This window comes from Vigna angularis, chromosome 2 (genome assembly GCF_016808095.1).
Source record: "Vigna angularis cultivar LongXiaoDou No.4 chromosome 2, ASM1680809v1, whole genome shotgun sequence".
Classification (NCBI taxonomy): domain Eukaryota; kingdom Viridiplantae; phylum Streptophyta; class Magnoliopsida; order Fabales; family Fabaceae; genus Vigna; species Vigna angularis.
Genome location: NC_068971.1, coordinates 30,053,994 through 30,192,301, shown reverse-complemented (window position 1 = coordinate 30,192,301; position 138,308 = coordinate 30,053,994). Strand labels below are relative to the sequence as shown.

General features: G+C 32.8%; 7 protein-coding genes across 9 annotated transcripts; 5 read left to right on the top strand and 2 right to left on the bottom strand.

Moving 5' to 3' along the window:
- The first annotated feature begins 18,058 nt into the window (after positions 1–18,058).
- On the top strand, positions 18,059–22,843 carry LOC108328223 (carotenoid cleavage dioxygenase 7, chloroplastic). The gene is made up of 7 exons (XM_017562054.1): positions 18,059–18,839; positions 19,667–19,795; positions 19,908–20,039; positions 20,314–20,589; positions 20,738–20,820; positions 21,637–21,951; positions 22,529–22,843. Exons 1-7 carry the CDS (start codon positions 18,077–18,079, stop codon positions 22,670–22,672), a joined length of 1,842 nt encoding a protein of 613 aa, XP_017417543.1. The 5' UTR covers positions 18,059–18,076; the 3' UTR covers positions 22,673–22,843.
- A 23,986-nt stretch (positions 22,844–46,829) lies between these two features.
- On the top strand, positions 46,830–56,087 carry LOC108329442 (nuclear pore complex protein NUP62). Of its 2 annotated transcripts, XM_017563644.2 has the most exons (9): positions 46,833–48,490; positions 49,824–49,917; positions 50,948–51,026; positions 53,160–53,282; positions 53,394–53,471; positions 54,614–54,717; positions 55,144–55,231; positions 55,306–55,404; positions 55,846–56,087. In XM_017563644.2, the coding sequence occupies exons 1-9, from the start codon at positions 46,924–46,926 to the stop codon at positions 55,936–55,938; spliced, it is 2,325 nt and encodes a 774-aa protein (XP_017419133.1). In that variant the 5' UTR covers positions 46,833–46,923; the 3' UTR covers positions 55,939–56,087. The 2 variants fall into 2 exon arrangements, 1 of the variants encoding a protein (XP_017419133.1); XR_008247022.1 differs by lacking the exons at positions 55,144–55,231; positions 55,306–55,404; positions 55,846–56,087 and having other exon boundaries at positions 46,830–48,490; positions 53,160–53,292; positions 54,614–54,632.
- Positions 56,088–57,714: 1,627 nt separating this feature from the next.
- LOC108328433 (uncharacterized) lies at positions 57,715–59,923 on the bottom strand. Of its 2 annotated transcripts, none has more exons than XM_017562300.2 (4): positions 59,690–59,918; positions 59,027–59,144; positions 58,575–58,668; positions 57,715–58,123 (listed from the first exon to the last, which is right to left on the bottom strand). In XM_017562300.2, exons 1-4 carry the CDS (start codon positions 59,878–59,880, stop codon positions 57,867–57,869), a joined length of 660 nt encoding a protein of 219 aa, XP_017417789.1. In that variant the 5' UTR covers positions 59,881–59,918; the 3' UTR covers positions 57,715–57,866. The 2 variants fall into 2 exon arrangements, with proteins under 2 accessions (XP_017417789.1, XP_017417790.1); XM_017562301.2 differs by having other exon boundaries at positions 58,001–58,123; positions 58,541–58,668; positions 59,690–59,923.
- A 6,514-nt stretch (positions 59,924–66,437) lies between these two features.
- Positions 66,438–72,318, top strand: LOC108327482 (probable polygalacturonase At3g15720). The gene is made up of 7 exons (XM_017561177.2): positions 66,438–66,773; positions 68,400–68,537; positions 70,106–70,288; positions 70,524–70,731; positions 71,312–71,393; positions 71,478–71,586; positions 71,866–72,318. The coding sequence occupies exons 1-7, from the start codon at positions 66,630–66,632 to the stop codon at positions 72,196–72,198; spliced, it is 1,197 nt and encodes a 398-aa protein (XP_017416666.2). The 5' UTR covers positions 66,438–66,629; the 3' UTR covers positions 72,199–72,318.
- A 1,906-nt stretch (positions 72,319–74,224) lies between these two features.
- LOC108327481 (uncharacterized) lies at positions 74,225–75,436 on the bottom strand. The gene is made up of 2 exons (XM_017561176.1): positions 75,284–75,436; positions 74,225–75,184 (listed from the first exon to the last, which is right to left on the bottom strand). The coding sequence occupies exons 1-2, from the start codon at positions 75,434–75,436 to the stop codon at positions 74,225–74,227; spliced, it is 1,113 nt and encodes a 370-aa protein (XP_017416665.1).
- A 3,855-nt stretch (positions 75,437–79,291) lies between these two features.
- Positions 79,292–101,508, top strand: LOC108327480 (elongation factor G-2, mitochondrial). The gene is made up of 20 exons (XM_052872407.1): positions 79,292–79,727; positions 80,722–80,943; positions 81,621–81,742; positions 81,834–81,984; positions 83,183–83,254; positions 84,609–84,704; positions 85,874–85,962; positions 86,087–86,153; positions 92,177–92,215; positions 92,370–92,430; positions 95,749–95,858; positions 95,948–96,022; positions 96,104–96,172; positions 96,259–96,380; positions 97,107–97,232; positions 97,429–97,549; positions 97,683–97,783; positions 97,858–97,918; positions 101,019–101,072; positions 101,163–101,508. The coding sequence occupies exons 1-20, from the start codon at positions 79,338–79,340 to the stop codon at positions 101,265–101,267; spliced, it is 2,253 nt and encodes a 750-aa protein (XP_052728367.1). The 5' UTR covers positions 79,292–79,337; the 3' UTR covers positions 101,268–101,508.
- A 15,164-nt stretch (positions 101,509–116,672) lies between these two features.
- LOC108328505 (squamosa promoter-binding-like protein 8) lies at positions 116,673–119,539 on the top strand. The gene is made up of 3 exons (XM_017562380.2): positions 116,673–117,709; positions 118,573–118,712; positions 119,016–119,539. Exons 1-3 carry the CDS (start codon positions 117,006–117,008, stop codon positions 119,162–119,164), a joined length of 993 nt encoding a protein of 330 aa, XP_017417869.1. The 5' UTR covers positions 116,673–117,005; the 3' UTR covers positions 119,165–119,539.
- Positions 119,540–138,308: the final 18,769 nt, after the last annotated feature.

Below are 138,308 nucleotides of genomic sequence, written 5' to 3'. Positions count from 1 at the left end.
AAACAACACTCTAAACAAACTTAGAAGATTCCGAAAAATAAAGCTAAGTAGAACAAGTAAAGAACCAAAACATATAAACAAACTTAGAAGATTCCGAAAAACAAAGCTAAGTAGAACAAGTAAAGAACCAAAACATATAAAGGCAAAAGATCTAAACCTAGACACATTTTATAATTTCCCAATACGTGTAATTTATTCAAGAAAATTGGATTAGAAAATGAATAAATTAAGAACCAATTACTTCTGGATTTTGAAATATATTTTTGGATAGGAAGATAACATCAGAACATACAATTTGAATGTATTATTTTTATATTTCGGATTAGATGTTTTGAAGGTATTTCCAAATTCCGAAATATTTTTGAGACACCTAATCTCAGATATATTTTTAGATTTGGAAATATTTTTTGAAATACTAAATTTGGAATATATTTATACATTTCAAATTATATAATTCGAAAGGTATTTTTGGATCCAGAAACACTTTTTAAAACATCTTCTAAAATCTATAAAATTGTGCAATTCATTTCAAATTTTGCAGTGTTTTCTTCTTCTCTCTATTTCTTTTTCTGCATTTTTCTTTTCTCTCCTTTTTTGTTTCAGAATTTTGCTCTCACTCAATCTCTTTTTCTTCTCTTAGTTTTTCACACTCAATTTTATACTCTTTCTCTCTTTCTCTCAATTTTTATCTCCCAATTTCCTTACTCTTTTCTTTAGTTATTAAGTCATCACCAACTTCTTTACCTATAACAATTCCTCTCCTTGTTGTGATAGCTTTGCATTGCTTTTTTAGATTGATTGTGGTGTTGGTCGTGAACTTTGCTTCCTGTTGTTGTACTAGCTGTTATGCTAGCTATCAAATATGCATCTCTAGATTCTTAAGTGAAGCTTCATTATTTTTTTCTTTAGATGTAGAAATCTGGATGAATTGTGTCAATGCATCATCAATCTTTGATACTCTCTCTGGTTGTTAAAGTTGTTGTAGTTTAGTTATGCAGATTGCTTGTTGGTTGAACCACCATCTTGTCTCCAACTTTGGTGTTGATTCTAGTTTTGGTTTAATCTCCAATTGTTGGAATAATTGTTTGGCCTTTTACTATCACTCATGAAGTGTAATTCTTCTTCTCTTGCAAATTCAGCAGCTGAGTAGTGAAGTACCTGAAAAACACTAGAAAGGGGGGGGGGGGGGGGGTTGAATAGTGCTAATGGAAAACTTTTCGCAACCCTTCTGATATAACAAGTTATCAAGCTCTTGAAATCTTCTTTTAAATAATCGTAGGCTCGACTTAGTAGGATTTTGCAATAACTGCTTTTAGTGTGCTATTCAAAGTATATATACTGTAGTGTTTTGTTAAGAACTTCCTTTATGAAATAATTCGTTCAGCTTGGAAGATTATTGTGTTTGGAAATAAAGCATGACTACAGGTTTTCACAAGAGGATAGTTTAAGTAAGAGAAGAGATAATTGCGTAAGACATATTATATTGGTTCGTTCCAACTGAGCTACGTCTAGTCTCCTCCGTAGAGGGTTCGACTATAATCTTCACTCGATTACAAATTAGTATTAGCACAACTCCTGGTACTCAACAACCTTAGCTGAGATTTTCTTTGAGTATTCGCCACTCTTGGTACTTAGCAACCTTACTAAGATTTCTCAACTCAAACAGAGTTCAGTTGTAAGTATTTTAATTCTCTTTAGAATTGCAATCAACGATTGCTTACAAGTAGCTCAGACTATATCTCTCATAGAGATGATTTGATTACAATACAAAGCAGTTTAAATACTCGTAGATGTTTCTCTCTTCTCTCTTACAATCGTAAGCAATATGACAATAAAGCTTGAGAGTATCTCTTTCTCTTTTTCTATTCTCTTCTCTTTTTTTCAGCTCAAATGTATTATTTTTCTTGAGCTCTTTCTCTTCTTCTTTTCAGGATGAATATATCATTGTCAACTTTTTTTTTCTTATGCTCTTAAGTTATCTTCTTGATTTTCTTCTTGAGATATCTTCTACTTATAAACTTAACGGATTTATGTCCATTAGACTGAGTTTGTAGTTTATAGTCTTGATACTTGTGCTTTCTCTTTCTTCTTTTCACAGTAGTCATTGTGCAAGTCAACTTTCTCAAAGTAGACCTGCTTTTTCAGTCATTTGCTTGAAGTAGGTTGTACGATCTTTTTAGACTTTGCTTCAAGTAAGGAACATTATGTGAATATTTTCTTTTTCTCTAACGTCCATTTTTTGATATTTGATCTGTAGCATTGTGGATGCGTGTAGTATAACTTATCTGTAAAATTAGAGTAAACTGTGCATGCAACAAATATGTATTTTCTTATCACTATGGTTGTTTTTGAATGTTGAGCATTTAATGTCATTTAATGCTTGCTCAGAACAACAAAGTGTTTTTTGATTTTCTACCGTTGGGTAGAATTTTTTGATTAAGCGCTTTTCTCTAAGGATATAAGCATATATATGTACTTCATCATAAGATGAGGTATTTGTTAAGCTTATGTCATCTTTTAGTCAAGTAAACACTTCTTTAGCTTTCGTTTCTTATTAGACAGATAGCGTTTAACTTGCTTAAGCTTTCTTACACATTTTAATCATTAAGTCTTTTGATATGTTTTGTTAGAGACATTGTCTCGACTTATTTTGTTTTCGAGAGAGGATGAATACCTATTCAAGGTATTATAAGCATTGAGCGTTTAACTCAATCTCTTTTGGACGCTTTTAGACAGAACATCGTTTAGTCGTGCGTCTGGGTGTTTTAGCCTAGATATTTTTCTATTTTCTAAGACCTAAGTGTTTACCTAAGTTTTCTATTTTGAGATTGAGGCTCTAAGTCTTGTGTTTTCACCCTAGGTTGTTTTCTGATTATTATCACGTTTTAATGTTATTTGATTAAGCTTCAAAACATGAGAGCTTTTGGGCACATAGACGTTTTTGTCTTTAACAATCTCCCCCTTTTTTATGTTTAACAAATACACATTTAAACAATGTAAGCATTCTTGGTTCAACATTTAGTTTATAAGTCTTATGTGTTTTACATCTTTTATTGTTTTTATCTTTTGCATGCTGTCAATGGACACAGTTGAAAAATAATATTGTGTATAGAGATAAAGATAATAAACGAGTAAACAAATATATAAATTTAAACAAACAACGAAGCAACATATAAATCAAATAAAGTAAAACAATTATCAACAACTTTTATTAAAACATAAAACATATTACATGGATGTAAATATGGACTCCTAAGATGAACTCTAAGAATCTGGAGAAACTTTCCTTGATTCTATACTATCCTAACTTCTGGTGTACTCTCCCTGAGTACTTGCTCCTAGATGCTGACACATGTACTTTTTTTTGTTTTCTCCGTCTTATTTGATAAACATCATAAAGGGAAAAAAATGAAAGAAGAGACATCATAGCCCGAGAGGATGGAGAAAGGAAGGAAAGGGAAGACTCCATCAGACAGAAGGAAGAGGACTAGGGTGGAAAGAGAAAAATTAGAAGGCGTTAAGGAAAAATATGAGAGGCTGAAGAGAGGTTGTGGATGATTGGGTAAGGTTGGCTTGGATAAGAAGGTGTGTAGGTAAGGTGGAAGAACTACGTGCCTAAGGCATGTAAGTTCTGAGAGTAGAAGAAGGAAGGGATATTGGATATTGACAATGACAGTCAAGAGGTTTGGAAGAGGGCTTCATTGGTTTGGAATGTTGAAGGTATGAGAGATTGGAGAGTCGAGAGGGCATGACAGTGAGAGAGGATTTAGGGTTTGAAGAGAATGAGTTGAGAGGATGAGAAGAGAAGCGCGTTTAAATAGAGGAAAAAGTTAGTCATGGACGATTAATCAGTCTCGTCCATTTAATGTGGTTAGTAGGAAAGATTATAAAAATAGATTTTGAGTCTCTTTAATACTAAGAAAATTGTTGGTCGGCATCGGATAAAAGTGGGAGGAGCGACGAAATTAAAGATTTAGGATTTTGATGAGGAGAGAGAAAGGTTTGGAAGATAAAAGGTGTAACGCCCCAAATTTTGGTATGTCACTGGTTTACAAAAATCGATAAATTTTAAAACTTTATCATAGCGCGAAAATGTATATTTCAAAAACCTTAACCTTTCAACATGCATAATTTATTCAAAACATATTAGTTCAAAAAGCCTTGTCCAATTATATTATTCCAAAAGTAATTACAATGACTAGGGAAATAAAACAACTACTATTACTTTGTTTCAAAAGTCTATGCCAAAAAAACCTTTTAAATAAACCAAAATCTTTCCCTCGCCATCTCACGAATCTATCATGCCTTTGGAACATCTGCAATATCATCTGCTCACATATAGCACATTATACGATCATCACTGATAATTTCATTCATAAACACACAAACACAAACATGTATGGGGTAAGCTACCGATAAAACAATCATAACAAGATATATATGTACTGATTATATCAACCATAATCAAACACTCAACAAGATACATATATTCTGATTATATCAACCCTAATCAAACACACAATAAGATACATACCTTCTTATTATATCAATCATAATCAAACACCCCATACATAGAAGTAATAACAATAAGATTTATAATCCTTTAACATAAACAATTCAATCATAATGAATTACTCGATCCTCGATTCTCAATCCTCAAACTTCCATCCTTGATCCTTGATCTAAACTCTTGATGTCATCACTAACATCTCACGCATAGACCTTTGGTCTATCCACTCATTAAAACCTATGTTAACTACTTACTATAACCAGTATAGTAACACCACTATCAACATAGCACAATATGGAGCATCCTCAATACCATGATCATCATCATAGGTACACCACCAACATGATTATCTCAATCATTAACCATACCATGCGCATCACCAAATCATGAACTCCATCATGACAAAACTCAGTCACACTCATGTAACCTACCTCACCGACTGTAGCCACTCTTACAACCCCATCTATAGTTTTCCCATACAAATACACTCGAGTCATCCTTCTTCTAGCTTTAGACCTGTTCCCCTATCACACAAGGTAGAACATTTATCCCCCTCACTAAAGAAGATTTAGCACTTAAACACCATTCTCTTTGCTACAACTATTTGCCAAAGAGAACAACACTCTCTTTTCAACAACTAATGCCAAAGAGAGTCACCCCCTTTTCAACAATCAATGCCAAAGGGAGCACCTATCCGCTGAGGAATCAAGATTTACTAGGTTCAAAAAGTAGACTAATCTTCCATGCCTCATGCTCATTAACCAAACACACTCTTGTGAATTCCATCTTCCACTCATGCTCCAATGTCAACCACAAGTAAAAAATGACCCTAAACTTAACCACTAACCTCAATCTCTTATTATCATCACGTTCCACAACTCCTCCGGCTTATTTCACATCCATTCTTCATCAAATTCACCATTTTTCACAAAACTGAACTATGATAATCGATTATCACCTAAGATAATAGATTATCTCAGTGAAAATTACCTAGAAACATCACATAAGAAGGGATAATAAATTATCATCCCAGATAATCGATTATTCTCGCAACCATAATCAACATCGACACATAGATAATCGATTATCACTAATGATAATCGATTATTGCCAGATCGAAACACATCTTGGACATGATTCAAGCATTCAAACATACATACATCAACCCTAGATCATGTGGAAACATACTTAACACATCATACATGTATTCAAGCATCACATACCCATGTAAAGATACTTAAACACATATAACACATCACTTGAATCATTCAAATCCAATCATTAACATATTTTTCTCCAATAAACCCAATTATACTGCCAGAAGAAGGATGAACCGAGTGTATCTATATAGGAAAGCTACAGATGGGGCTATAGGAGCGGCTACAGTCGATGAGGTAGGGTATAGGAGTGTGACTGCGTCTTGTCATGATGGAGTTCATGGTTTAGTGATGCTCATGGTATGGTTAATGATTGAGATAATCATGTTGGTGGTGTACCTATGATGATGATCATGGTATTGAGGATGATCTAGATTGTGCTATGTTGATAGTGGTGTTACTATACTAGTTATACTAAGTAGTTAACATAGGTTTTAATGAGTGGATAGACCAAAGCTCTATGTGTTAGATGTTAGTGATGACATCAAGAGTTGAGATCAAGGATCAATGATGAAAGTTTGAGGATTAAGGATCGAGTAATTCATTATGATTGAATTAATTATTTTACAACATGTAAGTGATTCCTCCATAGGCTTTATTTTTAAAGCATTAGATGCACAAGTTTGTTCAAGACATGACATCTTTTCACTATATGCAACTAGATCTAGTTTGAGGTTTTATTTTATGACAATAAAGTTTTAAATTTTTGTTTTAAATTTAAATACTTAGAGATTTCATTGCAACTTTTAAAAAGATCTAAGACAAATTAACTTCATCAAACAATGAATATGACCAATCTACAGGGGATTTCAAAAGAAGAATTTTTGAGGTTAGATTTTACCTTATTTTCTATGTCAAACATGGGACATAAATTTTCTTTCATTGGGTCTGACTTGAAGTTAAAGCCTAAGTATGAGAAATCTCATGTATTAAGACATCTACCAATAAATTCTCGTCGATAAATTCATTATTTCTTGTAATGATTATCATTATGTGCCCTTGTCTACATTTATAGCAAACAATCTTGTGATGATCTTTCTTTCTCTTTTAGATATATCTTTTACTACCTCAATCTTTTAGTTTAAGAATTCACTTAAAATTTCTTGATAGCTTGGATTATAACCTCATCAATTAGGTTGTCAAACTCATATTCAGAAGTATATCTTCTTATAAAGCTTTAATAACTCTAGTTCCCATTCGTTTGAGTTAGGTTTGCATTGAGGACAGACTTGGTGTGAAGACCTTAGTTAGATGAAGTTGATGCTTCCTTTTTCTCAGAATCTTGGAAATGCAACTCATGCACTTTTAATCTTCCTTGAAACTCATCCCATGTGAGCTTCTTCAAGTCATTAACCTCTGCAATGGTTGTTGTCTTAGGATCCCAGTTCACATTCTCCTAAGGTTTTAAGATCGTTATGAAGGAACAACATCTTTCCAAACATATCAACTACTATTTCACCATCCTCATTGGTGAAAGACTTATATTGGTGTGTGAGGGTTGGAACTTTTCTGAGTTGAACATCTTTATTCTCCTCATAATTGATTATCAAGGAGTCCTAGATTTTTTAGCAATCTTCAACCTTCAAAACCTTTTTACTTTCATTTTTAGATAAAAGACATAAGAATGTACGTCACTTAATTCTTTAATTGCATCTAGTTAAGGACTTAGAAAATGCTAAGTGTAGGAATAGACAAAAGGTGTAGATGATATGGTTGGACAAAGTGTGTATGGACCATGAAATATGCTAATGAATGAGCGTATTAGACGTTAAGAGCAATAGACATTAGGTGCATCTTCAACTACCATAACACGAAATCATTCAAGTTAGTGAATTTCTTAATCTTATACTTTTCAAAAGTCATAATGGTCAAGTTTCCTCACTCCATGCTCATCACTCCGGTTTGTAACAATTAGCTCTCAAACTCAAAGTTGTCTACTAATACAAATGATTAAAGAACAACAATGAATAACCTACAAAAATAGTTCGATGGTAAAAAAAAAAGAATAATATGAAGGAAAAAGAGTGTCACTAACCATGTATAGTGCAGAAAGTACTTCCTTTCCTTCTCCATACATGAACTGAAGAGTTTGAACCATCCACACAAAATGTATATGCTATGACAAAAAAGAGCACTATCACGGTGAATTATTTTTCCATTATCATATTACAAGACAGAAGAAAAGATGGGCATAGTGTGTGATTGTTGAATAATATAGTAAGCACTTCAAACTTACCCAAAGAATATTAAACAGCTTGGGTGGGAATTGGTACTTGAATGGACATGACTCTAATTGAGCAACTCATTATAGTGCTTCAATAATTTCCAACAAAATTTTAAATAAATAATATTTATTGACACTTTCACTGGGCAATTAAGTTTTAGTGGCGCACACAGGAATAAGTTTACAACCTACATGTTAGCTGGAGTACTTACAAGCCATGAGGCCCCAAAACTAGTTTTTATTTTTTTATTTATTTTGAGGATCATTCTAGTTGCCAAAGGGAATTTAAATAAATATTTTCCTGTCACCTTGCCATATTTTAATTGTTTTTTAATGAATCTTTATAAGCCATGTAACATTTAATTTCGTACAATACGATAGTTCATAAGTTTCATAATATTCTATGGTACTAAATTATTTGATTTGTCTTTACTTTATGGAATAAAAGAGAATTTAAGATGCCCACAAGGAGGCTCTTGTCTCACAACAAGGTTGATTCTAGAAGAGACAGGCTACTCATTCTGTCATGCAATGTACAAGACATGTCACTTATAAGTAATTATAAGAAAGGCAAATGATTCTGAAAATTTAAAGTGTAAAATTTAATTTACTAGAAAAGACTAACAAACTAAATAAATAATAAAATCTTAATTAATATATTAATGTTTTCAGTGAGGAGATTTAAAGTCATTATATATATATATATTAAAAAGAAAATAATAAAATCGTAAGCAATGAGTAGGTGATATAGTAGGTGGGCATGTTAAAGAAAAGAATTAGAAAATGAGCATTAAAGAAAGAAGATGTAGGCAACAAAGAAGGGTTGAAAAAGAAAGAAGTAAAAGAAGCATGCAAAATAAAGTGGGCCACTTACCGTCTAACCAATTAAGAATGAAAGTTATTGCAAATTAGAATATTAGGGTTAAAGTAAGGTTTAAATTTGGGAAATTTAGCAAATGATGAGAATGAAAATATAGGAAATGATGAGATTGAAAATGAGAGGATGAAATCAGCATCTTCCTCTTTAGACGGCCAAACTAAGGTTGTGTTGTGTTGTGTTGTGTAGCTTCTCGTTCTTGTCATCATGTAAGCAGAATCATACCAACTACAAACTTTGGAATCAAACATTATTTATCATTCTTTTCTCTTCAAGTAACATTTCAAACTGCCCCTCTTTCCTTTCTAAATCACTCTTAAATGCCATCCCATTTATTATTTTCTTGTCTAATAAATTTATTATTTTATGGTTTTAAAGAAAAAACTGTCCATTCTATCAGTTCCCTTATATAAATTCAATATTTTTTATTTCAGATGTTATTGCTATTCGCAGTGAAAGCATAATCATTTTAAGATTATATATTTAACAACCAATAATTTCAGACTAGCTTAAATTAACTATTTAGATTGAAAGAGGATTCATTTTCTTCATCTACTTCTTTTATTATGAAAATATATTTTTTTCTCATACTGTCTTTGTCTAGTTGATCAAGTGCTAGATTATATAAATCAATAAGTAAAACTCGATGATTGAAAATTCATGGGATACTGGTAAGATCGGTGTGTTTTTGTTATTATGTTTTTCTTATTAAAAAAGAGAAAAAAACCAATTAAAATTCGAATTTGAGGTCATGGTTGTTGAAATTTAAGAGTATTAGAGACAGTTTTCAGATTCACAAAGAGTTACAATATTCATGAAGAGTTACAACCATTCATGAAAAGTTACAATCAAGAAATGTAACTAGTCAGAAAAGTTGTTATTCATGAAGAGTTACAATCAAGAAATGTAACTAGTTAGAAAAGTTGTTATTCATGAAAAGTTACAACCATTCATGAAAAGTTACAATCAAGAAATGTAACTAATCAGAATCTGGTATCTCTTGGATTTGAAAGATGGCTGATCAACATCTATATAAAGGGATCCTGTGTTCTACTGAAATTTAATTCGCTCATTCTCTTAACACACAAAACAATTCCTGATAATTATATTCTTGTTTAACGTTAATATTAAGAGTGTGTATCATCGTTGTATTTCTTCTTTGTATCTCAAAAGCGGATTTCGTAGTCTCCTTCACTCTTATAAGAGACAAAATATTGTTTTTAGGAAAGTGTGTATTCACGCCTAGAAAATTATATCAAGTCTACATTGTTGTTCATCTTGTTTTCCTAAGTTCTTGAAAAATTGTTCCAACAATGGTTTCAATAATTTTACTAGCTAGTCTCGTTACTTTACTTTGAAAATCGAAAGTTCTAAATTGGTGCAATTAGAAAAGTATAAAAGATGGCAAAATATTATTATTTTCCTTTTATATTTTCTATTTATGTTTTTTGTCATTCAAACACCAAAAAAAAATAAAGTTTGTTTTAGATTTTTATTTCAATTTGTAAGATTTTTATTCTCCGCAAATTCATTTATGGAGAGTTTTAATTATATTTGTCAAAAAAAAATTACGGAGATTTACGAAATCTCTGATATCTAATTTATTCTGTGAAAGTATTTTTGTGGAAAGTTTTAACATCTTCTATATAGATAACTGTTATTTTGTGGAGATTTAAAATCTCCTTTACTACCACTCTTCCATGGATTTAAAACCATCATTGAATTATGTATATAATAATATTTTTCTATTAAAATTTGAAAGGAATTCATCATATTATATAAGTAGTAACTTTTGTTATGTTATTAAAAGTAAGTTATTTTATCATTCCAAAAAAACTTCTTATTAACTAATGCATTTTCATATAATAGTTAAATACATTGTATACATATTTTGATTAAGTAATTGGCATCAATGGTGCATGATATATGGAGACAACATATGATGGAAATCATTATATATTTGTTGATTAGTGGGAAACGTTTGTCTACGATAAGTAGACAATACATAAACAATGTTACTTATTATATACTACAACAACATTCAATGATAAGTTGACAATGAACGGGTCACAGTTTATAAGTGATTTTAATTAGTGCATATATCACTTTTCTTGCTATGTGTTTTACTTTTCCCTTATTTTCTTCATACGGTGGAGGATTTCAGATATATTATAATGCAAATTGTAACTTTTTCTCGTCAACCCTCATAATTAATTTGAAGAGTAATTATGTTTAGCATGAAAATATTTAACAACAAAATCAATGAATTAAAATGGCATGTAGCAAGGTTGCTCATTCTTTTCTATATATATATATATATATATATATATATAACGAAACTTACATTGAATAAAAAAACGGTATTTAAGTTTTAAGACTATTTTAGTTAATAATCTTCCAAGTTAAGTTCTCTTTATGATAAAATTCTAAACTGAAGTTTGTTTTTTCTTTTATTAAAAGTTGAGTTATAGAAAATATTACTTGTAGAATTAAGGAGAAAATTAAATATAACTGAGTAGATTTTGAAAAAGGGAAAGAGTTCCTAGGCATCGTGTCAATGAAATGAAAATCGTTATTAATTTCAATTCATACAAGAAGTGACAATATGAAAGTTTTTACAATAAGTAGTGTATACTTAAATCTTATCATAGATTAAACTCATGAAATTATAAATTATTCTCTTCAGTATCTTTCACTGCACTTTTTTCTTTATTATATAAACAATATTTATATTTCTCTTTTAACTGCATAATTATTATATGAATATATTGTTTAAATACAATTTCTTTCCTAAATATATAATCTCTACTCAACTGCAATTCTCTAAGTGTATAATTCGAAATTGCTCTACCAAGGAAGATTATATTTTGACAATTTAGCACACCCATGAATGATTGGCATACGACAATATTTTAATAATAAAAATATGGTTTAATAGGTTCGGAGGTCCTTATATTTGTGGATTCGTTTCAATTGGGTCCTCCAATTTTGAAAGTGATCAATTTGGTCCCTAATTTAACAAAATTGAGTCAATAATACCCTTTCCGTTAAATATAATGGACGGAGTTAACTTTTTAAACATGTGGCATGTTGAGGCATCCTTTTATTTGCAGGTGGCACAGTTTTATTTGAAGGATGCTTCAACATATCACATGTTTAAAAAGTTAATGACGTCCATTGCATTTAACGGAAAGGGTATTATTGACTCAATTTTGTTAAATTAGGGACCAAATTGATCACTTTCAAAATTGGAGGACCCAATTGAAACGAACCCACAAATATAGGGACCTCCGAACCTATTAAACCTAAAAATATACAACTATAACTTCTTAGATAAAAGAAACTACTATAATTACTTTTTCAATTAAAAAAAATTATAAAGTAGTTTAGGGTGTAAAATGAAAGACTCTCAACTCATGGAGCACCAAACTAGTGTCGTGAACATGAGCAATTAAAAAAATAAGCTAATTGCAAAGCTATCCTTTGCCTTAATTTTCTTGATGCCGTTACCGTAATTTTCAGGGAGAGTTTTTCTGCAATTTCTATTATAAAAAATTACAAGAAATTAATTTGTTTGAGATTTTGGTTTTAGATTTTTAAAGTATAACAAAATCGTCATGGAAAAAATTTCATAAAACATAAAAAATTCTTATAATATGTACGTGGAAGAGTTGAGATATTATAATGCAAATTGAACCCTTTTTCTCGTCAACCATCATAGTGAGAAGGAAAACTAGCAGGAACATATGTAATACCAAACTAAACGTGGAGTTACAATGGTCATGCATCATGATGAATAGACAGGAATGTTCATCTTCCTATTACATAAATGATCATGCAGCAGCCTCATTTTAGTCACTAATTTTTTTCCATTTATGTTGCTTATATATAACACCTTTCTATAATAATTTATGCACAACATTTTTTTTTCAATTTTTTTATCTTGACAATCATTTAGTTCCACACTTTCTTTATATTCCCTTCCTTTCACTCTTTGTTAATTGTGGTTTTTGGCCGAGGTGTTTTTAGTAAAATGAAAGATTGTCAAGTGTTAGGTTGTTATTTTTTAATAAGAGCTCTCTAAATTTTAAAAATAAACATTTTTAATAAAAATTAATAAAAAATTTAAAAATTGTAAGATATAAAAATTGAATTAATATTTTTTATGATATTTTATAATTTATTGAACCATGAATAAACATATAAAAATATAATAAACAAACTCCATTGCAATCTTTATTAATATTTAAATTATTATTTTCTATGAATATATTTGAGCTATTAGAAAAATCACAATATCTTTTAGAATATAACTTACTCTCATGTATACACAGGATAGTATCGAAATTATCCTAATTAGAATTGAGCACGATTGGGTTGGGTTGGATTTGGATCCAACAAGACCAATTCAACACAATCTAAATTTAATATTTGAAATCCATATTTGACTATGTTTTTTTAGATCCAATTAAATGTGGACGGATGACAGGTTATCCAGATGAAGGTAAGAAAAAATTGAGATGAATAAGGAAGAAGACGAAAACATTCATTACCTTACAACCATGACTTCCTCAAACTTTTTCATTGTTCTCGCTTCTCTCCATCTCCATGTCACTACACTACTAAGTAAATTGTCATTATGCTGCCACCTACGACATAGATCAAAGAAGATTAGTTCGTTGTCACACAATTGTCTGTCGTGCGTACTTTCCTGAGACGTGAGCTTCAGAAATGTGACAACCACTAATACAGTAAAGGGAAACGACAACAGTTATTTTTGCTTATACGCAGCGGTTCCGCAACCGAGGCATATACAGGTGAGGCAAAAAGGGGTATGCTTTTTGTCTCGGTTCTAAATCGAGGCAAAAAGGTGTGTGCTTTTGCCTTGGTTCAAATCCAACCGAGGTAGTAGAGGGGTTTCTTTTTTTCCACCATTTGTTAGGTGAGTTGTTAGCCCTTGGCCGCAATCCATCAACGCCCACCATTCCATCTCACACCACCATCACCAAAGATTCCCAACTGCGAAGAACAAAGAACGAGAAAGACGCGCTCCCACCACCACCTACAGAGAATCAATCAAACACCACAACTCATACAGATAATCAATCAAACATAAAATAACCCAATCGAAATCAGAAAAAGGGGAGGAAAGGAAGCTTCCTCCTTCGCCGCGAATCCGAACGGAGAGAAGAAGAAGAAGAACGAGAACGACCACCGTGCCCTTGCGTCCCTGCCGCGTCTCCGCTACGCCTCCGTCGCGCCATTAATGATCCCTCTGTCGCGCCTCCATCAGAACAGAGAAGAGGAAGGAAACCCCCATCTCGCCAATGAAAGAAAATGGGAGAAAAGAGAGGAGCGGCGCAACTTTTGTCTCTGTTCGCGAAATTTAACCCTAAACACATGTTATTACCTCAGTTATTTTTTTAGCCGAGGCAATAAGGGTCTACGTCCTCGGTTCTATAAAGAACTGATGGCTAAACCCTCTCAAAAAAATAAAAAATAAAAATTGTTGTTCTTTTATGCCTCGGTTCTTTAAACAACCGAGGTAACAGACCTTTGCGATAATTACAAAAATGCCACCGTGCCAGTTTTAGGCATCGGTTCTTTTTGAACCGAGGCATATACGTTTGCGATAATTATAAAAATGTCACCGCGTCATTTTTTGCTCCAGTTACAACTAAACTGATGTTAAATGCACGAGTTAAAATCCTTTTTTTTACTAGTAAACTTGTTGTTGATAACCATATGAATCATATGGTTGTTGAAGATGTTAATCATATTTCATTTGAAAATCACATTGTTGATTATTTTCATATGAAAAATTATTTTGCATTTTTCAAAGAGGTTTTCTAAAAAGAAATAAATTGAAGCTTATTGAGTAGACTTCCAAGAAAGAGAGGTGCGTCTCAGTAGACAACTTGAGTACCTTATCTTTCCTTACCCAAAATGTTTTCCAACTAGTTTTGCAAATTTCTCAACAAAATTCCTCAAACAAAAATTATGAAGAAAACAAATTTACTAAATTAAAATAACTAAAGAAAATAAAATAAAATAAACAATAGATAAAAATAAAATGTTATTGATAAACAAAAATAAAATTAAACAAAATTAAAATTAAAATAACAAAAACAAAATAAAAACCAAAATGATAAAAATGCTAACCATGTTTCCTAGCAATTGTGTCAAATTTGATAACGTTGTCGTTAACACGATTAAATTAATATTACTCAACTATAACAATTTCAGTAGTGCTAAGATAGTAGCCAACAAAATAGAAAGGGTAAATTCAACCCTAAGTCGGCTCCCAATGAACACGAAATTAATTCTTAACAAACTAGTTCTTCTAAAAACTATACAAAAAAGGTTAGTAAAACGAAAACAATAATGAAGATAAAGATCAATAACAGATTAAAGAACAAAAAAAATAGAAAGAAATAAATTTATAAAAAATAAAAACAATGATAAAAAAAATAGGTTGATTTCACTATTTTCTTCAAAATATGATTTGTAATTGGTTATTTAAAGATTATTATTCAATTAATTTTTTTCTTAAGTTTTCAAATTACTCAATGTAAGTTCTCAATTATTTTATTAGTGTTCTCACTCTTAACCAAAGTACATTATCAATTAAAAGCAAGAACTTTGGAGATTAATCATAGTAGATTCAATCAAAGTACATTCTCGATTAAATATTACTATGCTTAATCATGTTTATTCTTTTAGATCTTATATCAAGTAAAAAACAAACTAATTCACCAAAGTACATTCTTCATTAATTCTTGTAAAAGTTTTTACCACTAATCAAAGTACATTATCAATTTTTGGCAAAAATCCGTTCAATCACGTGAAAGTTTCTAACTTTAACTAAAGTAAATTCTCAATTAAAAATAAAAACTCTTGGACTCATATGATTGATATGTTAGGTAGATTTAACATTATGCTAACTTACTATAATTTAAAAATAATTACTTTTACTAGATTAAGAATAAAAAGAAATAGATAAAAATAAATCACAAGAATAAAAAAGAATAAACAAATTTATTCATCTAACCTCAAAATCCAATTAAAAAATTATAGCAGAATCAATCATAGAGGTTTAACACTCCATGGAATGTAGAAATAATATGAAAACAAAAGAAAAGAGGGTGCAGAACATGCAAGAAGAGAGAGAACGAAATTTGAATCCGGAAAGGGTTCCTAAGCTCCCCTAATGTATTTCTCTAAGTCTCTTTAATAGAAATTGGATTGGGTTTTGTTTTAGGATTTTATGTTGTTGTAATATTCTTTACAATAATGTAATTTCTTCCAATTATCTTTTAAATAATCAAATATTTTCAAGATATATTTGATTGTTGTGGAGATTTAAAATATTTGAGAAAATATTTGCTAGATCGATATTTGCTAGATTAAAAAATATTTGGCAAATATTATCTTTTGATATTTATTAATATAGTTAAATAAGGTAATTATTTAACCATATCAAATAAAATATCTTAAAATATATTTTTCCTAATTACCTTTAATCATAAACATTTATCAATTATAAAGCCCTTCTATCACCGCAAGATCCAATTTTTGTTACCTGTTCCTTTTTTTGGCTTAGCCAAATGTTTTTACGTTTTCATGTTATGCTTGAATTGACTTCTTGTAATCTTGATTATTTTTTATTTTTGGATTTATCTTTAAGGTGTCATGAAAATTTAACCAATTTATTTCCACACATCAATGAGCTCAAGCTGCACTTACACACTTCAAAATATCCAAAAAAAACATTTATGTAACTAAAAAACTATTTTTAACATGTTTTTATATCTCATACTAAATAAACTCAATTATAATAAATTTTAATTAAAATATTCTATTAAAGTACAAAAAACAATTAAGAATCCAAAATTAAAAGCTAAATGAAGAAATAAATATGCACTCATCAATCAGGACCTCCGCAACTTTTCCCGGTGCACTTGGCAAAGACCGTCACAAGCTTCACCATGCACCACTACACTTCACTGGAGATTGCGCTTCACCTTAGGTCCACCATGCCTTCAACTTTGTCCCATGGCTAATAGAGTAGTTTCCATTGAAGACAAAGAAGCTATTGTCCTTAAGGTAAGGGCTTGGTGTGAGTAGAAAATGAAGGCACTATGATGGTGGTAACGATGGCCATAGAAAAAAGTAAAGTTGGGAGAGAAGAAGAGTAGGGTGTTAGCAAATTAGGCTTTAAGGAAATTATTTGCTTTTATAGTTAGTGATTTCGGATCGGGTCGGATATTTAGGAAAATTTAATCTAGTATCCATACTCGACCTTTTCTATTTGCATTTATCCATATAATTTTATCCATTTAAGCCGAATCCAAATACAACTACCAAATACTTGTTTTTCTTTTGGAGTTTTATGATTTTGGACCACTATACAAAAATTCTTAAATAATGACCACTTTTAGTAACTAAAAATAATTAGTTAATATAGTGACCAATTTAGATATATTAATTTATAAACTAAAAATTATTAATAATTAAAATAGTTTCTACTATAAATAAAAAGTTATAATTAGTCTCTAAATTAGTAACTAAAATATTTCTATTATGAATTAGTATTTAAATTGATCACTAATATTAGTTATCTGACTAAAAAAATTGAACTCTAAATTAGTTTCTAATTAAAATTTGGTCTTTAAACGTATTTTTTATCACTAAATTTAAAAAAAAAAATTGGACGGTTTGAATATTTTTCCTCAAAGAATTTTCTTATGGTGGAGGGTTTGAATATTTTTTTCTCACCCCTAATCTAGTAGTTTAAGGCCGTGTATACATTTATAATTAATATTCTCTTCTAGACATATCTTCTGCACTATCATTTCTCTAAATGCAGAAAGCTGTATTGCGGCTTTTGTATAATAATCAAATGGCTCCTTCCAATGAGAAAAATAATAGTAGGAGAGGGGAAAAGATCTTGAACTCATGATGCACCGGTCACGACCCATTAAAAATAAGGTAAAACCAAACAAGACAAATTAAATATGTACAATCAGAGAAAATCAAAATGCTTCATGTCTGCCACTTGAAATACAAGAATTTTGGTGTCCACCACACTTTAAATAATGCTGCCATATACACATACTACCCCACATGAACATTGATCCAGCACAAACCAAAATAACCATGCAAAAGCCATTATGGCAAATCTGTAATTAAAGGAAACTCACAGTGCAATACCATACAACAACTATTCCATGTACACATTTATATATAGCACACATTCTTTTCCACCTTCAACAACACTTTCACCAAAGCCATAGTCACTCCCAAAGATGCAGACCAAACCCATCCACAACACCCCAACATACATTCCTCCACCCATTAGGCCATCGCCTCCGGTGCACCAAACCCCCTCCTCCACACCACCGACCAAACCCCGTGCAATATCCATTTCCACACCCAATATTCCGGTTGCCATACCAATTCCACCAACTATTGAACCTGATGACTCCATAGCCGCATACTATGACTACCAATTCTTGTTCATGTCACAAAGATCCGAAGCAACTCGACCCATTACTCTGAGCACCGTGGAAGGTGTGATCCCGGTCGATTTCCCCACCGGCACGTACTACCTAACCGGACCGGGGCTTTTGACCGATGACCACGGCTCCACGGTTCATCCTTTGGATGGGCATGGTTACTTAAGAGCATTCACCTTTGATAATGTTACTAAGAATGTGAAATACATGGCTAAGTACATTAGAACGGAAGCACATGTAGAGGAACATGACCCCGAGACCAAGAAGTGGAAATTCACACATAGAGGACCATTTTCGGTGTTGAAGGGTGGAAAAAAGGTAGGGAACACTAAGGTCATGAAAAATGTGGCTAACACTAGTGTACTAAAGTGGGGAGGGAAACTCCTGTGCATGTGGGAAGGTGGGGAACCGTATGAGATCCAAGCTGGTACGTTGGATACGATTGGACAATACAACATCATGGATGCTGTTGATTTGGAAGATCATCATGATGAGAGTAGAGGTGGTGATGTTTGGGAGGTGGCTGCCAACATACTGAAGCCTATATTATATGGTACGTATTCATTCACACTTTCTAATTATTACATGTACCTGCATTCGAGACTTTTCTTTCTGCAATATGTAATGAAAGAGATTGATCGGTTGAGTTTAATTAACATACTTATATGATTCAACTTTAGAAATGTTTATATGTATAGTTTTAATCACAATAAGTTCTATTTTATTGAATGGTTTGAAATTTTGATAGTAAATGTACACGAATTTAGTAGGGCAGTGTCATAACCACGTATAGTGTAGAAACCTGAACTAAAGAGTTTGAATCGTCCACAGAAAATGTATATGACATGACAAGATGGGCACAACCAAGGTGAAATATTTTTCCATTATTATATTACGAGACACAAGAAAGGTGGCCATGCTGTGTGATTATGGTGTTGAATAATATAGTAAGCAAGTTCAAACTTACCAAAAGAATATTAAACAACTTGGGTGGGAATTGGCGGTTGAATGGACATGCAGTAGCAGTATGGGACTCTTGTTAAGCAACTCATTATAGTGTTTCCAATACTTTCCAGCAAAATTTTAAAGAAATGAGATTTAATGACACTTTCACTTGTAATTAAGTTTTAGTGGCACAAAAAGGAATAAGTTTCCAAGCTACACGTTAACTGGAGTACTTACAAGCCGTGAGGCCCCAAAACTAGTTTATTATGACGATAATTCTAGTTGCCGAGGGGAAATTAAATATATCTTTTTTCCTGTCACCTTGAAATAATAAGCCATGTAACATTGGATTTCGTACAATACTATATAGTCATAGGTTTTATAATATTCTATGATACTAAAGTATTTGATTTGTCTTTACTTTATGGAATAAAGGAGTGTTTAAGATGCCCCCAAGGAGACTCTTGTCTCACTACAAGGTTGATTCTAGAAGAGACAGGCTACTCACTGTGTCATGCAATGCAGAAGACATGTTGCTTCCACGCAGTAATTTTACATTTACGGGTAAGTAATAATCAGAAAGACAAATGATTCTGAAAGGTTAAGGTGTTTCTGTATGTTTATCTAGTTTTGGTTTTGCAGTTAAATTTTGACCTATTCTTTGTGTTCTCTGTAGAGTACGACTCAAATTTCAAAGTAGTGCAGAAGCAAAATTTCAGAATCCCAGATCACTTGATGATCCATGATTGGGCTTTCACAGATACCCACTACATAGTGTTTGCCAATCGCATAAAACTCGATGTACTAGGTAAGATCTGATGTTTGAAAATCTACACAAGATTTTCAAATTTTATATACTTAAAACAGGCCTATATCACAAAGTAATAAATAACAATTTCCTAATTGATATCAATAAATAATTAATGATAAAATCTTAAGCAACGACTTTGAATATGACTAGCTACCCGATATAGTACGTGCAGATGTAAACAAAATCATTAGAAAATGAAGATCTTGTGTTTGAGGTTATATATGTCAGATGTTATATCTGAAACAGAAGCTCTAAATAAAATATTTTTCAGGATCAATGGCAGCAGTGTATGGGATGTCTCCAATGATATCAGCATTAAGAGTTAACCCAAGTAAGAGCACATCTCCTATATACCTGATTCCAAGGTTTCCAGAGAAGCAAAAGGGCAAGGAGAGAGATTGGAGAGTACCAGTTGAAGCACCTTCACAGTTGTGGTTGCTTCATGTTGGCAATGCCTTTGAAGTTAGACATCAACATGGGAATTTGGACATCCAAATACAAGCTGCTGCTTGCTCTTACCAATGGTTCAATTTCAGCAAATTATTTGGTATGTCCTATTACTTCCTCAATTTTCTAAAATAATACTATTTTTTTATTTCAAAATACTCTTATTGGGATGTTCAATAAAATAAGTAGATTTGTTAAATATAAACAAAAGTGTCTCTGATAAAAACACTATTTGGGCTAATTATCAGGATACGACTGGCAAAAGAGGAAGCTAGACCCTGCAATAATGAATGTCAAAGGTGGAACTGAGTTATTGCCTCATCTTGTTCAGGTATATTAATTAATGCTCTCCTTGTTCCTATTTTTAATAAATAAAAAATAATATTAAGAGAAAGAAGATAAAAACAATCCAAGGTATAACCTTAATAAATAAAAAATAATATGAACAGAAAGAAGGTAAAAACAGTATAAGGTATCAGGTTTAGATTCCTTCTGTCTCTCTGTACATTAGTTTCTTACCAAATATTTCACGATTTTTAATATGGAAAATACTACTGACAAACAAAAGTATACACCCACTTTAATAATAAATAATATGTTTTAGATTTTAAATTAAAAATAAATAAAATACTATTAAAGTTGAGTTGTAAAATGAGTGTTCTTTTTAGGTATAAAAAATACGCTAACTTTTTTCTTTTAAATTGTAGTTAACCAAACAAAAGTTTATGTAACATGCCTAAAGGAATATTACGCACCCCATTAATTTCAACCCAAGGGATTTTTATTTTTTTTTAATATTTTTAACGATCAAAAGAAAATAGATTCTTTGAGCTATTAAGCTACTTCACATTTTGTGTAACATTTTATGTGAAACCTAATAATAAAATTATTAAACGTGCAACTCTTTTGAAAAATAAAATAAATTAGATCATATATATTTATGAAAATTTACTTACAAAATTAGTGAAACTCATTATATGAGATATACTATATATGATATATTTATTCATTAAATGAGAAGGTAAACTATAAGATGCATTCATTAAAATCCACATAAACTTCAGTCAATATCATAACGCGTTGAAACATGTTCACGAGATTTAATTGTGTTGCTCTTTTGCACAACATGTTGTACAACATGATGCAGGTATCTATAAAATTAGATTCAGACTACAATTGCCAAGAATGTAATGTGAAGCCCATGAAGAAATGGAAGAAATCCTCAGATTTTCCGACGACCAACCCAGCATTTTCCGGGAAGAAAAACAAATATCTGTACGCAGCAACAACTTTAGGATCTCGAAAAACATTACCATGTTTCCCTTTCGACACTGTAGTGAAACTAGATCTAGACAATGATTCTGCACAAACTTGGAGTGCTGGAAGAAGAAGATTCATTGGTGAACCCATTTTTGTTCCCAAAGGTGACGGAGAAGATGATGGCTATCTTCTTGTCGTTGAGGTCAGTATCAACGTTAATTTGTCGTCTACGTTCTTTACTTCATATGGGTATCCATGAATGAAATATTCTCTTCAAAAACGGTTGATAATTATAAATTATAGATGCCTAGTATCACCATGAAGGAATATACCCTAGACATGATTAATGAGAAAGACAAGATGATTTTTTTATATGTACTTAGTACAACATGACATAGAACTTTGTCTCCATTTAAAACCTTGTCAGTTATATATTTGCCTATTTTGTTAAAGAGGTTTAATTAAATATTGAACTGATTTGGGTTTTGGAAATTTAGATTTATGTTTCAAATGTAAAAGTAATCATATAACTACGTTTGACTTGATGAACTAAATATTCAGTTAGTATGAAGAAGTTGTGGGTGGTTGCAAGATTTTTATTTAAAATATAAATGTCAAGTCACGTGAAATGAAACTTTTGCATATGTAAGAAAGTATGTTAAATATAGTGAAAGAGAGAAAAAAAATAGGGTTTTAACATGTCTCTTTCTTCTTTCTTCAAAAATGATTAGGAATTTTTTCTGATGATGACATATTGACATTAATTGTTTGTTTTGCAGTATGCTGTTTCAATGAATAGATGCTACCTCGTCATCTTGAACCCAAAAAGGATAGGATCAGATAATGCCCTTGTTGCCAGGATCGAAATTCCAAGTCACTTAAATTTCCCTCTGGGTTTTCATGGTTTCTGGGCAGCTAATTAGATAAAACCCTAATTACGTTATTACAAATTTTCTTTTTATATTGAAAATTCAGAAATTATATTCAATATTGATGCAATTGATTGTATAGTTTCATGATACGATTATTTATTAATACGTAGTTGTAAGGTTTTATCTAAAGTGAGCTAGCCATGTAAAGTTGTTAGCAATCAATAAAATATGTGTACAATTCAATTAGCAAGTTTGTCTCCAAATGCATTATGAGATCTATAAAAATTTAAAAAGAGCAAATATCTAAATATTTTCTTCATCTTGCATGAGGATGCTAAGGGACAATATTCTGGTCACGAAAGGTTTAGGGGAAAATAATAGAGTCTCATAAGTGATTAAAACCAAGAATTGTCGTCGCGAGTCCTGCTTTAAGAGTAGATATAATCCCTGAAAGCATAATTCATAAGTCCAAAAACTATTAAGAAAAACCTATTTAGAATCTCGAAACAAGTCATTACATGAAGCTTAACATGGATTACCTCTTAAAGGCTCCATTCGTGTTATATTTGATACAATTATGCTAACAGAAAACATTATTATTCAAGTAAAATGGATAAAGGGTAAACATATATAACGCACATGTAATTAGTGAACAAGTTGGTAGTTCATCCCAAGGACTACATCTAGTTTATATTTATAAACTATAAAGGATTTCACTAATCAACTATAACTAATTACAAAAGTATCACTATTACCTCTCATTTATATATGAGTACATAAATTCACTTTTTACTATTCGTTACTTTTTCCTTAAAATTAAACATTGTACAAAATTGATAGAGAATGCTCTTTCAACAAGTGATGAAGCTCCAGGAAAATGACATGATGTAGTAAAACCAATTGAAAAAGAGATGATGATGCTTGGATGTTGCGGATTCAATAAGGTTTCCTTGAAGGAGGTTGGATTAACCTTGAAGGGTAAAGAAAAAGAGGTCTAGGTAGAAGACAACTCCTAATGAGAATTTAAGAAAACTGAGGCTTGCAATTTTGGCAAAGTTTTTAGTATATTCAATCAAGTTCTAATTTTATTACAATGGGTGCCTGATGACAAACTCCTAGCTAAGGGTCCAATCACAAGAAGCATGGCCAAACAAATTCAAGAAGGATTAAAATCATTTCCAAAAGAAGGAGCTAAACTCTTATTTACTTGGGCTATCATGAAGTATTTCTAGACCTTGTATTAAGGGTCAAGTAGTATAGGGTATATTTTTAGGCCTTGTATAATGGGCCAAGTATTGTATGGTTTGTAATATTAGCTTAAAAGAGTGTGTCCCACCATGGGACATGATGGCCACATGGCAAGCTCTTAGTGAAGACACTTCTTAAAAAGGAAGTGGTCATGTGTCACTTTCCAAGTGGAGAAACTCTTCCTAAAGTGGATTGCCACATGTCACTCTAAGAGTGGAAAGCTTTTGCAAAAGTGGATTGTCACATGGCACTTTAAGAGTGGAGGAACTTTGCAAAAGTGGATTACCACATGAGTGGAGAAGACTTTACAAAAGTGGATTGCCACATGGCACTCTAAGAGTGGAGAAACTTTGTAAAAGAGGATTGCCACATGTCTCTTTAAGAGTGGATAGTTTTTAGGGTTTCTTGTCTACTTTGGAGACACCTTTCTCTATAAATAGAAGGGTCTCCTTCCTTGTAAAATCACTTGATGAATTTGAATGTTATTATGCCAAAATGTGTGCAAACATATCTTGTCTCAAGTCAAGGCTAGAGCATCCCATGAGGTCCCTCTAACCACCCTTCTCTAGAGTTGGCCCAACCTCTCCGGAGATCCATCAAACACCTCCATCCTACCACAAATACTCACCAAAAACCTCACCAAAATTGTGAGCCCACCACCATATCCATCGCTTCCGCACAAATTCCACCTCCATAGCTTCATCTTCGTGCTTTGGCCCAACCTAGCTCGAGGAGGACGCTATCATTTGGTATCAAGAGCTTTGGGTCTACAAGAGCTAAGTATCTTGGTCCTTTACCTATCTTTGTGTATTTCTTGTTGTTATTGTGTTGTTCTTTATTGTCTTCCATTGTTTACATCCATATATGTTATTTTTATGGTTCTAGTTTGTTCTTTTGCGGAACCATTCGGTTTTTACCACTAAGCTTCCATATACATGTGTTGTGGCGTGCTTTTATATTTTTTTTGAGTCTTTCTTCATATATTTGGTTCTGTTTTAATGTCATTTTTGGGTTATTTTTATTTTTAATTCCATCCATGTTGTGTAGAGTCATGTGTAGTCATTTTTATGTCATTTTCTCTTAGTTCGGGCTTTGCAAAAATCATAAAAAAAATATGTTCCATTGGGATTTCGAAATTACAGTATATACATCCATTTGAGTGCTTTTTTATTTCATATTTGAGTTCATGCTTGTCATTAGATCATTGTCAAGTTCTTAGAGTTAAGTTTCTCTTATGTTTCTTTGAGTTTCATGCTCTATTTTTTATTCTAGTAAGATTTCTTCCATTTTTTTTCTTTGAGTCATGAACTTTGAGCTACCCAAACAAATTGTCCAGATCTAATTTGTGTTGAAAAACAAAAGTGTAGACAAAAGTAAAAAGCCAAAGTAAAAGAAAAAAAAAAGTAAAAGTACAAGCAAAAGCAAAAGTGAAAAAAAAAAGTTACTTTGACTTGAGACTTTGACATGAGACTTTACCATGACACTTGGAGATGATACTTGGACATAATACCTTGACATGACACTTGGACATGACCCTTGGATATGAGACTTGGACATGACACTTTTGACAAAATATTGTCTCTGCCTATAGTGCACCATTAGCTCAGTGTTTGTAAAGATAAGAAGTAATAATTCTCTATTCTAATTGTTTTTGGTTTTGTTCATCTATTCTAGTGCCTTTCTTTAGGTAATTCTTTTGAGTGCCTAGCCTTCGTTTTTTTTAAGCTTTATTTTCTTGATTGTCTTGTTCATTACTCTCTGTTTTGTCTCAACATAACTCCTTTTGAAGAGCTATTGTTCAAATTGGCCCTTGATTTGCATTCTCTTTGGATTCCTATCTTTCGGATTTGGTTTGATATTTGGTGTAGGATATTCTTTGGAGGAAAAACGAAATTGGACATAGTATATCGGGTGATCGGAGACCTCTTTGGACCTTGAAACCTTGAGGAAGAGACAAGAAGAAAAGGAGTGAAACACTTTAGAGAGGAACACACATTATTTATTTGTATTACGCATTTTTGAGTTGTAAAATTGTATTGCTTTTGGATTTGTAACTCATAACCTTGTTAGGTATCTTGGGGTTGTTTGTGATACTCAATCCCATATCCTAACAAAGACTTGTAAACCATATTGAAAACGTTTTTAGTTGGTTAAAGTTTGAAGGTTCCAAAGTGCCTTCTAACCTTACCATTAGGCCGCATAGTCTAGTTTAATTGTTGTCTTTAACTGCTTATAATTTATTGTGTGTCTACTTGTGTATCAAACCTAATTCCGTTTGAGAAGTTTGGTGCAAGAGAACTTGAGGTAAACTTTGGCTAGGAAAGGCTTGGATTTTAAGTGATCCTTAGTGATTCTCCTCTCTTTCCTGGAAGTGAACTTGAGATTATTTTGCCTCCTTAAATCTCTAAAGGAATTTACTTTTGAAATACAAGTTTGTGTGTGCATTACATATTTTGAATTTTTTTTTAAGAATGTCTAAGGAACCTTCTTACCAAATTGATAGTGATTATAGTGAAAAGACCCAACCAAATTTAGAACAAATGGCCAAGGAACTAAAATCACTAAAACTTTGGCAAAAGCAAGAATCCATTTTGAAAGAAAAAGAAAGAGTTGAAAGAGAACAATATCTTGAAACCTTAGAAGAAGAACTTAGAGTTCTAGCCCAAAAACAAGAAAAGGTCCAAGAAGAGATAAAGAAAAGTAGGAGTAGGAGTCACTCAAGGAGAAGTTCAAAAACTCCCACAGAAAACACATACCCTGAACAAGATAGTAGGACTGCTGCACAATTCTACCAACATCCTCCACCTAGAAGGTATAGAAGGGAGAGTGAACAACCACCAAGAGAGATTAGGATAGACCTTCCTCATTTCCATGGGAAAGAAGATGTTGAGGCATACCTAGATTGGGAAATGAAAGTAGAACAACTTTTTGAGTGTCATCAAATAATAGAGGAAAGGAAAGTTTCCCTAGCCACCTTAAGCTTTCAAGGGAATGCCATGTATTGGTGGACTGCCCTAGTGAGAGAAAGAAGACTCTCCAATTCCCCTCAAGTCCAATATTGGAATGACTTGAAGAGTGCTCTAAGAAGAAGACACATACCTTCGTACTACCATAGAGAGCTTATGGATAAACTCCAAAGGCTCCAACAAAGAACCATGAGTGTGGAAGAGTATAGGCAAAAGATGGAACTCTACATGATGAGGGCGGGAATTAGGGAAGAAGAAGGAACCACAATTTCTAGATTTCTAAGTGGTCTTAATCTTGATATTAGAGATAGAGTGGAATTGTTGCCCTATCAAGATCTTAATGATTTGGTACAAATTTGCATAAAGGTAGAGCAACAACATTTGAGAAAAGGTTTGAAAATTGACCACTCAAACTCATATGTTAAGAAAGACTACAAGAGGGAGGGAAAACAAGTGAGAAGAGAGGAAACCCCTAGAAAATTTGAGAAAGAGAAAGAGAAGCCCAATCAAGGATCATCATCATCCATGCGCACTAGTGAAATTAAATGTTTTAAGTGTCAATGTAGAGGTCATATTGCATCACAATGTCCCACCAAAAGGATCATAATCTTAAGGGGTGTTGACTCATATAGTAGTGAAGAAGAAGAAGAGAAAGGTGCAAGTGAGGAGGAGAATGAAGGAGAAGATTCCTACCCTTGTGATGGAGATCTCCTCATGATGAGAAGAGTTCTCAAGAATCAACCCAGTCCCCAAGTCTTAACCCAAAGAGAAAACATCTTTCATACAAGATGTAGAGTTTCAAACAAAACATGTTCTCTCATTGTAGATAGTGGCTCATGTTGTAATTGTTGTAGCACTAGGTTGGTGGAAAAGTTAGGTCTCACCATCAAACCTCATCCTAAACCTTACAAACTTCAATGGCTAAATGAAGGAGAGGATTTGAATGTGAACCAACAAGTGGAGGTCAAGCTCTCAATAGGGAACTATGAAGATAAAGTACTTTGTGACATAATTCCTATGGAAGCTTGCCACATTCTATTAGGAAGACCATGGCAATTTGACAAGAAAACTATACACAATGGTCATACTAATGAGATTACTCTCCACCATAAGGAAAAGAAGTTTATTCTTCATCCCCTACCACCTTCTAAAGTGTTTGAGGATCAATTACAAATGAAGAAACTAAGGAATGAAGAGAGAAATGAAGAGAGCATGCATAAGGATTTAAGGGAGCAAATTCCCAACTCTTGCATTCATGAAGAAGGGGAAAGTAATGCTCTTACCAAGGTCACTCAAAAGGAGAAAAATTTGTCTAAGAAAACATTGAAGAAAACTCTCCTTTGTGAGCAACCTTCCTATCTCCTTTTTTGTAAAGGAGCACTTTCATGCATTACTGCAAATCTAGAACCCAATTGTCTATCTCCTTTGGATAAACTTTTGAAAGAATTTAGTGATGTGTTTCCCAAAGAAGATCCCAAAGATCTTCCACCAATCAGGGGTATAGAACATCAAATAGATTTTGTTCTTGGGGCAAGTTTACCAAATAGGCCAGCCTATAGAACCAATCCTCAAGAAACTAAGGAGATTGAAACTCAAGTTCAAGAATTATTAGACAAAGGTTGGGTTCAAAAGAGTTTGAGTCCATGTGCTGTGCCCGTGTTGTTAGTTCCTAAGAAAGATGGAAAATGGAGAATGTGTTGTGATTGTAGGACTATCAACAACATCACCATTAAGTATAGGCACCCAATTCCTAGGCTTGATGACATGTTAGATGAGTTGCATGGATCCATGATATTTTCCAAAATAGATTTTAAAAGTGGTTATCATCAAATAAGAATAAGAGAGGGTGATGAGTGGAAAACTGCATTTAAGACTAAATTTGGTCTATATGAATGGTTAGTGATGTCATTTGGCTTAACTAATGCACCTAGCACCTTCATGAGATTAATGAACCATGTCCTTAGGGATTGCATTGGAAAATTTGTGGTTGTGTACTTTGATGACATCCTAGTATATAGCAAGAGCCTTCATGATCATTTAGGACATTTGCAAGTTGTTCTCTCCACCTTGAGGGACAACCATCTTTTTGCAAACAAAGAAAAATGCACATTTTGTGAAGATAGTGTGGTATTTCTAGGATTCATAGTGAACAAGCATGGTGTGCATGTTGATCCCACCAAAGTCCAAGCCATTCAAGATTGGCCAACTCCCCAAAATATAGGAGAAGTTAGGAGTTTTCATGGTCTAGCATCTTTCTATAGGAGATTTGTCCCTAACTTCTCAAGTATAGCTTCACCTCTCAATGAGCTAGTAAAAAAAGATGTGAAATTTGTGTGGGGAGAGAAACAAGAGTTGGCTTTCAAGCAACTCAAAGAAAAACTTACCAATGCACCCATTTTATCTCTTCCAAACTTTTCAAAAACTTTTGAGATAGAATGTGATGCAAGTGGTGTAGAAATAGGTGGAGTTTTGTTACAAGAAGGACACCTCATTGCCTATTTTAGTGAAAAACTAAATGGTGTCACTCTCAACTATCCCACCTATGATAAGGAGTTGTATGCTCTTGTAAGGTCCCTTCAAACTTGGGAACATTATCTAGTTTCCAAGGAGTTTGTCATTCATAGTGACCATGAGTCACTTAAATATTTAAGGGGACAACACAAGCTAAACAAGAGACATGCAAAATGGATGGAATATCTAGAACAATTTCCTTATGTGATCAAATACAAGAAAGGAAAATCTAATGTTGTGGCTGATGCTCTTTCTAGAAGGCGCAATCTCTTTTCAAAACTTGGAGCACAAATTCTTGGCTTTGATCACATGGGAGAGTTGTATGAACAAGATGACTTCTTTTCCTCCATCTTTTCAAATTGTCAAAAGAAGGCTCAAGAAGGTTACTATGTGTCCAAAGGGTATTTGTTTAAGGAGGGTAAGTTGTGTGTGCCTCAAGGTTCCCATAGGAAACTCCTCATTAAGGAGTCGCATGAAGGAGGTCTCATGGGCCATTTTGGAGTTGATAAAACTCTAAACATTCTTCAAGAGAAATTCTATTGGCCCCACATGAGAAAGGAAGTTCAAAGGTATTGTCATAAGTGCATTGCTTGTTTACAAGCCAAGGCTAAAACTATGCCTCATGGTGTGTACACCCCTCTCCCTATTGCTTCATCCCCATGGGAAGACATTAGCATGGACTTTATACTTGGTCTACCTAAGACTCAAAGGGGATTTGACTCTATCTTTGTGGTTGTAGATAGGTTTAGCAAAATGGCTCATTTCATACCATGCCACAAGGTAGATGATGCAAGTTACATAGCAAAACTCTTCTTTAGAGATGTGGTAAAATTCCATGGGTTGCCTAGGACCATTGTCTCAGATAGAGATCCTAAGTTTCTTAGTCACTTTTGGAAAACACTTTGGTCTAGACTAGGAACCAAGCTTCAATTTTCAACCTCTAGTCACCCACAAACTGATGGACAAACCGAGGTTGTGAATAGGTCTTTAGGAACCATGTTGAGGGCTATCTTGAAAGGAAACCACAAATCTTGGGATGAGTACCTTCCTCACATTGAGTTTGCATACAATAGGGTGGTTCACAAAACTACCAAAATGTCTCCTTTCGAGGTTGTGTATGGTTTTAATCCTCTCACTCCTTTAGACCTCATACCTCTCCCAAATCCTAGTGATTTCATTCATAAGGAAGGAGTGTCTAAGTCTGAATTTGTGAAGAAAATGCATGAGAGGGTAAAGTCACAAATACAACATCAAACTGAGAGATATGCCAAGTATAGTAACAAGGGCAAGAGAGAAGTGATCTTTGAAGAAGGAGATTGGGTTTGGCTCCACTTAAGTAAAAATAGATTTCCAACACAAAGGAAGTCCAAACTCAACTCTCGTGGTGATGGACCTTTTAGAGTAGTTCAAAGGATTAACAATAATGCATATAGGCTAGAGTTGCCTTGTGAGTATGATGTAAGTGTTACTTTCAATGTTTGTGATCTAACCCCTTTTGTAGGAGATTTGGAGCAAGATGAAGATGAAGAGCCTCAAGATTTGAAGACAAATCCTTCTCAAGAGGGAGGGGATGATGACAAACTCCTAGCTAAGGGTCCAATCACAAGAAGCATGGCCAAACAAATTCAAGAAGGATTAAAATCATTTCCAAAAGAAGGAGCTAAACTCTTATTTACTTGGGCTATCATGAAGTATTTCTAGACCTTGTATTAAGGGTCAAGTAGTATAGGGTATATTTTTAGGCCTTGTATAATGGGCCAAGTATTGTATGGTTTGTAATATTAGCTTAAAAGAGTGTGTCCCACCATGGGACATGATGGCCACATGGCAAGCTCTTAGTGAAGACACTTCTTAAAAAGGAAGTGGTCATGTGTCACTTTCCAAGTGGAGAAACTCTTCCTAAAGTGGATTGCCACATGTCACTCTAAGAGTGGAAAGCTTTTGCAAAAGTGGATTGTCACATGGCACTTTAAGAGTGGAGGAACTTTGCAAAAGTGGATTACCACATGAGTGGAGAAGACTTTACAAAAGTGGATTGCCACATGGCACTCTAAGAGTGGAGAAACTTTGTAAAAGAGGATTGCCACATGTCTCTTTAAGAGTGGATAGTTTTTAGGGTTTCTTGTCTACTTTGGAGACACCTTTCTCTATAAATAGAAGGGTCTCCTTCCTTGTAAAATCACTTGATGAATTTGAATGTTATTATGCCAAAATGTGTGCAAACATATCTTGTCTCAAGTCAAGGCTAGAGCATCCCATGAGGTCCCTCTAACCACCCTTCTCTAGAGTTGGCCCAACCTCTCCGGAGATCCATCAAACACCTCCATCCTACCACAAATACTCACCAAAAACCTCACCAAAATTGTGAGCCCACCACCATATCCATCGATTCCGCACAAATTCCACCTCCATAGCTTCATCTTCGTGCTTTGGCCCAACCTAGCTCGAGGAGGACGCTATCAGTGCCTCTCCTTTTATAGGTGAAAAGGCTAGAGTTCATATATTCCTAATTAAGGAGCCTAAAAACATTAAATGAAGAGCTTAAACATTAAATGAGGAGCCTATACTTGTAACTGATTAGTCAAAGCATTATTCATCTTTAAAGGAGGAGCCTGTGCTTGTAACTAACTAGTCAAAGCATTAAATAAGGAGCCTCCTTTGATGTTGACTCCTTCTGAACCAAAAATGAAACTGATTTAGGCACTAATTGCCTTATTAAGGCTCTAATGATGCACTAAGCTACTATTAAGGACACCAAGCCTTCTACACAAAACTAAACAATGTTCTTGGCCAAATACAAGGCCTAAAATGAAACTATATTACATATTTATAAGGTTTAAGAGAAAATAAGAACAAGATCAAGCTTAAAAACACCATCTTCCACAAGAGTGGAAGTCCTTGAAATTCTTCTTCCTCTTTCATTCTTCAAGCCCTAGCTTAAGTTGATGCTCCTTATAGATAGTTCTCCATTAAAGCTTTGGGATGGTTTCCATCATAAACACTCCTCACAACACTAAATTAGACATACAAACTTAGCCATGTGTGTATTTGTTAGAATCCATCATAAACATCAATATTTGTTTTTGTATTGCATTTCTAAAATTTTTATAAAAGAGTATCAATCTCAAAAAACTTTTGCAATCACACAAAGAAGATTTATACAAACATTTTCTAAGATGAAAACATAATCATCAAGTGCTCTCAAAGATTTAAAGAATTCTAAAAGTTTGTGTTATGTTGTGATAGAGTTCAAAGTGTTTTTAATGTGGTAACTTCTTTTCATTTGTGTTTTCTGGAATTGTTTCCACGTTTGTGGTCGTCGTATAAACTTTTGAGTGTTTCAGTAATGGGGTTTTGGGTTGTTGGTTATAGAGTAGATAAGGCTAGACTTCTTCAATAGTTAAAGAGTATAAAAGGCCAAAATCCTCTTGGGATGAGGCAAAAAGGGATAGGAATGGGATCCTCTTTTATATTTACTGTAAGATTGAGGCCGATATCCTCTAAAGTCTAGTAATTGTTATCTTGCTTTGTACAAATTCTTGTGCTAATACTGAAACCAAATTTTCTTGAGGAAAAAACTGAGATTGGATTTAGGATAACTAATTATTTGAACCAATATCTCTATCACCGTTTATTGCTCTTCGAATTCTTCTATCAATTAGATTTCAAGAAAGTGCATTTTGAGTTTTTGAAATAAAAGAAATTTTTTTGAAACAGTGGACCTTATTTTAGAAAAGTTTTAAAACCAATCCCCCATCTTGATTAAACAAAGCCTACCTCTTTTTTTAACAATTAGCCTCAAAGTTGGGTTTTGAAAGTTATATAAAATAAATATCCTAATAATTTTTACTTATGGCTTTGCTAAATCTATTTTCATAGGAGTTTGAAATCAAACCACTTTATTACGTGAGAAAAAAATTTAAATTGGAAAAAATGGACTCCTTTGTTTAATATATTGGCTACAAGAAAATGAACAATATAGTTTCTAATATTTTGCAGGGGAAAAAACACCTAGATAGAAGTATATCAAATCATAAAGTGACCAAGATCATTGGATAAGTGATCAAATAAATCTAAATGTTGAAGATGATAAAGTGAATTGCGTTGCAAGTCTCAACATTACTTTAATATATTTTGACTGAAGATAGAATAAGGAAACAACTGATAATTGAATATATTGAAACATATATTTGAAGAATACTAAGAATGTTGATTGTGTATCTAATTATCCAAAAAAGGAAATATTTCTAATTCCTCTCTAATTGATTATTTTAAAATATTGTCATATGAATATCAATCAATCATGACATAGGAAATAAACTCTACAGATTGAAGACTATAAGAGAAACTTTAGATTATTGAAACCTCAACGTTATGATATTTGAAATTCAAAGTGTTGAAAGGTTGAAAAGGAAAGAAGAGATAATTCACAAGAAGCAATAAACTCTGATTGATTATCAAGAACTTCAAGAGTGAAGAATGATGAGAATAGTTGAAGATATGAAGATATACATAATTAACTATGCATTAACGGTCAAGTGATACAAGTGTAACTAAATACATCAAGACCTAGATAAAGAAGTACACACAAGAGAAAAGAAAGAAAAGATGAAGTGTTGAAACATTATCAAATCCATGCTTGAAGAGAATAGAATAGAGAAATACTAAAAGAGTTTATATTGTCATCTTTGTCTTTGTTAGAGAGTGTCATTGGGTTGAGCGAAACCATTTTAAATCCTTCACTATGTAAGTAAATCCTGCGAACTTTATTATGACTCTCCTACGTAAGAGATTATCATTTTGATTGTAATTTAAGAGTTGTTAAACTTGGGGGAAGATTGAAATGTGATATCAATGTTGGTACTCGTTGCAACTTAGAGTGGTTGATAATCATACTAGTCAAAGCAGTGAATTTTTCAAGCAGGTGGCTTAAGATATTAAATGTAGTCTCAGGTGGAGGTGAACTAGTATAAATCCTTTTATGCATAATTTTTTCCTTACTCCTTACTTTGATTATATTTGTGATAATATGTCTATGTAGAATAATTGTCAAATGTCTACAAGCTATATTCAAGACCCCCCCCCCCCCTTCCAATTCTTCTCTCTCTTCTAGAGTCACTTTGCACCAACATTAATGATTTGTATATACATAGGTATGAGTTAGACATTTGGAGAAATATTTTATAATTTGCAACAATTAATTTTCAATTTTCTGTAAAAAAAAAAAGAAAGAGCAATTGAAATTGTTTGGAAAATAAAATCAAAACCTTTCAAAATAAAATATTTTTCACAATTGATTTGAAATCAATAAATATTTCATATATGATTTTTGAAATAAGGAATCATGGTATGTAAAACATGTTTGAAAAACTAAGTGCTAATAGTGAAGCAAATATTAGTATCAATCTAGATCACAAATGCATTTCTTTGATGCAATGCATGGAGTTACAAAAACGACATTAAAAATGTGATATGTAAAGTGTATATGAATGTCTAATGCATGTATATGCATCTAATGCTCATCACATTGCATTAATCATTCATTCACAAGAGTCATGCCTAAAAAAGGGTTCTCATGTGTCTAAATCTCTCTTCAATGAGAGGTTTTGTAAATATATATATATATATATATATATATATATATATATATATATATATATATATATATATATATATATATATATATATTAGTTGATCATCTATTGAAACAAATTTTAACTCAATAATTCCCTTCTAAACATAATCTTTAATGAAATGATGTTTAATCTCAATGTATTTCGCTCATAATGCAAGACAAGACTTTTTGTTAAGTTTATGGCAGCACTATTGTCACAAAGTATAGAAATGTTACTCTCATTTATACGTAATGTTCCAACTGGTTTTATATCCAAAGGATTTGGAACAACTGTTGACAAATGTTATATATTATGCTTCAGTAGTTCATAATACAATTGTTGACTTGCTTTTTGTTGCATGGTGAGACTAAATTCCCACCAATGAAGTTACATCATCCACTAATGTTTTTTTTTCAATCTTATCCCTTACATAATTAGCATCATAGTATCCCTATAATGTATAACTTTCTCACTTTTTGTAGCAAAGACCAAGGTTAGTAGTACCTTTTAAATATATAAAAATTATTTTAATAACTCTTAAATGTACTTCTCTTGAATCTGCCTATATCTCGTGTGATATACTAACTTGGAATCCTTTATCCTAGGGATGTATTGGGATGCATTGGAGTCTTCATTTCCTTTACATCTTCCAAATTAAATTTCTTAAGGATTTCTCTTACGTACTTGGTTTCATGGATATAGATATGATCCTTAGTTTGTTTTAACCCTTACGACTAGTCTGAGTTTAATCACTCTTGATATACAAGTATTCTAACCACTTCTGGTGTCAACCCTAGAGAATTGTTTAAACTATTTAACTCAACTGAGTTAAACACTAAGTATTTTAATTCTCTTCAAAATGTACAACACAATCAGTGTTAAGAGCAAATACAAATTGGTAACTCTCAAAGAAAGGATAAAAATAATACAATAAAATCTGAGATTTTGCTAGAGCTGTCAAAATGGGTCACAACCTGGCCCACCACGGGTTCGAGCCGGGTTGGGTTTAAAAAAAATCTATTTTTTTTATGCGGGTCAGATTTTAACCCGGCTCATACGGGTTGAACCTATGGTGGGCCGGGTTGGCCTACCAACCCACCTACCTAATTTTATTTTATTAAAATTTAATTTTAATTTTATAAAAAAATATTTATTATTATTTTTTGCTTGAAAAAATTATTTAAATTTCTTATTTTCAAAATTAATTAAACACTCATGTTGGAAGTGAAATTTGGGAGTGAAATTTGTTTAGATTTCAATTATAGAAAGTTTGTAAAAAAAATTTATTTAAAAAAAATTAATTAAGTGAGCCAGTGAGCCAACCCGTTTACCCACCAACCCGTGGTGGGTCGGGCCGGGTTCGAATTTTTCTGACTCGCTAATAAATGAGTCGGGTTGGGTTGGCTCCTTAAGTGACCAACCCGTGGTGGGCCGGGCCGGGTGACCCGTTTTGACAGCTCTAGATTTTGCAAAGGTTTTTTCTCTTAGAAAATTTACTTTAGATGGTATAGAGCAACAATAAGCTTTTATGAGCATTCAAAAGTTCTCTATGGTATCATTCTTGTCTTCTCTTCATGCGTCCATCTATTTATAGCTTTCTTTGATAAATGTTTGTTAGACAGAGAGGTTGACTTCATGTAGAATTGGTAGCCTTTTTAGGTGAGAAGTCAGACTTAGGTCTCCTTTGTAGAGGTATAAAGCTTTTTCATAACTTTTATAAAAAAACATAGCTTGTACAGTGTGTCATAGTAGAAGTCTTCAAGAGAAACATTCCTAAAATGTTCTTCATATCTCTCAACGTCTCTATTTTATGTGTAGCGATTCTGATCAAGTCCTTGTACTTTTGTGATCTGAACAAATATCAAGAATAAGGTGTACAAGGATGGAAGCACTTTACTGTATATGTATTTAATATTTTTAACGTTGATAAATGTGAAGTTATATTGTGTGTTCAAAACATTTTATCATTTGTTAACTCATTATAAATGCATAGTTTAGAAAAACATTAAACATATAATTATGAGACGGTCTAAAACATTATATGCTTATATTCAAAAGTTGTTTGTCATTTATAGTGTTTAGCAGACTTTTCTTAGATGATACATTTCACAGACATTAAATGCTCTAGAACCTTCTGATCAATAATCAATCTATACACGTGAAAAGTGTAATAACAATTATATATTTTCTTGCTAATAATCAATCTATACACTTGAAAAGTGTAATAACAATTATATATTTTCTTGCTAAGTCCCACTACAAAAAAGAAGGGCATTACCGAAGGCCAGAAGCCCTCGGAAACAGCCAAAAGCCGTCGGTAAAAGGCAATTACCGAAGGCTTATCGACGGCCAAAGCGCCCTCGGTAAATCTCTTGTCGCTAACATTTACCGAGGGCTTTTGGCCCTCGGTAATTACCGAAGGGCAAAAGCCCTTGGTAATTACCGAAGGCCAAAAGCCTTCGGTAATTACCGAAGAGCAAAAAAAAAATATAACTACAGTACATAAGTGTGGGAGTGGATGACAGAGTAATTTGACAAAGATGGAGGCCAGAATTACATAACATAGCTTGATGCAAGCAAAGTCCAAACTAAAAATTGAATGGGAGAAGTGATAGGGGGCACACCCATCAACTGTTTCACAAATTCACTCACAGAAGAAATATAGACACATCCAAAATAGATCCCTCTGTCAACCATGATGCTTCTCTACATCACGTAAGGCTATATATGCATCAAACAGTCACTTGAAAGTTGTTATATACGCAGAAAGCTACACCAAGGTCACATATGACTCTTAGTTACATTGTTCACTAGGACTTCATTACTAAATAGAGTAGATCTTAAGTTCAACATTTGCAGTTTGAAATAAACAAATACATATATAAGAGGGCTATAATAATTCATATCATGTTAGTATTTAATGTTATGAATACACCTGCAGGATGATTCATACAGAAAAGAGAAACTTTCTATATATGCATAGATTCTTCATCCGAGAATAATAATATACACCTTAGAATGTGTGAACTCGTGATACTAAACCACACTGCACATAACAGTATATACAACCATATGTATCTTATAGGTATGCCTGAAATTTACTAGCTCACAGATTAAAGTCATTGATCTTGGTTTCAAGAAGTGTGTGGAGTCAGAAGTGAGGAAAAAGAACTTTTATTCACAAATGTTAAGTAAAGTTTGGCAGCTTATTCCTATATCACAAGATCAAGCACAATCCCCAAAGTGCTTAATTATGTCCTGTCTTTGTCTAAGTTAACAAAGTTGTTGGAAGTTAGATGAATATAGAAAACTGTCTGAGGCAGTGTAATATGACAGTTTAGGTTTGTGGTGTTTGCTTCAAGTCTTGGACCAATGGACTCACACAGAGTTTTGATTCATAATACACCTAATGTTTCTATTCAAATGGAAGAACTTGATTTTTATTATAGTTAATATGAAAGTTAACAAGAGTGTACAGTTTTCTTTTTTCCCTTTTCAATTTAGCAAATAGAGTACTAATCATTTCGTTGGACTTGAGGCAACCTCATATAACATTGGATGTACAGACAACATTAATTATTCGTATTGCATGTGTCTACATCAGTTATTAAAGGCTAGAACATGATTAAAACAAAGTTTAAAACAGTGAAGAGGAAATTAAAAGTTGTACGTTTGGTTGCATGGGAGCACAGTTGGTTCCACTGTTATGTCTATGATGAGTGATATGGAAGGTATAAGAGAGATGAAAAAATGAATTAAAAGAGCTGCAAAGTGAAAAAGAGGAATGGAAATTTACGGTGTGAAGGTGGATACTAGTAGATGCACTAGTTAGAGGTAGGTGTCAATGTGCTCATCCCCATATAGGCATAGGTAGGAGCTAAAAATGAGATGGAATTAGACCTAAACCTATAATCTGTTAACTAACTACATGTCAAGAAAGTTGCTTTCCATTAAACATTAGTAGCAGTTGTGGGGCGTGTTAAAAGTTCATTCTCTCCCCCAATATCATGTTATCTTATTATTTTATTATTCATGTCCAACATAGATATGTATCTTTCAAAGGCTACCCCATTAACCCCTATATCCAGCCATTGGCATCAACCTCATTTGTTTACGTACTTACCTAGGCCTTTTATTAATTACATTAAATCTATATCATCATAAGTACACAAAGGGTCCCACCCCTTATTAATTCCAATGTACCAAAATCCCTCCCCTGTCAATGTCCTATTAATCCCACCATATGGCCCACATCATCTAGGCTAATTCAAATTTTTTTTAACACCAACGACTTACTACTTTTCAAACATACCTCTAAACCTAGTATCTACCATTCAACAACTGGAATAATTTTCAATAGGTTATTAATCTTGCCCAAATTCATTGCCACTTCCAAATGAAATAACCTTCAAATTCCATGGTCAACATTATCCTATTCAGCAACAGAGTTCATGCAGTCACAATAACTGATGTGTAGCATCTAATATGAAATCCAAAGATTAACCATTCATGTCATATTATAGTACTCACAACATTTATGATTGCACCGATCACACACAACCAAAGCATCCATAGCCAACTTATATTAACTATACATATAAAGAGACATAGTACATCGATCATGCAACTTTATTCAAACTTACCTATAACTCAGTTTTATTTACCTATACTACAACATTTATCATTTGATTATCATCCATCAATTGATTTAATGCATTTAAAAGTGACAGGACAACATTCCAATAACGCAATATTGCTCACAGCACCATGCTCTCTTCACTTTCAAGCACATTATTACAATACACATGGATTAAATCTTGGCATTTATCACTTCCACATTTAAAACATCTATTTCATGACTCCAGCAACAATTTTACACGATTTAACCCAATCATTCCACATTCTATCATCATTGTACATGTAGAACATAGTACACATATTCACTTTTATATTTCTTATCTCTAAGAAACAGGAAATAAAAAACATCAGTCACCAATCAAAATTGTACCAGTCTCCAAATAAACTGCCCAAGATAGCATCTAGTTAATTTCAGTCAACTTTAATCCATAAATACATTAACTATTAACCCATAAATAACCGCTAGAATAGACAGGAAGGATGCACAACAGAGACACCCTTAATAGGTTAATGAGGCACCACGACAGGTACAAAGGCACTTTGTAATATCACATACAGGCAACACTCATCAAATAACATTTACTCACTACTAAAGCATTCACACCCAAGATGAAGTATGCACCAGCCAACATCCTCACATACAACCCAAATCTAATATACAATCTACCACAAGCAATTATGCACTCAACACAGGATACAACAACATTACATTAGTACAACTAGTCAGTAAGTTGAAGACTAATATCACATCATACAAAAACACGACCTTTTCTTGTGGCAATTGAGCACGACGAGCAGTGGTGGAATAGAGAGTAGGGAATGAAAAAGCGCCACCTACCAACGAACCTCCATCAACATCCACACCACCAAACGTGCACCGTGAAACCGCAATGTTGAATCGACTGACCGCCACCACCCCTGACGTAAACGCCAACTTCCACGAGTCACCACCCTACCGCAAGCGCCACGAACCCTAGCCACCAACGAACCCACCTCCGCGTTAGGAACACAACAATGGCTTACGGTGACCAACCTCAACTTAGGGCAAAGACAGGGAAGGGGAGAGAGGGATCTCTAAAATTGGGGAGACGAGAGAAGGGGAGAGGAGGAATTCTGAAATTTGAGAATTTAGGGCAAAAAAACCCAAATTTCTGATTTAACCTATCACTGACATTACCGAAGGCCTACATGCCTTCGGTATATTATGTCCACAAAATTTTTCCGAAGGTCTAAAGGCCCTCGGTAAATAACCGTCGATAATAACGCTTTTTCCTGTAGTGTCCCTGAAGGATTGGACAAAGTGAATAAGAATCATGTGAGGCAGGTTAAAGGGCATTTCGAATATTAGATAGTAGATGGCAAATCTACCCATCTTAGTGACATGATCTCGAAAACTGATCTTATGCAAGAACGTTTTGGAGTAGAGATGTTGAAGGATTTTTTTCATACTAGTATTCGTAGAGAGTTTTGATGCATGGCCATTATTGAGTATCATGGTTTTTACTTAGAGGATTTGGAATCATATGTTTTTAGGTTAGTTATTAATTTGATGTACTTGTACTGGAGGTTGTATAAACATTGAAATTTGTTTTGCATTATGAATTAATTTCCCTGTGAAATGTGCGTTCATTAACTTGCACCCTCTTGTCCCTAGTTTAATTTTATCAGGCAGCGTACAATGTTTGGAATTACAGCATTCCAAGATTAATAACTCTGTTAAATAATATACCTTGGATTATAGTCTCCTATGGTGTAACTTTTCAAACTAACCATCAACATGTTTAAAGGAAAGAACTTATGTTATGTTTTAAATCTCTATAGACATTATTGAGATCCTTAAAGCTTTTTAAATAGGTTAGACCCTTCTGGTTTTTGTAATGTTTTAAGATTCTAAACTTTTGTGGTTTCTAGTTCATAATACTTTCAATTAGAAAGAAACTTCCAAGATGCTTAAACTATTAAGAAATACAAATATATATATATATATATATATGTTCCAGTGACCTCAGTTTCAATCTATTGAATGAATCAATTCCTACCAATAAGCTATAAGACAATATGACAACCATGTAAGAACTTTCATTGCTTTCGAGAAAATATTCTAAATACTATTATTACATGGATTGCATATGATATATTATTGTCATACATGGCGGGCCTATATTTTGTTAGACTCTGACTGCTGAAAGTGAATAGTTTAGCACTAAATAATCATGTAGGCTATTCTCCTTTAGGAAAAATTTAAGAAAAACCTTTTTTTTATTATTTAATTTTGATGTTATTTAAGTAAAATTGTTGGTTGTAGCAATTATGGGAAGTTGAACTGTAAACCTAGATGATTGAACTATGTACATATCTTAATATTTTAGAGAATTTTATATATTTGCAGCGTAATTCTGTTACATGGACCTCCTGGGACTAGAAAGACATATTTATGTAAAGCATTAGTCCAAAGTAAAGCATTAGTCCAAAAATTAGCAAATCGATTCAATTCAAGGTACATTGATCTATTATCACTGGTTTGTTTAGTATCCTAAAATTTGTGACCATGAAATTCTAAAGAAAGTAAATATAGTATTATTTTTGTTAGTAAAAAGGTTATTGTTTCTTATCACGTTTCTTGTAATTCTCCTACAACCCTTGTTCCTTATTAATTTATTTACTAATCAAGTTGACTAGTCTTTGTTTTAAAAGTGGAGAAGCAGAGCTACTAGTTGGTCCTGAATGATGTTGTATAGAGTTAGTCAAATAAATCCATATATAATAGGATTTGACCTTAATCCATGTGAGTTGAGGTTAAAAAAGTTCACAAGATTAAAAATGAGTTTTATTAAAAAAGCCCATAGAATCAAATAATTTCATGGGCTTTTCTTTCTAAAAATTGACAAATATAATTATATTAATATCATTAATATTAATTTAACAAAAAAATTTAAAAAATATAAAGTCACATAAAACAATAAATAAGTAAATAATTATTGAATCTCTTACAAATAAATAATTAACAAAAAAAGTATTTTCAACCTAAAATAAATACAATAAATAATTACATAGAAACTCTAAAATTTTAAATATCTAGATAATATTTATGATTTTATTATATTATTTTATTATTATTTTTTTTTATATATCTAATCACAATATTTATTTTAATCCTAATTCAGAAAAAGAAAGTGTTTTATACGGTATATTTTGTGATAAAAACATTGTCGTGTATCATTAATTAAAAACATAACAACTTTAAGATCATGTTTACTAATTAATTAGTTGACTCGTTATCAAGAAAAATATTGTACTTATTTTAAAAAACTTTATTTTACATAATGAAAAATTTACTTTCTTCTCAATGTTTTTTTGGCAATATTTTCAATTATAGTTTTCCCTAACCATTTTAAATATCGAAGATATATTTAATAGTAATTTGAATTAACTCATCTAATTTTATATATATATATATATATTTAAATGATAAATATTTAATTATTAATTTCATTTCTTATTTATTTTATTTATGTTTTAAATATTTTTATGTATGTCTAAAAGTTTATAAATACATATGATTTCTATAAAAAATATTTACTCAATTCTTTCATTTTTATAATTTTTAACATATAATTTTTTTATTTTATAAAATTATGTGTAGTTTTATTCAATTTTAATGTATGAAAATGTTTATGTTATATTAATATTGTTTTATAATAATAATAAGTTATTTGATTTTTTTAATGATTGCTTTTTTTGATAAAAAAAACGTTTCCTTTTAAATTGAAACGTGCTTATTATATTTTAGATGTTAAAACTAAATATAAGTTAAAATTTTATTTATATATAATATTTTTTAAATAGTTTATTAAAATAAATTTACAAAAACTTTCAAAATAAGAAAGAATTAAAATGTGTTTTTACAATTGTTTTTAAATATAAGTAATTTCTAGATTTATAAAAAATAACTTTTGAATATCTTTTTAAAAAAATTTATTTTTAAGCTTAAATAAATTCAACATATATTATATTTTAACTTTTCAAAATAATGAAATTATATATTTAAAATATGATTTTAATTAAAAAAATATTTTGAATAACTTTTTAAAAAACCAATTTTTATATATTTATATTTTAAGAAAAAAGATATTAGTAAAAAATTACTTTATTTTTAACCTTAAATAAACTTAACATATATTTAATTTAAAATTTTTCAAAATAATAAAATTATATATCTAAGATATGATTACAATTAAAAAATCATCTAGATTTTTATAACATCAACATTTATATATTTATATTGTCAACATTTATATATTTATATAGAAAGAAAAAGGACATTAATAAAAAATTACTTTATTTAAACTTAAACAAATTCAATACATATTACACTTTTAACTTTTCAAAATAATTAAATTATATATTTAAAATATAATTATAATTAAATAATTATTTTGAATAGTCTTTTTATAAAATCAATATTTATATATTTGTATTTAATTAAAAAAGATATTAGTAAAATATCATGTAAATTTTGGAAACTATTCAACTTACAAAGTAATAAAAGAAATAATTAAAAATGTATTAAAAATGAATTAATTTAATTTGGGGCTAGTTCATCCTAACCCTACCCAATCTATTTTATGTGGGTCTTGGGAGTTGGGATTTTTAAAAAACCTCCTATTAAGTAGGTTAAAAAAGTGGAACTTGATTTTAGAAGGGACAAAGTTAACTCATGAGCCAAGGACTCAAATGACACCTCTAACGTTGTCTAATCAATATTGTCAACCTCATCAAGTGGGACATTGCTTTGTTGTTGTATGTAGAGAAACTAAGAAACTATTTTGCAATATTAAACCGCTTAAACTATTTATGTCCTTTTAGTTTGATAATGCTTTAGTGAGATTATAAACTAAAGAAGTTCTCCCCTTAACTATATCCAAGAGTCTTGTATATTGAGTATCACTTGACTATAACAATATAGGAAGTTATAGAATTTTGTACGAAGGAGATTAATAATTCAAATTATGAAATTTCCAAATTTAATGATGTTGTATTCTTACCAAGTTACTACACATGAACTATTTTTGTGTGGTTATTGAGTGTGTAATTATGTTTCTTTGTTTCCTACAAGGTAGCAAAACTTTTCCAAAAGATTCAAGAAATGGTAGAGGAAGAAAGCAATATTGTATTTGTATTGATTGGTTAGACATAAGATAACAAGGTAAATTCCAACTTATTTCTCATGTATTTTTCTCCAATGTTTGCTTAAGTATGTGCTTATAAACACTCTCTCCCATCTCCATTATTTTGTGAAACTATTTTCAGGTGTGATCATATTCTTCATACGTACTTAGATATGGAATGTCTGAACTCAAATTTTTAGACCACATACTAGTGACGGTCACATACATGGTTGAGGTTTGTTGGGTCTATCAAGGAGGGGGTTCACAGGGGAGACACAAACACCAATGACATCTAAGCCCAACCATATAAAGGATTGACACCACTCTTTACCCAAAACCTTAAGACAATGGGTTAATGGGTCTTCCATCTTTATATAGTGCTCTACTTTCTCTTTTCCATCCAATGTGAGACTTAGACTCACACTTGGATTCCCAAACAATCTCCCTTTCAAGGGTGAGTCCCTTCCACATAGGTACACTCTCCCTTACCACGAGTAGCCCTTACCGCCGTTCATCTTAACGAAACTCGCTTACCTGAATACTTTGCTATGAAGACTTTCAATATAGGGATCATTATACTCGCTTGAGGCAGTCACCAAGACGAACCATCGACTCTGATACCACTGTTGGGTCTATCGAGGAGGAGTTTCACTGGGGAGACACAAACACCAATGACATTTGAGCCCAACTATATAAAGGATTGACATCACTCTTTACCCAAAACCTTAAGACAATGAGTTAATGAATCTTCCATCTTTATATAGTGCTTTACTTTCTCATTTTTATCTAATATGAGACTTAGACTCATATTTGGATTTCCAACAAAGTTGAAATATTCTCTCCAAGGAAGCTAGAGAAAGCCCTTATATTCACTTATATAGAGATTGAAAATGAAAGTCATGGTACATTCAGGTACAGCTGAAATTTGAACATGAGGAAAATTTGGTGGGAAAAATTCTTTATGCTTATAAAAATAAACAAAATGCATATATATGTTAGATTAGTGACATGTATTATCTAGATTTAGTTTGTGTGTGTTATGTTATTATTGTTACTAAAAAAGATCTTATTATAATTGTTAGAGAGAATTTTATAGTTTTTGTTATTAAAAATGATTATGATATTGATGAATTATAAAACCTAAAAGATTGTGTTTAATAATTTGATTATACCATAATGTTTTCATCATCATCAGGTCTAATATCACGAGTTTCAATATAATAAATGATTAATTAAATACCAATTTTGATAATTGTCGCTGTCAAATCTTTTAAAGAATATATTTTTAAAATAAATTATTAAATAAATAATAATCAAATAAATTATTAAAAAATATTCAACCAGTAAAGAACATTTAAACGTTATGTATTGAAATATTAAATAAATTATTCTTTTTATAAAAAATCAAACTAATAAATAGCGTTTTTTAAGTACGATTTATTAAAAAGTAAAATAAATTATTAAAAAAAATTCAGACCAATAATAAATTATTTGAAAAAAAGAAATAGATAATGCTTACTTGAAGAAGTGGTGTTTATTCACGACCACCTATAAAGAACATTTTTCAAATAATAGTTCTCTGTTAGTGTAATAGACAATACACTGATAAAAAAAAATGGTACCTATACACAATTTTATATTATTGGAAGGATTTTCTATAACTAAGTTTTGTGACTTAAGTCTTGTTTAAAGAGAATTTGAAAATAAAAATTTTATTTTCAAATTCACTTTTATTTATTTTTAAATTTATTTAAATAAATGATAAAAAATTTATATTCAAATTTTCTAAATCCTTTTAAATCTATTCAAAAGAATAACATCTAAGTTTTACTAAAGAAGAATGAAAACTCTAAATTTTGAAACCAACACGTCATGGTTTTGTTCTAAATTTTCATTTCCGTGCTAGTAAAAAATTCAAAAGTATAAAAATTGGACCAATTGACATATTGATTAAAGTGACATATACTTACATTTATTTTGACATATGTCTAAAATGGTCGTAAAAAGTATTTGTTAAAAACATTGTTTCTTAATTGAAATTTTAGAGTGAGTAGCAAAACCCAGAAACCTAACTACATAAATTGAAAACCCTCTTTTTGAAAACGGAAGACGCTCCTCACTTCGCATAGGACAGAGCTGAGAGAAAGAGCGAAACAATGGCGGGTTACTCCTTCGGATCTTCTGCCTCTTCTTCAACTCAATCTTCGTCTTCCTTTTCCTTCACAAACACTTCTTCTTCTTCCTCCTCCTCTTCTCCATTTTCATTTGTTTCATCCTCCGCTCCCGTGTTCTCTTTCGGATCCTCCTCTCTCTTCACCACTCCCACAAACCCTACCACCGCTGCCTCTTCAATTTTCACTACCGCTAGCTCTGCCTCACCCCTGTTCTCCTCTTCCACCCCCGCAACCACACCGTTCGGGACTTCTTCCTCTTCTACATTGACCACGTCGTTTGGGGCAGCTTCCTCTTCCACTCCCACGCTGTTTGGGGCTGCTTCCTCCGGGGCGATGACGCCGCCGCCGTTTGGAGCACCTTCCTCCCCTTCAACAACTCTGTTTGGCGCAGCCTCCCCAGCTCCAACCACTCAATTTGGTGGAACACCCTCAGCTTCAACTCCTCTGTTTGGTGGAACACTCTCAACTTCAACTGGTGTAACGCCCTCAGCTTCGACTCCGTCGTTTGTTACTACGGCGTTTGGGGGAACTGCCTCAGCCTCGACTCCGGCATTTGGGGAAAATGCTTCGGCGTCGACTCCGGCGTTTGGTGGAACGTCACCATCTTTCATTCCGGCGTTTGGTGTAACACCCTTAGCCTCGAATACTGAGTTTGGCGGAGTATCATTAGCTTCCACGGCGCCGATAGCGTCATCCACTTCAACGACCTTGTTTGGTGCAGCCTCCTCAGCGCCTTCAACATCGACGACGCCCGCATCCTCAGCCTCAACGACATCGTTTGGAGCGTCAACTGCTTCGGCGTCGCCGTTTGGAGTGTCCTCCGCATCGCTCTACGGAGCAACATCATCTTCGTTTGGCTCAACAACATTCTCTTCCTCAACGGCAGCTTTTGGAGCATCTTCTTCTGCCTCATCGCTGTTTGCAGGATCATCCCCAGCAGCAACGACGCCGTTTGGAGCGTTGGCAGTTTCTTCAGCTTCCTCAGCCTCTGCAAGCAGCTCTCCTTTGTTCTCAGCTGTGTTTGCCACTGGACCCTCTTCGACTTCGACCTCAACGACGATCCCAGGGTTTGCAAAGCCGTCTGCATCAGCTACTACTACAACGGTGTCATCTAGCTCTTCGGGACTCTCTTTCGCTTCTCAACCCTCTTTTGGATTTCCCAATGCTGCTTCAGCTACGGCTTCTTCTTCAGCTTCATCGGCGGCTTCTGGCGCATTGGCTTCAAAACCACCGGGTTCTTTTTCGTTTACCACATCTTCGGCGCCACTGTTCTCGACTGTGACGACCACCACGACTTCTACTGTGGCTACTGGCAGCACGACCCTTTCATCTTCTGTGCCTGCCTTTGGTGCTACTACTGCATCTTCTGCTACACCGAGTACTTTGGCGGTTCCTGCTGCTTCTACTGGTGCAGCACCTTCTGCCAGTACAGGATCATCGTTTACAGGATTTGGTGTAGGAAGCACGGCATCCAATGTTTCTCTTGGGACTGGGTTTTCCTTTAAGTCATCAACGACGACAGTTTCTACCGCTACTACTTCTGCATTTGGTGAGCTGTGCAATTTGAATCCTTTTAGAAATATCTGTTTAAATATGTTTGCTGCTATCTTTGAAGTGTATAAACTGTTTTTGTTGTTAAAGTGGACATTCATTGGTGATTTACGTCTATGATGATATTTTCTTTTGAATCAATTTGATGTATGGATGAATATAGATTTCTTTCAGCATAAAAAAATGCTCACGTAGACGATTTTTGTCCTGAAATAAGTTTGAAATAGTTTTCAGTTGTCTTCTACTTTCTTTGTTGTTGGTTTTTCCTTGTATTTTGCATTATTTTTCTCTGATTTTGTGACTGTGTGGTGTTATGAACTCCTTGAAGCGGATAGTTCTCATTGAATATGCACATAAGCTGTTTTAATGAATAGAAACTTTAATTTTGTTCTACATTTTTTTTTCTTTTTCAACTTTATGTGGAATAGTTAATCAACTTTGATCGAGGAAGGTGGTTCTCGGGAGGGATATTGATAGCTTAATCGACCTTGAACAAGGTAGTTCTCGGGAGGGGTTTTTATAACTTAATCGACCTTAATCAAGGTAGTTCTCAGGAGGAATTTTTTAACTTAATCAATCTTGACTAGCCTAGATTTCCAATGTCATGTCATATTTTGGCCCAAGTGTTCTTTTCTCCGGCCTCTTGTACATTTACCTTAAAGCTTAATTCTTTTAAGTTGAAGATGAATAACTTCTTAATGATTTTAACTGTTGGAAGTCCCACATCGACCAGAGATAAGGCCAATTCATACTTCATAAGTGGGTGCAAACCTCACCCTACAAGCCGGTTTTGTGGGGTTGAGTTAGGCTTAAAGTCCACTACTAACATGGTATCAGAGCCATGGTTAGAGCATATCCTAGCGACTTCTAAGTGGGCATTCTATTCTTCTATTGCACCCGCTATCGGGCCGTTATCGGACCATCCAATTTCTACTATCACGCACGAGATGTCTATACCTCGGCGTGAAGGGGTTGTGTTGGAAGTCCCACGTCGACTAAAGATAAGGCCAATTCATACTTTATAAGTGGGTGCAAACCTCACCCTACAAGTCAGTTTTGTGGGGTTGAGTTAGGCTTAAAGTCCACTACTAACATTAACAATGCTAGATACACTTGATATAGACTTTGTAAGTTTTTGACAAATTCAGAGGTAAAGTAGTGTAAATTTTGGAGTGTCCTGTTGCTGATCTTTTCTATGAAATAGGGGCTCATCTTTGTATTCTTTTTTATCTTTTTCTATTTCACTTTTTAAAATTATCATTCCTCATTCTTGTTAACTTCAATCTCTTTTTAGTAAATTATTTCTGTTTAAAATATTTTTCAATCTGTAGCGGTGAGCACTACAACCTCTACTTCAGCAATTTTGGGTTCCAGCACCAGTGCAACTCAGGCATCATCTGCTGTTGTTGTGGCTTCTACTACGGGGTATGCATACATTTTGTAGGCTTGTAATTGAAGTATTTACTTTTTTTTACCTTTAGTAAATGCTGTTAAAAGTATGCATTTTCTCTTGGTGCACCTTCCTTTCTATCTCTCGGTTTTCTGTTTTAAGTTATGCATCTTCAACATGTTATAGTGATATTTCATTGTTGCTTTCATTCAATTTACTTGTTTGTGTTTTGAATAAGCGCTTTAATTGGTTAAAGGAGGAAGGTGTTCATAAATTACTTTTGACCTCTATTCCTAAGTGTAGATTAGTTAGGAATATTAGGGACTTTAAAAAATAAATTATTGAATATGTTTAAATTATGAATGTTATATCTATCCAGATTTGCAGAATTAAGTTAAGGGGAATCAATTTGAATAAGATCAGATTTATTTTTTAGAAATATCTCATTTTTGTTTCCTTATTTGTGATTATTGGTATCAATTCAAGAAGAGAATATTTTTCTACATGTAAGACTTTATGACATTTGAACAAGCCTTTCATTCAAGATTAAGGGGTAAGAGTGTCTTAGACCTTCCTTCTAATGCTAATGTTTCAACAACTAGTCCGTGACCATCAACATCACACATCTGAGATATTTATGATTTGATGCTCAGTAGTTTTATCACAGTTTTGTCTTAAAAAGATATTTCGGTAAATTAAAAGAGGAAGGTATCTATAAAATATTCTTGACCTTAATATTTAAATAATGTGGAAATTTTTGTGAGCACAATTTTCATTTTGAATGTTCCTGTTTCTTCTACCACTGTTTTCAGTAGTAGGATTGTGGAAGTACTGCATTATCATGTATTATTTGATGCCCCCTTGGTGCTTCTTATAACCATTTCCTAGTATACTATTCGTAGGACTAATCAAACTCATTTCACTTTGCATTGTACATAGTTTCCTTCTGTATGTTAAACTATTTTGGTTACTGCAATTTATATCTATTCCTAAGTTATGGATGCATAAAGATTTATTAAACATAGGAAGGTGATTTTGATATTTCCTTTTCTGCTTGTCCCAAAGAACTACTTCAGCTGTCAGCACTTCAGTTACTGCTGCACCAAAATTGCCGTCTGAAATCACTGGGAAGACTGTTGAAGAGGTACTTGATGTGTCCACCTTTCTTTTATCAACTCCCTACATCGTATTTTGTATATTTTGTAAGTTAATTATGATTATTATTGATAAATGCATTTGGCTTATTTAGTTGAGATTACGCACTTGGTTAGGACTAAAGCTGCCCTTTCATTGAATTATATACTTGTTGGAAGTTTCACATCGACTAGAGATAATGTCAATTTAGAGTATATAAGTGGGTGCAAATCTCACCTTAAAGTCCACTTCTTAATATGGTATAAGAGCCATGAGTTAGAGTCTATCACAGTGAGATTTGATATTTGTTGGGCGTATTGCTCCACTCGCTATCGGGCTACTATCGGACCATCCATTAGTGTCTAATCCCACGTGTATATACCTTGACGTGAAGGGGTGTTGAAAGTCCTACATCGATTAGAGATAAGATCAATTTAGAGTATATAAGTGGGTGCAAATCTCACCATACAAGCCGGTTTTTGGAGGTTGAGTTAGGTTTTAAAGTTCACTTTTTGACAATACTAAAGAAACAAGGATTTCTACAAATGAATACATGACATACTTTAATATATGCAATAGACTTGGGAATAATGCCAAGATGATAGACTTATTTGGTATTGGGTATGATTTCCCATTCTTTTTTGTATTAAATATTGTATATTAAAATTTGTAGCTAGTGTGTTTTGAATTATCTTATGTTATTTCAAAATATATATTGTGATAAAAGTGCTGTTGAGAAAGTGAGATGAAATTTTCTGAATGTGCTGAAGTATACTTACCTCTCAAAAGATCGATTTATTTATAACAACAAAGATTAAAAAAATAATGAATAACAACTGCTAGTCTCAAGAGAACAATTAAAAATCACAATTTCCTAAGTTACATTAAATCATGCTCTCTCTCCCAAGCTGGGTTCCCTTCTTGCATATTATTCTTTCAAAATTTGGTTTGTACAATCCTCTAGTGAGAATATATGCAAGGTAACCTTGTGTACGTACATATAGAGTACAATTCAAACTACAGTCTAGTTTCACTTTGATAAAAAAATTATTGTGTTTCGTTCAATCATAGTGAACAAGATTATGGGTGTTGTTGCGCTGGCTTGAGAGCTCTTATTGGTCAGTATGGAGTTCCTTGCTGGTCAGAGGGAGAAGATCCACCTGCAAAAAAACTCTTTGATGTTCAAGTTAGTAAGAGAATTTAAGATCTTTATGGATATAGTGAGTATGAAGTGAGTATACCCTTGGGAATACTAGTTGTATTCATAGGATCAATATAGGTCGTGGACTTATGTTCCCATTGGAATAATACTTACCTCAAGTATATAATAACAGTGTAGTTAATAATAACATAATGATATCTTATCATAAACAATAACCATAATATCAAATTGCTGAGAGTAGTTATGATATGTGGAGAATGTAGATTTGAACTATTTCATAATGAAGAGGCTTAATGGAGACTTTATTGGGCCATACTCTTTAGTATCTATTGGGCCGGGTAGGAACATGATGTAATTAAAGTAAAATATCCTTAGAATTTTCACATTTATTATAGTAGGTTTTATTTCCTTTCCAAGAGAATGTAATTGGCTTGATTGAAATTAATAATATATGTATTTATTCCTCTCATTATTCAAGTTGGTATTAGAGCTCTTGATCTTGATGACATAGTTTTTTCTGCTGCAACTACTGTCTGCTGGCCGCCGCATTGTGAAGACAGTGGTAGGATATAAAGTTTGAGTTTTATCTTTTTAATGGTTATGGCGACGTTCACTTCTATGGGTACTTTTTTTAACTGCTAAGAGTCTGCTATCTCAAAAACACATTTTGAGCTTAATGTCTCTCTCTTTCCTATAATTTAACTAAATAAAAGCTACTAGTCTCAAGAGAACAATTAAAACACCGCAACTTCCGTAGGTACTTTGAAACAATTTTTCTCTTCAAATCAAACATCTTCCAGGGTACACGCCCCCTAGAAAAACACTATTTCCAGCAAGCAGTTCACTTTTTAAATAGGGTTTAACTTGGAGGATAAGATATTCAGTATTTCAGACACTAACATTATTTACAGTGTTTGGAATGATGTTATGTTATTTCTCTCATACAGTCTAACCCCTTCCTAATCATATAACCTCCTGTAGATTATCAAGGAGTGGAATGCTGAGTTGCAAGAGCGAACTGGAAAGTTTAGAAAACAGGCAAATGCAATAGCTGAATGGGATCGCAGGATTTTGAACAATCGTGATGTTCTATTGAGGCTTGAGGTTTCTACATGCAAGCAGCTACTGATAAACTTTTTTAATTATTTTTTACATGCAAACAGGTTAAATTTTGGCAATTACCACTCTAGCTTATTTATAATGTTATAAATTTAGATTGAAGTGGCAAAAGTAGTCGAGACACAATCAAATTTGGAACGGCAATTGGAGTTGATAGAGACTCATCAACAGGAGGTATTTTTAAAACCAGTTTATTTCTATCTTATTTTTGTAAGTTTTCGGAGGTAATTAATTTTGTTATGGCTGGATGTTCATAAAATCTTGTACATGTTTCTATCAATAGTGATCTTTGCTTTTACCTAACTAATTCTACTTTATTCTGATGGTATAATTCTATTCCATTGTTAGAGTTAGAATGTTGCTTTTATGGCAACTTTACAGCATGTTCGTTTTTCTTAGCTTATCGGTTTTCAAAGCAACTATCAATCATAATCTTAATCAGTTCTTTCGAAAATGATTTTTCCCTAATTCGGTCTAACTGAAACACATCCAGCATATTCCTTGACATTAGCATGCACCCAGCATAAGCACACTTTTAAAAGCCACATGCCCACTGTTGGAAAACTAAGAGCAATCAAACAATGCATTTTGGTTTGCACAGACTAAAAAAACCAGGCAGTGGTTTGGTTTAAATTCAATTAGACAACTATTTTCAAATTAAATAAAAACAGGGTTGTTAGCTAGTAAAACAATATTATTAATTTATAATCTTAAGAAAAAAAATGAAAATAATTCTTTGGAGATATAGCTCAAATTTAAAATTGATAGATTTAGAAATTCAGGAGTGTAGTTCTATTTCTTGAATATGGGGTACTCAATCTCAAGTTAAGTCATGAGGCTCATTGAATCATTAAAGTTTGTACAGTCAATTTATGATCCTAAAACTATTCAAGGTTGTCAAAGTTGTAGATCCTACCATTGGATAGACTAGTGAGAAAGAAACATAAAATATGAACTCTTAACTCTAAGATGGAAGAACCTACTTGTTATGTAAAATTATATTTGAAAACATATATGTGTAACATAACACAAATACAGTGTGATAACTATAAAATCTCGATTTCATGGAATATATATATATATATATATGTATGTATATATGTATGTATATATATATATATACATTTATATATATATATGTATATATATATATATATATATGTATATATGTATATGTATATATATATACATACATACGCAGACGCATATGCTCATTGCCACCACAATCTTCAAACATACGCATTCAACAGTTTCCAAAACATTTTTTCAATATCTTTTGTATTGTGATAAAAGCTTTTATGTCATTCCTGTATTAGGTTGATAAGGCTTTACAGAGTATGGAGGAAGAAGCTGAACGTATTTACAAGGATGAACGGGGTTTGCTTCTTGACGATGAAGCTGCATCTACAAGAGATGCAATGTGAGTTTTGGATCATCGTTATTAGTTGACTGATTATTATCTGGATTGATCTGCAGATTGTTTTATTTTATATATTCTATATTTTAAGCTTAAAACTATCTTTACCATATTGAATCCAATGTCCATTTTAATTTTCTCTTGTGTGAAGTGATTTTGCTTCACCTCAAACATTTGATTGAATATCGAAGTTCTTATTGTTAGATCATCTGTAATTTCATTGTACTTGCTCTGTGTGGTTGGTGGTTTAGAATGGACAGAGATTTGCACCACCATAAACTCCATACTAAATAACAATTCACATATGAAATTAAGTTTTCCACTTTATACGATTTCATCTGATTTAGGATTATATTTCAACTCCTTTCCCTCCTTATCTTCATTGCTGATGCTTTCTGTCATTTTTTGTTTCTATACCTTCATTTGCAGGTATGAGCAATCTGAATTGATTGAAAGGGAACTTGAGCAGATGACTGAACAAATTAAATCGGTTATCCAATCCCTTAATTCAAACCAGGTACTGGTTGTTAGTTGCTCTTTCATTTTGATAAAAGAGCAAGAAATTTTGCTTACAATGGTGTTTTTGTTCAGGGTGGAGAACTTGATACCCTTGATGGAATGACTCCATTAGATGCAGTAGTTCGAATTTTAAATAATCAACTAACTTCTCTGATGTGGATTGATGAAAAGGTTTGTATTTTCCTTTGTGCTGTTTATTGGCATACTGAAAAGATTAATTTACTTCAATGTCTAGATTTTTTATTTTCTATCTGGTCTAGGTGTATTTTTCTCTATTTTATTATTTCTAAACATTATGCGCCAAATAAAGATGTTTATTGCTTTCTCTGAACCTGTTCTGTAATGCTAGTTGTTAGAAATATGGAACCATCAATTATCAAGAAGTTGTTTTAGAATGCACCAGAGTTTCCTGATTTGTTGAATTTGCCTGATTTGAGGAAATTGAAAAAGGGATTTTCAAAGTTATTGTGGTTCTCTGGAAATTGTGTCTTTCCTTTCAGCAGGAGGTTTTCCCATGAGATGGGAGGGATATGAAGAAGTCTGCATAGTGCATACTTTCATTTTGTTTTTTGCTTTCTCATTCAAATTCTGACTTTGTTCAATCCGCTTCAGGCTGAAGAGTTTTCTTCCCGTATTCAGAAGCTAGCTAACCAAGGTTCTGCTTCAAATCGTGAACCGACGGGTCCAGGAATCTGGATGTCTTGATATTTCAAATTGTACAATATATCAACACTTTAAAAATGACACCTAGAAAAGTTTTCTTTGTATGCAGATACTATTTTTGTATGATTTTTCTTCCCAAAATTTCGGTATGAACTGTTTCAGAATGGTAATCGCCAACTTCGAAGCCTTAACGGTAAAGAATGATATACTAATTTTAAAGCAGCAACCTTCAACTATGAAAATGGTTTAGACTTGTTACAGACTCTTTTAGGCAATACTGCTACGAAACTGGAGATGGAAATACCTACTAACATTCAACTGAAATAGAAAAACAGGACATTCCTAAAATCTCTATTAAAAGTGTATTCAAGATTAAGATGGAAAAAATAAGTTCAGATTTATTTATATTGTTTGGATGGAAAAAACTGAAAAAATGGGCACATTTTTTGAATGAGTTTAAAATATATGTGAACAAGTTTTGCAACTCTTTAAAATAATTAAAAATAATAATGTGTAAGTTAAATTAGGTTTTATGTTTTAGAAATTGTTTAAGGCTTGGGATGTTAAAGTTTGATAATGATAATATGGTTTTATTAAAAAAATATTAGTTTGTGTATAAGTTAATTTAGAAAAGTTTTCAATTTAGTTTTACTTTTATTTAGTTCGAAAGTAAGCTTATTTTAGTTTAGAGAAAAAATAATTTTCTTTCATTCTTTCTTTTCTTTTTTGGAATGATTAGAATAATTTATTGGATTTCAACTTCATTGATAACTTTCTCTCTATCAATATTGAAAAACAAGAGAGAATGAAATGAGCTAAAATAAGTGTAATGGAATAATAATTATTGCACTTCATCATTTTGAAAAAATCAATTAGATATAACTTTTTAATTCCTACTTTATCTTTATACTAAAATTATTATATTATTGTTTTTCATTAAGCTTTTCTTTTATTATATGTATACCCGTTGTTCTTTGAGTGAGGTGTTACTCACAACTGGTCGAAGCAATCAAATGGAATAATTTGAGGGTGAAACTTTTAAAGATAACACAAGAATTTTACAGTAATATTTAAATGTATTCCTTCCATTTCATCCTCTACATGATTAATAATCGAAACACAGCCTTAAAAAAGACATAAAAGTAGACCCACAATCAATGTGTTGGCTACAATCAGTTGAGCGGGGAAAGGGATATGTCGTGGTTGAAAGAGTGGTGACCCATGCAATAGAAGATAGAGGTATGGGTGGCATGGCCACGCGAACCAATAATATAATAACATTGAATGAGGTTTCCAATTAAACTCTGATGAAGGTTTTATTTCCCTATCCATAGATGACCTAATCCAACTCGATAGTTGGATTTCATTTATGTTTAAATAAAATCTGACTCAATTTAAACTAATCCAATCTTTTAGGATTGCATGATAAGTGATCTCAAACCCAATCTCAGACCCACTTTTATAATTGTCTTATGAACAAAATGTATTATGTTTTTCTCTTATAGTATTGAATTAGTTTAAAACAACTTATTATAACTTGATTTATTAACTTACTTAAAAATTTAACTTAATTTTTATAGATTTTAATTAAAAATAATAACATTAACAAAAAATATTTTTCAGAACTTTTACCGAAATTAATCCAACACAATCTAACCCGCTCAAGGTAAGTTGGGTTAGATTGGTTTCATATAAAAAATACGACCCAACCCAATATATTTTTAGTGGGTTAGGTAATGGGTTTGGCTAAATCCGCGAACACCCCTAGTTACTAAACATAGGTGTTTGAATCGGTAAGAAGTAGGAACTGAAATAAAATTTTCCAAAAGTGATAATTTTGCATAGATGAAAGAACTAACACAGCCTTCTTATAGTACAAAAATAATTACACAAATGGCTAAAAGTTTGCACACGAATCCTGTATTGTTTGAAATCTACAATGAAGTGGTAGTTTAGTCTTTCCATATCCATTACCTTTGAGATCGAGCCACAATTACAATTAAGAGGATTACTATGGAGAGAAGGAATGATGACCTGACTTTTTCATCCATCTTTGATGCATCTGCTGCCAAATTTTCCATCTTATGGGATTGAAATAAATCATTCACGAGTAACTGGAAACTTTCAATCAGTTCCAATATCTTTCTCTTTATGACATCCAATGTCCAGCTGAGTATTTGTGTGCCGAATTCATTTAGTTCAGAAATCTCTGGCCTTCTACACTCAACTACATCACACAATACAATGTAAGTCAATTAATGGAATATCTTTCTCAGTAATAATAACTCAACCTCATAAAACAAAACTAGTTTGTACAGTAAGATTTGTGTTCATCTAATATATGATGATTTTGGCATATGACTAGTCAATGTGAGATCTCTAATACACTTCCTCACATAAAGCAATGAATATCTATTGCACAAGATTAAAAGAGTGGCCTAATTGAAGATAATATAACATTCCCAATGAATCTGACTAGGATAGACTATGAATGACTTTGATTAGCATTTTAGTAAGTGAGTTTATATCTAATAAGACTTGTAAGGTGATGTTTGTATCTACTCTTACATTCCTTGCTGTTATACACTTGAGAAGGGAATAGAGAAAGGGTTAAGAAGGGTCTAAATTGGATGTGAATACAAACCTGAATACAAACATACATGACCATGCATACAAACCTGAATCAGGCAACTCTAGCAGTTTTTGATGCAGTACATTGCTCATGAAAGCGTCCCAAAGAGCTTTATCAGATGATAATGATACTACTAATCTCTACAAATTAAAGAAACAATGACATCAAATGATTACAGGAAATTAATCAATAGCAAACAACAAAAGTCATAAAAATTTTAGACAGCAAAAGCAAGAATGAACACCTAGAAAATTTTTTGGTACAATTAGATTGGGGATAACAAACTTAATGAGAAGAATTCCCTAACAAAAGATTAGGTTCAGACACAGTAAATGATTTCCTTCCAAAAAAAAGCATGTCATCCAAAAGAAATGGAAAATATAAAAGAGAATTCTTTTTATAATTTCAGGTTTTACCCAGAATCATGGATTGCTATGATTTAATTTGAGAAATAAAAATACTTTGTCATGTTTTGAAACTACTAAGTCAAGAGTGAACCTTCACAGCAGGATCAGATTGCAGCAACTGAAAAGCATCATATAGTCTTTTATATCCACGAGATATAACTGTCCTCGAATCATATGATCCTGAGATCTGCTGAAACGCTTGTATAAATCTGGCAACAATTTTGAAAAGGAATGTTCAAGCAAGTTGTTATTGCTTGCATAAAACTCTTACACAACAAAATGGTAAAAAGTAAGCGTTTAACTTCACACAATTAGTGTCATGTTTTCTTGAAAAGTGAGCCTTCTATAACTGAATAACAGATTAATTTCTAAATTCTATAATTTCATATCAAATTGATCCAAAACAAATACAGATTAATATCATACTGGTCTCAAAAATACATTTTAATGTCAAATTTCCACTTAATCACTACATCTTAAAAACAAAAATTGCCCAACAACACTTAACGGCAAACCATAACTATAGCACAAGACATTTAATATGAGAATTTTTGTTAAACAGAATCGGTTCACTCATTCAAACAAAGTATAAATCATATATACTCTAAAAAAATATTCTTTACTGTAACAGTAAAATTGAGTTAAAAAATTAACAGTAACTACAATTTCATTGAATTATATGTAAACGGCATGAAGTAAGGAAAGAGATGCATGCGCAAAAAAAATAAAAAACGAGAAGTAAAATAGAACTGACTGTTGAAGAGCTGAGACTGCATCTTCAACTTCCCCTTGAGAAGGAACTTGTTGTTGTGAGGAAAGTTGATTGTGACAGTGACAGAGGGTGCAAGATAAGGTATTTATAGTTGAAACTGAAGGCTTAAGATTGGGAAGAACGGTTGAAGAAGAAGAAGACAAGTTGGTATTCATGATGTTTCCTCCTCCCATTGATGGTTCAGTTGTTCGTTACTCTTTCTCCATAATCTTCAACCATAGTTGATAATAGGATTGGATGGATGGACCATTATTGAATGGGCTTGTAGGCCTATTTGTAATATAACTACTCTTTACAGCCCCCTGGTTTCTTCATCCACCCTCCGAGGTGTTGGAAAAGTTTAAAATAAAACACTCATGCTTTAAATTTTTGAAGAAATCGGAAACCAACAGAAATATTCATTCTAAATTCCGTAAGTCTGAATAGATTAATAAATTTTTCGATGATGTAATTTGACCAAATTTTAAATTTCTAGAAAATATTTTTAAATTTTTAAATTGTGTACTTAATAAATATAATATAAATTACGTGATTAAAATAATTTTATATTTTCAGATTATATAATATAAAATGTATTTTTAGATTATGTAATTTAAAATATATTTAAAAAATATTTTAAATTGTATAATTTAAAGTAATTTTTCATTTTAAATTAATAAAATTAAAAATTATTTTTAAAATAAATAATATTAAAATGTTTTAAATTGTTTGAAATGTTGAAACTTGAGTGTTGTTATTTATTTATTTTAATAAATTATTGTTTTAAAATGTTTTGAATTGGATATTTTGATTGAGAAGTTGATGTAGTGACTATATTGTTGATAGTTATTGTTATAACTACTAAATAATTGTCACTCTTCTAATGCATTTCACAAAGAGTGAACAAAAAGAATACATAGAAAGAGTTAAACTAGCCTCTGTTGTCTCTCAATGAATCTAATACAAGAAATGTTGGTCATCAAGCTCTACTATAGTTGAATTTTTCATTACTTATCATATAATTATCATTCATTTAATTTATAAGCAAATATTTTAAATTAACTATGATAAACTATAACTAATTTGCTTATACCCTCAATTGTTTAAATTAATGCAATTAGGACTCTATTTAAATTTCACTTGTTTAAACGAATGTAGTTGAAATCCTACTATCTTCTTTTTACCTTTATATAGTTAAGCAAAGAAGTATGAAATTTTATATTAATCAAACTAGCTATTTTCACAATACAGTATCTAATGAGTTGTGGTCAAAGTATGTATTGACATAATATGCATGGACATTGGGTTTATAAAGCAATAGGTAAGAATCCCTTTAGGCAATGATACAAAAAAATTAACAATAGCTTCAAAAAAAGAAAACAATAAGACACAATGTTTATACAAATTCACTTAAATTTGAGTTAAGTCTAGTTCTCCCTTAAGAACTCTTAAGGGGTTCTATTAATCTTATCAAGATTACACGAGTTTAACCCACTCTTGGTTGAGTATTCTTACACCATTGTTGGTCCCCTAGTCAATACGACTAGTCCGAGTATTCTTACACCACTCTTGGTTTCGAGATTAACCCACTCCCAGTTTAGTATTATATGTCACTCCTGGCACTCCTAGACAACACGTCTAGTCCGAGTTTAGCCTCCCCAAGATCAATTCCTAGACAAATGTCTAGACTGAGTTTATCTACTCTTAGTTGAGTATTCTAGCCACTCCTACCAACCCTAGAAAATATGTCTAGTTGTAAGTGTTTTAATTCTCTCCCTAATTTACATAAGATCCATTATGAGATTCTTACAAGAAACAGATTATCAACTCTCAAGGAGAGAATAAATTATTAATATTATCGTAGTCTGATAACTGATGATGTTGTTTCTTTGAGCTTGATAGCCATAAAATGGTGTATTTTTTGAAGCTTGATGGTGTAGCTATATTTCTAATGTTTGATCCTTTCTTATTTTCTTCTCTCTTCTTCAACTTCTACTTTTTTTCTTCATTTCAAAGGCTTTAAACGTTGTAGGTCTAAAAATGTAGTAGATAGCCAAATGTGATGTGATAACTTCCTCTTCTTAGCATCTTCTATTGCTCAAGCTTGATTTCATCATTTTCTTCTAAGTTTAAGATCATCAAACGATGCATGAGTTGAAATGTTATGACCTTTTTTGTGTGTGCTCTCTTTCTTACTTTCTCATCTCTCATTTCTTTTCGTTTCTTCTTCAACTTTTCATGTCTTCATCATGTTTTTTATTTGAAAAGCATATGATTGTATTTGCACTAAGGTGAAGTGGATCATTCTTGAATGTATTTCTTTGTTCACTCTTTCTTTCATCTTTTCTCTCTTCTACATTTTTCTAACTACACTTTCTCTTGGATTGTTCTTCTTTATATATTACTTTATGAGATAGTCGTTGGATATTGAGTTAACCACCAAGGTAGGCTTGATAGATTTTTCAGTAGCTTGGTTATTCTCAGGTCTATATTGTAGGATAATAGAGCTTTTTCTCATAGCCTTAGGTGAAATTTGAACTTGTACGATTTGGCAAGACAAATGGCTTCAAGGAAACATTTCTAGAATTTTCTTCTTCTTTCGCAATGTATTTTTCTTGGGTATCATGATTCTGATAATTTCTTTATGCTTTATTGATCTCCACAGATATCAAGAAACAAAGTATACAAGTATCGAAGTATGTTGGAAGTCCCACATCGACTAGAGATAAGGTCAATTCTTAGTTTATAAGTGGATGCAAACCTCACCCTACAAGCCGGTTTTGTGGGGTTGAGTTAGGCTTAAAACCCACTACTAACATGGTATCAGAAGAAAATTAATTTTTTATCACGTTCTTCCGCAACCAATTCTTTTCCTGTCCAGATCTTCATTTTCTACCTTTCGTTCTTGGCTTTTCTGCCTTTTTCTTCTCCTTTTATGGCTACTCCATCTGTTACTCTCGCATCGTTGCAAGATACAACACATGACTATTACATTCATCCTAATGAGAATCCTTCATTGGTGCTTGTTTCCCCGATTCTTGAAGGTCACAATTATCATGGATGGGCTCGCTCGATGTCTATGGCACTACAAATGAAGAATAAATTTGGCTTTGTTGATGGTTCCATTCCTTGTCCAGCTGGTACAGATCCAATGGTTCAAGCATGGAAGCGTTGCAATAATCTAGTTTTATCTTGGATCAATCATTCTGTTTCTCATGAGATTGCTACAAGTATTATTTGGATTGACTCTGCTGCTACGGCATGGAAGGATCTCAAAGATCGTTTCTCCCAAGGTGATTCTGTTCGAATTTCACAATTGCATCAAGATCTTTATTCAATGCATCAATCTAATCTAAGTGTTACTGCATATTACACTAAAATGAAGATTCTCTGGGATGAACTTTGCAATTTTCGCCCTATTCCTGAATGCCAATCTTCTGCTTCTTGTTGTGTTGTTTCTAAGACAATGAAGGAATATCGTGAAAATGATTGTGTTCTTTGTTTTCTTAGAGGCTTGAATGATAATTACTCTGTTGTTCGCTCTCAGATCCTTCTCATGGATCCCTTGCCTTCTTTACCCAAAATTTTTTCGATGATAATTCAACATGAGCGACAATTACAATCAGGAATTCTTTCTCAACCTCCAGCCATGGCGTCACAAGTTTCTCAATCTAAACCTTCTTTTTCTACCTTCAATGGCAGAGGTAAACCCTCTCCTGCCAATGATTATGGCCAGGGAAGATCTTCATATCAAGGTTCTCAGGCTCGTTATCAAGGTTCTCAGGCTCGTTCCTCAGGGGGAAGGTTTGGTGTACCTCGACAATGCACTCACTGTGGCAGGACAAACCACACCATTGATACTTGCTTTCTAATACATGGATTACCACCTGATCTCAAATCCAAAAGAGTCCACAATGTTACAACAGATTCTTCTACAGTAGTTCCTTCTTATAATAATTCTCCGGCACAATCACATTCCGCAATTTTGGGACTTTCTCAAGAGAAAATTCATGGTTTATTGGCACTTCTTCCTCAATCTAATCCCACAATCCCACATTCTACTAATCTAGTGAGCTCTCATAATGCTTCCACTTCTTCCCATGCTCAAGGTAATATCTATTCCAAATGGATTCTAGACACAGGTGCTACTGATCATATATCTAATTCTTTGTCTCATTTTATTTCTTATCATAGAATCTCACAAATTACAGTATCACTACCCAACAAGAACTCTTCATTTGCTCATTTTTCTGGCACTGTTTCACTTAGCCCACACCTTACTTTTCATAATGTCTTGTTTATTCCTAATTTTTCTGTCAATCTTATTTCGGTCACAAAGTTAACTAAATCTCTATCTTGTAAACTTAACATTTCTGAATTTTCCTGTGAAGTACAGGACAAGTCAACCCTGCAGATGATTGGCAAAGCTGAAGAAAGAGATGGCTTGTATGTCATGATAGTTCCTGCACCCACACCCCTTGGTTCACCAGCTGCTATTACTTCTGAGAATTCTATTGCTTGTTCTACATTAAGACATAACTCTATAGATATTTGGCACTATAGACTAGGGCATCCTTCTTTTTCTTGTTATACCAAATTACGCAACATGTATGCCACTTTACTAACATGGTATCAGAGCCTGGTTAGAGCCTATCCTAGCGAGTTCTAAGTGGGCATTTTATTCTTCTATTCCACCCGCTATCGGACCGTTATCGGACCACCCAATTTCTACTATCACGCACGAGATGTCTATACCTCGGCGTGAAGGGGGTGTGTTGGAAGTCCCACATCGACTAGAGATAAGGTCAATTCTTAGTTTATAAGTGGATGCAAACCTCACCCTACAAGCCGGTTTTGTGGGGTTGAGTTAGGCTTAAAACCCACTACTAACAAAGTACTTTTTCGTACATGCATTAAATGTTTTTTGAATGTTGATAAACATTAAGCAGTGTATCGTGTTCAAGACACTGTCATTTGTGATTTCACTAATAAATGTATCATTTATGTTTATTCATCAATTATAATCATAAGATGCTTTTCTTCAAGACTAAATGGTTTAACGGTCACTTATCAGACAATATTCTTCTATATAAGGCTTTGCTTGACATAATACTATTTGGATTGAAACATCTCTTTAATTCTTTGTGTTATATAAGAATTGAACCTTTATTTTCATAAGAGGCTAACTTATTTTGCTCATATAGTCTATTGAGAGATTTCAAAGAGAGACACTTATTTTTAGACACTATTTATGATTTTCTAATTTATTTAATCAGTTTGATCTAGAAAGCGTTGCTTTAGCTCTTAGCTTCAGACGTTATAGGATGTTTTTTTTACTAGATGCAAGTCTTATGAACACGTTTGTATTCAAGCAAGGTTAGTGCTTGGATGTTAGATCATATATGTGTCTTTTACTTTAGACGTTACAAGGTATAAATATTTTATTAGACCTCATTTGGATTACGCAAGGATGAACACCACTGAAGACACCTCTCTTGAGTCACACAGGAGATGAAGAAACACCTCCATTAAATTAACAAGAAATGAACACCTCATTTGAATCACACAAATGATGAACACCTTATTGGAATCCCACCAATGATGAACAAGCTTACAAAGCCTAACAGACAACAACACCTTATCATTCAAGAATCACAATTGATGAAATTTAAGCCACTCGCAAGAACTAGGTTAACCAAGGTTTGTGACAAAGTTATCTTGCAATTTAGCTTATGTACATGAAAATATAGAGCTCTACTCAATTATAGAAGAAAACATGCTTTGGACCAGTTTAAGAAAAGCCTAATTTGAAATTAGGTCAAAATATAAAAAATTAGTTTTAAAATCAGTCAAAATAATCGATTGTCAAGAGCTATAATCAATTATCATAAACTATAATTGATTATTCCTATAGTATACTAAAAACAATATTTCTTTGAAATATTCAATTATTATTAGGAATAATTGATTATTCAAGTGGTTTTTCTCAAAAATACATTTTTCACTAAAATAACTAATTATAGACTAGAATAATGGATTATTCCAGACATACAATGTTTCTAAGGAGAGTTTTAAGAGTCATTAAGGTATTAATTAGATAGGTACATTAGTTGTTTCCACTCATCATTTAAACTCTCTCTTAAATTTATTTAATACATAAATGATATTTTTAAGACTTCAACACAACTTTCCATGTCTTCATTATTGTTTTTGAAATGCAATATACTTCAACACAATTTCTTAAAAGACTTCAAGATACTTTTAGCTTTCCAAATATTCTTCAAAACTTTAATCTCTTTCTACATAATTCATCATCATCAAAACTTCCTCTTTATGTGATTTAATGTTGGATACTCATCTTTATCTTAAATCAATAGATTTTTCATTAAATGTAGTTATGAAGAAAACTTGTTTGATAGTATATCTATCAAAGATAAATTTCGTCTATACGCATGCATTAGATCAAACTTTGTAAAAAAATTTGGAAATCTTAAAAACACCCTTCAACCCTATCTTAAAAAAGTTTTTTTTTAACTTGCATACAAGTTTTTATATATGATAATTATGAAATTTGAGATTTTTAAAATATGCGTAATATATTCTAAATATATTCTCTGTGTCTTCTCATTATCTTTTTAAATTGATATATTTTATTTGACACTTGATGCTTGCACATTTCGTGCATGAATTATTAATTCTTACGTCTTAACATTAAGTTTTGTGATAGAATCTCTCAATTCCACCCTTACATATTTTCTTTTTGTACAGTTTCCTTCCATTGGTAGTGTGTTCATTTCTACAATCTATAAATTATCTTTTTTCTCCAATATTTTCATATTAGGCTAGCATTCTACATGCCCTGTATTACATATATATAGTTAGACTTGATGATAGAGAAGGTTATCAGAAGAAAAAAGCAAGAAGATTCGTTTTAATTTGGAAGATGAAACTGTTATTTGTTGCCCTAGGAATGTGTGTTTTTGCTTATTCAGCTTGTGTGTGGGGTAGAATGGAGCTTCATGCAGGTCCAAGATTCAATGTTATTGACTATGGTGCCATGGGAAATGGTGAAACTGATGATTCCCAAGTATGTTTCTCACTCTCCTTTTCTTCTACACTCCAAAATATATCATTAGCTAGGTTTAGGTTATTAATATTTCTCATTGTGTATTCACTTATTTCTTACAAAAGTTGCAAAGTTATCACATTTCTCCTTAAAAAATTTAGCCACCAAAGTGGCTTTCAAAGATCTAATTAAATTATCACCATATGTTCATTCTTGAAAGATTTTATCCCTATATTAATTTTTGGAAAATTCGGACGTAATTTCCAAATATTTGTTTGTGAAGGAGCATAATTTCCACAAATTCTTATGCATTGTTTTAGTCATATATATATATATATATATATATATATATATATATATATATATATATATATATATATATATAATGTTTGTTTAAAAGGTTAATTAATTTTTAAGAAAAGGAAGGCTATAAGCACTCGGTAAATTATAATTATATAATGTCATAATTTTATTGGTAGTTAAGTTCTATGGAAATTAAATATTAATTAATTATTTAATTATACATACGGATTCAATAAGTTTTCTATTAAAAGTTACAAAACATTAATTAATTTTCATGTGTTGAATGATTAAGTTTAATTTAAAAAAATCAGTTAAAAATTAAACAAAGTTAATTAAAGAAGTCACCGAATCCGTTCCATTCACATCACTATTTTTTTTAAGGAAGTGTTCTCTTTCATTTTTATCTCAAGTACAATTATCACTAGAATATCCATGCATATATCTTTTTGGCATAGTAGATAAAAAAAATGTTAATTTTCAGGACTATAATTTTATATAAACATTGATATTTGTTACAATGCCTACTATTTCTTATTCATTATATGACTTAATTAAGTTTGGTTAGGTAGAACTATAATAGAGCTAGCTACTCTATACCAACTCACAAATTTCCTCTACCAAGGTATAATTTTTTGAAAACTTAATTATATTATTAGTCTTAATAAAGTTTAACATAAATCAAGTTTTAGTTTCTTAAAATTTGTAAAAGTTAATTTTAATCTCTCATATTGCAACAAATTATTTAATCCATATACACTAGTTATTGAGAGGCTTAAAATGATTTTCAAATTACTTTTAACCTTTTCAAACATTACATTTTTCATTTAATTGAACTAAATCAATTGAGGAGTAAAATCATAACTAAAACATTTTCAATCTACTGTCCTTTTTATAATTATTTGATATCTTATGGTTTATTTATGTTTTAAATTTCTAGCGTTTAATGGATGTTTACGGACATTTTGAGGATAATTATTTTTAATGAATAGAAAGTGTCTTTTCACTTGGTATTCAAAGACAAGCACCCGAAAAGGTGTATTTCCAAATGAATTTGTAATCTGGCTTTACACATTCACTAGTTATTTATGATTAGTATTATATTGTTTTTAATTAAACAATACTAGTTAAAATATATTCGACTAATTAATGTAAAACAAATTGGAGTTACCATTTACTTAATTATAGCCAAAGCCTTATACAAAACTTTTGAAGTAGTTAATTTCTTTTGTATATGATGTGTTATTTGAACTTTTAATACATGGAAAAAGTGATGCTTTTTTTACTAAGTTAGAATTTCTCTTATTTGATATAATTTAAAACTATTTTGTTTGTTAAATTGTAAAGGCTTTTATGAAAGCATGGAAAGACGCATGCAATGCAAGTAATGGCACTCCAACACTTCTCATACCCAAAGAGAAAAGTTTCATGCTGCAGCCTCTATTCTTCAGTGGTCCCTGCAAGCCTTCAATCCTTCACATTAAGGTTAATAAATACCTTTCTTATTTTATAATCTTTTATTTTAAATATCTTTTTAACTAAATTATAAACCATTCAATCAATGTATTTTAAGAAAGTTATGAAAAATATTTTCTCTAATAAACTGCCTGTCACAACAATATTATAATTTATTGTAAAATTTCGATTATAGTATAAAAAACACTTCACATAATATTTTACGTTACATCCATCAAAATTAAATTCTTCGTATAAAAAATTGAGTACGTTAAATTTTAAATAAAAATTTTAAAATTATAAGAAGACTGCTCAGATAATTTAAAATAAAATTAATATTTGAATCGATGTAATACTTCGTATAAATGTCTAATTTTAATTTTATGACTACAAATCATATAAAATAAATATTTATCTGTGCATAAATTATATTGTAACTGTTCCAATTTTCATTAAAAAATATCTAAATTTTGATGATAAATAATGTGAGACAATATATATATTTTTATGAAATAAATTTATATAAGTAAATTTTAAATTAAAAAAAAAAGGTTTTTAAGGAAATCTTCATAAAATAAAGAAGGTTGAGAAAAAAAAATATGCTGCTAAAAAAACTGAGTTTAAATTAAGAATTTCTTTAAAGCCATACAAACTTAAAAATAATTTTTTTTTAATATATAAGATTAAAATAAGGGAGGACTTAATGAGAATATCGCTTAAAAATATTATAACCTGAAGTACTTTCACTGAAGAATAGTTTCTAAAAGTTGAATTTATATGTTTAGGATATAAGTAAATGAAAATGTAATGATATTAGATAAGAAAAATATATTATTTTTTAATGTTAAGATACTTTTTATCACTTTAATGCATTTTAGATAAACAAAATTAACATAAGAGTAATGGTTTAATTTGTATAGACAATTAAGATATTACAAGAATAATCCTTAAATAATAATCAAATTTTAGAACCAAAAAATAATTAATTACAGACTAATTTAGATACCAATTCATAAATTTTAATATCTAAAATAGTATTTATTATAAATAAAAATTATAATTAATTTGTGAATTAGATTTTAAATTGATTAGAGAAAATATAAACCTTAAATCTTTGATAACCAAAACTTTAGTAACTATATTAGAGACTAATTTAAAGTCTAATTCATAAATTAATTATAATTTTTTATTTAAAATATATCAATATTTTTTAGTTTATAAATTAATATTTAAATTAATTATGCATTTTTTGTGTTTAAAGTTCGATGTTATTTAAAAAAAAATAATCAACAAACAAAAAGTTATCTTTAACAGCACGCATAAAAGTAGTCATAAGAGGAAATATAATAAAAAGGTGTTGCTATCACTGGTCATAATACAAATATAAAGACAGTGAAATTTAAAAGGTACAAGAAAATTGTATGTGGTTAAGATACATATATAACTTGTTTAACATAAATAAAGAAAATGCTAAATTATATGTATAGATTGTAACGATAAGGTGCTGGTGATTGAAATTCATAGCCATTTAACTTCATACCTTATGCTGATGACAATGAATATATGTGTAATATGTTACTTATCTTTTTCTTTGGTAGCTTAAGGGAACCATTATTGCTCCAAAGAACATTAAGGATTGGAAATTGGGAAAAGGTACTAGGAAGGCATGGATCCGTTTCAAGCGTATAAATGGTCTTGTTATTCGTGGAGGAGGACAAATTGATGGCCAAGGTGCTCCATGGTGGAATGCCTATTTCAATTCTGAAATTAACAGACCAACTGTAAGTTTCACAACACATTAATATTTCATGATTTAATGTTTTTCTTTTATTTGTTTTTAATTTAATGTCATTTCTATATTTTTTTAAAAAGATTTAATGTGATTCTATAATTATATGAGTTATTCCTCTCATTTTGTCCTGAGATTAGGCAATAAATATATAAAAAAAGTGGATCATTTTATTAATATATATTTATCAGTTCATTAGTGTTATCTTCTAAGTTATATGCATGCAGGCTCTACATTTCAGTGAATGCAATAATCTATTCCTCAGTGGATTGACTCACATCAATAGTCCCAAAAATCATATAAGCATAAACAGATGCAATGGATCCTTCATCTCCAAACTTCATTTTATTGCACCGGATGAAAGTCCCAACACTGATGGGATTGATATCTCCTATTCATCCAACATTCTCATCAAGAATTCTAAGATGGAAACTGGTAAAATTGCTCATCTTCTTTTCCATATTTTTATTTTTTTCTCAGAAATCTGTATTCATAACCAGACTTTCTCAGTTTGACTGGGATAAACTTTTCTTATAAGCCCTTTTACGATTTTTTTTTAATTAAAATTAGTTTATCTATAACTTAATTTGTAGAGGCTAAATTGTTTATCTTTTAACTTATATATGCCTACACTAATTTCATTTTTCTATCTTTCTTTGTTCGTAGGGTTTTCTCTAAAGCTACTCAAATGTCAATCCTCTTTTAAAACGAAAAGAGAAAAAAATAAAGTAAACAACTGATTTAGCTGGTAGATAGAAATGGTTTTTCTCAATTCAAATTTTTACTCTGTTGAAGCTTTAAACCAAAGACAACTATTAAGTGAGTTAGTAGCACTGCTCATCTCATGTTCTTTCCATGTTTTTTTAGATGAGAAATTCTATCACACAATTAAATTAAGCAACCTTTTCTAGAATTAAATGACTACAGAAAACACAATGTGAGACATGAAATGATAGAAAGAGAAAAAATATTATTTGGTTAATGAGATATTATATAGTTTTATTGTTTACTAAAGGGGATGATTGCATTGCCATTAACCATGGATCAACCTTCATCAGCGTAATTGGTGTTTATTGTGGACCTGGCCATGGCATCAGGTAAGTTGAAGTAAATTTCTAGTTTCGCATTGATTCAAGCTATTAGGTCAATATCATGAGACTATTTGGAATCCGTGCATGTAGTATTGGGAGCTTAGGAAAAAATGGAGCTCATCATACAGTAGAAGAGATATATGTACGAAATTGCACCTTCAATAGAACCACAAATGGAGCTAGAATCAAGACATGGATAGTAAGAATAATACTATTATATATTTATTGAGTTCATGTTTTTTCTTAATTATTTTTTGTTGTCTTTCTAATGTTTCTTCAAAATACATTGATTTTGATATATATATTAAAAATATTTTTGGTATGTTTTAGAATATCAAAATCAAAGTCCATCAGTTTAATTTAAAGGAGACTACACCGAAAATCCAACAAAGAACTTAAATTCATATTTGTTCTAAAAAAATTAATTAAGCAAATTATAAATGAGTTAAATAAGTTTGATGTTTTCGTGTTAAATCAGGGAGGTAAAGGATATGCAAGAAAGATCACATTTAAGGATATCATACTTGTGGAAGCTAAAAATCCTATAATTATTGATCAACAATACAACCCATATGATAGTGCAGAAGCAGTGAGGGTGAGTGATGTTAGTTATGACAATGTGAGGGGAACCTCAAGTTCTCCACATGCAATCAAACTTCATTGTGACAAAAACTTAGGTTGCACCAACATTGTGTTGAAGGGGATTAACATAACTACCATTGCTGGAAAGAAAACTTATGCATCATGCAAGAATATAAAAGGGGTGTGCTCTTTCTGTAATCCCCATGTGCCATGTCTTTCTCACTCCTGAATCATCAAATGTATGTGATGAGTTGTTTCCTTTTATGTTTCAATGTTTTATTTTTCTTTCTGTTCTCTACTGAAACGTTGATGGAATAAATGATAGTATAATGCTACAAATTTTACCATTCATTTAGTACCTAATTAATGATATATGAAATATAAATAATAAAATAAACATTTCTTGTTAGGTTAGATGCTTGGAAGTAAGGGATGGTGATCTCTTAACTACGAGAACGTTTTAACAAATTAAATTTTGTCGCACAATTCATAGTTACTTAGAACACTTTTTAATGTATAAAACCCGAATTGTCTAGTAGAGCAGTAATAAAATTAAACACAAACGTAGTATATACTTTTTATTTTATTAGTTTTGAAATTAATTAACATAAATACAATAGACAACAATAGACATAAATTTCGTATTTTTTTATGGCTGTTGAACAATCATTGTAGAAAATTCATTTCCTATATTTGTTATAAACATTCGTCTTAGAAAACATTGAAAGATGTTATTAATGTCCATTTTATCATATTTGTATCACGGTTAAAGCTACTAAATGTCATAAAAATTACTACTTTTTACTATGGTTTAAATTACAATGATCACCTAACATTTTTTGTGACGGGTATAATTAATGAATACTTTTTATAACACAAAGTACATTTTTCTGTTTTAAACTTTGATTTATTTATTCAATTCCTTACTTACATAACAAACACAATTATTCAACAAAAATTTTCAAATAATATTCTCACTCTCTTTATAAGAAAAGTTGTTGATTGTTATCTTATTTGTTAAATATGTTAAATATGCAGTGGAAAGAGTGTATGTCATAGAGGGAGAGAAAGAAGTTGATTTCTCATTAACATATATATACACATCAAAAATCAAATGAAAAGACTGTCAATTGACAGCTAAAACAGTTAAAGTTTAGCTTTTATTTTCAACACACCCCTCTAAAACTAAACTCTATCAAATCTATAGTTGGCTCTAGTGCCACTGCAATATTACTCTTCATACTCCTTTGGGAATTCTTCCTCTAGCATATATAGTTTCCTTTGTCTCTTCTTTCGATGTTTGTCTTTTCTTTTATCATGCATATGCTTATCTTTCCTAGATCTATTTTTCTTCTTCCGCCTATCATCACTGGTGGAACTTGTGTAAGATGATGAAGATATATCCGAGTCAGAATCACAACTACTTCCTGAAAATTTCATGTCTGAATCTGAGTACCATAACCATCCTTCATCCTCAGTGTTAACAGTGTCTAAACACTGAACGTCAACAATATTTAGTTTCACCTTGAACGTTCGGTTTTTGGCAAGAGGAACCTTGATCACAAGTCGTTGTCTTTTGTCAAATATCTCTGTGAGATTTTGATGCATCGACATGGTGTAGCCTTTCTCTAGAAGTTGTCTGAGACTCAATAAGTTGTTCTTCATTGTTGGGACATACAACACATCATCCATATATGCAACTCCGCCATTTTTGCACGCGATTAGGACTCTGCCAATTCCTTCCGCTGTAACCGTGCTATCATCTGCGAATCTCACAATGCTTCTTATACTTGGATCAAGATTCACCAACCACTATCTCCTTCCTATATCACGTGGTTAGAACACCCCGTGTCCAAGTACCAAGATGACTCATCTTCTGCATGACTCCTCTCACTAGAAAGCAACACGTGGTCTGAAGATTTTTCACACTTGTCCAGCATGGTTCCCATTTTCACTTTATAGCAACGCCCATTCAGTTTCTTTATTAACCCCCGTTCGGTTGAACGACAACAGCTGTTCGGTTTCCTCATCGACTCATATTCGGTCTGAAGACAATAGTCGTCCAGTTCCTTATTCAACATCCGTTCGATTGTCAACACCCATTCGATTGTCAGCACCCGTTCCTTTGTCAACACCGTTCGATTGTCAACACCCATTCGTTTGTCAACACTTGTTCAGTATTTAGACAACAACCGTTCGTTTTCTTCATCGACACCCGTTCGGTTTGAAGACAACACCTCTTCATCAATATTCGCTCAGTTTGAAGATAACAATTGTTCGGTTTCTTCATTATCCGTTGCATTTGAAGACCGTTTGGTTTCTTCATTATCCACTACATTTGAAGAACGTTCGGTTTCTTCATCATCCGCTACATTTGAGGAACGTTCGGTTTCTTCATCATCCGCATTTGAAGATTGTTTGGTTTCTTCATCAATATCCGTTCGGATAAAAGGCAACAACCGTTCAGTTGTGCTTATCAAAAGAACATGCTCAAACTCTGAATCACCTGTATCTTTAGCAAGATTTGCTGCCTCATCATTCTTGATGTTCTTTGCCGCTTCGTTGTGCCAGCACTCCGCAGAGTAATGCCCAAACTTGTTGCACGTGTAACATTGAACGTTTTTCTTGTTAAAACTCTTTCTGCCTCTGCCTCTTGATTGTCTTCCATCTCTCTTGTTTCCCTCTCCTTGCTCACTACCATTAACTTTCACGTGTTGATCAGAAGAGTTTGTATTTCTACCGCCCGTTTGGCCACTACGTGTCCATCCTCTGCCTCTTCCAACTCTACGACCCTTGAAGCTTTGATTATTTCTAGCTTGCAAGGCTTGATTTGTGCCTTCAACCAATGCCTTTTCTGCATTCTTCCTTTCAACCAATCTCTGCTCATACGCCTCCAGAGAATTCTGTAATTCTTCCACCCGCATGGTCTCAAGATCTTTGCATTCTTCTATGGCTACCACGATGTGATCGTACTGTTGTGTTAAAGTTCGAAGTATCTTCTCGACAATCTTCTTGTCCTTCACAACTTTATCACATGCCCTCATAGTATTCACCACAACTTGAATTCTTCCAACGTCCTCCACTACCGTTTCTTTCTCTCTCATGCTTAGGAGTTCATACTGCCTTTGTAGAGATTGCCACTTGATCTTCTTGACCTTTCCAGAGTTGTCGTAGCCCTCTTGCAGTATATCCCACACTTCCTTTGCCGTGTTGGCCTTCTATATTTTCTGGAAAATTGCCTCAAATACACACTAGTGCAGCAACATCCGTGCTTTGTAGTCCAACCTCTTATTTTCTTTGTATAGTTTCTTCACCTCTTCTGAATCACCCTTTGATGGTTCTTTGAAACCTTTCTTGACAATTTCATCCACTTCTTGGAAACCCAAAATAACGTCCATCTTAACGCACCAATCGTCGTAACCTTTACCATTAAACACTGGCAAATTATTGTGAATCATCCCAACCATTACTACTCCACAAGATTTTCTTCTTGAAGCGTCTTCTTGGGTCTTTCAGCTTCACCAGGTTTCGGAACCTATTGCTCTGATACCACCGTTAGCTCCTAAACATAAATGACTGAATTATGCAGGGGAAATAATGTATGACAGAGAGGGAGAGAAACGAGTTGATTTCTCATTAACAAAACAAAGTATATATATACATCAAAGGATCAAATGAATAGACTGTCAACTGACAATTAAAACAGTTAGAGTTTAGCTTTTATTCTCAACAAAATATAATTTAATAGGACAAAGATTGATGACCTGAAATATTTCACTCATATTATTATATAATAGTCATAAAAGTAAAATAAATTTTAGCAAATGTTGAAATGTATTACCTCTGTTCAAGAGTTAGCAATACTCAAATAAATTATGAATTTCATTAAATATATAATATAGTAACCACCTTCCCTTGAACCAACTTGTCCATATTAAAATTGAGAAACAAACCCTACAAGAAAAATATCAATTACGTATGACCAAAATCCATGTCTAATATCCAAAATCCGTATATAGAGTGTGTTACATACGCATTAAAATTTTATAATTTATAATTTTATAATTTTATAGTTTATAATTTTATAATTTTATAATTTTATAATTTTATAATTTTATAATTTTATAATTTTATAATTTTATAATTTTATAATTTTATAATTTTATAATTTTATAATTTTATAATTTTATAATTTTATAATTTTATAATTTTATAATTTTATAATTTTATAATTTTATAATTTTATAATTTTATAATTTTATAATTTTATAATTTTATAATTTTATAATTTTATAATTTTATAATTTTATAATTTTATAATTTTATAATTTTATAATTTTATAATTTTATAATTTTATAATTTTATAATTTTATAATTTTATAATTTTATAATTTTATAATTTTATAATTTTATAATTTTATAATTTTATAATTTTATAATTTTATAATTTTATAATTTTATAATTTTATAATTTTATAATTTTATAATTTTATAATTTTATGGTTTTATGGTTTTATGATTTTATCGTTTCATGGTTTCATGGTTTTATAGTTTTATAATTTTATAATTTTTAGTTTTATACTTTTATAGTTTTATAATTTTATAGTTGGGTTAAATATGTCTTTCGTCTCTTAAGTATTATTGGGTTTAGTCCCTACTCGAAACTTTGAAACTTTAATTGCTTTTAATCCTCTTAATTTAAAAACTCGTATTTTTAGTCCTTAAAAAGCAATGGCGTTAGATGTTAGATTTTCTGTGAGGTGGCTAACGGCGAGCCACGTCAGATGCCACTTTCCCTGATAACTTTTTTTGCTTTTTTTGCTCTCTTTTACTACTCTTCAACGGAGCAACGTCCACCGCCTCCTCCACTGTCATTGTTAGGCTGTGTTTTCTTCTCGACTTGACACACGGAAACAGTAAAAAGCAGGATTGAATAATCTGAATTTCAGCTATGTTTGTATGAATTTTGGTTTTTTCTTTTCCATGGCAGGCAATCTGAATCAAAATCAGATGCAGTAGTGAAGTGACTCGAAGCGACGGAGGTTTTACAATTTCAGCTTCGCTCTTCTGCCTCTCCTCTAGGCTATCAATTGCTTATACTTCTGGCCCATTCTTCGCCATTCTCACTCCTTCCCTCGCATTCGCCCATGTATCATAACCTAACTTCTCTTCTATAGCACTTTAATTACTTGCGAAATTGTGCACTCCTTTTTCTTTTCAATGGTGACAACCATCACCACTTATTATTATTTCGAATGTCTAGAACAACTCTGGAATTAAGAAGGGACAGAAATTGAATCGTGGGTTAAATTGATGTATTCAGAATTTGAACTTGTGCCCTTTTTAGTATCTAATGAGTTTGTTGTTGTTTGGTGGGAGAGGGAGAGAGGGGTGTTGCTGCTGTTGTCGGACTTTTGATTTTTGTTAAGAACCCTAATTATTTTCAAATATAAAAAATCGCTAATCTGATTTCATAAATGAAAGCAATGTGGAACACAAGTGGCATCAGACCTTTAGCCACCTCATAAGGAAATCTAACGTCATTACTTTTTAAGGACTAAAAATACAAGTTTTAAAATTAAGAGGATTAAAAGCAATCAAAGTTTCGAGTAGGGAGTAAACCCGAAACCGTGTGATACTTAAAGGACGAAAAACATATTTAACCCTTTATAGTTTTATGGTTTTATAGTTTTATGGTTTTATAGTTTTATGGTTTTATAGTTTTATAGTTTTATAATTTTATAATTTTATAATTTTATAATTTAATAATTTAATAATTTAATAATTTAATAATTTAATAATTTAATAATTTAATAATTTAATAATTTAATAATTTAATAATTTAATAATTTTATACTTTTATAGTTTTATAATTTTACAATTTTAAAATTTTATAATTTTATAGTTTTATAATTTTATAATTTTATAAATTTATAATTTTACATTTAAAATTTAAAATTTTATAATTTTATAATTTTATAGTTTTATAGTTTTATAATTTTATAATTTTATAATTTTATAATTTTATAATTTTATGATTTTATAATTTTATAATTTTATAATTTTATAATTTTATAGTTTTTATAGTTTTATAGTTTATAGTTTTATAGTTTTATAATTTTATAGTTTTATAGTTTTATAATTTTATAGTTTTATAATTTTATAATTTTATAACTTTATAATTTTATAATTTCATAATTTAATAATTTTATAATTTATGCCAGTTGCCCTTTTCACTCTTTGTCACATTGGTTTTCTTTTTATTTATGGGATTAAGTGATTGACATTGATTGAAATCAAAATTAGAGTTCTTAATTATCACTACTTATTTATGATTAGTATTATATTATTTTCAATTAAACAATACTAGTTAAAATATATTCGACTAATTAATGTAAAATAAATTGGAGTTACCATTTACTTAATTATAGCCAAAGCCTTTTACAAAACTTTTGAAGTAGTTAATTTCTTTTGTATATGATGTGTTATTTGAACTTTTGATACATGGAAAAAGTGATGCTTTTTTTACTAAGTTAGAATTTCTCTTATTTGATATAATTTAAAACTATTTTGTTTGTTAAATTGTAAAGGCTTTTATGAAAGCATGGAAAGACGCATGCAATGCAAGTAATGGCACTCCAACACTTCTCATACCCAAAGAGAAAAGTTTCATGCTGCAGCCTCTATTGTTCAGTGGTCCCTGCAAGCCTGCAATCCTTCACATTAAGGTTAATAAATACCTTTCTTATTTTATAATCTTTTATTTTAAATATCTTTTTAACTAAATTATAAACCATTCAATCAATGTATTTTAAGAAAGTTATGAAAAATATTTTCTCTAATAAACTGCCTGTCACAACAATATTATAATTTATTGTAAAATTTCGATTATATTATAATTTATTGTAAAATTTCACATAATATTTTAGGTTACATCCATCAAAATTAAATGCTTCGTAATTTAGTTTAAAAACTAAACACAAAACATATATAATTCTAATATTTTCAACACAACTAAAGAATAAAAAATTGAGTACTTTAAATTTTAAATAAAATTTTAAAAGGATAAGAAGACTGCTCAGATAATTTAAAATAAAATTAATATTTGAATCGATGTAATACTTCGTATAAATGTCTAATTTTAATTTTATGACTAAAAATCATATAAAATAAATATTTATCTGTGCATAAATTATATTCTAATTGTTCCAATTTTCATTGAAAAATATCTAAATTTTGATGATAAATAATGTGAGACAACATATATTTTTATGAAATAAATTTATAAGTAAATTTTAAATTAAAAGAAAAGGTTTTACGGAAATCTTCATAAAATAAAGAAGGTTGAGAAAAACCCTACACCCGCCATGGCACGCTTGTCTCGGTCCTCCGCACCGCGCCTCCTTTACGCGCTCTGCTCCACCTCGTCGCGGTCCCCGGCAGCGTTCCTCCTGGGCGGCTCCTTCCAGCTCCGGCAGTTTTCGGCCGGTAACGTGGCGCGTTCGAAGTTGGAGAAGGATCCATGGTGGAAAGAGTCGATGGGGAGGCTCCGCAACATCGGTATCTCGGCGCACATCGACTCCGGGAAGACGACGCTGACGGAGCGGGTTCTTTACTACACGGGTCGGATCCACGAGATCCACGAGGTTAGGGGCAGGGACGGCGTTGGCGCCAAAATGGACTCTATGGACTTGGAGAGGGAGAAGGGAATCACAATTCAGTCTGCTGCCACATACTGCACTTGGAAGGACTATAAGGTTTGACTTTGTTGCTGTATATCTCACTGTTGGATTGAAGTAGTTAGATAAAGTTGGGGGAGTTGATTATGCTTGTTGATTTCTAATTGAATTAAATTGGATTGAATTTTGAGGTGTTGTTAGCAAGGTTTTAAGAAATGGTAGGAATTTGGATTATATGGTCGCAAGGGCCTGGTTGGAGAAGTTAAGCTAATTTTAGCTTCGGAGAAGTTAATTTTCTTCTTTTTTTTTTCTCTGTTAGAAGTCCTTATATTGAAGAGTTATATGTAAAAATATTTATACCGTCATTCAATTACAGATTTTACGGCGGTGTTGAATTTTACAATAACTAATGGTTTAAGATTCTGATTGGTTGAAAGAGTTTAAAAATTGTTCTAGTGACAATGTGTATAATTTAAGCTTCTTTTTACATTTCCAATAAAATTTGAAGAGATGAAGAGTTTGTAACGTTAGCCAAGTTCAAATTGAATCGAATTTTGAACTAATGGAAAACAAGAAAAATAAAAGGAGAATTTAGATTTGTCCATTTGAGTGCTGCTGTTGCTACTAATTTTATTATTAGTATTAATTATTATGATTACTTATTGAGTTTTAATCAATTTTGAAGTGGTGGTAGTGAGGTTATGGAGTAACAGGAATCAGAGTTTGGACTTTGGGTGTTGTTATTATTATCAATATCAATGTTAGCTGTGGTTATGATTATTTATTACTTGTGAAAAGTAAAAGATTGAAGAGTTACTCTGTATTCCTTTGTGCATGATTGAAATGGTAGGGGAATATAGTGAAACCGAAAATTGGTCTTAAATCAAAGCAAATTGTATCTTGAAGTCAATCAGAAATGTTGACAATTTGATGGACAACTTGTTTTTCTTGCTTGTAGTATGTCTATAAGGTAACTGATATATTCTTCTAGCCATTTGAGGAAATGTATTTTTTCCTTTCTTTATCTTGCATATAATTTATATTTAATATCCTGGGTACTGTGTTGTTGCAGATTAACATTATTGACACACCTGGTCATGTTGATTTTACCATTGAGGTTGAGAGGGCTTTGCGTGTCCTTGATGGTGCCATTCTCGTTCTTTGTAGTGTTGGTGGGGTGCAAAGTCAGTCCATTACTGTTGATCGGCAAATGAGAAGATATGATGTTCCAAGACTTGCATTTATCAATAAACTTGATCGGATGGGAGCAGATCCATGGAAAGTGTTAAATCAGGTGCTTTTGAAATTTATGGAAGGCATTGTAGACAACACGATCTTTGTTCATGTGCCATGTACACAATTTTAGTTATTCCCCTTGTTAGGGATATGAGTTGATTATATTAGAGATATGCTTTGATTACATTAAATTGGTAGATATGATTTGATAGAGAAATATCTTACCAAGTATTTCCGATGATTTGATATTGAATTTTGTCCATCATTTATTGTATCCCTTTTACATTCTAAATAAGAATACTCATGTGTGTACCCAACACATGGCATTCAATATATTTCTTCTCGGCCTCTTCCTCCTCAACATGGTACCAGAGTGGTACCATCCTCCTTGATCTAAATCCTTCCAACACCACTTTTACTGTTCCGGTGGTGTTTGAGAAAGTGGGTATTTTAATAAAGTTGGTTTTCAAATTCTCTCACAGGTGTTTCTTTATAAACATTGGTCATCAATAAAATTCATCTGTGACCCTGTTTTTTATATGCAGAGGCTATCCTATCTTAATATTGATATTAGCATTATGCAAGTCAAACGTTTAGTTTTATGATTTATTGACCTCTAGATTTATTTTATACTAACCCTGTGCATTTTAAAAATTCTCTCTGCCTTATTTAGATTTAAAATTGTTATCTTTCTGAGAGAATTTTTTGTTTTATTTTTGTTTTTTTATTTTTCAGGCTAGATCTAAGCTTCGACATCATAGTGCTGCAATGCAAGTTCCAATAGGTTTGGAAGAAGATTTTAAGGGACTTGTTGATCTTGTGCAGTTAAAGGCCTACTATTTTCATGGTTCAAGTGGGTAAGTTTCAAAACCTTCTGCATTTTGTGTTCCTATGTAGAAGTCTCCTCTTGCATTATTCTTTTACTTACACTATTGGTGCTTATTGCAGTGAAGAAGTTGTCTCTGAAGATGTGCCTGCAGATATGGAAGCATTAGTGGCAGAAAAAAGACGTGAACTTATAGAAACTGTTTCAGAAGTTGATGATAAACTTGCTGAAGCTTTTCTTGGCGATGAGACCATATCAGCTGCTGATCTTGAGGTGTGTAGAACATTTATTATTTTAATAGTATTTTTGTTAAATGTTTGATTCATTGAGTCACATGAATCATATTTGTTCTACTAAGCTCTATCAATTAGTTTCTTAGCCTGTTGTCTTAAAATACGGAGGACATGATGGTTTGAGCATCCTAGATGTGCATAAAAAAAGTAAGGCATATATATCTGTAGCTTGTGATGGAGAAAAGGCATTATTTTAAAAGAAAATCTATTCAGAGTCCCTATTTTCCCTGGATTAATTTATGCTAACACAGTTTAGTGCAGTTCATCTGAAAATTATAATAATGTTTGTACGTTAATGTTTTAGATTTGCCATTTGCTTTGCCCTTTGGTAAGAGTGAAACAGATTTTTTACAGTCAACAGCAGTACTACTCTCTCCTTTATCATTATCTGTGATAACAGAGTAAAGAAGGGTAAAAGGGTATAGAGATAAGTTTGAAAGGTTAACTAGGCATGAAAATGAAGTGGATTGACATCATTAATTATTTGGACTTTGGTTTGTGTACCATTTGCTAAAGTGAGCAAAAGCCCCTGGTCTAGTTGGAAGCAAAAGGATTTATTTCCAAACATAAAGAGAAGTCTAGGAAAAAGAATAATGGGTTACTGGTTTGAGCTACAAAAGTGACAGGTTTAGTGGTCAACATGTGTGCTTTGTGTTTGGATATATTCATTATTCTAAGGGACAGACGGGAGACTTTGTTAACCGAGTTAGATGGGATAAATTTAGCACCCAAATATATGTGGTAAATTTTGAGTCAGGTAGAATGCGTAGAAGTTGACTCATTTATTTTCAAAAAAGATTTCACTATAGTTGAGACATGCAACTATTCTCACTTTCGTCTTATAATTCCCCCCTACATATATCTCTCAAAGTCAAAATATTGTGATCTTTTAAGTTATCATGTTTTATTTTTTTTTCTAAAATTTATAAATGCATCAATTTTTAGTTCTAGAAATTAATGTTGATATTAAAGTTGTCATTTAATTTATTATATTCTACGTATCTCTCTCTCTATACACACACACAAATATATATAAATATATATATATATATATGTATGTATTCTAGAAATATTTAGTGTTATATACAGGATATGTTAGCCTCTATCCCAGACATCCTCCCTCAACATTTATTTTTGAATAGTTTCACTATTGTCACTTAATATCTTTTTGTGCGTAGGAAGCAGTTCGTAGGGCTACCATAGCACAGAAATTTATACCAGTATTCATGGGTAGTGCTTTCAAAAACAAGGTAATCATTGAATTACTTTCCATTTGTGTGTTTTTCCTCTGTAAAATGATGGAAGTTATTGCTTTTAGTCTGTATATTGCTGCATAGATATTACCTTTATTATTCTCTCACCTTTATCTAGTTAATGCAGTGTTATTTTTTTTTCCGTGAGTGACTTAATGTTGTGATTTTGGTGTAATTTAGTTTGGGTCTGTGTATTATGTTTGTAATTGAGGACTTGTTTGGGAAAACAACTTAATTAAGGGCTTATAGAATAAGTGCATATAAGTACTTATACATAAGTTCTTTATATAATTGAAAAGGAAATATGTTAGAGAAACTGATATGATATATTTTATTATTTCTATCTAGTATAAATCTGAATGCAAAGGAGCCTTTATAGAAGCTACCCTTTAAAGCAAAAAGACGAAAACACCCTAGACAGATTTACCAAAGGGGACAGCTGGAAATAACAAAGCAGAGAGAGAAACAGTGTAACAAAAAGACAGATAGAGAAAACAAAATCTCTTATTTTCTTTTATTCTAATAAAATAGAGTACAACATTTTTCATGTAAGTTATAAGTTGTTTCCATTAACTATTCTGGGTATCATAAGCTATTTTATATGTTTTTTCAAATGCTTAAACTAGTAATTATGTCAGAAATCCATAACAAGTTGCAAATAAGCTCTTTCAAATGCACATTGAATTCATTTGAAGCTGTGTTGCCAGCAACCTAGTGTTATACACATTCAACTACCATAATGGTGAGTGTGTATATATGATCCATCATAAATGTCATGCCACATTAGGCTTTTTGTGTCTGATAATATTTTGGACCAAAGCTTAACTTAAATTCTGATTACCTTATGACCTTAATAATTAATAATATTATTTTTTAAATTAGCTATTTTATAAATCATTCCCTTGCAGTGGTTTTGAAGTGGAATGTTTTATATATGTAATCACATTACAGTATCCTCTTCTTTTCTGAGCATCTCTGAACTCCTATCTATTTCTCTTTTGAAAGCTGGGAAGTTTTTTTTCTTCTTTATAAGGGTTTTGTTCCAGAAATTGTGACATATTTTTGTTTATTTGCATTCTGTTAATATTTCCCCTTATGCATTTATCTGTACTAACTCAAGTGCAATGTTGCTTGTATTGCCCTCTTATTATGTAACATAATGAGCATTCTTTATGCTTTCTTAAATTGATACTCAATATTGATTGTGTAAATGATACTATTTTAATTATCTATGCATCCAGGAAAGTGACCTTGCTCTCAATTCCCATGCATTCAAGATTTCATCCTACTCATTTCTCGTTAGTGTTGTTACCTTCTATCTCATATTTTTAATCATCTGTTGCTGGTACAGGGGGTGCAGCCACTTCTGGATGGTGTACTTAGCTATTTGCCATGTCCAATTGAAGTTAGTAATTATGCGCTTGACCAAACTAAGAATGAAGAGAAGGTACCTGATTCATTGAAAGTTGATCTGTCTTGGTTTATTAGAATGTAGTTATTGTGATTGTCATTTTAAGTTTTAAATAAAAGGCCATATTTTTGAATCATGAATTATAGATGTAGTATTGAAATGATAAAATTTACTTTGAACGTGTTCTATGTAATGAAATGTAACTCCATTCAAATAGTGAAAAAAGTATCAATAGTGACATGATAATGCATGCATGTGATCTTTAAGAAAAAAACATAATATTGCATGAACTTTAATATTTTATGTAATTACCCAAGAAGAAATGCAATACGAAAATAAAAATTGTCATAATCGAGATTCATATCATGTAAATATAACTCACTGTCTTTTAAAGGAATACTAAATTAGAAACAGTTGGGAATAAAAAGAGAATATAAAATTGGAGGGCATACAAGATCCCTCTTGTGATCTTCTATTTATAGTGATAGAAACTGATACAATGGAAGATGAAAGATCAAAAGACTACCCTAGATTCCGAGGTGCAACTCATAGAGTGCACTAGACTTCTAGGTACAAGACTAGGTACTAATCATGATTTACAACAGATAAATGGTTCCCAATGCACTACTTATTACTTATTTCAACAGAAACCTTTTAAAAGAAGACTAAATTAGAAATGTGTAGGATCCTCTTGAGAAAAAAAATTGTCAATTGAAATTTTTTTTATGATTGGAGGATGTAGTTGGGTATTCAGAGGTATGGTAACGTGGTTGGCTGTATGTGAGCTTGAAATTTGTTTGAAAGGAATAGAAGCAAATTTTAAATTGAGGTTGTGTCAAATCTCACCTAACTCTTCGTAGGGCTAGAGGATACAACTGTCATAGTGACAGGTGGGTGAATAACTGAACAGAAAAGCAACTAACTGACCCACTGTCAAGTGATAGCTATGTAACTAACTGATTGAATAACCGCCTAAAAGATAGGAGGACTTCTTTTATAAAATATTCACACACTGGACTTTCATGCAACTTGCTTGTATTCTTTCAAAAACATTTACTGAATGAAATAACATTTGTGGATGATTCATGCAAACTCATGATCTGGAGATATACAGTCATATTGGTTTGCGATATGCCTGCATGTTTCGGTTACACTTTTTTATGTTGCTATTTATTGAGTCATTGTAATTTTGTCTTCTTATTTAGGTTGAGTTGCTTGGATGTCCCGATGGGCCACTTGTGGCATTGGCTTTCAAGTTGGAGGAAGGCCGGTTTGGTCAGTTAACATATCTGAGGTACTTGTCACATTCAGAGGCTGTTAACCCATTTCAAACTATTTTTCAGCTTATCTTTTGATTTCAATTTATGTTAACCTACATTATGTATAAGTTAATTGTCCTTGTTTTGTTTTGGCTGAAGAATATATGAGGGTGTAATTCGGAAGGGTGATTTTATTGTTAATGTAAACACCGGCAAGAAGATCAAGGTAATTTTATAGCTCTTCACTGTTCTAGCTTGAACATTTTTTTGTCTTCATCACGAGTGTTTTGCCCTGTGGACCTGATTTTCTATGTTCTATATTCATGTTTGTTTTTTTTTCTCTCTCCTCGTGTTCATATCCAAAATAGGTACAAGTCATTGAATATTTTATTCAATATTTTTTTTTTGAAGACCATTCTACGACAGTATTAGTTCAAGTGTTGTCTGTTGTTGTGATGTTAATTTAGTTTAATTTTAAAGGAAATCCTGTTAGTTCATGGTTTTAAATCTCAAAGACTATGTGCATGGATTCAAACTTTTACTAGATACTGTCATACATGCATTAAGGAACTCATCCTACATTGAAAGGTATTTTATTGAATTTAACCACTCATCTTACAATGAACCTTCCTGCATCTTCTTGTCGGAGGATGTTTAGATCTCTCTTCCTTCTTTTCTTGGATATTTATAGAACGTCCAAAGACACGGAATTAATAAGTGGACTGTCTAGTAATCCTTAAAAAGCTAAACAGTGCAACTAAGATTGGTCCTGGTCTTAGATTTTATTAGCCATGTACATGGCAGGATACATAGCAAATCAGTGTCAAATTTGTTGGTGACTCCAACAGCAAGACAGTGGCAAATTGGTTTTTGTGTGGCGGTCCATTGTGGCCGCATTGGCCATCACAGAATGGTGTCATGAAATGGCCGCTTTTCCTGTTTTTTCTTTTATTGTTGTTTTACTTTGTTTTCTGTTTTTTTCCTCTCTTCTGTCTTATTTATCCTCTCTCTTATTTTACAGTAGTTTTCTTTTTTCTGTTGTTTTTTATCTTCTATTTTTATCGTATTTTTTTTTGAATTTTCTTTTTGTTTTTCTGTTCTATTTTTCTTTACTTCTCTACTTTTCTTTTCTTTCTGTTTTATTTTCTTTTCTATTTTTCTCTACTCTTTTCTGTTTTTTTTTTCTGTTTATTTTTTTCATTTTGGTTTCTTTTTCACCTTTACTGTTTTTTAATGTGGTAATTAACCTTTTTTTTCCTTTTACTTTAACGAAACCCTAAATCTACTGTCAACAACTGATCAAGCCAGTTCAAGACCATCTAATAGAAATGACCCAGGTTGGAAATATTGTCATCCTTTGTGTTAGATGTTAAGATGTGTGTCTTTGTTATTTGGGCTTAGTCTATTCTGTATTAAGGGCATTGGCCCATATCTTACAATATAAATAAACTACCCTATGTGTAGTCTAAATACACAAGGGATATTTTCTCCCAATCTTCTTTATTTCTCACATGGTATCTAGAGCACAAGAATAGTTCCAGTCAACTCCACGGTCTCCGGCATCCATCACTGGTGCTGTTGTCGCAGTCGCCGCCGCTGCCGCCGCCGCTGCCGTCGTCGCAGTCGCCGCCGCTGCCGCCGCCGCTGCCGTCGTCGCAGTCGCCGCCGCCGCCGTCACCGGACCGTCGCCGCCGTCGTCACCGGACCGTCGCCGCCGTCGCCGGAGTTCCAGAATCGACCGGCGACCACACCATCGGAAGCGTCTCGGCCGGGCGACCACCGTCGTACGAAGATCGCGGCGATCGGACCTCTCACGCGCCTCCACGCGACGCCGCAAGAGTCGTCGCTGCCGCCGCTGCCGCCGCGCGTGCCGGCGCGTCGCCGGAGATTTCCACCGCCGATCAGCACCGCCGTGATCGCCTCCTCGCCCTCTTTCTGGATCTGTGGTCGTTGCGTCAATCAGAGCACTTTGAATTTTTAGGGTTTCTCCCTCTCCATGGCTGCCCAACTTGATGATCGGAGTCAGTCTTGCCAATCAGGTAAAGGACGTCCAAAATGTGACCACTGTGGCAAGCTAGGCCACAAAATTGATAGATGTTATGCGCTTCATGGACATCCTCCTCGACCTATAGCAATGGCTAATTCTGATCCACCTCTCCCATCACCGTCTGCAGACCATCCTACATCAAATCCCATAAATAACCCTTTACTCTTTCAGGAATTTCTCAGATGGTATGAGGACCGTCAGCACTCTAGTTCCACTACATCTGCTTCTATTACACGCACAGGTACTCCTTTTGTTGGTCTGACTCACTCTCTCGGATCTTGGGTCCTTGACTCAGGCGCCACCGATCATATCACTGGTAACAAGTCCTTGTTTTCTTCCTTGTCATGTCCGGTTAATTTACCCTCGGTAACGATGGCTGATGGGTCTAGAGTCTCATCTCGTGGTATTGGTACTGTTCATATTTTTCCCTCCATATCCATTGATAATGTACTTTATGTCCCTGGGTCTCCGTTTAACTTATTGTCCGTAAGTCGTCTAACTCGTTCCCTTAATTGTGTTATTTCTTTTACCAAAGATTTTGTTTGGTTGCAGGACCGGAGTTCGAAACACATGATTGGCACAGGATGTGAGTCTCATGGCCTATATCATCTCAGCCCTTCTCCACATGCTGGCGTAATCATGGAGTCACCATCCCTTCTTCATGCTCAGTTAGGTCATCCCAGTCTTGCCAAACTGCAGCAACTTGTTCCGAGTCTGTCCAAATTATCAAGTTTGTCGTGTGAGTCTTGTCAGTTACATGCTGGCGTAATCATGGAGTCACCATCCCTTCTTCATGCTCAGTTAGGTCATCCCAGTCTTGCCAAACTGCAGCAACTTGTTCCGAGTCTGTCCAAATTATCAAGTTTGTCGTGTGAGTCTTGTCAGTTAGGTAAACATACTCGTAGTTCCTTTCCTCGTAGTGTTTCACAACGAGCGTCATCCCCCTTTTCATTGGTTCATTCTGATATTTGGGGACCTAGTCGTGTTACATCAACTTTAGGATTTCAGTATTTTGTTACCTTTATTGATGACTATTCCAGATGTACTTGGTTGTTTCTCATGAAGAATCGTTCTGAGTTGTTTTCTATTTTTCAAACCTTTTTCAATGAAATAAAAACTCAGTTTGGGGTTTCTATTCGCACTTTACGCAGTGATAATGGCCGTGAATACCTTTCTCAACAGTTTAAACATTTTATGGCTTCTCATGGCATTCTTCACCAAACCTCATGTGCTTATACCCCTCAACAAAATGGGGTGGCTAAGCGCAAGAATAGACACCTTATTGAAACAACTCGTACCCTTCTCATTCATGGTCAAGTACCCTCACGTTTTTGGGGTGATGCTGTTCTCACGGCATGTTATCTTATCAACCGCATGCCATCTTCCGTCCTAGAGAACAAAATCCCTCATTCTATCTTATTTCCTCAAGACCCTCTGCATCCATTACCTCTTCGAGTTTTTGGGTCTACATGTTTTGTTCATGATTTTAGTCCTGGTCTTGATAAGTTGTCTCCTAGGTCTCACAAATGTGTCTTCTTAGGATTTCCACGGTCACAAAAGGGCTATAAGTGTTTTTCCCCTTCCCTCAATCGTCATTTTATCTCTGCTGATGTCACTTTTGATGAGTCTTCTTTTTACTTTTCACATCTATCTTCTAGTTCTGTACCTCTCCCTGTTACTGTTGATATTCCTCTTATCTGTGATCCTCCTGGTGATGCTCCACCCATTTTGTCTTCTCCTTCTTTAGACTCTCATTCACCACAGGATCATCCTTCACCTCCACCCCTTCAGGTTTATAGTCGCCGTAATTGTCTCCCTCATGACTCACTTCCGGTGCCGCCTCATGTGTCTCCTCCGGCTCCAGCAACTGAGTCTGACTTGCCTATTGCCCTCCGTAAAGGTATACGCTCTACCCGTAACCCTTCCCCCCATTATACTGTTCTTAATTACCACAGATTATCTCCATCTTTTTATACTTGTCTCTCATCCATTTCTTCTGTGTCAATTCCCAAATCTGTGGGTGATGCCTTAACTCATCCTGGTTGGCGTCAAGCTATGATGGATGAATTAAGTGCTTTACAGGAAAGTGGAACTTGGGAGCTTGTCCAATTACCATCTGGAAAGTCTGTTGTTGGTTGCAGGTGGGTGTATGCTATCAAGGTTGGTCCTGATGGCACCATTGATCGTCTGAAAGCTCGACTGGTTGCCAAAGGCTACACACAGATTTTTGGTTTGGATTATGGTGATACTTTTTCTCCAGTGGCAAAAATGACCTCTGTTCGCCTGTTCATTGCCATGGCCGCTCTTCGACAATGGCCTCTTTACCAACTTGATGTCAAAAATGCTTTTCTCAATGGTGATTTGCAGGAAGAAATTTATATGGAGCAACCGCCTGGCTTTGTTGCTCAGGGGGAGTCATCTGGATTGGTATGTCGTCTTCGCAAATCCTTATATGGCCTAAAACAGTCTCCTCGGGCCTGGTTTGGTAAATTCAGTTGTGTTGTTCAACAATTTGGTATGTCTCGCAGTGAAGCGGATCATTCAGTGTTCTATCGCCACTCGAGTGCTGGATGTATCTATTTAATAATGTATGTCGATGATATTGTTCTCACAGGAAGCGACTATCTTGGCATCTCTCAGATGAAACAACACCTTTGTCATCATTTTCAAACCAAAGATCTTGGCAAACTCCGGTACTTTTTGGGTATTGAAGTAGCACAATCCAATGATGGTATTGTCATATCTCAGAGGAAGTATGCGTTAGACATCTTGGAGGAAACAGGGTTAATGAATTGTAAATCTGTTGAGACACCTATGGACCCTAACATCAAACTCCTACCAAATCAGGGGGAGCCTTTCTCAGATCCTGAACGGTACAGAAGACTAGTTGGTAAATTAAACTATCTTACTGTTACGCGTCCTGACATTTCCTTCGCAGTTAGTGTGGTGAGTCAATTTCTAAACTCCCCATGTGAAGACCATTGGGATGCAGTTGTTCGTATACTGAAGTATATTAAAAGATCACCTGGAAAAGGTTTGCTATATGGCCCTAACAACGATACAAAGATCGTTTGCTATTCAGATGCTGATTGGGCTGGTTCCCCTTCTGATAGGAGGTCTACTTCTGGATATTGTGTCTCTATTGGTAGCAACTTGATATCTTGGAAAAGTAAGAAGCAAAGTGTTGTGGCAAGGTCGAGTGCAGAAGCAAAATATAGAGCTATGGCATCAGCTACTTGCGAGCTTGTGTGGCTTAAACAATTGCTTAGTGAATTGAAATTTGGAGATGTCACTCACATGATACTTATATGTGATAATCAAGCTGCTCTCCATATTAGCTCTAACCCTGTCTTCCATGAGAGAACCAAACACATTGAAGTTGATTGTCATTTCATTCGAGAAAAAATCATATCCGGAGATATCAAGACTGAGTTTGTTAACTCAAGCAACCAGTTGGCAGACATATTCACTAAGTCCTTACGAGGACCTAGAATTGATTATCTTTGTAACAAGCTTGGAACATATGATTTATATGCTCCAGCTTGAGGGGGAGTGTTAGATGTTAAGATGTGTGTCTTTGTTATTTGGGCTTAGTCTATTCTGTATTAAGGGCATTGGCCCATATCTTACAATATAAATAAACTACCCTATGTGTAGTCTAAATACACAAGGGATATTTTCTCCCAATCTTCTTTATTTCTCACACTTTGCATGAATAAAACCTAAATACTACAATTTGTAATTATTGTGAAAAATTTATGAACTGAGAAATTACAAGAGCCAAAGGACATCTAATGGCAAAAGAGGACAATGTTGCACCTTGTCCTAAAGCTCCAAAAAATGTTAGAGAAGAGCTCTGGAAATTAGTTAGGGAGACTGCATTTTAGTTCCCTAAAGGCAAACTGGATTTTACTTATTTTTATTCACACACATATAATATATATATATATATATATATATATATATATATATATATATATATATATATATGAATGTATTTTTATGTATGTATATTTATGAATAGATGGATAGATATCTTTTTTTGGTTGGCAATGCTTCTGTCGTAACCTATTATGGCATCTGATATACTTCCATAAAGGATTTTTGAGTTACCGATAGTATCCATTATCCAATATTTTTCTGCATTACATTCCAAGATTATTGTGAATGTGTGTTTGAATCCTTTCTTTTATCTAATGTAGGTTCCACGCTTGGTTCGGATGCATTCTGATGAGATGGAGGTTTGTTGAATGCTCCTGGAATTTTTTTTTTTAATTGAACATAAACTGCTGGGGTTTTTGTCTTTGGCTATATACGTCTGAAGAATTTGAATATATTCAGTTATTCTATGCCATTTTCTATCAACTTCTAATTGGGTTTTCTAACTATCTGCAGGACATTCAAGAGGCTCATGCTGGGCAAATAGTTGCTGTATTTGGTGTTGATTGTGCATCAGGTTATTCTTTTATCCTTGGTTTAACGTATACATATCTAGATTGCTGAAAAATTCCATGGTGCTTCACAACTTTGAAATGTTCACTACTATTAATCGATTAATAGTTATCAAAATTATCAAATATTGAATTTGATAATAATTTTCAGTTTGACCTTTGTGTATGTTAGAATATTTACCCTAATTATCATGATTATATTCATGATTATATTGTGTCTAGAGTTACCCTATTTATCATGATTATATTGTGTCTAGAGTTACCCTATTTATCATGTATTCTTGTATCAATTTATTTTTATAAATAGAAGATTATGAGAGGGATCAATTAAGCCCTCAAGAATTATTTTACAGTTTCAATCCTAACGAGTTCTAAGTGGGCATTCTATTCTTCTATTCCACCCGCTATCGGGCCGTTATCGGACCACCCAATTTCTACTATCACGCACAAGATGTCTATACCTCGGCGTGAAGGGGTGTGTTGGAAGTCCCACGTCGACTAGAGATAAGGCCAAATTATAATATATAATTGAGTGCAAACCTCACCTTACAAGTCGATTTTGTGGGGTTGAGTTAGGCTTAAACCCACCTTCTAATGCGGTATCAGAGCGGTTGTCTGAGTCTCTTCCTACTCTGTCTTTGTTGCCGTCGGTGGCCAGCGCCGCCATTGGCGGCCTTAAAAATTTCATCTTTTCTTAAATACCTCAATGAGCAGTCATCTTCTGGTTTCTATCTAGTCTCCAAACCCTAGTTGCTGTTCGCAATCGTCTGGTACTGTTTGCCGCTGTCTGGTGTCGTTTGCAGTTGCCTGACGTCGTTTGTCGTTGTCCACTTGGCACTATTTTTCCACTATGAGGAGTTGTCCACATAAGTTTGTCACCATCAACCTCTGTTTATTGTCATTCCGACGTCGTCCGCTAATGCCCGCCATCGACCACCGCCACAGTTTAGTCCGACGATCAATGGATCTGGATCGCCTCCTTGAGCCATGATCAACCATGCCTGTGTCGAGGGCTAGTTCTCATCCAAGCACTGCCACATGCGCCACATCTGTTCAACCTCCGTCGCCACTGCCGTCTCGTTTTCTCTGGCGAAGTTAGGGGTTTTGTGCGCATCAAGGAGCGCAACCCATCCCTGGTTGTTGCTGCCATTCGTCTCGCTGGACTGAAAGAAAAAAATATTCTTTGTTTCAGCATTGTTCCTTAGCCTCTTTAATGTATGTTTAGCTTTGCATATTGTAGCAGCTGTGATGTTCCTGATGACTTGTGTCATTTATTTATAAGTCTCCAAGGAGAGTCAATGGTATTAGTTGGTTAACACCAAGGAATTTCAACACCAAAGTCGTAGGTTGAAGGTTCCTCATGGCACGAGGGGAGTCTATTTCTTTCAAGATTCAGAATCTTAGTCAAACAATTTCACCCGTCCCTTTTGTATCCTTTGATGAATAAAGGAGACCATTATGATTTTTCACCTTCACGATTTGTCATGGGTGCGTCGTCATTTCCGTTGTTTGCCGTGAGGGGAGTATGTTTCCTGCCACTGCAATATGTTTCCAGCCACTGCATGCCCCATCAGTGATGGTAGTCCCTGCAGTTTTGTCCTTTTAGTAACTGCAAGCCCCCATCACCTCGTTAGTCAGTGATGACAGTCCTTATAGTTTTGTCGCTTCCTGCCACTACAGGCCCCATCAGTTAGTGATGACAATTTAGTCCCTGCAGGCTCCATCAGGCAGTGATGGCAATTTAGTCCCTACAGGCTCCATCAGTCAGTGATGACAATTTAATCCCTGCAGGCCCCATCAGTTAGTAATGGCAATTTAGTCACTGCAGTGAGAGAGAGTATGTTTCCAGCCACTAGTTAGACACTAGTCAGAGGCCCCAACAAGTCAGAGATGACAGTCTCTGCTTTTAGCCACTACAGGCCCCAATTAGTCAGAGATGGCAGTCCCTGCAGTTTTGTCGGTTTCAGCCACTGCACGCCCCAATTAGTCAGGGATGGCAGTCCCTGCAGTTTTGTCGCTTTCAATCACTGCAGGCCCCAACTAGTCAGGGATAGCAGTCCCTGCATTTTTGTTGCTTTTAGCCATTCAGGCTCCATCCTTACTGGCAATCTAGTCTTTGCAGTTTGTCGTTGTCTTCCACTCATCATTCACTTTTGATGGAAATCAACTTTGTCAAAGTCATCCTACTTGAAGGTTCATGGTGCTAGATGAAGTTTCGTGGTTGTCCAATATTATTATCCATAAGCTTATGAGGAGTCTCTTTGGTTATGCTGGTTTGGGAGTCCAATTTTGTTTATAGACATTCTCTCTTGATGGTCTGAAGCATATGTGCATCTTGTTCGAAGCCAAAGTTACCATGTCTATTGTCTCGACATTCGAGACAAGTTCATTTTGTTGGAGTGAGTTTATTTATTCCAAGCTTGGTACATTACATACAATTTGTATGCTCCAGCTTGAAGGGGAGTGTTAGAATATTTACCCTAATTATCATGATTATATTGTGTGTAGAGTTACCCTATTTATCATGATTATATTGTGTCTAGAGTTATCCTATTTATCATGATTATATTGTGTCTAGAGTTACTGTATTTATCATGATTATATTGTGTCTAGAGTTACCCTATTTATCCTGATTATATTGTGTCTAGAGTTACCCTATTTATCATGTATTCTTGTATCAATTTATTTTTATAAATAGAAGATTATGAGAGAGATCAATTAAGCCCTCAAGAATTATTTTACAGTTTCAATCTCAAGTTGGTATCAGAGTCATGGTTAGAGCCTATCCTAGCGAGTTCTAAGTGGACATTCTATTCTTCTATTCCACCTGCTATCGGGCCGTTATCGGACCACCCAATTTCTACTCACGAGATGTCTATACCTCGGCGTGAAGGGGGTGTGTTGGAAGTCCCACATCGACTAGAGATAAGGCCAAATTATAATATATAATTGGGTGTAAACTTCACCTTACAAGCCGGTTTTGTGGGGTTGAGTTAGGCTTAAACCTACCTTCTAACAGTGTACAATCACCTTGTGTGTCTGCCCTGTCAGCAGAATGCAGAATGATAAAAACCACTTTCTTTATGCCTCTCCATTTATTCTGTCTCGTTTTATTTTCCTTTTTTGTGGGGATCTATTGTCTACATCATTGAATGTGAGTTAGTAGTGTTACTATTTTTTAACTAAATCTTCTAGTGGTTTCTGGATTATATAACCTGAAGATTTGTTGTTGGGGCATTTGTTTTCCATTTATTATTAATTTCTGGCTTTATTTTTTTTTCATTTTGAGTATATATTTGTTTAACATTTGTCTTGACTATCAGGAGATACTTTTACTGATGGTTCAGTTAAGTACACAATGACTTCCATGAATGTTCCTGAGCCAGTGATGTCGTTAGCTGTTCAGCCAGTCTCTAAAGATTCAGGAGGACAAGTGAGTAGAGTATTTTATGTAACACATCAACCCCTGCTCCAGCTTGGAGGTTTATCACATGATTGGCTTTCCCCTTGAATTGCTTACAGTTTTCAAAAGCTTTGAACCGCTTCCAGAAGGAAGATCCTACATTTCGTGTTGGCTTGGACCCGGAGAGTGGGCAGGTAATCTTTAATTACTTTATCAGTCTTTCAAGTAGCAATGACATTATTCTCATCTTGATATTAGTAAACTTCTGTTGTTAGACAATCATTTCTGGAATGGGAGAATTGCATTTAGATATCTATGTTGAACGCATCAGGAGAGAGTATAAGGTACCATTTCCTCCACATTGTTTTCTCGTTGATGCTGTCTAAATATTTGCTTCTTCTTCTGTTTAATTCATCTGTCTTTACCTAAGGTTGATGCTTCAGTTGGAAAGCCCCGTGTTAACTTCAGAGAAACTGTTACTCAACGGGCTGATTTTGACTATCTGCATAAGAAGCAAAGTGGAGGGCAAGGTCAATATGGACGGGTAATTGGGTAAGTATTTACTGTTCTTTCCTGTTTTATTTTCTGAAAATATTATCTTTGCTTCAAGATAAATTTATGTGCACACGTTTGGGTAGCACTCCATATTCCCCCCACTTCCAACATCTTTTGCATTTGGACATTGAACTCTTGGCTAAATATATGAGTAGTATTGTTTTTCACACATAGGACTTTGAATATTCTTTCTTTTTTCATGTGCTCATTAAAATCATAAAATAGTTATTCAGGGATTGTAAACTTTAAACAAGAATTTCCCTGTCAGATATGTCCCTGTGTATGAACAAAACACCCTTAGTCCCCTGCAGATTAAGTTCCCTCTTAGTTTCTTTGTAGTGCTTGTCTATTTTTGAGTGATTTCTGGGTTGGATTTTAGGAAAATGCCAGGCTGTGCTCACTTGGTGTTGATTTTCTATTTATCTTGCATTAAGATTGTCAAACTATAAGAAAGAGAGACATTAAGTTGAAATCTTATGTTTTTGAGACACAATGGATGCTTTATTTATATTGAGAAAAAAGGTATCAATAAATGCAATAAATAGAAGATATTTCATATCCTCTAATGATAAAAATATGACATGAGAATAAATAAAAATGTCTCAAATACGCACGAACAGATAGATGATATATGTTTAATTTGGTAGAAATTATTTGTGGTTCCACTTGTTCTGTGATCTCCCCTCAATTTCTTGATGTGTATTCTATTCAACGTGTTTGCAGGTATATTGAACCACTTCCTGCAGGGTCATCAACTAAGTTTGAATTTGAAAACTTGCTTGTTGGTCAAGCTATTCCATCAAATTTTATCCCCGCAATTGAGAAGGGTTTCAAAGAAGCTGCCAATTCGTGAGTAAAATGTTAATGTTTCCTAATCATGTATTCTAAGGTCTAATTTCAAAGATAATTTTTGTGATTTGTCATGTAGTGTGTTATCCTCTATCAAATAACAATCTACGTTTTTGTTTGGTTTATACAATTTGGTATTTCTTGTACGATCAATCTTATATTTGTTACGGCATCTCAATTTCTCTCTTCCACACAGTGGTGCCTTAATTGGACATCCAGTTGAAAATCTCCGAGTTGTCTTGATAGATGGTGCCGCTCATGCTGTTGATTCCAGTGAACTTGCATTTAAGTTGGCTTCTATCTATGCTTTTAGACAGGTCCTTTTATTTCTGTTATCCAGATTTCTTTTCCTAAATAACAATTCACACATATTCTCCCTGTAATCATATGTTGATTCCTTCACATGCGATGGTCTAAATCTTTGATAATTCGTTGTCATATTTGTAACAGTGCTATGCAGCTTCCAGACCGGTTATATTAGAACCTGTTATGCTTGTTGAGCTGAAAGTACCAACAGAATTTCAGGGAGCCGTTGCTGGTGACATCAACAAGTGAGGTTTATACTTTTTTAAAAGGATATTGTAGTAACTTTCAAAATTCTGACAGTTTTATAACTCATGTAAAGGAGGAAAGGTGTGATTGTTGGAAATGATCAGGAAGGAGATGATTCTGTCATCACTGCTCATGTAAGTACCTTACAAGTCTCTTAATAATATTTTAACTTTTAAATACTTTGTAGTTAGCTATGGTTGTCCAATGGAGAAACAACAATAGCCGTGAGGAGAAAGGGAATAAAAAACAAAACATAGTTGTTAGGGGGTTGTTAGGTTGTTGTAGTGTTTGTTGGGGGAGGGTTAGCTATATAAGGAGTGAGGGTGTCATGGGACAGACACGTTTTTGGTTGTATCTTTGTTGTTGACAGGATTTGCTACATCCTGTGTGAAGGGAGGTTGGTCCCTTGGATGTTTTAGAACATATTCTTTGTTTCCAGAATAATAATATAGATTTTTCCTTTGTTAGTGTGTGTATTGTGTGATCTGTAACCAAACCAGAGAGAATTCTGGGTTGCCACCAGGAAACCTAACAATTGATCCCTGCCGGATCAAGAAAGAGAAGCATGGAAAGGAGAGTTAGCGCATTGGAGAGAGTGGTAGAGGAGGAACTAAGGGAGGAATCCAGAGGAAATTTCCAAGAACTTAGAGATATGATGAAAGTTCTGATGTGTAAATCCAAGAACCAGGATAGGAAACCAGGAGACAGTCAAGGTTCGGTTAATGGGGATAAAATAGGAAGAAGGGAGGAAACTGAAGAACAATGGGAGGAAGAAAAAAAGGAAAATCAGAAGTGCTGGATGAAAAGAGTAGAACTGCAAACCTTTGAAGGGGTGGACCCGATTGGGTGGATATCAAGAGCTGAAAAGTTCTTTGAAGTCTAGAATGTCTCATCTAGAGAAAAGATTAGGTTGGCCTTCATTAGTATGGAGGGAGGAGCAAGCCATTGGTTCAGGTTCTGGAAAAAGAAAACCAAGAATCCTTCTTGGGAGGAACTAATAGACTCTTTGAAGAGGTTTGGAGGAAGGAACAAATGCTCAGTTTTTGAGAAACTGGCGGCTGTAAGGGAGAAGGGGGAAGTGGAGGAATATATCCAGGAATTTGATATGTTGGTGGCCCAAACAACAACAGAGTTGACTGTTGTTAGGATATTTATCCTATTTTATCATCATTATATTGTGTCAAGGGTTACCCTATTTATCATGATTATATTGTGTTAAGAGTTACCCTATTTATCATGATTATATTGTGTCTAGGATTACCCTATTTATCATGTACTTTTGTATCAATTTATTCTTATAAATAGAAGATTGTGAGAGGGATCAATCAAGCCCTCTAGAATTATTTTATAGTTTAATTCTCAAGTACTGTAGAGCAATTGTTGGGGTACTTCTTCGCAGTTTGGACTAACTTCTCAAAAACAAAACCTCTAACTCTTCCTCCGAACCCCCTTATCAATGCCTCTTTCTCTTCTTTCCAAGAAAGGTTCTTGGTTTTATTTTTCTAGGGCCCTGAACCAATAGATTGTGCCTCCCTCCATGCAGCTGTAAGCCAACCTGAGCCTCTCCTTCTCTATGACATTTTGGATGTCAAAGAACTTTTCTACCTTAGTGATCCACCCCAACGGGTCCAGCCCCTCAAACCTGGGCAATTCTACCCGCTTCCTCCAATTCTGTTCACTCGTGTCTTCCTCCAGCTTTTCTTCTGAACTCTCTTTCTGTCCTTTCATGATAGATTTCTCACTTCTTTCTAAGCCTTTCATGTGAATCTTGATTTCTTGCATATTTCTTCTCCATTCTGTCATGCTCATTTTCGGTTCGCTGGTCCTCCTCTCCAAGGTATTGTCTCTTCCTTCCATCACACTTCTCTTCCAAAGATCCAACACTCCTCTCCTAAGGATATCCGGCAGGCCTCTCCCAAGCGGATCCGGCAGGTCAGACCAATTGATAGGAACCCATAATTGAAAAGAGACAAAAGAGTAATATTCTTTATTATATAGACTGTATAGAACACAAAATAGGAGAACACTCTCCTCCAAGGGTTTCCCACTTCACAAAGAGCCAAAGCTCAATCTACAAGAATACTCTAAAGCTGTCCTCTCTACCAGACCCCCCTTGCCTTCTTATAAAGGCAACTCACTTCTAACTACCCAACAACAATTAATTCCTAAACTGTTTTCTCTCTCCTACACACCTATTACCCATTATAACCTATCATTATATCCTATCAGAAGACCACCAGTTGGTGCTGTCACGACATCTTATTACAGACCACCAGTTGGTGCTGTCACGACATCTTATTACAACAACTGGAAGGTTTGAAGGTAAAGGAGAGCTTCTACCTGTTTGAACTAAGAGGTGTGGACCTGCTTTTGGGAATAACCTGGTTGGCTTCACTACGGAAATCAAGATAAATTGGAGAAACTTGACTATGAGTTTTGGTCAAGGGGAAAGGAAGATGTTGAAAGGGGGACCCCACGCTGACCAAGAGGGTAGTTACCCTTGAGGCGCTGTTGAAAGAGACAGAGATTGAGGCTGTCACGTTAGTATGGAGTTTGGGGAAGACTCAATTGGATGAAATGGAGAAGGGGGAGGAACAATTGACCCCATGCCAGTGCACAGAACTGGAGGAGATTTTGGGGGTCTATGAGGAGGTATTTGAGGAATCCAAAGAGTTACCACCTAGTAGACACTTGGATCACAAAATTCCAATCAAAGCTGAGTGGATCCTATCAATGTGAGGCCTTATCGGTACCCTCACCTCTTGAGCTAACTCTTATAATGTTTGGAAGGTTTACATATGTATGCATTGTTAGTGTGCATGGGTATGAATGTGTAACATGTTTTGGTGGCATCCAGTATCACGTGAGACCCTGAAGCACGCATTAGGAAAATATGACTTTGGTTCTTGATGTGGTTCTAGACGATCCTCTGAAATTGAAATATGCCAACTAGCCGTGACAGTTTCTACCTTGAAGCCTTGATTAATCAGTTGCTAGATCTTAAAACTACAGTTGAGGGTATGCTCTAATGTTTAGATGCAATTATGGAGTTAACGGGGTCTTATATTGTAAAATTGTTATTTCTGAAGATTGTACGTCCTCTGTGCCATGAATATTTACTGGTTGTATTTGTTGTATTATGTTTGTTTGAAATTTATATGTAGTGTGTGAACCTTTAGCCATAACTTATTCATTTGTCATTGTTAAATTGGTTGCTGTTATTAATTATTTCAGGTCCCTCTTAACAATATGTTTGGGTACTCGACAGCTCTTCGTTCAATGACACAGGTTAATATGACGTCACTCGAGAATATTTCTTGTTTTAATGTTAATTTATATTTGATTTTTAATTTCCTATTGGTTCTTTAATAACTGCAGGGTAAAGGTGAATTCACAATGGAGTACAAGGAACATTCACCAGTTTCTCATGATGTACAGACGCAATTGATAAACACGTACAAGGGCAGCAAGGCAGCTGAATAACCAGCTTTAGTCGATGTGCACGGTCAAAATATTTATGACAACATTTATCCAAAAAGGGGGACAATAATATAGATAAGGTTTGTTTCATTTTTTTGGCTCAACCAATTTTGGAATGCAAATAAAAGTTGCTGTAATTGTGATCGGGTAGTAAATGGTAGCTTCAATATACAAGTTACACAAGATCGTATTTATAGATGAAGATGCTCGTATTTGAGCTATTAGATATGTAACTTTATGCTCATTACCGCACTTCCATCCATTCCCGAATTTTGTACCTACTGGTTTGGATTTAGGGAAGGTAGGTTTGTTGATTGATGGCTTGGAGGGGAACGGGACAAGTGGGGTTGGGATCCCAGAAAAGCCCTTTTATCAGTGATTTTTTTAGAGCCTGGCTTTAAATTTTATTTTTAATGTTTAAGAAGAAGTTCAAATGTTTGGTTAGATTAAATTTATTATTAGTATTTTTATCATTATATATTGTTTTTATACAATTGATTTATTCTTTTCACTTGTAAGCAAGCCGGCTGAAATTTTTATCTCCTGCCCTTCATTCACTTTAATGTCAATCTTCCTTTTTTTTCCTTTTACTTAGCATCATCATGTTGGCCTGTATATTTATATGTTCGGATCAAGTTTTGCTTAGTCCCATGCTAGGTTTTGAAGGAATGAAGTCAGGTAGATTGATTTCCCCCCCTTTTGAAAATAAATAGTGGGAAATATTAGGTTACATGTCATGTAATATTTCAGGATTAATGACTTTTGTCAATACTCAAATCCATTTGCTCAAATCTTGAAATATAAAACTCAATTTCTTAGAATTTTACAAGTTGTTTAAGCTTTTGATTAAAGTGGTATTAGTTCATTAATTTAATAATGATGGTAACGACAATTAAGTGTCTTATGATTCTGGAGAGGTGCTGTATTATTTCGTGTGCTCATTCCGTAAATATGAAGTTCATTACCAGGTATCATGAAAAGTCAATTTCACAGCGAATTGAGTTTCTAACCTACTCAAGTCATCCTTGAACTTCATATCAAGAGCATTAGGCACAACTTGTTCCTTTCCTCCATTTGATTTATCTTTTTCTCTCTTTATATTTATTGCTAGGTTGTTGATTTAGATTTGGTTACTTTGGTTTTAGTTACTCTTGCTGTCGAGCTTTCTCTTTATTTTTTCTTCTTATCGTATTTCCATTTCTGTAAGGTTTATCGACTCTATTTAGTGTCTGGAATATAATATTTTAGTCGGTTGCTATGAACGTAACTAGAACAACTTGGTAGGCTAAATGTCAATCTCTTTGGTTGGCTCTTTTCCACGCGGGGTTAGGAAATAATAAATATCCAGCAAAATAATATGTGCCTGAGTAAAGTTTCTTTTCATAATTTCTCCTTTAATCAAGCAAAAAATATTATATTATTAAATACCGCAAAAGAAGAAAATGGAACTGGCAAATACAATTATATCCAAAGTTACTCATTTTAAGTAATCTAATCATATTAATAATGATTAAATAGATATAAAATAATCAAGGATTACAAACCCCAATTTTAAATCTAATAATCAATTACAAATTTGGGTATTTGACACCAGACAAGACATATATAAGTAAAAAGAAAGGGAAATATTTTGAATGTTTTACTGGAAGGGGTTTCTGTATCTTCAACAAAAACATTTTTGTGACTTAGATGAGGAGTTAAAAAAATCAAATATTATGTTTAATATCCTATTATTTATAAATATTGTGATTTATAATATTAATTTTCTTTTATGTTGTAATATTATAATAATTACTCATCAACCTCTTATTTAGAAAAGTATTTGCATGTATTATTATAGGATTTTGATTGTACATTATTAAGTGTATTTAAGTAATACATGATCAATGCAAATCATGATATATTTCAAACAAACACTCTTGATCCATAACTACAATCATCATGTCATCTGCTGCTGCCAATTAGAATAATGATGTACATTCTACAATCTTTGTCAAGTTGGACAAAGATAATTATCTACTATGAAAATCTCTAGTCTTACCAACGATTAGAGGATGTAAACTTGATGGTTATATACTAGGGACAATAGAATGTCTAGACTAATTCATTGTTGCGGAAAACACGACAACAAAAGTCAATCTTAGCTATGAGGATTGGCATGCCCATGATCAATTGCTTCATTCTGCAACTTCCAAACAACTTTGGGATGAAACTCAAAGCCTTGATAGTGCATACACCAAATTAAAAATCACCTATTTGAAATTTGAATTTCACAACACATGTAAAGGAGACATGAAGAGGGAACAATATCTTGGTAAGATGAAAAATCTTGTTGACAAGTTAAAGTTGTTGAGATTGGTATCGCATAGTAAAACGTTTAAAAGAGCGTGTAAACGGTCAATAACCAAGAAAGGAGGGGTGAATTGGTTCTTTTTTAAAAATATGATTTTCTTTCGCAACTTTTATCGAACAATTTATAAGCAAGAGTTATAGAGTTGAGGAAAATCACACAGGATTTTATCCTAGTGCAAATCAACAGATTCTATGTCTAGTCGTTAGTCACTATAAACAGTGATTAACCTTTTTCACTAAAAATTAATATCATATTACAAACAAAATAATGCAAAGATTTAGAAACAGAAAACACCTTCCTTCGACACACGATGGAAAGAACCCAGCTCAATCAACTTGAAGAGAACCGCTTGGACCTTATACGTAGTAAACAAGCTTCTCCTTTTGACAAAACTTGATTGAACTTTCTCTAAGGCTTGAGAACTTCCTCAGAACAATTTTGTATTCTCAAAAGGCTTAGTTTACCTCTTAAAGGTTTAGGAAATGTGTATATATGGGCCAGGGGTCAAAAAGCAAAAAACCTACTCCCAATTGCTAGTGATAATCAATTACCATAAATGATAATCGATTATTTGAGGACGTTATAGGGTTTTAGAAAACGTGATAATCGATTATCCTTAGTGATAATCGATTATTGCCGCATCCTGGACAATATCAAACCAAGTAGTGATAATCGATTATCCTTAGTGATAATCGATTATTGTCGTGAGTAACTCTTTTCTGTTTTAGCCATCGATAATCGATTATTCTTTTAGATAATCGAGTATGGACGTAAGGAATCACTAGATATGAAACTTCTAAGTGCTTTTTAAAAATGCAAAGAGATTCTTATACAATGATATCTACAATGAATGCTTTTAACATTGATAATAAAGATTCTTCAAGTCCTCAAGAGTATCATCATCAAAATCACTTCAAGACATTAATGCTCGTCATTGGTAACAGTGTCCCCCTTTATGATGATGATAAAAAATCTCTTTGTTAAAAAAAATTTCTGTTTATCTGCATAATTTTAAACTTAAAAACATCATAACGATGTTAGTAGCTTTAAGTAATAACAACTCTTATTATAATGTTTCTCCGCCTTTTTGATCATAAACAAAAAGGTTGCAAGATAAGAAAACTTAAAACTTTAAAGATAGGAGACTCCCCACAAAATTTGGTCCCCTTAACAACATAAAGATACAATCCAAAGATAAGAAAACTTTAAATTTCATAAAAGGCAAGTACATAAATACATTAAAACATAGATTCAAAGCTTGAACAAAAGTACAATAGAGTTTTAGAAAGGAGGAGTTAGAGGATTATCAGGAGGTTGAAGGTTAAAATGATTCTCAAGATTTTCTAGCCTAGTATCAAAATCCTCTAAGCGCTCACACACATAATCATGGTGAGATTGATGCATCTCCATGAGTTCTTGATGCCTTGTTTGATGAACCATACTCATCTCTTCCATTTGCCTTGAGAGATTGACAAATTGCTCTTCCATGGACAATGATGAGGAGGAAGGAATGACTTAAGGACCAGCTATAGAAGGATCAACTTTACTTACTAGTTTTGTCATGTGAGTATCAATATCTTCATCTTCATCTTCTTGATTAGCCTCATCTTTGTGGAGAAAAATATTACCACGAGCTACAAATCTAATTTGGCGCGAAGTGGTTTCCCTATTTTCTAAACCAATAGCTTGAATAGCTTGAGTATGTTCTCCTTCAACATTTACCCCTTTGTATTCAAGAATACGCGATATAAGAAACGCATAAGGAAGATGGTAGGATGGGTACTTTTGTGCCTTCAACATGGTATCTATTATAAGAGAAGGCCAATCAATGTGAATATGGTTTAAAAGACCATATATAATTAGAAGATCTTGCTCAGAGCACTAAGCATGATTTGTGGCACGAGGATAGAGGACCCAAACTATCAAATAATGTATCAATCGTTCTTCAACCTTAAATCCTCCCACCAATAGTTGTCGAAGACCAGTTTGTTGTTGAGGATTGTGAAAAAATGATTGAGAGACGAGAAGATTGAACCCGGGGACTCCAAAGTGAACCTTAACAACGTCATCCCAGATGGTCATCATAGCCACATTAGTCCAAACATCATCATCAAGAATGATTCAAACACCTTTGACTTTTGTAGTTATAACCCCATCACGAAGAATCTAATGAGGTCGGGATAGATGCATCCTTTCTGGTCAACTAGATTTGTCAAGCCTTGAGCTTCAAACAAATTTGGAAATTGGAAGCCATAGAATTTGTAATATCCTAATCTGACATATTTGCATGCCATGATTCTCCTCTCTTGCTAGAAATGAGCGAACTCGGCTTGTTTCTCGAGGTCAGAAATCCATCCTTCAAGAGTTGCAGGACGAGAAGCACGAGGACGAGAAGAAGAAGAACCACTAGTTCTTCTACGGGTAGGAATCTTTCGTCTTGCATCAGCCATGAACAATAAGGAGATGGGAAATGGAAAGTGTGAGGATGAAGAAAAAATGAGAGAAAAAATTGATAGAGCTTGATTTGGGTAGAGTTTGGGTGCAAGTGTGGGTTTTTAATCGATTATGAGTTAGTATTTATAGAGGAGATTGAAAAACTAGCCGTTTATGACCGTTTATAGCCGTTTTAGAACGTTACAACGACTACTTTTTGAAATAACGTCGTTTGATAATTCATTATCACTTACAATAATCGATTATCGCTTTAACATATTTTCCAGAAAATCACTAATAATCGATTATTGATGAAGATAATCGATTATTACTTCATAAAAACCCAGATTCTTAAGAATACTTTGACAATCGATTATGCTCTGCAATAATTGATTATTTACGAACCAAAGGATGTTTTCTTAGACCAGAGATAATCAATTATGTCCTTTCCATAATCGATTATTGCACGATGATTGACGAAAAACAATATTTTGACTTGGATTTCAATCCTAATACATATCTAACACTCCTAAATCTCTTCTAAGATCATAAAATCTATCCTTGGCTAATGCCTTAGAGAAAATATCAGCCAATTAATGCATTCCATGGTACAATCACCTTAGTGAAAATATCAGCCAATTGTGTCAATGTATTCTATGGTACAATCACCTTTTTGAATGTGATCTCTTAAGAAGTGATGTCTAATTTCAATGTTTTTGGTTCTAGAATGCATTATGGGGTTCTTAGTTAAGTTTATTGCACTTGTGTTGTCACATTTTAAAGGAATGTGATCAAGGAAGATATCAAAGTCTTCCAATTATTGTTTCATCCAAAGTATTTGGGCACAACAATTTCCAACAGCTATGTATTTTGCTTCAGTGGTAGACAAGGCTACACACGCTTGTTTCTTTGAGTGCCAAGAGATTAAGGAACAACTTAGGAAGTGGCAGGTTCCACTAGTGCTTTTCCTATCAATTTTACATCCTCCTTAATCGCATCTGAATATCCTATTAAGCTAGGTGTTGCATCAGAAGGATACCATAATCCTAAAGAAGTAATGCTTTTAAGGTATTTCAGAATTCTCTTAACAGCTATGAGGTGAGATTCTTTAGGATTGGCTTGATACCTAGCATATACACATACACTCTGCATTATATCAGGTCTACTGGCTGTAAGATAGAGCAAAGATCTTATCATACCTCTAAACATAGTTTAATTGACTTCTACCCAATATTCATCTTTGGCTTCTTTAGAAGTATCCATTCCAAATTTCTTAAGGATCTTTACAGTATTTGGTTTGGGAAATAAAAGTTCTCCCATTCATTTGTTTTATGTGTAAGCCTAAGAAAAATGTTAATTCCCCCATCATAGACATTTCAAATTCCCTTTCTTCATGTTAGCAAATCCTTCACATAGAGAATTATCAATTGACCTAAAAATTATATCATCTACATAAACCTGTACAAGTAAAATATGACTTCCTACTTTCTTAATGAATAAGGTTGAATCAACATTTACTCTAGAGAAATCATTTTCAATCAGAAAAGAACTAAGTCTCTCATACCAAGACCTAGGTGTCTGTTTAAGGCCATACAAAACTTTCTTTAGTTTATAAACATGATTAGGAAACTTAAAATCCTCAAAGCCAGGAGGTTGATCAACATACACTTCTTCCTTTATAAAACCATTCAAAAATTCACTTTTCACATCCATTTGATATAATTTGAATTTCATCAAAGATGCATAAGCAAGTAATAATCTAATTGCTTCTAACCTGGCTACCAGTGCATAAGTTTCATCATAGTCTATACCTTCTTCTAGACAGTAGCCTTTAGCAACTAACCTTGCTTTGTTCTTTGTGATATTTTCTTTTTCATCCAACTTGTTTCTGAATACTCATTTGGTAGCAATCACTTGATAATGTTCTTCTCTAAGGGTGAGTTCCCAGACTTCATTCCTTTCAAATTGGTTCAGCTCTTCTTGCATAGAAATACACCATTTGTCATCTTGAAGAGCTTCACCTATGTTCTTGGGTTCTATTTATGACACAAAAGCAACGGTTAATTGTGTCTAGTGGTTACCCCTTTTGAAATATCTCCAATGATGTTGTCCATAAAGATGCCTCGTGGTTGTTCATAACTGCAATGTTTAACTTCTTGATGCACATTTAGAGTCTTAGAGGGACTGTTCTCATTTAGATACATTTCTTCAAGAGCTTCCCTTAGGTAATCTTCATGATCTACAATGGGCTTATTTGACTCAAGAGGGTTCTCCTTAAGGTGCACTATTTCATAAAAAACAACATGTATGAACTCTTCAATAATCAAAGTTCTTCTATTAAATACCCTATATGCTTTGTTAGTTAGTGAATAACCTAAGAAAATTGCTTCATCAGATTTTGCATCAATTTTTCCTAAGTTATCTTTACCATTGTTCAATACAAAGCATTTACAACTAAATATTTTTAAATGATATACATTTGGCTTTCTACTTTTAAACAATTCATAGGGAGTTAGTTTTAGTATTGGCCTAATGAGATCCTATTTAAAACATAGCAAACAATACTAACTGCATCAACCCAAAAATATTTTGGTACATTTAATTCATTTAGTAAAGTTCTAGCAAACTCTTCCAAGGATATGTTTTTCCCTTCAACAACCAAGTGAGAGTATTTCTTTTCTCTTTTTCTCTTTTTATCTTCTCTTCTCTTCAGCTTAGATGTATTCTTTTTCTTGAGCTCTTTCTCTTTAGCTTCTTAGGATGAATATTACGTTATGAGCTTCTCTCTTGACTACCATCTTAAGCTATCCTCTTGGTTTTCCTTTCAAGATATCTTCTATTTAAAGACTTCATAAATATTTGTCCGTTAAACTGAGTTTGTGGTCTTGATACTTGTGCTTTCTCTTTCTTCTTCGTACAATGGTCGGTGGGTAAGTCAACTTGTCAAAGTAGGCATGCTTTTTCAGAACTTTGTTTAAAGCAGGTTGTACGAAATTTTTAGGTATGACTTAAAGTGAAGAAAATTTTGTGAATATCTCCTTTGTCTCTAATGTCCACTTTTTGATATTTGATTTGTAGCTATGTGGATGCGTGTAGAATAACTTATTTGGAAGAATAGAGTAAATTGTGCTTGCAACATATACGTCTTTTCTTATCATTTTTTGTTGATAGAGGGAGCTTTAACTTCTTTGTATCTTAGTTTTTCATGATGAACAATAAAATGATTTAATGGCAAGATTGTTGATAGGGGAGCTTTAACCTCTTTATATCTTAGTTTTTTATGATGAACAATAGAATGGTTTAATGGTTTCTTGCATAATAAATGACATAACAAATGTTTTATATTGATGATGTTTGTGCTTGATATGTGAATCTATTAATGTTGAATGAATCATGCTTAAAACAGATTGATAATCTCATTTCTGGTTGAAATAATCGATTAAACATAGTATATAATATGTTAGATGTAACTAGATCACTTAGTAAGCTTAGCAGAAACAAACTACTTTGTAGTAATCAATTATACAAGGTATATAACTGATTAAAACATAAAGCAAGCCATAATTTGTTACATAAGTGTGATAACGTGTTAAGGAGGGTAATTGGATAGATAATATGCTTAAGTGTTGGAATAATCGATTATGTAAGTTTCATAATCGATTAAAACAAGATAACATAGTCTAATCCTGTGCATTTATAGTCTGATATGTTATAACTGTCAATTGAATCAAGAACAAGCTTAAGTGTTTAGATAATCGATTACATGCATAGAATAATATGTTAAAACAGAAACAAAAGCATAACAGATTACATAAATATCCTAATCAATTATAATGCGACAAGATTTGAAATCCTATTTATATGTGACTTGAAACCTGTTTCAATAACGTGACAATTTTCAAATACTAACATTCTCATTGAGTTTTGATTATAGGTGCTTTCAAGAGATATTCTTGGAGAATCTACACTACATTGGTTGATTATTCATCAAGATTCCTTCAAGACTTTATGCTAAAGTGGTTCTGATTCAATCTGCACTAGAGGAGTGTGTCTTAGAGATCAAGTTCTTCATAAACAATTTGTGTATTGTGTACTTGTGCGGGTTTTTCAGGGGTTAAGGGTTGTGATTGCTCTTGTATTGTAAGAGATTGAGGTTGTTCATCTCTTGGGTTGCTATATTGATTTTGAGTGGTGAGAGGAGTCATTGAGAGGGTTGTCTCTGTATTTCTATATACTCAATCAATTATAGTAGATTTCCTTCAACTAAGGTTGTTGAAGGAGGACTGAATGTAGGCTTGTGATAGCTGAACCCGTATAAATTGTTTGTGTTGATCTTTCTCTACTTGTTGATTCATTACTTTTTGTTTATTGATTTCAAGAAAGCAAATAACGCATAAATTTTTTGATAAGGTCATTAAAAAGGATTAATCCAATTCACCCCCTTCTTGGCTTAAGATATAAGGCCTTTCTTTTCTTAAACTTTTGTTGTTTTTGAGAATTGAATATTTAATGTCATTTAATGCTTGCTCAGAATAACAAAGTGTTTTTTGATTTTCTACCGTTAGGTAGCATTTTGCAATTAATCTCTTTTCTTTAAAGATACCAAGCATAATATAACTACTTCATCATTAGACAAGGTACTGGTTAAGCTCATGGTATCGTTTAGTTAAGTAAACGCTCCTTTTGATTTTGTCTCTTTTTAGATAGATAGCATTTAACTTGTTTAAGCTTTCTTTAATGTTTTGACTTTTATGTCTTTTAAGATGTTTTGTCACAAACATCGTCTCGACCTGTTTTGTTTTCGATAGCTATACTGAATACCTTTTTCAAGTATGATAAGCATCAAACATTTAACTTTTAATTCTCTTAGACGTTTCAGACACAACACCGTTTAGCCATGCGTCAGGTTGTTTTAACCTAGATGTTTTTCTATTTCCTAAGAACTTAAGTGTTTTCCTAACCTTTTCTATGTTGGGGATTCTGGTTTTAGGTTTTGTGTGCTTGGGATTTAGGCTCTAACTAAGTCTTGTATTTTCACCCTAAGTTATTTTCTGATTATTATCTTATTTTAATGTTATTTGATTAAACTTCAAAACATGAGAGTGTTTAGGCGCATAGACAATTTTATCTTTAACAAGCATCACCTAGAGCATCTTAACTACCATGATCATTATCATAGATACACTACCATCACGACTATCCCAATCATGAACAACACCATGAGCATCATCGTATCATAACACCATAATGGAAAGAATTAGTCACACTCATGTACCCTACCTCACCGACTGTAGCTACTCCTACAACCCAATCTGTAGATTCCCCATACAAATACGCTCGAGTAGTCCCGCAATCCAGCTAAGGAACATGTAATCCTACCACACAAGGACAATGAAGACACATTTACCTCCACACAAGGAAGGTTCAATACCCGAATAACCCTTCCTATGAACACAAGGCAAAAGGAAGCACCTATCCGCAAATAACACTAGGATTTATTAGGTACAACAAGTAGACTTAATGCTCATCAATCACATACTGAGGTACATCTGAACATTCACTCATGCTTCAATCATAACCACAAGTCAAACCTGACCCTAAACATATCATCTAATCTCATTCCCTGATTATCATCACATTCCACAGCTCCTCAAGCTTGGTCCACATTCACTCTTCCTCAAATTCACCATTTCTAACAAAAATGCACTAGGATAATCGATTATCATATGTGGTAATCGATTATTTTCGAAAATGTTCATATTTACACAAAAACATATTGTGATAATCGATTATATATCATAATCGATTATCTCAGTGAAAATTCCTAGAAATGTCATATATTAAAGGATAATCGATTATCATCCCAAATAATCGATTACTCCCGAAACCATACTCTCAATCAACGCGCAAATAATCTATTATAACTAATGATAATCCATTATTGCCGAATCGAAACACATCCTGAACATATTTCAAGCATTCAAATCATACATACTACAACCCTAGGTCACGAGAAAACATAACCAAAACATCATGCATCTATTCAAGCCTTACATACCCTTATCAACAAACCCTAATACATACATTACATCCCTTGAATAATCCAAATCCAATCATTGACATGATATACCCCAATCTAACCTAATTTTACTGCATATGATTATTACCACACCCTTACAATATATATTTGCATAAAAACCCCCAAGCATAATAACTTTGTTCTCCCTTTGCATTAAACCCTTTATTGGGATAACCCAACAAAACATACATAATATATTCATAGGGAAAACCCATCACAAATATTATCAAAAACCTATTCCTACGCACACACAACCCTTGCCCAACAATAGCAACATCTAATCATTATCATAATCATATAAACATATACTAAACAAAGATTTTCATGCAAGTGAATCCATAATACATAGCATACAATAAACAATGATAAGCTTCCACATACCTTGGCCAATACTAGAGTTTTATCTAACTTCAAAACATCACAAATCCTCCTTTGCGCTAAGGTCTTCTGTAGCTCTTCCTCTTTTCTACTAGAAAACACCTTTTCTACTAGAAAACACCTTTTCTCTCTCTTACCTCTCTCAATTTCGTTTTTAGATATAGAGAACAATGTGTAAACCCTAGTTTCCCTGATCCTTTTTATCTTCTTTTAATCTTTCTCTATCTTTTTGGATTTAATAAAATCTCTCACTTTATCTCTAAAACCACTAAGATTTCCTCTCTTATTCTCTCTTAACTACTTTTTAAAATATCAACAACCACTAAATATCACCATTATTCATGTAATGTTTCAATTTTATTTCATATTTAATTTTTTAATTCTTTTTCTTTCTACACTCCCTTAACTTAATTTCTGCACAACTTAATAAAGGCATCATTTTACCCTTGGGCCTAAAATTTAAATAAACAAAAGTTACCTTAACTCTCTTTCTCTCTAGAATTGAACCCACACCCATTGAATCCTAAACTACCCTTCTATCAACAAGCCAACACACCACATTGGTAATATCACACACACACACCCATAAATAATCAAAATAACAATATATCAATCATATGTTCCACTTAATCATCAATATAATTAAATAATTACTTAGCAATTATAATTCTAAAAAGAAACACCTAAACACTAAACATAAATTTTCAAACAATAATACTCAAGTCTCATAACCCCTTTTCTTCCCTATTTACCACATTTTTTTTGGATCTTACAATGATATTAATATATTAACCTATGTTTCAAATGTTTCAAAATTAAAAAGAGTTGTGAGTAGGCCTAGAGCACAACAAATTCAAATAATCTATCCAAAGGTTGGGTTTCATTGATCTTTAACTTATTGATTTTCGTATGTGAAATTTAGACCATCATATTTGACTATTTTCTTTGTCATGTTGAGTGTAACAAGTAGTCATATTCCTAGGCATGCATGTACTACATCATGTCTTGGATCAAGACCATCATCTGAGCATGAATTAGAAATGATTGGATTGAGGTAATAATATATCTTTAATATCTTACAAATCACATTCAAGTTTGAAACGTTAGAATGCAAATATAATAAAGTTGTCCTATTTTTGTAACGGTTTAACAATTCATCCCCAATAACAGAGGTTACAATAATGAAGATACGACAAGAATAGAGTACATATCTTTTGGAGAGATGGAGTTAGGCATACAATAGTTCAGTTTCAATACTTTGTGTTTTGATAGCTATAGTTTTTAGTTTGAATTGTGATAACTTTAATTTTAGTTTGAATTGTGATTAGTGCAGAGTTTGTTCATATGAGTTCTTGATATTTGAAATGCCAAAACTAGTTTTTTGTTTTTCAGGTTTAGTAAAATTGTAGAAACAAATCTTATATATATAAAAAAACACATAAGAGACCTCAGAAAGTGCATTTTTCGACATCAATTGACCTCGGAACATTTTCGGCGTCAGTTGACGTTAAAAGTGCATTTTCAGTTATCAAAAGCCTTACAATGTAATTTTTAGAGACTATCTCATAAACCTCTGCTAAGCAGAAAAATGTGTCACTTAAGACTATAGAACATCAAAATTGTTTGGTTTTTGATGTTAATTAACGTCTTTTTTTATCTTTCGACGTAGTTGATGTTTTGAGAAACGTTATTAAAGGTAAAAGATAACATACCTTAAATTTGTTTTTTTTAGTAATATTTTAAAATCCAGTGTGTAAGAACTTAATGTTATTAAAAGTTATGAAACTGATGTACATGCTACGAAGTTTGCTTCTTTATGTTCATTCTTTTTATTCATCCAACTTATGGCTTAACTAAGAGTTCTATTGGGAAATCTAATTGTGGGTGTATTTTTCGTGGCCATCATGCTTTCATTCTCATCATATCATATTATAAAGAAAGAATGAAATATATGTTGAGGGTATGAGTTTAACTATCAAAGTTGTTATACTAAGGGTTGACCTAATATTTGAATTGAGTGTGACTCTCAGTTTGTTAAAAACTCAGAATTATACTTCTAACGTTACATAAAATATTTGTAGAGTACATGGCCGAATTGTTTTCTCAGTAACAAGAATATGTATGTGTATTCATCTTATATATTTTTAAAGATGATAATAATTGTTTATAAAGATATTTGTACTTGATGACCTATTGTTGCCCATTTTTATACTTTTTCAATTTTTAATGATATTTTAAAATATTTTGCATATTTTAAAACAAGATCCTTGCAATGCTGGATCCTAATTAATCTGAAAGAAACTTGGGTATCAATTTGTTCTGATTGTACACTTTATTCATAAATTACAAACATAGTTTTAGAAATCAACATGAAGATTTTGTAAAAGTTTCCTGTTTTAATTGCTATGAAGTTAATTACTATCTAACAAGAACAACAAATTGAGTCGAAATTTATGTATCCTAAAAGATAGACAAAACATTAATTTATACTAAAATAATGAAACACAACCTACTGCGCTTGCACTAAATAGTCGGCTTCATGTTTCTACCATTTAAAACCAAATATAGATGACATTTTCGGAAGCAAGAAAGCGAATATTGAAAAAGGAAGCACAAGTTCCAACTGCTTGAATTGAATATCCAAATTCATAGGTACAAGAACTCAGAATTTGGGAATATCAAATAAATTATAGTAAGAAAAACATGAACATATTGAAGAATCTAAAAACTTAACTATATTATATTTTATTGATGATGAAAAATTGGTATTAATATTTAAAAGGAAAGGAAGAAGCAGAAAAACAAAATCCACGTAACCTAATGTGAATTAAATCATGGCGATCTTCTGCTGGACCAGTAATCAAAGTAGACCAAACCCAAAACAGTTTGTGGGTCCAAATATTTAATGTGACCTCTTCAGAGATGAAGCTAAAGTAGCTCTTTACACCTGTGAAGTAAATATTGTAGGGTAGTGATTTTCTTTCATGATATTAATTAATTAATTAATTAATTAATTATAGTTTTTATTCAGACATTACTACTTGCTTGCTGCTGCTGCTGACCACTGGTCTTGCTTCTTTGGCTCTATCATTCTGGCTCTGAAGCAGAGTGGTTGGACCTATAACAGATAGCTGTTGAAGCAGCAGGCATGGCAGCTACAACATTTGTATTTTTCTCTCACTATTAGAGAAACTCTCTCATTATTGGGTACAACCAGTGATTGTTATTTTGTTTCAGATCAAGTCAAACAACCCAATAATTAATATTAATGCTATTTACATATATTTTTTAGAGTTTAAATTACATTTTATGACATTTTAGATATTAAATAAAATATGTTAAGATAATAAATAATACTTACCTTTTTGTGGGTTGAAGGTTTGGTTAACTTAAAATATGACTAATTCATTAGAATAATATGATAGGAATTATAAAAATATCATATTTTAAAAAACATTACTAATATAATCCCAGTAAACAGTCTTAAGCATTTATAATGGAGAGTTTATTTTATATTATTTGTAAGTTTGAAAGAATTTGTAGTAAAAGGTAAACCGTTATTATCACTCTAGAGTTGAGATGCTTTGTAGTGATACATTGAACTTGAACTTTCATCTATCTTTAAGCAAATTTTATCTCAAAATTTCAAGAGTGTAGGAATAAATAAAATTTTGATCTATCAGTAAGTCTTTTGTTATACAAAATATGTAACTAAAATAATCTTGTTAATTAATATAACAAATTTTAATAAGAATAATTAGAAACAAATAATAATTATATAAGAAAATAAAGTATAATGACACAAAAAGTTAAAGATACATACTTTAATTTTAATATAAGAACTGAAGAAGGTAATATTGCCTGTAAATAACTCTGATACGAAACAAAAATAAGAAAACACAGTATGTATCTGAACTAGAATGTCGAAAATGAATATAGAGTTTAAGATAAGAAAAACCAGGAAAGAATAACGGAGTAAAAGAAGAAAAATAAAAGTAGAATATTTGAAGTACTGAATTTTTATTTTATACCATCTCCTCGTGAAGCACTAACATCACTTAAGAGAGAGGAAAAAATGAGAATGATTAACGTTAACATAACAAAGGGACGAAAGTGTACAGCTTTTACATGGTGAAACTGTGATATTTTTATAACACCCTCCTATTTAACAGGAAAAAAAAATACAGACATATTTTTATATATATATATATATACATACATAGAGAGATAGTGAGAGGGAAGAGCTGAAATATACGCCATCAGAGTGTTAAATCAGGGAAAAAGTGCAGAGACAGTGAGACCCTGAGAGTCGTGGGTGTGTGGTTATTAGTACTTAGCCAAACCCTGCAAATTAGGCTATTGCGTATTTCAAAATCGAAACCCAATCTCACTTTTCTCTACCACTTTTACACTGCAATACTCCACTTACAAAAACCTTCAATTCCATATCAGAGTAAAACTAACAATTTGCCTCACGCTCTCTAAGCCATATATAAACATGTTGGATTACGAATGGAACTCATCAATGATACTCCTCGCCGGAAATGAACTCACCGCCGGCGAACCCGACCAAACGCGCCGGCAAATTTTCGACCACAACTTTGCCATGTTAACTGACCCCATTCTACATGGCTCAACACCAACACCCACCACTGCTTTCTCGGTTCACCACCCCTTCAACCCACCACCACAACAGCAGCACCACCATCACAACCCCCAGCAGCACTTCTTCGACCCACGCGCCTTCCAAAGCGCGTCCTCCGCTTCCTTCTCGCCACCACCTTCGGTGCTCTCACTTAACCCAATCCCACCTCTGGCTCCCTCCCACTGTGGACTTGGGCCTGGCTCCGGGCTTGGGTTTCTGCTCATGTCCAAGTCTGAGGATGTGACTTCGCCCATTAACTTTGAGTGCTCTGGTCATGGTCTCGGGCCTGGACCCGGGCTTGGACTCAACCTCGGTGGTCGCACTTATTTTGCCGCTTCCAACGAAGACATCCTGGACAGATTCTACCGTTGCAAGACGGTGGAATCGGTTTCCACCGTGGCGTCAAATTTGCCACGCTGTCAAGCAGAAGGTTGTAACACGGACCTCTCCGAAGCCAAGCACTACCACCGCCGCCACAAGGTGTGTGAGTTCCACTCCAAGGCCGCCACCGTCATTGCCGCCGGGTTGACTCAGCGATTCTGCCAGCAGTGCAGCAGGTTGTGGTCTTTAGGGGAGGGGGTTTTACACAATTACGAATTTGCAACTGGCCGTTGTAGTTTGAACCAATCATTGGCTTCGGGGTGATCCTTTGGGTATTTCCGTCCGGTTCAGGAAATTTCCCTCTTTCTCTTCCATTTTTGTTCTTTTTGCATTGCTTGTTATAGTAGTGCAATTACCCAAACCCTTAACTGTGCTCTTTCATATCATAATTAATTATCTTTCATAATTATAATATATGAAAAAAAAAAAGGAAACTCACACCTTACACCCCATGTTTTTCTACCCAATCAAATTTTTAATAGGTTGAGTTAATTTCAATTCCAAACCGTTAGAAGGAAAATATCCTCTCTTTTTTCTTCAACGTTGAAAGGAAGTATCTTTTGTCACTCCAAAATTAATTATTTTCGGTATAAAAAATTCATTATATTTTATTTTTCATTAATTTTTCGCATGAAAACAACTATTTATACCATCTATTTCAGAGTTAACTTATTCTTATTTCATCTTAAAGACAAGTTGTGAAATTACATGAAGGCATCACGTCGGTGGTTTCCTAGAATGCAGTCGGAAGGATGAGATCAGAAATACGAGAATGTCATTTGGAACATTGTTTTTTGTCCCGTGATTCCGTAACGAGGGCATTCGCGTCCCTAAAATTTTCTAACATCGCCGACGTACTACCAGTACTATCCTGTTTTTACGTTTTTTTAGCAGAAGCATTGAATTGCAACTTCAATAAATGAGATTCTCGATTTTCTATGGGTTACTTTACAACAATTGCAGCTTCATTGTTGATTTTAAGTGAAAGGTACCTTTTTTAGTTTGACATGTGTTAATTGATTTTAGTTTGGTTTTGCAGATTCCATCTTCTTTCAGAATTTGACAATGGGAAACGGAGCTGCAGGAAGAGACTGGCAGATCACAATCGTCGCAGAAGAAAAACTCAGCAGGCAACTCAAGACATTCACAAATCTCAGCCTTCTTTGGACAATGTTACATGTACGGCTTCTTCTCTTTTCTTCATTCTCTTTCTCTTACCCTTCATAAACAACAAGTACACAATATCTTAAATTCTCCTTAATCATTTCAAACACACTTTTAATTGTATATAATGAACACTGTTCCAGGATTCGCACTACTTTGTACTTGTGCTTTTCTAGAATAATGGAAATTCTCTTTTTCTGTCTGCAATAATCACACGTTTTAGTACATAAACTGATGTACCCTTTTAAACCAAGAGTTGAATAAATCGATTAGGCCATAATTGTGATGTGGTAGTGATTAACTACATGAATCTGGCAGGGTCCTCTTCTGAATCTGGAGCTCAATCTTCGTCATCAATGAAGGTGGCAGTGTCACCCCCAGATTATTTTCAGCAAAATAGAGGCACTTCGTCAACATCATCATCTGGGTCATTGTTTTTCTCAAGTGGGGCCAATTTGCATGGCTAATAGTACCCATGCCATTAATTATAAAGGAGCGGAATCAACAATAATGTACTGAACTTCCTCTTGTAAAACTTTAATCTGGAGAGTCTGATCTGTGAAATTGATTTTGGACATCTCTGATTTGAGCTTTCACTGTTGTGAATTTTGGTAAGGTAAATGGCAGAAGGGAAAAAGTAAGAACTAAAATTGAACACTACTATTTGGATTTTCCCGTAAATAGTGGCGTTTGGGTATCAGAGAAAGTCGGGGGCAGCTGAGCAGAAGTGTTCAGACTACTGCCCTAGGGCACCTTCATTTTGTGGCATTGACTTTGTCTGCCCTGGAATTTCTCTGAAATATGCAGCAATTATATGCATTACTCACCCATTCCATTATACAGATGTTGGAAAATCTACCCACACCAATTTCTAGAACAAAATCAAAAATTTTACTTTTTCACAATTTAAATTTAGTTTATATATAAGCTAAGGACATCTTTAGTTTGATGGAAGATTAAATAAAATATAGATCTCTTAATTCATATTTAAGCTGCAACTATATTTTCACATGTGAATTTCAGACAATAAATATTATATTAGACATGCATTAATTTGCAAAAACTATTTTATATTATTTTTTAAATATGTATTTTTAGCTTGTGTATAAATTACTTTTACTATTTAGAGATGTCAATTTCAATTCTTTTTTAATTTTTTTTTCTGAACATTGTGACGTAAACACTTGTATATTTTTTAGGAATATTAAAATATTATTCAATTGTTGTTATATTTAAATAACTTTATATTCAAAATTAGACTATAATCAAGACTAGTGTTTGGATTAGGAGTGGACTTGAGGGTAAGGGACTAAAGTGATTTGAGATCATGAAAATGATGGAAGGAGATTATAGTGTTGTTTGAAATAAAACGATTTGAACCTATAGATAAGATATTTGAGTCGAAAGTTTACGAGGGTTTTGTGAATGATTTAATAGGCGTAATATATTAAAATAATTCATAAAAATAAATTATTATCAATTTATCCTTGTGTAAAAATTTGATATAAATTTAAATTTAAGTAGTGGAAATTATATTGAAAGAAAATTGAATTTGTTATTGATAAAAAAAATTAAAATTACAAAAATTAAATTAAAATTTATTAAAGGGATTTGTAAGAATAAATTTCAAAAACATTTCTTAAATAATAAATTATATATTATTATTTAAATTATTGCTAACCAAAAATATATTAAATTTCACATAGTAAATAAAAATTGTTCACGGTAAATTAAAATAAGTTTTGAACACAAAGTACAATTTATTAATATAAACTAAATAAATTAAACTTAACAATTCTGGAGAGTTATTTAATATAGTGCATCAATTTAATCTTCCAAAGTTTGCAATATTGAATAGGTGTTGTTCAATTCTTGCCTCATAATTAATGTCAAATTGGAAAGACGATCTTAGATGTTATTAATTCTATCCATAATTTGTGTAAACTTGTCATCTTCATTTGGGACTCCATCTAATTGTATTGTTTGTTGTTGAATTTGGGGTTGTGGTCAAATGTTACCTACATCTTCTACAACATTTAGAGCGTCTTCATTAGCATAAACATCTTCTACGCTTCCATGTTGTCAAATGTAATCGACATTAACAATTAGGGGTGGGCAAACTGCACTATTTGCACTGCACTATAAATCTATTATAATTAACTATAAAATAGTTTAAAAGAACTGAACCGCACTAGAAAATAGTTCAAAAAAACTGAACTAAACTACTTTTTAGTTCAGTTAACTACAAAACAATTCAGTTAACTACAATGCACCTTTTTCTAATAAATAAATGTAGTTTTGCACTAGTACAACTGTCAATGGCTAATCATTGATAGAGTTAAAAAAATTAGTTCAATTTGATTTTTTTTAATAATTACAAACAAATAAATTAATATTCAATAACATCACAGCATTTAAAAAAATTAAATTATAAATCTATATAATTAGAATTAGTAAATAATTATAATAAAAAATTTAAAAAAATTAATGAAATATTATTGGTACTATTTTATCATATTATTAAAATTAAATTAATAACTATAATTATTTATCATTACTATTTATTATTAATTTAAAAATATAAAATGTCTAAAATTTGATTCTCATATTAAATATAGTTTAATTTAATAATATAAATTTGTTTATATATTATTTTATATAGATTAAAAACTTAATCTCTAAAAAATATTTCTGTTTATCTCTGTTTTGCGTTATTCGAAATATTTTTATTTTGACAATTATCTAGTTTAATATAAAAACTCTCGTCTTTCTTCTCTTCTCACCTTTTTCTGAATTCTCATATATATATATATATATATAATATTATATTTTATAATTATTTATATAAGTACTTTTATCTTTTTATTTTTACAATTATAGTTAATTTTATTAAGTTATAAAAATAATTACCAGTTTTTGAAATATAATTACAATATAATAAAATTTAGTTTTTTTTAAAATAGATAATTATTTTATTATAAATTTAATAATATCATTTTATTTTAATAATTATTATAATAATAGTTAACTTTTTAAGAGACTTGAAAAAGAACATTTATTTATTTATTTATCTATATATATATATATATATATAAAAGTGACGTAAAAAAAATTGTCTCATGTCGTCACAGAAAACAAAATTAATAAAATCTAAATTATATATATATATATATATATATATATATATATATATATATATATATATATATATATATATATATATATATATATATATATACCCGTGCCTTTATTTCTTATGTTTGTGTTGTTGGAAATAGAAGAAGAGCAAAACAATTAAACAAGCAAAAGTAAAATAAAGTACATAGTTTGAAGTAGTTAACTAAATTGTTAATAAAAGAAGTTTAGATTTTTTGAACTGAATTACAAATAAGTATAATTCAGTTTTTATAAAAAGTAGTTTAGTTTTTATAGTACAAAATAGTATAGATAATCCATAGTTTAGTATAATTTAGTTAATCATGCCCAGCCCTATTAACAATGTCCAATTGGGACAATGTTTTTGTACCAAAGTAGTGATTCCATCTCAATCCATAACTTAAATCAACTTCAAAGAGAACAAGTATTCTTGAAATCAATATTGCGTAATGAAGATACATGTTGTTCCTGTATTTTACCATGTGATGCATAATGTGATGTGACTAGTTAATGGCAATGTTATTTTTCAAACACCACAAGAAGAATATGTTCTCATGAGTTAGTTTAGCAAGATTTGTACCCTGAAGTGACAATATATGAACAAGCATATAATGCAAGAGTTTATCATTGATATTTAAACTCCATGCAAGTGAGGTCTGGCCATGGAATTTAAAGCTTTAAGCTTGTCGTACTGTATGTCTTTAGGTATGGGTTGAAATGATAACTTTCGAGCTTCATACGGTAGATTACAGAAAGTGATCCAATATGTAAGTTTGATTCTAATATTTTTCGATTTCACTTCACTAGAGATATAACCATTAACACTAACTTTGAGGTTTGTGTATAATACTTTAATGAGTTCAACATAGTAAGTGAGACTATGAATCTTCACTAAAAAATGTAAACCTTGAAATAGCACTAATAGAAAAAAGGGATTAGAAAGCGTAATATACGCTTCGGTTTAAGCGAACCCGAAGCATATAAAAGCGCGGTGGCAGATTCGTAATAATAGCTTAAGTATATGCTTCGGTTGTCCCATGACCGGTGCCTAAAGCATGCTACTAACTCAATTCTACGTAAAATCGAGGCATAAAACTCTACCCAAACCTGCTCCACCTGACAACTGATGGGTCTGATAAGAGCTACTAACTCGGTTGCCCAGCAACCGATGCCTAAAGGGCACTACTAACTCGGTTATAGGCGAAACCGAGGCATACAACTCCTGCCACTGCCCACCATTTCTTTGATCTTTTTCATTTTCACAGCCCAACATCTTCTTCTTCCCTCGTGCTCTCACTTCTTTTCTATCCGTGCTCTCCCATTCTTCCTCTCTATTCTCTCCCATTCTTCCCCTCTCTCGTTGCTGTAGCCTCCGCCGCTCTAGATCCACCGCTCCAGATCGTCATCGCCAAGCCGCTCCAGATCGGCGAGCCCTCTGTCGTTGCTGCGTCTGCCGCTCTTGATCCACCGCTCTAGATGGCCAAGGCGCTCCAGATCGGCAAGCCCTTCGTCGTTGCTGCCTCCGCCGCTCTAGATCCACCGCTCCAGATCGCCATCGCCAAGCCGCTCCAGATGGCCAAGGCGCTCCAGATCGGCGAGCCCTTCGTCGTTGCTGCCTCTGCCATTCTTTTCCTCTGTATCTTCATCTTCATCCACCGCTCCAGATCCACCGCGAGTCGCCGCTACCCTCTCACCCCTTAATGGAATGTCGCCGCTGTTTTGATCTCGGATTGGGATTTTCCCCTCTGTTTCACCGCTGTTTTCATCTTCCCTCTGTTTTGATCTCGGATTGGGATTGAGATTTTCCGGTTGCATGAAAAACAATGACTTGCACCAATCCGTTTCTGGTTGCGTACTGAAACAATTTTTGGTTGCGTTCTGGTTACGTACTGAAACAATTTCTGGTTGCCTGAAAAAAAAAAGGATACTGCCTCGGTTATCTAAGAACCGAGGCATATTCCTATCTAGTTTTATCTCAGTCCATGACCGAGGCATAAAGTTTGTCCTTTTTATCTCGCCCACATATGCCTCGGTTGCAAAACCGATGCCAATAATAAAAAATAACCGGTGTCTTTTCTTCTTATTGTACTAGTGTAGTAGGGGTTATATGAAGTCCAAACCCGATTTGTCAAAGAACCACAAGACCATGATTTTATGTGACAATACATGTCATATAAAGAAGTGGGCATTATACTCTTTCATTTAGGCTAAACAAGTAGGAGCGAGAAAAAACCTAAACACCATAAAAGGCTCAATCAACACAATAATGCTAGATCTAGACACAGAAGGTCGTGGTGACTCCAAAGAAGATGGTCAGTGTTGGAGACAATGATGCACGTGTTGTTGGAAAGGACGACTACAACAAACTGTGATCGACACATGATAATGCTTTTAGACTCTAGTGGCAGCAATTTCAACGGTGATGTGATTGCGTGGCCGAGATGAGGAAAACCGTGTGGTAACCTATCAGGGACGACGAAAGTTTTTCTAAAAAAACTTAGGCTCTAGATACTATGTTCAATATAATAAAAACTATGTATAAGATTAATATCTCTTGTATTGAATATACACATACGATACTATATTTATAATAGAAGAAATATGCGGTAAACTCAAAATACAAATAAAAAATAATAAGAAACTAACTAAAGATAAAATATAAAGAAAAGATATTTATCTAAAATATCTAATAATCTAATATATCTAACAAAAACCAAAGAAACATGTTCTACTTAGCAAGGTCAAAGATACCAACCATACAATATATTAATACCAAATTATTTTTCTAAAATAAACATAACTATAGTCCATACACACATATGTTGCTTCCATTCACGAACCATGTTAAATTAAAACGATCTAAATTGACTAACCTTTTCAAGATGTAGATGGTAGAAGGTGAACCACAAGCATGCAACCCCTTCTTTGAAGAAGAACAACAAGTGCAAACTGTTTCCTTCTCCAACAAAATCACACAACACACGAATGCCCCTAATTTAAGAACCATCACGCCAGATGCGACGTTGTTGTGAACGAAGAGCATCAACCACTCACGAACACTAACCACAAGCAAGAACCACGACATTGAAGCAACACCAACAACAAACCTACAAAAATGCACATAAGAAATGAATCACACATTAAAAACATCATACCACAAACATTTTGATGGACCCATGAAGGAAACAACCAATTTGATGATACATTTCATTATAGAGGAATCAATTTCATTATCAACAAATATGAAGGAAATCAATTCTACCCTCCTTGTAACACAAAAATCACATCATCAATTCAATGGTGCAAAGAATCAATTCTAGCATCTCATAAACAACTTCCAATGCCTCAAGTATTGATTCTTTCAAGCCCATAATCGATTCCAACACCAAGGGAATAGATTACACCACTCCTATAATTGATTCCCCCACCTTTTTAACACTTCAAAAATCGATTCCAACCTCTACATTACACACCTAGAATTGATTCCATGCTAACACCACTACACACAAAATCCATTCTCTCTCCCTTTTACATAGCGAAGAATCAGTTCCCTCTCCCATAATTGATTCCAACCCCTATGCATTCACTCCCAAACGTGAAACCCAAAATTCCTAGCAGCACATGCATTTTATCCATGGTTGAGTAGTAGGACCTTCAACACTGAAACAACATAACAACACTAAGTTTCTAACCATGAAGATTAGACACCAACACTTCTCTTCTTCAAACTTCACCTCTCAACGTAGCTAACTTATATATGAGACTTTGCTATGACAAATAAATATGTCAAACCTTCACATTCATGGGATTTTAATAGAACCACCAACCCATTTCTCCCCCTCTATGGTCAAAGACTCAGAAAAAAATAGAAAAGTCTGAATTGCGCATGTAGGAAATCTCACTGTATCCATGTAGGAATCTTGAGTACGTTTTAAATGAAAAGCCTTGTTTCAAAATAAAGGTAAGGTTAGTTTCACCTTTTCCAATTAGATGAACAGTCCACCATTTTATATCTTTGCATGATGCGTGGATCAATTTCTCCCTCTCTTACGCAAATTTACATCCTCAAATTTGAACCATACATAGAAACAAAGGTGAGAACAAATAACAAATTCATCCTCACACGTCCACTCCAATAATGTGACACATAAAAGCAAACATGCTAAAAACTATTTATCGTTAGCCTTTTCTTATAGGCGTTGGATATTTTCAATACTAAATTTTGATTTTCTCGTAGTAGTGTAAGATTTTGAGATGCAAACTAAATTATTTAAAGATATTATTATAGGGTTTAATTTAAAAGAAAACTTTAATTTTTTATACTAAGTAAAATCATTTTGTTTTGGAAGTTCTACGATTTTTAATGTTATAACTATGTCTTTTTAGAATTAAGTATTCGTTTATAGTACAAATGCCCACCACAATATAAAAATATCCACTTAATTATTTTAAAATATCTAAGATTATATTTAAAAAAAAGTCTATTTATATTTTAAAATTTTAAAACTGCCAACATTTTTCGTTCTTTTGTTGATAATTTTTGCAAATTACTAAAGTTTATATATATATATATATATATATATATATATATATATATATATATATATATATATATATATATATATATTAATGCTCGTAAGAACTGCGCATTAAATAAGAATGGGGGCGAAGAGTCTGAATATAGGCAATATAATGTAATGTAACGTAAACAATGATTTTCAATCTTGGTTTAGCTGTGAGCATTTATTGGAATGCTAAACCATTAACCTCTTCTAGTTAATGTCTAAGTTATTATCATTATTATTATTATTATTCTTAATTTTATTATTATTATTATTTAATATTATTAGTATTATTATTATTATTATTTGTTTTATTATTATTATTATTAAATTTGAACCTCCATACGTTCTCTCTTCCCTGATTTAATAAGGGATTGGGTCTACGACAAAATAGTCATATGTAATTTTGAAAAAAATTATATAATCTATAGTACATGTGATTTATCAAAAAATATATAAAACTCTTAACAAAAACGATCTTTTACAAAAGAAATAAAATTATAATACTATTCAACCTCCTTTATAGTATTTTCCAATTATTTTACATATTGAGGCTAATGATGCTCCAAGGCCCTAAACTAGCTCAATTAACAACATCTTAACAACTCTCACCTTGACTAACTGCTTGACTCAACTTTTTTCACAAAACTCAAAATTAGCTAATTTTTTTGTTGAAAAATAGACTCAAAGTGATTCCATTTGATTATAAGCACGTATTTTCTGGACCTTTGAGATGGGTGCAAGGAAATCTTCAAAAGTATCTATATTTACTAAACTCCTTAGATGGGTAGGTCCTTGGTCCTAATACAGGGTCTAAAAAGAGATATATGTTCATGTTTACAAGACTTAAGAAAAGGGAAAAACAAACTTGAAACATCATCTCCACAAGATTAGAATCTTGAAGTCCTTCTTTTTCTTCCATTCTTCTTGCCTAGTTCAAGTTGTAACTCCCTGAATGGATCTCTATCAAGCTTCCTAGATGGGTTTCTATCATACCCTCCCTCTTGAAAAATGATATTTCCTCTGATCAGAAAGATATTTAGAGAAACACAACTTTGGTTGTTAATCTCCCCTCTTGGATCAAAGATGTACCTACAAAAAATAATAAACTGAAAGGGAATGAATAGTAGTATAGATAAGAGAATATATCTGAAAAAAAAGAACAAAAAAATAATGCCTCTTATTTTTGCAAAAAACATTATGAGAAAATTTATAGGCCTTCATTCCAAAATCATCTTTTCCTTCACCTTGTTTTGGCCATTGCTCTATGTTGTGCAATAAAACAAAGTGATGTTTTTGTTGTGAAGAAAAATCAAAATGATTACCTTAGGATGATGAAGAGTTCAAAATCATGCATACCCTATTTTCTTTTCCAACATCTTCTTTAGAGGATTGTTTACTTAACTCTTCTTCTTTTCTTTTTTTTCTCTTTTTCAATTTTTATCTTCATTTTTATTCATCCTCTCTCACTTGTTGAGGTGTGAGAGGAACTAAAATTATTTTACATCCTTTATGAAAGAAAGTTATTTTATTGGTGTAGCCATCATGGATGAATCTATGATCATATTGCCATGGCCTACCAAGTATGATATACCCAATTTCCATGAGGTGTAGCAGTCAAACCTAACTTTTTCACCAAACTTAAACTACGACCATTACAACTAAAGTCATTATCCATAATAACGGAGCAAATGTGATAAAAAACATTACATCTTGTGTGGAAGAGATTCTCTTGTTGTGATTTTTTTAATTCAATTGGTTGTTTTCCAAGAAGTCTGTGCACAAATTACAATTCACCTTCACAAGGAAGAATTTCCTCTATAGAATCTAAAACTTCTTTTTCAATAGGTGAGGAAAGAGAGTCATCCAGGCTTCTAGTGTTTTCATCTTTCAAAACCATTGTTCTTTTACAAGGACATTCAGAAGAATTGTGCCTACTTTCATAACACTTGAAGAACTTGACATCTTTTGTTCTAGTTTCTTTAGACTTTTCCTTTTCTTTATTTTTATCTTGTGACCCTTTATATTTATTTTTGGAGGAGTAGCCCTCCCTCTTGGAATCTTCCTTAGGGTTAGATACGGTGGGGTACTCCTTCCTAGTAGATTTTCTCTTAAAATGTTGCTCTACCTTAATACTTATTTGAACTAGGTCATTAAGGTCCCTATACATTACGAGCTCTACCCTATCCATAATTTCATAGTTCAAACCATTTTGAAACCTAGCAATTTGTTAACCTTGGTTCTTCCCTTATCTCATCCCTTAACATAAGTAACTTCATTTTCTGCCTATATTCCTCAATACTCATGTTCTTTTGTTGGAGTCTTTGGAGCTTGTCCATCATCATAGTAAGATGGTATATGTCTTCCTCTACGGGCGATTTTGAGTTCTTTCCAACATTGGATTTGAGGAAAGCTTTTTGATTTAGCGGTCTTTAATCAAGGAAGTCCACCAATACATTGCATAACTTTGAAAGCTTAGAGTAGCTAGGGGTACTCTTATTTGCTCACTAATATGATGACATTCATCAATAATCCTCATAATCTCATCATGTGAGAAAAAGTCTACACTTGAAGTAGTTGACTCTATTGCTTCATCATTAACAAATTCAACAACACCTTTAGTAAAATTTGTATGTCCATTAGTAGACATATAAAGTGATGTGATTCTATAGTTGGTTGTTGATTTGATCTTTGAATGTTGATGTTTTTCACATTAGTTATCTGATTGTGCAATCTTTGATCCATGTCCTCTCAAATTTTCCTGAATTTAATATTCTGCTCAACCATTATGTTCGAAAAAAATTCTAACTCGACCTCCCTAGCTTTGCATTTCATTAGTTGACTTAAATCATCAGATATTTGTATTGCTCTAATAGCCAACTTTAGGAGTACATCTTTTATGTGGTGATGAAGTGCTTTAAACTCTATAATATCAGGAAATTTTGGATAGGAGAGGATGGTGGAATTAACACTTAGAAGTAATTCTAAAACGTTGTTGTTACTTGTATCCTCCATCACATTGCATAACATTTTGTTATTTTCATACTGTACAAAAAGTTTAGGCCAAGTGTCTCAACCAAGAGGGAGGGACCTAATTCCTCAGTCAATAGTTAAGAAGTCTCTATCTAGGCGTCAAAAGCCTGTGCTCACTATTCAAATCAACAAGCATGATGAAACCTACCACATAAACAAATTGTTTATCAGAAGAGAAATACGAAGAATCCTTAAATATGATCCGCAATCATATATTGTAATGCCAAATTCAGTAACTTTCACTGACAATTACTTAATGCAAGATAAGTTCAAAGCACGAACATGTGCAAACCCGACACAAACTAACTACAAGTCCACTGAGCTAGATATTATACGAGAAGTTGACATAAGAAATATCTCAAAGGAAGAACATTTTTTAGCTTCATATTATCTGTGATGTATGGGATGAGGCCCGTGACATAAGAAATATCTCAAATCATGGAATGCCAAGCTTTTGAGCTCATTTATTTTTGTTTTATGGTGTTTAATGCAATAAAGTGTCTATTTTTCCTTTGCTTGGTTTTTTCCTAATATAAGTTTCGTCAAAAAAGTTTTTATTGAGGCACATCAAATATTAGATTCAAAATTTCTTATTTTTTTACCTATTATATTTTGTTATATCCAAGTATAATTATTGTCCAAAAATGTGACTACACTCAGTAAAATCTGAGCACTAGTGTTTGAAATAGTGACTACTCCGTAAATCCGAGCACCAAGATAAATTTTTTTGACTACTAGGTAAATTCGAGTACATATGTACATAACTATCTTAATAATGCGAAGTTTGAAGTACATAAAGGCCAAGCTTTTCATATTTCGAATTCGTTAATGAAGTCATTGCATTTACAAGATCAAATAATAACATAAATAAAAGGAAAAATTAGTAGTCAACTAAGTCTCCATCCTTTATGTTAAAAAGGAATGGCTCAAATTCTCACACCAAGAGGAGGGTGATTGGTGAAGTATAAAATTTAAAACTTTCAAAATCTTTTTCACCAAAAGTGATGCCTTTATGACTTTCTTGAAATGTAAGGTAAAAGAATTGTTTATGCAGCAGAAATTAAATCGATTGAGTACAGTAAGAAGTCGACTGAATAAAAGAGTGTAGGGATAGAAAGATCAAACACTGAGTTTTTATACTAGTTCGGCCAAGCCTACATCTAGTGTCCTTCCAACCACAGGAAGCCAATGCACTATAATGATCAAGGTTTTTACAACAAGGCTTGTTTATGCAGCGGAAATTAAATCGATTGAGTACAATAAGAAGTCGACTGCATAAATGAGTGTAGGGATAGAAAGATCAAACACTGAGTTTTTATACTGGTTCGGCCAAGCCTACATCCAGTGTCCTTCCAACCACAGGAAGTCAATGCACTATAATGATCAAGGTTTCTACAACAAGATAGGCAGTACAAAAACAGACTAGCAGCAAGAATCCCCTCCCCCGTAGTCCAAACCCTTTGAGTCACTCTCAAAGTCAAGAACGCAACACGCTCTTCTTCTTGTAATCACAACAGGGAACCTCAGTCTAGTCTTCACAAGATTGTAGCCTCTGATCTCTCAGTTACACCCAATGTGCAGATATAATCAGCCTTTGTACGTGCAGTTAACTTGCTCTTCAAGAATCCACAAGTAGATTATCACCATGGTCGCTTCTTGTTTCTTGGAGCTCTTTCTCTCTTTCTGTAAGAATGCCCTTTCTGTAAAAGATATCACAAACTGTTAGATTCACAAAAGTTCTTAAAGAAATCAAATTCGCGTCAATTTATAGATAAACACAACTCTGACGCATTTTAATCGACTAAGCTACTAATGCAGTTGAATATAACAATTCTGTTATTGCAGTTAGCAACAATCAATGCAATTAATTGAATGTACAATTAATGCAGTCAAATTTCATTTAATGCTTGGTCAACATATTTAAAAATATAGCCGTTGTGACAGTTATATCAAGCATTAACAGTTATTCAAAACATAACAAACTCAGTCGAATGCAACACACATGTAATCGACTTTATAACAGAGTAAAATAGTTTTGAAAACTTTTCTCTTTGAAAAACTCTCACAGCATACTTGAAAGAGTTTGTGCAAAGACACGAGTTTTAATCGAATCACCCCATAATAAAATCGACTTAAAATTGTTGTTTTGCCACACAATTTAAGTTCAACAAAAGTGCTTGTGGTTTTTCTTTTCCAAAAACATGTGTCATGCATTCATGTATAAAATCACATATATAACATAGTGGAATGCAATGAACATAAACAACACAATCATGTTCTAAAAAACGCATAGAACATGTAAGCATAGAACATGTAACACCAAATACATGTGTGTTATTAATTATGTATTGTCATCATCAAAAACTCAGATATCACTGAGATTGTGGGTTCAGCTAAATCAGTGTTCCCCTGTCAACAATCTCAACACTTTACATCCTTATCAATTTTGAACTCATACATATCTAGGTGAAGGGCAAATAAAAAACTAAGCAGATGACTATCTTGAATCCCTCTCTATAGTCCTGTAGAGTCTAAGCAACAAAATTATGTTTCGACCCCAACTTTTCTCTTTTCCTTATGAACTTTAATATAATATCTTAAAAATATGTTGAGCTTTTTTGCATTATCTTGCTCGTATGATGTTTTCCATATTAACTTGATCACCTATTTCAACATTCAAATGTTATTAATCTTGATCACTTTGTAATTTGAAATATTTCTTTAACGTTGTTCTAAACTTGATTTGTCGGATTAGTCTGATAATTAGTGATTTGACTCTTTACACATTGAATCATCCTTTCAATTAGGTCGTTTAATGGAAGTACTCGTTTAAGAGGTGTTTTACCATTTTGCTTTGTAAAGTAACATTGACTTGTCTAATAAATACTTGTCTAGTATCATTTGTGTGCTTTTGCATAGACTTGTTTGATGCATCATATTGACTTGTCATGGTGTTTTTATTTGACTCATCTAATGTTTACTTTCTTTTCTCGTCAACTACTTGTGACAATTATTTTTGTAAAATATGACCGTTTTAACCACCATAATTTTCATTTGTGGTAGCTTTAAAATCCATGTATAGTGTTATAATTTCTAACAACTGTTGTAACAAGTGACAGTTTTTTATATTGTATGATATAACGGTTTCCTGAAATAAACTACTAACAGTGAAAACCACCATAATTTTTAAATATTTAAATAGAAATGAAATATACTAAAAATAATCACACTTCAAAATACCATAATTCACATTATATTACAACACTTATAACCACCACTATTATCAACAGTCATAATTTGAATATTTTATTATTTATTATTACTCACATATGTTTATAATTTCATAATTCAATAAAATTTATTTTTAATAACGAAAATTTAAAATATATAAAAAAATTATTACATTTTAAAAAAGAAATTAAGAAACATTTTATTTTATTGATTGATCGTTGTTATCCTAATATTAAATATGTTTTTCTTCCACCTCTCTTCTGAATTCTAGATTGATGTCTCACGTTAATAGAATTCTTTCAATTCCTTCAGGGTATGCCAAGACTTTTCCAACTTCTCTAACGAAAAAAATTGGCATGTTTATTTGCCTTTCATCCCACATTGCCATATAGTTAAATCTGCGCCAATCATTTTTCCATCACTAAATCACACCATTATAACGATCGACTTTTATAATAATCAACATTATAAATTTAAACTAAAATAATTCTAAACTATAATAAAAAAAGAAATTAATTATTAATTAAATAACAATTACAAAGTAAAATTTTTTATTCACCAAAAGAAAACACTTCACTTTTTAAATATACTTTCTTACGCATAAAGAATTCACACGAAAATTAAATTAAAATAAATTGAAAGATTTAAGAACCAAGTCAAACTTTTATATATATATATATATATATATATATATATATATATATATATATATATATATTAATTAGTTATTACCTGGATTTATTGAGTTTGAAAACGATCCTAATCTGGTCAATCTCAACCGCAGGCCGTCTTTACGAAACAAGACAATGAATAGTAACAAACCACAATCTAAATTTTGTCTGCTTACAAAACATATCTTTAGGAAGGTCTCAAATTAAACAAACATATCTTTAATTTATGACTAAATTAAACAAACTTGACCATATATTATGCAGATATTAATGAAGAGTATGAGTATCTCACACTACCCAATAATTTCACTACAGTCAGGATACCATAGAGTTGAAAAATTGTAATTATGATGATAAAAACCCAGATGATGAATAAAATTATACTAAAGAGAAAAATGACCCAGAAGCTCTACTTTTGGGACTTAAAAACTTGAATGAACTAAGTAACGGAGTGTCAAACACCAACCACTAGAAACAACATAGACATATCAGTGGGTCTTTATATATATAAAAGCAAGCTAAGTATTAATCATGAACTGTGTTTAAGAAACTGATTTTTTTGATAGAATTTCAAGTCCCCCTCGATTGCCAGCACCTGAAACTTTTTTGATAAAATTTTTCTCCATCTTCGTTCAACCTTCATTTTCAGTACTTTACAATTACCATCGCCATCTTAGCCAGCACCTGAAAAACAGAGACAACACAAAGGCCACTTAGGTGAACACTCAAAGATCCATCACCTCTCCAACGTTGCAGTGAGTCTTCACGTTGTGCAAGGAGGGATGGAATGGATGTTTCACGCGCAGGTGGTGGCGACGGAGTTGCCAGTCACAGCGGCGGGGGCAAACGATGGCGCTGGCAACAGTGTTCGCCGGAGGAATCAAAACAGTGGTGGATAAGCGGCTCAGCCACGCGATGTAGAACCTGAAGAAGAAAGGAGTTCCGCGAGGAAGAAGAAAAGGGGAAGCCGACCGCGCCGTCGACTGCTCGACAGCAACCGACTTTGCCCATGGCAGCCTTAGACGATGGCAGAGTGCAAAGTTGTGGGTTCTGGCATTGGAACTGATCTCGCACAAAGAAGAAGAAGCCTGCATGTTTCACGTGAGGGCAGCCACATGTGCATTAGCACCGGCGGATTCCCCCTTCGTTCCAGCTCGGCGTTCCATCTTCGTTCCAGCCAGCGACAATCACTTCCAATGGAGGGATTTCAGATTTTAGGATGTCATAAGTGTTCAGATTAGGGAGGTTAAGCTGAATTATAGACATCAGAGTGGGATTTCAAATTTTGGGACGCAAGATTACAAAATAAATAATCTTTTTTCATATGAAATTTGAGAGGGAAAGAGAAAACTCACGTGAAAGTGTATAATATTGAAATTCATTAAAAAAAAGACAATTAAGAATGTCATATTTTGCTTTTTTTTTTTACTAAAAAGGCAAATTTGAAACAAAAATTTCTTATATAGGCAAAAAAAAATTTAAATTAGCAAAAGTAGGTAAGTCGTGGGGCCAAAGGACTTGAAAAAGCCGTGCTCCTCGTGCACAACTTCACCTTGACATATTAGTTAGAGATGAAGTCGTGCACCCAAAAACAATTTTGGGGTGTGATAATCAATTACCAACCTTTGTAATCGATTATTGCGTGCTAAAGTCATGCCATGACTTCGCCCTGTATAAGAAAAAAAAATTGGTAATCAATTACCAGTAGCATCAAGGTTGTAATCGATTACGAGAGAGTTTGAGTGTTAAAAGGAAGAGTTTTTATGGTTCTTCACCATTAATGTAGGTTATGTTTGTTCATTAAATTGACATACTTTTTTAACATGTGTATGTTATTGTTGTGTAGTTATTTTAATTATTGTAAACACATGGTTGTTAATTACATTTACATGTATTATTATCTTTACCATGAGTCATTCTTTGAATGTAAATACAAATGAAAACCATAAAACAAAGTCACAAAGGGAGAATCTATTTCGCACAAGATTCAAAGTTCTTGAAAATACTCGTTTATTAATTGTGGATAGTGGATCCTCTTGTAATTGTTATAGTTCTAGAATGGTGGAAAAGTTGGCCTTAACTACTATTCCTCATCCCAAGCCTTACAAGCTTCAATGGATAAAAGAGGATGAAGAAATAGTAGTCAAAGAACAAGTAAGCATACCTATCTCCATTGGAAACTATGAAAAAACAGTTTTATGTGGTTTTGTGCCAATGGATGTTGGGCATGTTTTACTAGGTAAGCTATGGCAATATGACCATACATCCACCCATGAAAGCTACACTAATAAAATAATTTTTCTTCATAAAGGAAGTAGAATAATTTTGATTCCTTTAACACCTCAACAAGTGAAAGAGGAAAAAATAAAAATGAAAATTGAAAAGAAAGAAAAAAAGAAGAAGAAAGGTTGAATAAACAACCTTTTAAAGGAGATAATAGAAAGGAGAAGAAGGTATGCATTCTTTTAAATATCTTGAATCTTCTTCTAAAAAACATCACTTTGTTTTATTACATAGTGAAGGGGAATGTTCAAAACAAAGTGAAAGAAACAAATAAAATAAGGGCCAAGGATATTTCTAATAAATTCTTTTTCAAAAATAAAAGGCCTTCTTTTTGTATTCTATTCTTTGGATACATTCTTTTAATAATATTCATCTTTGTTATTTGTTCTAGATATTTTTTTGATATAGGAGGAAATCAATAAACCAAAGTTGCACTTCTCTCAAAAACACAAACAAGTCACGACAATGTCTTCGACTAAAACATTTAAAGACATAATTTTTAAAACATATGAGAAAGCCTAAACAAGCTAAACATTATCGGTCTACAAAGAGACAAAAGCCAAAGAAGCGTTTACTTGAATCAAAACGATACCATGAGCTAAAAAAAAAACTTCTATGTGATGAAGTGTTAAATATACATTTGGTATCTCTGATTAAAATGCTTAAATGAACAATGCTACATAACGGTAGGAAATCAAAAAGTAGTTTGTTGTTCTGAAAAAGCATTGAATGATATTAAATACTCAATGATCAAAAACAACAAAAGTGATATCCGATTAACTGATTGCATGACAAGTCCAATCAGAAGCACGTAAAAGGAAAAACATTGATGAAATGTTTTTCTCGTAGGAAATAAAAATATAAAATCACGTCTAAGTGAAGCACTAAAGAAGCAAAACATTAAAATACTCTCAAAACACAAAACTAATAATAGAAGATAAATATAATTGTAATACATGTTTTTACCTTATGCAGGACAATCACCACAGACTATCAATAGTTGTTCCAAAAGACATGTCAAAATCACTTTTGATAAAAGCTCTGAAAAACACATATGCTCTAAAGAAAGTAACCATCCTATGCCTAACACCTACACAGTTAGCTAGAAAGAAACAAATCTCAAGACAAGCTTCGTTAACTGATCTAGGGATACCAGGAGTGGTGAAGAATACTGCACAAGCAAAAGTGGGTTAAACTCAAAAGAAATCTAGGCGCGGTAGTCTAGTTTCAGAAGTGGTTCGAATACTCAAGAAAATCTCGACAGGAAGTTGAGTACCAAGAGTGGTGCGAATACTCAACTGATCTAATGTAACTAGAGGTTATTTGTTGATGAGGGATACCAGTAATGATGAAGAATATTGCGCAACCATGAATGAGTGAAACTCAAGGAAATCTCGGCAAGAAGCTGAGTACCAAAAGTGGTGCGAATACTCAACTGATATAGGAAAATAGGAGGTTATTCGCTGATCAGGGATACCAGGAATGATGAACAATAATACACAACCAGAAGTGGGGGAAACTAAACTAAACGAGTCTCAAACGGATTAAGAGCATTTAGGGATAGCTTGAGTGGTGAATAATACTATGAAATTAGGAGTAAGTTAAACTCAATTGTACTTCATTGAATATCAAATGGAACCCTCTAAGTTAATTTAGAGGAGAACTGGATGTAGCCTTAACAGATGAACTAGTATAAATCTCTTGTGTGTTTTCATCTATCTATAGACGATGTAATTGTTAAGTTCTCTAAAGCTCACTCTCGCATAACGTGCTTTACACTTGTCTATTACCTAACTAGGATGCGTAAAGTTAGTTAAGTAAACAATATGACGAAGACAACGCTTTTTAACTAAATGAAAGGATCCTACAAGTACAATGTACATCTTAATCAAATCATAAGTTGTGAAAAGCTTGAAAACACTATTCATCCCCCCCCCCTCTTCTAGTATTTTTCAAGTACTTCAAGTGGTATTAAAGACAACCTCGATGAGCTAGTTCATAACAGAACTCGAGGCAACGATTCAAGGACTTACGAGTCAAGATCTGAAAGATGTCCAAGGAACATGATGTACAAGAGTAAAGACATGGTATAAAAAATGAGCATTTCTGAAAGGTAGTCTGTTGTCATCAAGAAGTTGGCTCAGCATCTCTGACAAGAAAACCTCTTCACCTTTTATACCAATATAAAAGGAAATGCTCATCAAATAAATCTTTATTTTCAAAAGTAATGAAAACAAGAGTTTTGAATATACAAAGGAATGTATTTTCAATAAGCTCTAAAGCAGTTATTTCTATCAACCACCAATGCTCACCAGTCTGGAAAGATATTACATGAGTCAATGCTTATAAGTATAGGAATCGGCTTTGATTAAGTCCATTAAGAATTTTGAAGGAAGAGCTCATGACTCATGCAAATTTCCAACACTTATCTAAGAAGGATAAGAAGCAACAACCAAAAGAAATCAACAGACACCAAAGAGTATAAGTCAACCATAAAGCTCACAGTAGAGAAGTCAAGATGGGAGCTATCTCTAGAAGTTGAACAAGTCGTTCAAATGTAAGCTATGGAGAAATAGTACGAGTCATTATCCTTCACTCATTATTAAATTATTCTAAATAATGTCATAACTGCCTAAGAACATAGTAATATGTTAAAATGGATATATGGCAAGTTA

Excerpts from the sequence above, each read along its gene's own strand:
- LOC108328223 (XM_017562054.1), top strand. The coding sequence starts at position 18,077 with ATGCAGACCAAACCCATCCACAACACCCCAACATACATTCCTCCACCC. Across the intron at positions 18,840-19,666 it reads ACTGAAGCCTATATTATATG|GAGTGTTTAAGATGCCCCCA; the intron begins GTACGTATTCAT and ends TATGGAATAAAG. Across the intron at positions 19,796-19,907 it reads CAGTAATTTTACATTTACGG|AGTACGACTCAAATTTCAAA; the intron begins GTAAGTAATAAT and ends TGTTCTCTGTAG.
- LOC108329442 (XM_017563644.2), top strand. The coding sequence starts at position 46,924 with ATGGCGGGTTACTCCTTCGGATCTTCTGCCTCTTCTTCAACTCAATCT. Across the intron at positions 49,918-50,947 it reads GTTGTGGCTTCTACTACGGG|AACTACTTCAGCTGTCAGCA; the intron begins GTATGCATACAT and ends CTTGTCCCAAAG. Across the intron at positions 53,472-54,613 it reads TAGAGACTCATCAACAGGAG|GTTGATAAGGCTTTACAGAG; the intron begins GTATTTTTAAAA and ends TTCCTGTATTAG.
- LOC108328433 (XM_017562300.2), bottom strand. The coding sequence starts at position 59,880 with ATGGGAGGAGGAAACATCATGAATACCAACTTGTCTTCTTCTTCTTCA. Across the intron at positions 59,145-59,689 it reads GCAGTCTCAGCTCTTCAACA|ATTTATACAAGCGTTTCAGC; the intron begins GTCAGTTCTATT and ends AATTGTTGCCAG. Across the intron at positions 58,124-58,574 it reads GCTAGAGTTGCCTGATTCAG|TTGAGTGTAGAAGGCCAGAG; the intron begins GTTTGTATGCAT and ends TGTGTGATGTAG.
- LOC108327482 (XM_017561177.2), top strand. The coding sequence starts at position 66,630 with ATGAAACTGTTATTTGTTGCCCTAGGAATGTGTGTTTTTGCTTATTCA. Across the intron at positions 68,538-70,105 it reads CTTCAATCCTTCACATTAAG|CTTAAGGGAACCATTATTGC; the intron begins GTTAATAAATAC and ends TTTCTTTGGTAG. Across the intron at positions 70,289-70,523 it reads CTGAAATTAACAGACCAACT|GCTCTACATTTCAGTGAATG; the intron begins GTAAGTTTCACA and ends ATATGCATGCAG.
- LOC108327481 (XM_017561176.1), bottom strand. The coding sequence starts at position 75,436 with ATGGTTGGGATGATTCACAATAATTTGCCAGTGTTTAATGGTAAAGGT. Across the intron at positions 75,185-75,283 it reads CAAAGGGTGATTCAGAAGAG|GCCAACACGGCAAAGGAAGT; the intron begins GTGAAGAAACTA and ends AAAATATAGAAG.
- LOC108327480 (XM_052872407.1), top strand. The coding sequence starts at position 79,338 with ATGGCACGCTTGTCTCGGTCCTCCGCACCGCGCCTCCTTTACGCGCTC. Across the intron at positions 85,963-86,086 it reads GGTCAGTTAACATATCTGAG|AATATATGAGGGTGTAATTC; the intron begins GTACTTGTCACA and ends TTTTGGCTGAAG. Across the intron at positions 101,073-101,162 it reads CTCTTCGTTCAATGACACAG|GGTAAAGGTGAATTCACAAT; the intron begins GTTAATATGACG and ends TAATAACTGCAG.
- LOC108328505 (XM_017562380.2), top strand. The coding sequence starts at position 117,006 with ATGTTGGATTACGAATGGAACTCATCAATGATACTCCTCGCCGGAAAT. Across the intron at positions 117,710-118,572 it reads TTCTGCCAGCAGTGCAGCAG|ATTCCATCTTCTTTCAGAAT; the intron begins GTTGTGGTCTTT and ends TTGGTTTTGCAG. Across the intron at positions 118,713-119,015 it reads TTCTTTGGACAATGTTACAT|GGTCCTCTTCTGAATCTGGA; the intron begins GTACGGCTTCTT and ends TGAATCTGGCAG.